At 46.6% G+C, this 123,555-nt stretch overlaps 2 protein-coding genes and 2 long non-coding RNA genes across 12 annotated transcripts; all 4 read right to left on the bottom strand.

The window, feature by feature from the left end:
• Positions 1-15,401: 15,401 nt before the first annotated feature.
• Positions 15,402-23,258, bottom strand: LOC147645638 (maestro heat-like repeat-containing protein family member 7). 5 transcript variants are annotated; one of them, XM_086874399.1, is made up of 16 exons: positions 20,772-23,258; positions 20,514-20,672; positions 20,179-20,243; positions 19,912-20,061; positions 19,575-19,723; positions 19,103-19,250; positions 18,666-18,853; positions 18,439-18,576; positions 18,042-18,156; positions 17,723-17,863; positions 17,355-17,531; positions 17,062-17,217; positions 16,797-16,898; positions 16,349-16,451; positions 16,012-16,068; positions 15,402-15,727 (listed from the first exon to the last, which is right to left on the bottom strand). In XM_086874399.1, exons 1-16 carry the CDS (start codon positions 20,896-20,898, stop codon positions 15,528-15,530), a joined length of 2,175 nt encoding a protein of 724 aa, XP_086730525.1. In that variant the 5' UTR covers positions 20,899-23,258; the 3' UTR covers positions 15,402-15,527. The 5 variants fall into 5 exon arrangements, with proteins under 5 accessions (XP_086730525.1, XP_086730523.1, XP_086730521.1 ...); XM_086874397.1 differs by having other exon boundaries at positions 20,514-20,982; XM_086874395.1 differs by having other exon boundaries at positions 19,912-20,672; positions 20,772-21,382.
• A 1,110-nt stretch (positions 23,259-24,368) lies between these two features.
• LOC147645637 (maestro heat-like repeat-containing protein family member 7) lies at positions 24,369-30,619 on the bottom strand. 5 transcript variants are annotated; one of them, XM_086874405.1, is made up of 16 exons: positions 29,739-30,619; positions 29,481-29,639; positions 29,146-29,210; positions 28,879-29,028; positions 28,542-28,690; positions 28,070-28,217; positions 27,633-27,820; positions 27,406-27,543; positions 27,009-27,123; positions 26,690-26,830; positions 26,322-26,498; positions 26,029-26,184; positions 25,764-25,865; positions 25,316-25,418; positions 24,979-25,035; positions 24,369-24,694 (listed from the first exon to the last, which is right to left on the bottom strand). In XM_086874405.1, the coding sequence occupies exons 1-16, from the start codon at positions 29,863-29,865 to the stop codon at positions 24,495-24,497; spliced, it is 2,175 nt and encodes a 724-aa protein (XP_086730531.1). In that variant the 5' UTR covers positions 29,866-30,619; the 3' UTR covers positions 24,369-24,494. The 5 variants fall into 5 exon arrangements, with proteins under 5 accessions (XP_086730531.1, XP_086730528.1, XP_086730529.1 ...); XM_086874402.1 differs by having other exon boundaries at positions 29,146-29,639; positions 29,739-30,578; XM_086874403.1 differs by having other exon boundaries at positions 27,633-28,217; positions 29,739-30,578.
• Positions 30,620-52,507: 21,888 nt separating this feature from the next.
• Positions 52,508-60,827, bottom strand: LOC147645636 (uncharacterized). The gene is made up of 2 exons (XR_015282256.1): positions 53,314-60,827; positions 52,508-52,994 (listed from the first exon to the last, which is right to left on the bottom strand). It is a non-coding gene; the product is annotated as an uncharacterized LOC147645636 (long non-coding RNA).
• A 52,360-nt stretch (positions 60,828-113,187) lies between these two features.
• LOC147645635 (uncharacterized) lies at positions 113,188-120,183 on the bottom strand. The gene is made up of 2 exons (XR_015282257.1): positions 113,994-120,183; positions 113,188-113,674 (listed from the first exon to the last, which is right to left on the bottom strand). It is a non-coding gene; the product is annotated as an uncharacterized LOC147645635 (long non-coding RNA).
• Positions 120,184-123,555: the final 3,372 nt, after the last annotated feature.

The raw sequence follows: 123,555 nt of genomic DNA, 5'->3' as shown, positions 1-123,555 counted from the left end.
TTTTGGGAATTTTGTGGGATGTTTCTGGAATTTTTTGGGATATTTATTTATGCTGAAGAATTTTGATGGATTTTTCTGAGATTGTGTGGAAATTTGTCAAGATTTTGTGGGATGTTTCTGGAATTTTGTTGCGTTTTCACAAGGTTTATCGCAATTTGTGGGATGTTTGAGAAATTTTGTGGGATTTTCGTGGGTATTTGAAAAAATTTTAATTATTTTGCAAGATTTTCCTGGAATTTAGTGGCATTTCTTTGCAATGTTCTGGGATACTGAGGAGACTTGAACAATTTTGAGGGATTTTTCTTATTTTGTGTCAATTTGTGGAGATTTTGTGGGATGTTTCTGGAATTCTGTGGGATTTCTGTAGAATTTTGTGAAATATTGACATGACTTGATGAATTTTGATGCATTTTTCCTAATTTGTGGGGGAAGTTGTCAAGATTTTGTGGGATGTATCTGGAATTATGTTGGATTTTTGTGGAATTTTGAGGAATTTTGAGGCAATCTGAAGAATTTTGAGGGATTTTTCCGAGATTATGTGGAAAGTTCTCAAGATTTTGTGGGATGTTTCTAGAATATGGTAGGGTTTTGAGAAGATTTTGGGAATTTTGTGGGATGTTTCTGTAATTTGGTAGGGTTTTGAGAAGATTTTGGGAATTTTGTGCAATGTTTCTGGAATTTTGAGGGATTTTTGTGGAATTTTGTGGGATTGTCAGTAGACATGAAGAATTTTGATGGATTTTTCCTAGATTGTGGGGAAAGTTGTTAAGATTTTGTGGGATGTTTCTTGAATTTGGTAGCGTTTTGAGAAAATTTCGGGAATTTTGTGGGATCTTTCTGGAATTTCATGTAATTTTGTGGAATTTTGAGGGATTTTGAGGAGACATGAAAAATTTTGAGGGATTTTTCCGAGATAATGTGGAAAGTTGTCAAGATTTTGTGGGATGTTTCTTGAATTTTTTGTGATTTTGTGGAATTTTGTGTGATATTGAGGGGACTTGAAGAATTTTGTTGGATTTTTCCGATATTGTGTGGAAAGTTGTCAAGATTTTGTGGGATGTTTCTGGAATTTGGTAGGGTTTTGAAAATATTTCAAGAATTTTGTGGGATGTTTCTGGAATTTTGTGGGCTATTGAATTTACTTGAAGAATTTTGATGGATTTTTCCGAGATTGTGGGTAAACTTGACACGATTTTGTTGCATATTTCTGGAATTTGGTAGGGTTTTGAGAAGATTCATAGAATTTTGTGGGATTTTTGTTGAATTTTGTGGAGACATGAAGAATTTTGAGGTATTTTCCCTAGATTGTGTGGAAAGTTCTCAAGATTTTGTGGGATGTTTCTGTAATTTGGTAGGGTTTTGAGAAGATTTTGGGAATTTTTGAGGGATTTTTCCAGTATTTCTTTGGGTTTTTTTAGAATTTTGAGGGATTTTTGAGGACACATGAAGAGTTTTGACGGATTGTTCGTAGATTGTGTGGAAATTTGTCAAGATTTTGTGGGATGTTACTGAAATTTCGAAGGGTTTTGAGAAGATTTCGCGAAATTTGTGGGATATTTCAGGAATTTTGTGGGAATTTTGTGGAATATTTTTTGGGGATATTGAGGATATATGAAGAATTTTGAGGGATTTTTCCTAAATTGTGTGGAAAGGTGTCCAAATTTTGTGGTATATTTTTGGAATTTGGTAGGGTTTTGAGAAGATTTTGGGAATTTTGTGTGATTTTTGTGGAATTTTGTGGGATTTGGAGGAGACATGAAGAATTTTGATGGATTTTTCCTAGATTGTGTGGAAAGTTCTCAAGATTTTGTGAGCTATTACGAGAATTTCGAAGGGTTTTGAGAAGATTTAGAAAATTTTGTGGGGTGTTTCTAAAATTTGGTAGGGTTTTGAGAAGATTTTTGGAATTTTGTGGGATTTTTCTGGAATTTGGTAGGGGTTTGAGAAGATTTCGGGGATTTTATGGGGTGTTTTAGGAATTTTTTTAGATATTGTGGAGACATGGAGAATTTTGCGGGATTTTTCCTGGATTGTGTGGAAAGTTGTCAAGATTTTGTGGGATGTTTCTGGAATTTGTTAGGGTTTTGAGAAGATTTCGGGAATTTTGTCGGATATTTCTGGAATTATTTGGGAATTTTGAGAAGACATGAAGAATTTTGTGAGATTTATCCTACATTGTGTGGAAAGTTGTCAAGATTTTGTGGGTTATTTCAGGAATTTGTTAGTGTTTTGATAAGATTTTGTGAATTTTGTGGGATGTTTCGGGAATTTTGAGGGATTTTTGTAGAATTTTGTGGGATTGAGGACACATGAAGAAGTTTGATGGATTATTCTTAGATTTTGTTCAAAGTTGTGAAGATTTTTGGGGGTGTTTTTGGAATTTGGTTTTGTTTTGAGAAGATTTTTTGAATTTTGTGGGATGTTTTTGGAATTATTTGGGAATTTTAAGGAAACATGAAGAATTTTGACGGATTTTTCCTAGATTTTGTGGAAAGTTGTGAAGAATTTGTGGGAGATTTCTGGAATTTGGTAGGGTTTTGAGAAGTTTTCGGGAATTTTGCCAGATGTTTCTGGAATTATTTGGGAATTTTGAGGAGACATGTTGGAATTTGATGGATTTTTCTGAGATTGTGTGGAAAGTTGCCAAGATTTTTTGAGGGAGTTTGTGGAATTTGGTAGTATTTTGAGAAGATTTTGGGATTTTTGTGGGATGTTTCTGGAATTTTTTATGTTTTTTTGGAATTTTGATCGATTTTGCGGAGACATGAAGAATTTTGATGGATTTTTCCTCGATTGTGTGGAGAGTTGTGAAGATTTTGTAGGATGCTTCTGGAATTTTGAAGGGTTTTGAGAAGATTTCGCGAATTTTGTAGGATGTTTTGGGAATTTTGTGGGATAGTGACTTGACTTGAAGAATTTTGATGGATTCTTCCCAGATTGTGTGGAAAGTTGTCAAGATTTCATAGGATGTTTCTGGAATTTTGAGGGACATTGAGTTGACTTGAAGAATTTTGGTAGATTTTTCCTAGATTCTGTTGAATGTTGTCAAGATTTGCTAGGAGGTTTCTAGATATTGGTGGGGTTGTGAGAAGATTTTGGGAATTTTGTTGGATGTTTCTGGAATTATTTGGGAATTTTGAGGAGACATGAAAAATTTTGATGGATTTTTCCTAGATTGTGTGGAAATTTGTCAAGATATTGTGGAATGTTTCAGGAATTCTATTGGATTTTGAGATGATTTGGGGAATTTTGCGGGTTGTTTCTGGAATTTTGTGCGATATTGAGTTGGCTTGAAGAATTTTGATGGATTTTTCCTAGATTTTGTGGAAAGTTGTTGAGATTTTGTGGGATGTTTTTGGAATTTGGTAGGATTTTGAGAAGATTTTGGGAATTTTGTTGGATGTTTCTTGAATTTGGGAGGGTTTTGAGATGACTTTGGATATTTTGAGGGATGTTTCAGGAATTTTGTGGGATATTGAGTTAAGTTGAAGAATTTTGATGGATTTTTCCTAGATTGTATGGATCGTTGTCAAGATTTTGTGGGATGTTTCAGGAATTCTGTAGGGTTTTGTGACAATTTTTTAAATTTTGTTGGATGTTTCTGGAATTTTGTGGGATTTTTGTAGCATTTTGAAGGATTTTGAGGATACATGAAGAATTTTGCGGGTTTTTTCCTAGATTGTGTGGAAAGTTGTTCAAGATTTTGTAGAATGTTTCTGGAATTTTGAGGGACAATGAGTTGACTTGAAGAATATTGTGGGATTTTTCTGAGATTGTGTGGAAAGTTGTCAAGATCTTGTGAGATGTTTTAGGAATTTCGTAGGGTTTTGAGAAGATTTCAGGAATTTTGTCCGATGTATCTGGAATTATTTGGGAATTTTGAGGAGACACATTGGAATTTGAGGGATTTTTCTGAGATTGTGTGGAAAGTTGCCACAATTTTTTCGGTAGTTTCTGGAATTTGGTAGTGTTTTGAGAAGATTTTGGGAATTTTGTGGGATGTTTCTGGAATTTTGTGTGATTTTTGTAGAATTTTGTGGGATGTTGAGGAGACATGAAGAATTTTGATGGATATTTCTTAGATTTTGTTCAACGTTGTCAAGATTTTGTGGGATGTTTCTGGAATTTGGTCGGGTTTTGAGAAGATTTCAGTAATTATTTGGGATGTTTTTTGAACTTAGAGGGATTTTTCTTAGATTGTGCAGAAAGTTCTTGATATTTTGTGGGATGTTTCTATAATTTCATAGGATTTTTCTGGAATTTTAAGGCATATTGAGTTGTCTTGAGGAATTTTGAGGGATTTTTCCTAGATTGTGGGGAAAGTTGTCAAGGTTTTTTGGGATGCTTCAGGCATTTTTTAGGGTTTTGAGAATTTTGGGGGAATTTTGTGGGATGTTTCTTGAATTTTGTGGGATTTTTGTGGATTTTGAGGGATTTTGAGGAGATATGAAGAATTTTGATGAATTTTTCCTTGATTGTGTGGAAATTTGTCAAGATTTTTTTTGATGTTTCTGAAATTTGGTAGGGTTTTGAGAAGATTTCAGGAATTTCGTGGGATATTTCTGGAATTTCTTATGTATTTGAGAGAATTTTGTTGGGCTTTTTGTTGTAATGCAGTTAGGAAAAATGGTATGACCCAAAGAATGTACCCCTAAAAATGTAGATTTGTAAGTTCTTTCCCTTATCTTGTTCTCCCCAGGTTCCCTTATTGTTTGTGTAAATTCCCACAGCCCCTTCCCCTGTCCTGAAAAAGGAGTGCCTGTCCATACCTCTTCCTCTTTCCCTTCTGCCATCTCACCCTGAAGGATCCCAAGAAATAAAGCTGCAACTGCCATCTCAGCATAGGGAAAGAGCCTCGTTTTTAGGGCCTCGTCTGGCAAGCTAAAACTACCTCCCCAGCCTGCCTGCCCGCTGCGGGGTGGACAGAGGTAACAGAGGGGCTGGGGACTGAGTTATAATAGCAGGTGGTGTGATGAGTATGTAAGGAGTTTGCTCGTAAAAACAAGAAAATAAAGGGTTAAGCAAGATATTGGCAATTGAAAAGTTCCAAGCAGAACCGGCAGAAACTCCAAGGACATCCTGTTGTTGAGCATAACTTGTATGCTCATTACCTTAGCCAGATATGGAGCTTGAAGCATAACTTGTGTATCCAATATTTTAGCCAAAAATGGAGCTTGGCTTGCAGATCAAGGGCGATGCTGTGACGAAGAGGAGCATCTTCCTCCCCACGACCACCGAAAAGCAAAACACGACCACCTAGCAACAAGCCGCGCAGAAGCAGAATCAACCCGGATGACGCAGAAACCGGAACTGAAGACACTGTAAGGGCTCTGAAGTTTGGGGAGGGGGGCGCTAGCCGTTGGTGGAGCGGTGATTCCCCGGCCGCCCAGCGCTGTTTTGCTTGCTGCCGCTTGCTAAAATAAATCCAATTATTTTTATTCAACAAGGATCTTGATTTTTTTATTAATATAATCCATAACAACCACAATTCCCTTCATTAATTAATTGACCACTCTTTCTCCCTCTTTATGCTAATTAGTCCTATTTTTAGTCTTCTGATCCTAACTTTTGTCATTTTCTCAGACAGGGTAAAAGGGGCCACTTTGGGGCCCATGGAAACTTTTCTGAGGAACATTTAGGGCAGTTTTGGGTCTGGGCAGGGAATTTAGAAAGAACTTGGGGGTCTGGAGGACACTTGGGGGAGCCAGGTGTGAAGTAGCCCCACTTTGTCCCTCCTGATTAATCCTGGCTAGCTCTGTCGAGGGGAGGGCAGGGAGGCTCTTCATGACCAAGATAAAGACCAAACAGCTGCTTTTCCCTTCGGCATAACGTCAGATGTTTATTCAGGCTGGGATCCAGGAGGAAAAAAAGAGAGGGAGGAAATATTTCCCGGGTACTTTCAAACCTTGGGAGAGGGGCGGGGAGACATATAATACCAAGCAATGGGATAACATTTCAGGGACAGGGAGGGGAAGGGAAAAACACGTCACAGCTGCAGGGAGGGTTTACACAGAAACTAAAGCACACCCAGGATTGTGCACTAGCACATCTCCCCCTATTTTGTTCTATATAATTCATGAAATGAGCTTATATGACTTACTGACCTGAAGTGGCCCACCAAGTACCATTTGCAGGCTGGTGAGGGTTACTCTGGTCTGCCAGCTCTATATGGTTGACATCTGAGGTAGCTGAGATCAGCTTAATTATGCTTTTGTATAGTATCCTGCTTAAAACTCCAAACTCCGTTAACAAAATAATGACTAGCAGTGACAGAATAGTTTTCACTACTGAAGCCCACCACCCCGAGAGTCCCCAGTTTTTAAACAGTCCATTAAACCAGTCATCTGCTTCTTGCTTGACTTGTCCGATCATGCTTTTCATCTCTTGGAGTGTGGCATGGATGTTAGGAGCTTTCGATGTCAGATTCATGCAGCAGAGACCCTCCAACTCCTGGCACTCGTGCCCGTGGAGCAATAGGAGAAAGTCTATCGCTGCACCATTTTGGAGTGTTGCCTGCCTGCTAACTTCCTCATCTTCTAGGAGGGCACTTATGGCGCTAGATGTTAAATTTGCTTGTTTTACCACCCAGCATTCTAGGTGTCTCAATTCACCTAGGGCCTTGGCTGCAGCCACCCAAAGAAGGAAAATGGATGCAGCAATTCTTTTTGATTTGGACCAATGAAAAATCTCTGAATCACAATTCTCATCTAAATTTGTAGCACTTCTCTTCTGAATTTTCCTCGTCAAATTATTTTTATTGGTCCATTCGCCAATTAATATTTGATTGGGTGCTAACAGTGATAGAGGCCCTCTGGTACACAGCCCTCCGAGGAGACAGGGTGGAATTCCTGCCCATGCGCTATCCCCACAAATGAGGAACAGTCCTTTGGGGAGGCTTTTGGGATGTGTATGAGCTGAGGAGTGCACTTTTGATGTAGCTTAGGACGTGGCACCACCTTTTTGCTGTGAATTCTTCTCAATATTGTACTATATTGTGGAAGGTTTCTTTATTAATTGGAAGACTGACCCTAAAGTGTACACAGTGTAATGCTGGAGAGGAACCCAGTAGCTCTAACTCCTGGGGTTCCTGGCTTGCCTTAGGAAAATGTGGCAGCCACTCTTTGACGGGGTTTTTAAACTCTGCTTCTATTTGAGTGCTGTGGAAATTCATTACCTGCTTCAGGAGTCAGTGTATTAAAGCGATGTGTAAATTCATCATGCTGCAATGGAATTCCTACCAGGCAGGTAGACATAGGATTTTTCGCTGCTCAAGTAGATAGACATATGTTTTCTTGATGAAGTGTTTGTGCCAGGGTCACCCAGATGTTCTGGCGTGGCTGTGCGACGATCCAGGCCGCTGCCAGGCTGCTCAGTGCGAGCACGATGACAGCAGGGTTAAGGCTCATCATGGATTTGAGTGAGAGGCAGGTTATTTCTAAAAACAAGGAAACAGACATTTTTGGAAACTTATTTACTGCCAAAGCATGCAGGTCAGAGGCTAGAAAGGTTTCTTCTTGCTCTCTTTGGTGGCATCTTCTCTTGGAAGCAACAGCCACTTGCTTCTCATCTCTTATTGCTGGGGCTGGATTCTTTGGAACAAAAGGTTTTACCCGTTTCTGAGGAATCCATCAGGGGCCTGTAGGGGTGGAGACACATGTGTAACCACGCCCCCAGGTGACAAGTTCATAGGGGCCCTTGGTTTGCCAAGTTTCAGGGTCCCTGATTAAAACTGGTGGACGCTGTGACAATTAAAACTGATCATCACTGTTAAAATGCCGAGTCACAGGAGGCTTCATGTTTTCAAATGAGCAGTTTAGGAAATTAATGGCAAGCAGAGTTTTACAGGGTTTTTGTTGTGGAGACATCCACACTGCCTCGCTACCTTACCTGGCTAGGACTTGTTTGAGCGTCTGGTGTGCAAACTCAATCACAGCTTGACCTGTGGAGGAGTGGGGGATGCCAGTTTTATGTTCCATTCCTCACTGCTGGACAAATTCCAGGAACTCCTTGGATTGATACGCTGGGCCATTATCTGTTTTAATTTCTTTAGGGATTCCCAATACAGAAAAGGCCTGTACTAAGTGTTGTTTGGCATGTACAGATTTTTCTCCTGCATGAGCAGAGGCATACACTGCTCCTGAGTATGTATCAATGCTCACGTGTACATACTTAAGGTGACCAAAACTGGGGATGTCAGTGATATCTGTTGGCCACACTTCACAGCTTTCAATTCCTCGGGGATTAACCCCCAGGCCTAATGATGGCACTGCCTGGAGCTGACAACTGGGACAGGTAGCCACGATGGCTTTAGCCTGACCCCGTGTCAGCTGGAGCTGATGAATCAGTCCTGGCACATTTTGATGGTATCGCTGGTGACTTATCTTTGCCTGTTGGAACACATCTGGGAGACGTGCCTTTTCAGCTGGGGCAGCAAGGGAATCAGCCTCCCGGTTTCCCTCAGCGATTTCACCTGGCAATGGGGTATGCAACTTTATAAGCATCAGATAGAAAGGTTGCTCTCGATTTGAAACCAAATAAATCAGTTTTGAAAGCAATCTAAAGAGATGTTCGTTCTCAATGTCCTTGAGAACTGCCTGCTCCGCTCTGGACACCACTCCTGCTACGTAGGCTGAGTCAGTAACCAAATTAATCGGTTCTGAAAACTTCTCAAAGGCTCTTATGGCCGCAGCCAGTTCAGCTATCTGGGGTGACCCCTCTACAAACTCAACATCAGCTTCCCAAAGCTGAGTCTGTGGATTTCTCCAAGTCATCACCGACTTGTGAGATGTCCCAGATGCATCAGTGAACACTGTGAGAGCTTTGAGTGGCCTTTGGCTCCTTTTCTCACAAGGAATGAGGTGGAATTCCTCATGAAACAATTTGTGTGCTGGCGCATGAACTGAAATTTGCCCACTAGAGCTGTCCAGAGCAAACTGGAGGGTAGCATTGCTCTGCAGCAGATGCTCAAACATCTCTTTGGTCAGTCTCTCAGGGGAGTTTTTGCCTTCTCCAGAGAGCCTGACTGGGAGGTGAATACACATAAAGTCACAACCTGCCAGTTCATGCAGCCTTACCCTGGCCAACTGAATCAGCTGAGCCATCAGCTCTTGTGGCTTGGTGATAGTTTTGGGTCATTGATGGGAGAGGAAAACCCATTCTGTTATTAAGAGTGGATCTCTCTGCCCCTCGGCCCACTGGAATATTAACCCAGGTAGGTGTGGCAATTTCCCCAGGACAATAGATTTGAAAGGCAGCTCAGGTTTGAAGCGATGTGCCTGTCTTTCTGTCAAGGCCTTTTGTGCCTTTTCAATCACAATTTTTGCTTCTGGAGTCAGCTCCCTGGGAGACAGCAGCTCTCTCTCCCCTTTCAATAAATTGAGCAGGGGGCCCAGGTCCTCATTGGTGAGACCTAGCCAGGGTCTGACCCGGTTTAGTGACCCGCATAGGGAATGGAGATCTGCTAGAGTTTTAGGATTACCAATAATTTCCAATTTTTGTGCAACAACCATCCTTGCGGTAATTTCCAGGCCCAGGTATTTCCAAGGTGGCATCCTTTGAACTTTGTCTTCCTGCAATTAGAATCCAGCAGAGGTTAAAACTTTAACCACTAGGTCAAGGGTGTCTTGCAGTATGTTGTGTTTGGGACAGCATACCAAAACATCGTCCATGTAATGCAAAATGATGGCATCTCTCTTTTCAGCACGCACTGAGGACGGCAAAGACCCCACATACCACTGGCAGATGAAGGGGCTTGCTTTCATCCCCTGAGGTAATAACTGTCCAGTGGTACCCTTTCATTGGGGCTTCTCGGTTAATTGTGGGAATGGAAAAGGCAAACCTTGGCGCATCAGCTGGGCGCAGGGGAATTTGAAAAAACCAGTCTTTAATATCCAGTACTGCTAGGAGCCAATTTTGTGGTAACATAGTTGGGGATGGCATACCTGGTTAAAGAGACCCCATGTCCTCTATTTTTTTGTTTCTTTCTCTCAAATCCTGAAGGAGGTGCCATTTATCCTTCCCTGGCTTTTTTATTACAAACACCGGGGAATTCCAAGGGCTGGTTGTTTCTACTATGTGTCATTTGGCCAATTATTGTTCTACTAACTTTTTTAGCGCCCCAAGTTTCTGTCTGCTGAGAGGCCACTGGTTCACTCAAACTGGATTATTATCTACCCAAGTGTCTTGGGTTGATTAGGAGGTTAAATTGTATCCCCATTCATCCACCTAACCCAGACACAGGTTCTGTATTCTTAAAATTTCATCTAAGAGTAAAAGTGAGTGGAAAAGAAGCACCGAGTCTGTTATCAGAGACTGTACTTGCTCCCCCCGCATCGGGAGTTTTGACTTCCACACAGACAGACAACAAGACACAGATCACTTTGGCTTTCCAGCTAGCCAGAGCAGAGAGGCCTTCCTGGACTGTTTTCTTTCCCCTTTTCTGAAACGAATCGAACCTGCTCTGAACTGGGGACTCGAGGGAGCACCAGGAGCTTGCACCCGTGGACTACCGGGAGCCCAGCCTGGGCAGCGGCATTTTCCAACACCAGAGAGACTGATAACAGAGCAAACACCCACAGCAAAGAGACCCTCTGAAGTTTGTCATCTCTTCTGAACGGCAAGAGGTTTTGTAATTTGATATCGTTCATTCTTGTGCCGGGTAGTGCTGTGGATGTGAAATAAACAGGTTTTTTCCACTTCACTCAGAGAAATCTCTTCCCGAACCGGTTGGAGGGTGGGAGAAAAGGGCCACGTGGGTTTGCTTCCCTGGGGGAGCCCCACTGGAGGTTTTCTCCCAAATCTGCCCTAAACCAGGACACCAAGATAACTTTTGGACCGGACACTCTACAGTGGCCTCCATCAAAAATCCAGAGGTGTCTCAGGAATTGATAATTTCACTCCCCACTGGGACATGGTGTCTCTTCCCCACAGCGGGCACTTGTAGTCAATAACAAAAGGTCGGACACTAGCTAACCTACCCTCCGGACCTTCAATCTGGACGATACCTTTAGCAATTTTAGCCTGTTTCATTCCTCCAACACCCTGTATTTTTCCTGCCATGGGTTACAGTTCCCAATGTGAGGGCCACACCTTTTCAGGTATGATAGTCACATCTGCCCCAGTATCAATTAACCCTTCTACATGGAGATGTTCTGATTTATGTGTTAAGTTCCATCCCATAATGGGTTTGTCTTCACCCACTACTTCTGCCCAGTAGACTCCTGGTGCTTTGTCATCTACTGGGATTTCTGTTGGAACAGGGATCACCTGGGCTATTACCTGCCCTTTGTCTACATAGAAAGGTGGTTGAGGGCACCTAGCTAAGAGAGTGAGGTGTGTTAGGTCTCCCTTAATTGTCATGGGAGCCACCTCAATCTCTATTGGTGAATGTGCTGTGTCTCCAATAGCAAAATACCTACTATCCAGTCCAGATGGGTCTTGTGGATTATCCTGCAAGTCTACTCCAATGACAGTCCAACGATCAGATCTGAAGCAAAAAGCTTTAGAAGTTATGTCGTGGTTTTAAACCAGTAACTAAGAAAATTACTTATTTCTTGCTGTGAGATATGGATTAGAACAAGAGCAAAACAGGCATAAAACTTAAAAGGAATAAAGAACGTTTATTCACAAACTACAATAATAAGAACAACAGAATAAACTTCCAGAAAAACCTTTTTTATCCCCCACTACCCACTATTCCCTTGTTCACATGACCACAGAGACAAAAACTTTGGAACTTGGATGGTTAGAACAGTCCCAATTCCTGCTACAGTTTTTTCACCAGTCTTTGTAGAGAAACAGAAGTCTCTTTCTGTTAATTTATGGAGTTTCTCACTAGAAAACTACTTCTGTTATAGTTTTCTATTGCCCTGATGTCAGCTGCCCAGAACTGCTGTTATCAGAGCTCACTCCTCCCATTTCACATCACTCTGAAGTGTGTATGGGCCATGAGTCTAGGGATGGTATTTTAAGGATGAGTTATTCAAAAGCAAAAGTCTTCTTCATCTGTCTCTGTAAGCTTCACTAGAAAACAGTTTTCTCATTGCCTCTCAAGACTTCAAATCCTCCAGCACTTCACTGTACCACAATTACTCTACTTTTTACTCAAAATTTACACTTTGAACACTTTATTCCTCCCTACATACTCTATCATGAATTAAAGGAGTTCTTTCAGGACTTTATTGTCCATCTCCATAACTTGAACAGAAAAATATTTCATCTTAATTAAAGCATCTCCTTATTCTCTACCTTTTCTGAAGCTTCTTTTCTTTTCTGTCACTGGTAGTTTATAAAGTCTCTTTTCATGTTGATCACTCTCTTTTTCCCTCTCTGGATAAAAAGATTAATCTGCAAGTCTCATCTGGGTAATGAAAGGGTTAAAATCTTGCCCAGGCTTTGTAGATGGTTCTGTGACTTCTGTCAGTGCAGGAGCTGGAGCTGTCATTGATAGAAGATTCCTCATGGCTGTTCTGGAAAGTGTAGTCGCCGCCTTAGCCTGACGCAGGTTCAGAGCCTCGTTCTTTCTTCACTCGGCAGTCTCTAGTAAATTTAGTCACAGCAAAACCTGCAGCCGAGCCAGAGATCGGCTTGGCTTGGCCAGAGCCCGGGGAAAGCCCCCCGCAAGCCCCCATCTCCCGGCCGAGAGCCGCTGGGTCCAGCCCAGCCCCCGCCCGGCCACATGGCCGGGCAGAGAACGGGAGGCCTGGAGCTCTGTTACCTTTCACAGCCAGGAAACAAAGAGCCCAAGAGTGCTCTGACTTTACATCTTAAGGTAGGGTTCACAAGTTGATCTCCCTTTTCAATGCTCAAAACTGCTGTCAATTCCCAGTAATGACCGATAATTGGTCAGGAGAAAAGACTCTCATCAGCCACCAGCAGCTTCAACTTCCTTAGCTCTTAAAACCACCTTAAAGGTAAAGTCACCTCATGACAAGTTACAAATCACTTACTGAATCACTTTTGCGGTTGCCAGACCTTATTAGGCAAACGTTCCTCACAATTATATTTCTGCAGCCTCTCAGCCCGCTCCCTTTCCTCCCCTTTTCCCATTAAAATAGAGTCTTTTTTCTGCTTCAGGTCTGTCATTTTTATGTCTCTGCGCTTGACAGAAAAGCGCTGAGACTTTAGTTTCTTGGTTGACTGGCTAGAGCTTCTTTCTACTGTTTCCCTTGTTGCTGGGTTTGAGGACAGTTCCTTGCAAAATGTCCTGGCCTCTTGCACTGGAAACAGACGATGTGCTGCAGCTGTTCTGGTGACATCTGTGGCTTATTCATTCCTGCTGTCACTGCTGCCACTGTCCTTGGGTTGCCTGGTTTCTTGCCGTGTACACTGTACAAGTCTGCTTTCTGGGCACATGGCTTCAATCATATCTGCTATGGTGGGTGGAGGGTTAATAGGTAGACTCAGAATTACTCTACGACAAGCGTCGTTGGCATTTCTTTGGGCCATTTCTTGAAGCAGATCTGTCTGGGCCACTGGTTCTTTAACTTGTCTCTGTATCTGTAGTCTCAGTCGATCTACAAACTGTAAGAAACTATCAGATGGGAGCTGGTTAATATTAACATAACTGACTTGAATATCAGCTGCTATTGTATACTACAGGAGCCGCTGTTAGCATACCTTCATCTTCTCCAGGGCTGGTATTCCCTGGGTTTCTCTGCCTGCACCCCCCCACGCCGGGCTCTGGGGGCTCCATTCCCTCACCAAGCCTGTGGAGAGACCCAGCTCCTCCCCTGCAGGAGCCAGGCGGGGGCCCGCACCCTGCCACGCCAGGCTCGGTAGGCTGGCACCCCCCCATCGGGAGGCAGGGCCGGGACACCCCTCTCCCTGCCCCTCTGCAGGAGCAAGGGGTGTAACTCTCTCTCTCCCAGCCCCTTCTCCCTGGGGAACAGGGGCCGGAGGGATAAGTGGATACAACACGGACTCAAAGAATCTAGACACAGGAGGCCCAAACTTGCTGGAATAATCCAAATTGCAGATTTATTGTCTGTCGTCCATCCGGGGCAAGAAAGAGACAGAAATGCCCTGGGTCTTATCTCTTATACAAAGGGGTGAGGGTGATCGGGGGATACAGAGAGGTCACAGCCAATAGGAAGGGGGAAGGGAGAAGGTTCTCAGGTAGGAACTAACATTACACAAAACAGAGGTGAGTTTTACTCTTGGGAGATACCAAGATTTTTAGACGCACTACAACAACACATGACATGTGGAAGGCAAGCCCGCCCTCAAGCACGGCCATCCAAGTCAGTCAGGGGCACAGGCTGCAGCTGAAGCTGCCAAGCGTTGCTGTGAGGCTGGCAAGTGAAGAGAAAGCCATTGTGGTCAATTCTGCTGAAGCCTTTTGCCAAATCAAAGGCAACTGTGCCCACAGCCTCCCCCGGTTTGGCACCCGGCTGCTGCAGACGCCTCACTGTGCAGGTGCCGACGTTGGGGCTGCTGCTGTTTCTGTGCACACTCTGCTGCTGTTCCTGTGCACACTCTGCTGCTGTTTCTGTGGGCTCCTGAGTCGCTTCAGCAGCAGCGACTGGGCAGCCCTGCTGGAGGAGACATCACCACCCTCCCCTTGGTGGCAGCAGCTCTGCGGACCCCGAGCTCTGTGTCAGGGGAGCCTCAGTCACAGCACCGTGTCCTGGGCAGCCGCGAGGGCCCGGGCTGGCGGCCAGCCCTGCCTCTGCCCACTGCCCCTTATTGCAGGCACCCAGTGGCCGTGGCCTGGCAGCACCCCTCTGCCCTGCATGTCCCCAGCCAGCCCAGCCTGGGCACACCTTGGGCTGTCCGCACCCTCCTGGAGGGGTGTTGTCCCAGCCTCGAGGGCTTCTGCTGCAGGCCTGGGAGACATTCTGGGGAAGTGCCAGGTCGGCCGGCTGTCAGGAAAAAGGTGGCTGCCCGGGGGCTGCTTATGCCCTCTGACACCCAATTCCTCAGGTCTTCCCACCGGTCCAGCCTTTCAGGGGCCTCCTGTCCCCTTTGGAGCCTCCAGCCTCCACACATGCCCCTCACGCCTTCCCACGCTTTTGTCCCGCCTGGGCCTCCACAGACCCTCATCCATTTACAGCCTCCCAGTGCCCTGTTCCCTCACAGTCTCCCCCAGCGTGGACCAGCAGCAGCGCCACAGCCCCACAGGAGCTCCAGAGGAGCAGGATCAAGAGGCACGTGGGAGCCCTCAGCAACCCAGCCAGCACCACACGGGCACGAGGACACAGATGGCGGCGCTTCCTGGCTGAGACAGCATTTGTGCCTTCAGCAGAACCACCAAAGGCCAAGGGTTTCTGGCCATTTTCCCTGCACCACTGCATGCCTGGGCAGCTTGCTGAGCTGTGATTCCCCAAGTGGAATCACATTTCCCCCGCTTCCTCTATGCCCTGTACACCATGGGCAGCAAGATAAAGGTCTTGGGAAGTGACTGCCTATTATAATATATACTATATTTATATCCTAAAAGAAAATGAAAAGAAGAAAAGAACAATATTTAAGAAACAAAAAAAAATCTCTGCTGGTTCAGGTGGCCCCAGCAGACAGAGCCTGCCGGGTCAGTTGCCAGCAGAGCTCCAGCAGCGCAGCCAGCTGAGGCCCAACAGACGAGGCCGTGTCCTCCATGCCCTGCGCAGCTGAACTTGCAGGTTCTCCAAGATGGAATATCGAGCCGTCTCTACTGCCTGGGTGATGTAAAATGTTTGAATTGCCAGGTTTCCGATGGCAGGGCTGGTGTCACAAACCACGTTCTTAAGGGCTGGAAGAGAGATGAACAGAGCCACGGTCAGATTCCCAGACCTGCGGAGGCCCACGGAGAGCCCCCGGCCAGGGCCATCCCAGCCGGCTCTTGCCATGGCCAGCAGGGAGCAGGGACCAAGGGGATCAGCCCGAAGCTGCTGGCCACGAATGCCCCACGTGAAACCTCGGAGTGATCCACCCACGCCGCCCCTCATCCGCACATTGAGCAGAGACCTTCGCAGACAGTCCAGGACTTGCAGCTCCACCCAGCAGCCCCGCTGACAGCCCGCTGCCCTCACTCACATTTGTAAATTAGCTGCAGGTCTTCTTTCTGCCGCCTCAGGAGCCGCCCGGCCATCCCTGGGAACACAGAGCCTGTCAGGGCCCCAGCGGCACAGCTCCCTGCCAGCGGCGCTGCCAGCCCTGTGGCCACACGCCCTCCCGCCCCGGCAGGGCTCAGCCCGGGCCCGTGCCGCATCCTGACTCAGCCCAAGGGCACGGCTGCCAGAGGCCGGCAGCAGCAGCCCCGAGGGCAGGCGGGGCTCCAGGGCACCGGGCCCGGGTGCCGCTGCCGGGGCAGCAGTCGGGGCCGGGGCCGAGCTGTGGCGGGGCGGGGAGGGAGCCCGGGCTCGTGGCTCACCGATGAACCTGATGGCCGCCGCTCGCAGGGGCTCCTGTGGGCTCTGCAGGTACGGCAGGGCCCGACGCAGGTCCTCCGCCGCTCGGTTCCTGTCCTGTGCCAGCTGGAGAGAGCGGCAGGAGGGAGGGGTTGGCGCGGGCTCTGCCCCTCGGCCAGGCGCTGCCTGCCCGGCCAACCCTGAGGCCCGGCCAGCAGCCGCTGGCGCCGAGCTCTGCAAGGGGCAGAGGGCCGGCTGCTGCCCAGGGAGCCGCGGTGCCGCCCTGCCCTGCAGCCCCAGTGGATCGGGGCTCCATCGGAACCAGGCTCGGGACCACAGGAGCCTGAAGAAGAAGCCGTGCGGCCCCCGGGGGCGGCACTGGGCAGGGGCGCAGCTGCCAGCCCCACACACCGAGCGCTGGGGACAGGGGGCTTCTCCAGGCTGAGGCTGGGCCTTCCAAGCCGTCCTTACCAGGCACTCGGTGATCATCCACAGCTTCTTCTTTTTCACAGGTCTTTCAAGATCTCTCCTCTTCAGGAACTCGGCCGCACAAAGCAGCGTTGCCCAAGAAGCCTGGAGAGCAGCAGAGACCCGCAGATGGCCCCACAAGTCAGGACACAGGACCCGCCCGCATTCGTGTGCCAAGGCCAGGAGGAGGCTGCAGCCGGCAAGGTGCCAGGGCAGGAGGCGGCCGAGCCCCCTCCCCGGGTGACAGCAGCAGCCCAGGAATCCTCACCTCTGCCACCTGCTGGTTCTCGTCATGGCAGTGGAAGAAGAGAGGCAGCAGGCTGTGGTGCACGTGTGACTTCAGGGCCTTTTTTTCCTTTTCTGTTAGAAGAGTCATCAATGATCGGAAGAATAATATGGACACCAGCTGCACCTGGCTATTATCCTATATGAAAGGAAGGAAGGAAAAAAGACCTCAGCCCTGTCTGCATGGGGCTCAGCAGGGCGCAGGCCTGAGAATCCCCCGGGCACCAAGTGTCTGGGCAGCAGCCAGTGGCCTCGGCTGGGGGCACAGAGCCTTACGTGGTCAAAGAGTGGCAGGAGCGCCTCAGCCAGCTGCAGGGCAATGGGGCTGGGTATCAGCATGTCCTTGTCCAAGACGATAAAGCTGAGCACCATGACTGTCATCCTGACTATCTCTCCATCTGCATCCCACAGGAAATCTACAAGACTTTCAGTCAGGCTCCGCATTTTTTCAGCCTGTGTGGAAGACAAGTCTGTGAAACGCCACCCTGCTGCCACAGGGCCAAAAGGCCAAAGGCCTGTCCCAAAGCACTCAGGAAGAAGCAGGAGGCAGGAGAGCTGGCAGCAGCTGCCTCGGGGCCCGAAGCCCAGCCAAGCCCAAGGGACTGCGTTTCCCGGCGCAGCTTCAGCCACTGCCCACTTCTCACCATCGAGGGATCGTCAATCAACTTGAAAAGGGCCCTGAGCGCCAGGTGACGCTTGTCCCTGCTCTCGCTCCGCAGGTGCCTTGAGAAGATTTCCAGGACTCTGTTAGCGCTGCGTTCGCTCAAGTCCAGGTAGTCAAGGATCTGAAAGGCACAGGGCAGTGACAGGGGAGGCAGCCGGCAGGAGCCCAGAAACAAGACAGGAAACAGGGCCCGGGCAGCAGCACAAGGCATGGGCACCGTCCCAGGCAGCTTCAGCTATGAGAGGGCAGAGAGGTGGCAGGCAGCTCTGCAGGGAGGCACTTTTGGCCATCAGGCTCACCTCCACAAGGAATGCCAGGGCAGGCAGATCCCAGCGTGCCTCCTGTGTGCTGAGCAGCTGGAGCAGGTAGGGAACGATGCGGGAACACAAGGGGATAGAGGCAGACGACATCTCCCTGCCAGGGTGAAAAAGTAGCCCAGACTGTGAGCTGGGAGGACAAACATCTCCCAGGACTGACTGACAGAGTTCACATCTTTGAGCACCATCCTGCAAGGATAGGGGACCTGGGCCCTTGGGGAGGTGACTCCTTGTGGGCACCCTCCTTTCCCAGCCTTTTCCAGTCTCCCTAGCCGTCCCTCGGTGACGAGGCCCTCTGGCCCACGACAGTGGGGACTGTGTTGGGCAACCTCAGCACGGGGCACAAATGCCAGAGGCAGTGGGGAGAAGGGGGTCTCACCTGGCCAGCAGACCCACGGCATAGTGGTGGGTGTCAGCAGAGAGCAGCTTGTCCCAGCCACGCTTGTGTTCCATTTCCACCACCACTTCCTCACGATGCATTTGGCACAGCAGGGACTTCAGGGCCTGCACTGCAAAGCTGTGTGCACAGCAAAGCCCAGGTCACGCTGGGAGCACTGGCTCGTGCCGTGGAGACATGGCAGGGACAGGAGGAGTGGGATAGAGCACCTGTTGGGGCTGATGGCAAGGCCGTGTTGCTCCTGGCATCCCTTCCAGAAGGCATTGAGATCCTCTGGCATCTCCAAAGTGCTGAAGAACACTTGGAAGAGCAGATGCACAAAGAGGCGGGGGAAATGCACCGTCACTACATGTGGGACGCAGGGCATCTGAAGGATCTTCCACATCAGCACAGTTGCCTGCAGAGGACAGAGAACCCTGAGACAGCGCTCAGTGCCGAGGTGTGCGGGCGGCAGGGCCTGAGTGTGGCAGGGAGCGGTCAGGGGAAACCCCTGGGGAGCTCCACGCCTGGTGCCCCTGAAGCTGCCCCTAGGCCAGGTTTCAGCCCAGTGCCTGAGGCAGGGAGATGCAGTTGGGGAAGGAGGAAACTGAGCTGCTGAAGAGGTGGCTTGCCATGGGCTGAGCAAAGGCCAGTTGCAGAAACTCACAGCCAGGGCAAAGACACCCGTGTTGTCTCCATCAGAGGTGCGCGTGCTGTGCTCTGGCCAGTTCCCCAGCACATCGAGGACTATCCGGTATGCCCGCTCCGCTGTCCTGGGCGAGCACAAGATGGTCTTCCACATGGTCATAGCAGCTCTGCGGGGCGACAGCTCTGTCTCACGGGGGTCTCAGACACATCCCCGTGGCCTGGGCAGCAGTGGGGGGGAGCTGAGCTTGCTGCCAGCTCTGCCTCTGCCTGCTGCCCCTCGCCAGCAGCAGCAGCCAGGCAGCCCAGCTCTGTGGGGACAGGGCCCTGAGGGCCATGGCATGGCAGCAGGCTCGGGGACCGATGTAGCAGGGCTGGGAAAGGTCCCAGGTAGACAGGACCCTGGAAGTCTCTGTTGGTCAGACACCTGGGCCAGGCTGTGCAGGCTGATGGGCTGAGGAGCCCTGAGCCCTCTGGGCACGTGGGCCCCGTACCTGTCACACGTTGGGGCCACACGCAGGAGAGCAATGACCACGTCAGCGGGCTGTGCCTCGCTCAGATCCAGCAGGGTCCTGTTCAGCCTGTGCTCAGAGAACTGATTGGCCATGAGCCACTGGTGGATGTACCTCACCATGGCAGGCACCTGGAGAAAGCACAAGGGGAGACTTGGAAAGCTGCCACAGGGAGTCAGGAATGTCCCCAGCTTCCCCAGAGAAGTGCTTCCCTTCTCAGCACGCTGCAATGGCCTCAAAGGCTTCGAGTGATCAGCAAGCGTGGCTTGGGAGGCCAAGCGATCCCTGGAGGATCAAACCCTGGCCACAGGCTGCTTACTTGCTTTTGACTGTAAAAACCCTCCTCTACAAGCATATCCAGCAGGGCAGCAGTGGCCTTGGTGTTGAAGATGTATGAATAAGGTCTGAGCCCAGTGGCCATGGCGCTGGTCCCTTCTTCCCGAATTCTCTTGATGAAGCTGCAAACCAGCTGTAGGAGAAGGGCAGGAGACAGAAACATCGGGGATGTTCCATGGAGTGCTCCAGGCGTGCTGCTGGGCTGAGCAGTGCCAGCAGGCCCAGCCCAGTTGGGGATGGCTGCAGGTACCTGCGCTGTTCTGCGGAAGAGGCCACCGCCAAGGTCCTGCTCTTGTGTCTGGGCCATGGCTGCATCTGGCAAAGAGCAGCCAGAGCTGAGGGGCTGCGGGAGAGGCCGGAGAACGCAGCCCAGCCCTGCGATCCCCAGGCAGGGACAGCCCCGCGGATGCCCCAGGGGATGGAGCACGGCCACTGCTGGGGGGGCAGCCCCAGCCCCTCTTTTATGCTGTCCATGGGTGTGTCTCCACAGGACAGGGTGGGATGGGATGAGATGGGATGCAATGGGATGGGATGGGGCCAAGATGGCCGCAGGCACCAGCCCTGTGGCCCAGCTCTGCCACTCACCCTCCTCCAGCGGCCGGAACTGCTGCACCTCTTCGGTCTCTGGTGCTGGGGCAGCTCCAGGGCCTTCTTCCTCTTCCTCCTCCTCCTCCTCCTGCACCCAGGCCAGCTTGGGCACTCTTGGGGGTCGCTGCTCCATATCATCTTCAACACTCTCCCATCCTTTCCATAGGAACAGCACCAGGGGATGGCATGGCATGCAATGGGATGGGGCCAAGCTGGCAACAGGCGCTAGCCCTAAGGCCGAGCTCTGCAACTCACCTTCCCGTGGTGCCTGGAACTCCTGCACCTCTTCAGTCTCCTGTGCCAGGACAGCTCCAGGGCCTTCTCCTTCCTCCTCCTCCTCAACCCAGGCCAACTTGGGCACTCTTGGGGGTCGCTGCTCCATGGCAGGGACTGGATTTATAGCTACTTGCAGGAGAGATGGCTCGGAAAAGCTCCGAGTCAGCAAGTCCTGCAGTCGTGCCTGGAAGGCACCTGCAAGACTCAAGTCCGGGCAAGACGGCAGGACAGCGAGTCCTGCACTTGTGTCTTGAGGGCTCCTGCCACAAGGACAGGAGGCTCCTCGTCAAGATTTGAGGTCTGGTCTCAAGGGCAGTGACTGCAGGGATGGGCGACACCTCGGAAAAGCCCCGGGTCACCAAGTCCCACGGTCTGCCCTTGACAGAACCTTAAGAAAGAAGCCTCGGCAAGGCCACAGGTCAGCAAGCCCTGTGGTCTGGCCTCGAGGTCACCTGTTGGAATAACGCTTCGGAAAAGCTCCGGGTCCGACACAAACGAGTGTGCTGTGCGGGGGCTCCTCACAGCACCGCTCTGACGCGTCCTGTCCCGTCGCGTGCACCGAGCACTGTGGCGTGGTCCTGTCACTGCCAGCTCCTATGCCACCACATGTCACAAAGGGCCCTCTGACACCCTGTCCCTTTCCATCCCATGGTGACCATATGTCACAAAGGGCCCTCACGCACCCTGCCAGCTGCCCTGGTTCCCCCTGCCCCCATCCCCCCAAAAATGGCCCAGGTTGGGAGGAATCTCTTGCCCAAAGGGTCTAAGACAGCCCAACAGGATCTTTAGGAATGCCTCAAACCATCAGCCAACGCTGCCCTGCTCTGCAGGCTCAGGGCAGCAGAAGGAGCCCCCAGGGCTGCCGACGCAGCCGCAGCAGGAAGGGCACGGGGCCTTGCACAGAAGCTGGCACGGCCTCCTTGGGACACGTCCCAGCTGGTGGCCATTCTAAACCTGCAGGTGTGACACAGACAAGGAACGTGTGGGCCAGGGCACGAATGCTGCTCTGAGCCCTGGGGCCCGGCCAGCACTGAAATCAGCAGGTGTGGCAGAGTCCCCGCCAAGGCAGACCTGCCACCCCACCCGAGCCCTGGCAGTGCTGGCACTCGTCTCCTGCCCCAGAGACCTGTACCACTGGGGGGCTTCTGTGCCAGAGGGCAGCCAAAGCCCACATCTTTTTAGAATTTTTCCAAAGCCTGCCGACTGTTTTCAAGGTTTTCTTCCTATTTTCTCCCTAGTGCACAATCTCCAGAAATTGTGCTTTTCCATCCTTTTGCATTTATTAAATTGACCTGCAATGACCAATCAATCAAAATCCTGGGAAAACTTGAACTTCAGGTTGAACCCGGGCAAAATATTTATCTCCCACACTTGAAGCCATGAATTGCCAAGTACTGTCCCCGCTGTCACACCCTGTCCCCTGTAGGTGTGCTGATGCCATTTCAAAGGGGTTGCCAATGAAAACCAGTTTGAAGATTTTTGTAGTTTCCACATTGGCATTCAAATCCTTGACTAGAAAAATCACATGTCAAAATTTCTAGGATTCTTCCATACCAAAGCTGTCATCTTCACCCTGGATTTTAGAGTGTCTGAACAGTCACACAAGGTTTGAGTTTTAGACACTACAGAAGAAGTCTTTGCTGTTGGGCTATACCATGACATCAGCATATAGTCCTGATGATTCCTTTAGGCAGGAGCAGCAAACACAAGAATGAGCCAAACATGCTATTCCTGTGTTCTCATGTCCTGCACAGCAGTAACTGGGAATTCAAGAATGGATTCAGGAAGCAATGGGTGCACAGGGAGCCACAAAGACTTTGGGATGCTGAAATGGACCAGCCTGGTGCCTGTGCCTGGGCTGCACCGGGCTGAGCTCCAACTGGACGATCTAACAATGGCTGAATGGACACACCGTGGGCCACAGGAGACTCCTGCTCCCAGTTCTGTGAGCTACAATATTCATTTGTGATTCACCAGATGATTTTTTCATCTTTGCTTGAAATCCAGGAGAGGAAAAGGTCAACATGGAGAAGTGTTCTTCCAATTCTAGTGACAGTTGTGTCTGCACACCACCTGTGCCCATGGCAGGGTGGTTGGAAGTGGATGATGTTTATGATACTTTGCAACACAAAATGTTCTGAGATTCTGTGATTCTCCAAGTGGAGTGGAAAACTAAGCCATGTAAGTCCCTGCTTTTTTTCAGTGCATGCTGCTTACTCCTTTGTTCCAAGCAAGTCCAGGATTTTGTTTCATGTGTCTTTAAGGTGCCTGGACAGAAGAGATGGAGGGCAGCTGCAGCACAGGGCTCATGTCCCATCAGAGTCTCTTACTCTCTCTCTCACGATGGCGCTGATGCCGCTGCCTTGGGACACCTGAGTGTGGAAGGCGAGCCCGCCCTCAAGCACGGCCATCCAAGTCAGTCAGGGGCACAGGCTGCAGCTGAAGCTGTCAAGCGTTGCTGTGAGGCTGGCAAGTGAAGAGAAAGCCATTGTGGCCAATTCTGCTGAAGCCTTCTGCCAAACCAAAGGCAACTGTGCCCACAGCCTCCCCCGGTTTGGCACCCGGCTGCTGCGGACGCCTCACTGTGCAGGTGCCGACGTTGGGGCTGCTGCTGTTCCTGTGCACACTCTGCTGCTGTTCCTGTGCACACTCTGCTGCTGTTTCTGTGGGCTCCTGAGTCGCTTCAGCAGCAGCGACTGGGCAGCCCTGCTGGAGGAGACATCACCACCCTCCCCTTGGTGGCAGCAGCTCTGCGGACCCCGAGCTCTGTGTCAGGGGAGCCTCAGTCACAGCACCGTGTCCTGGGCAGCCGCGAGGGCCCGGGCTGGCGGCCAGCCCTGTCTCTGCCCACTGCCCCTTATCGCAGGCACCCAGTGGCCGTGGCCTGGCAGCACCCCCCTGCCCTCCATGTCCCCAGCCAGCCCAGCCTGGGCACACCTTGGGCTGTCCGCACCCTCCTGGAGGGGTGTTGTCCCAGCCTCGAGGGCTTCTGCTGCAGGCCTGGGAGACATTCTGGGGAAGTGCCAGGTCGGCCGGCTGTCAGGAAAAAGGTGGCTGCCCGGGGGCTGCTTATGCCCTCTGACACCCAATTCCTCAGGTCTTCCCACCGGTCCAGCCTTTCAGGGGCCTCCTGTCCCCTTTGGAGCCTCCAGCCTCCACACATGCCCCTCACGCCTTCCCACGCTTTTGTCCCGCCTGGGCCTCCACAGACCCTCATCCATTTACAGCCTCCCAGTGCCCTGTTCCCTCACAGTCTCCCCCAGCGTGGACCAGCAGCAGCGCCACAGCCCCACAGGAGCTCCAGAGGAGCAGGATCAAGAGGCACGTGGGAGCCCTCAGCAACCCAGCCAGCACCACACGGGCACGAGGACACAGATGGCGGCGCTTCCTGGCTGAGACAGCATTTGTGCCTTCAGCAGAACCACCAAAGGCCAAGGGTTTCTGGCCATTTTCCCTGCACCACTGCATGCCTGGGCAGCTTGCTGAGCTGTGATTCCCCAAGTGGAATCACATTTCCCCCGCTTCCTCTATGCCCTGTACACCATGGGCAGCAAGATAAAGGTCTTGGGAAGTGACTGCCTATTATAATATATACTATATTTATATCCTAAAAGAAAATGAAAAGAAGAAAAGAGCAATATTTAAGAAACAAAAAAAAATCTCTGCTGGTTCAGGTGGCCCCAGCAGACAGAGCCTGCCGGGTCAGTTGCCAGCAGAGCTCCAGCAGCGCAGCCAGCTGAGGCCCAACAGACGAGGCCGTGTCCTCCATGCCCTGCGCAGCTGAACTTGCAGGTTCTCCAAGATGGAATATCGAGCCGTCTCTACTGCCTGGGTGATGTAAAATGTTTGAATTGCCAGGTTTCCGATGGCAGGGCTGGTGTCACAAACCACGTTCTTAAGGGCTGGAAGAGAGATGAACAGAGCCACGGTCAGATTCCCAGACCTGCGGAGGCCCACGGAGAGCCCCCGGCCAGGGCCATCCCAGCCGGCTCTTGCCATGGCCAGCAGGGAGCAGGGACCAAGGGGATCAGCCCGAAGCTGCTGGCCACGAATGCCCCACGTGAAACCTCGGAGTGATCCACCCACGCCGCCCCTCATCCGCACATTGAGCAGAGACCTTCGCAGACAGTCCAGGACTTGCAGCTCCACCCAGCAGCCCCGCTGACAGCCCGCTGCCCTCACTCACATTTGTAAATTAGCTGCAGGTCTTCTTTCTGCCGCCTCAGGAGCCGCCCGGCCATCCCTGGGAACACAGAGCCTGTCAGGGCCCCAGCGGCACAGCTCCCTGCCAGCGGCGCTGCCAGCCCTGTGGCCACACGCCCTCCCGCCCCGGCAGGGCTCAGCCCGGGCCCGTGCCGCATCCTGACTCAGCCCAAGGGCACGGCTGCCAGAGGCCGGCAGCAGCAGCCCCGAGGGCAGGCGGGGCTCCAGGGCACCGGGCCCGGGTGCCGCTGCCGGGGCAGCAGTCGGGGCCGGGGCCGAGCTGTGGCGGGGCGGGGAGGGAGCCCGGGCTCGTGGCTCACCGATGAACCTGATGGCCGCCGCTCGCAGGGGCTCCTGTGGGCTCTGCAGGTACGGCAGGGCCCGACGCAGGTCCTCCGCCGCTCGGTTCCTGTCCTGTGCCAGCTGGAGAGAGCGGCAGGAGGGAGGGGTTGGCGCGGGCTCTGCCCCTCGGCCAGGCGCTGCCTGCCCGGCCAACCCTGAGGCCCGGCCAGCAGCCGCTGGCGCCGAGCTCTGCAAGGGGCAGAGGGCCGGCTGCTGCCCAGGGAGCCGCGGTGCCGCCCTGCCCTGCAGCCCCAGTGGATCGGGGCTCCATCGGAACCAGGCTCGGGACCACAGGAGCCTGAAGAAGAAGCCGTGCGGCCCCCGGGGGCGGCACTGGGCAGGGGCGCAGCTGCCAGCCCCACACACCGAGCGCTGGGGACAGGGGGCTTCTCCAGGCTGAGGCTGGGCCTTCCAAGCCGTCCTTACCAGGCACTCGGTGATCATCCACAGCTTCTTCTTTTTCACAGGTCTTTCAAGATCTCTCCTCTTCAGGAACTCGGCCGCACAAAGCAGCGTTGCCCAAGAAGCCTGGAGAGCAGCAGAGACCCGCAGATGGCCCCACAAGTCAGGACACAGGACCCGCCCGCATTCGTGTGCCAAGGCCAGGAGGAGGCTGCAGCCGGCAAGGTGCCAGGGCAGGAGGCGGCCGAGCCCCCTCCCCGGGTGACAGCAGCAGCCCAGGAATCCTCACCTCTGCCACCTGCTGGTTCTCGTCATGGCAGTGGAAGAAGAGAGGCAGCAGGCTGTGGTGCACGTGTGACTTCAGGGCCTTTTTTTCCTTTTCTGTTAGAAGAGTCATCAATGATCGGAAGAATAATATGGACACCAGCTGCACCTGGCTATTATCCTATATGAAAGGAAGGAAGGAAAAAAGACCTCAGCCCTGTCTGCATGGGGCTCAGCAGGGCGCAGGCCTGAGAATCCCCCGGGCACCAAGTGTCTGGGCAGCAGCCAGTGGCCTCGGCTGGGGGCACAGAGCCTTACGTGGTCAAAGAGTGGCAGGAGCGCCTCAGCCAGCTGCAGGGCAATGGGGCTGGGTATCAGCATGTCCTTGTCCAAGACGATAAAGCTGAGCACCATGACTGTCATCCTGACTATCTCTCCATCTGCATCCCACAGGAAATCTACAAGACTTTCAGTCAGGCTCCGCATTTTTTCAGCCTGTGTGGAAGACAAGTCTGTGAAACGCCACCCTGCTGCCACAGGGCCAAAAGGCCAAAGGCCTGTCCCAAAGCACTCAGGAAGAAGCAGGAGGCAGGAGAGCTGGCAGCAGCTGCCTCGGGGCCCGAAGCCCAGCCAAGCCCAAGGGACTGCGTTTCCCGGCGCAGCTTCAGCCACTGCCCACTTCTCACCATCGAGGGATCGTCAATCAACTTGAAAAGGGCCCTGAGCGCCAGGTGACGCTTGTCCCTGCTCTCGCTCCGCAGGTGCCTTGAGAAGATTTCCAGGACTCTGTTAGCGCTGCGTTCGCTCAAGTCCAGGTAGTCCAGGATCTGAAAGGCACAGGGCAGTGACAGGGGAGGCAGCCGGCAGGAGCCCAGAAACAAGACAGGAAACAGGGCCCAGGCAGCAGCACAAGGCATGGGCACCGTCCCAGGCAGCTTCAGCTATGAGAGGGCAGAGAGGTGGCAGGCAGCTCTGCAGGGAGGCACTTTTGGCCATCAGGCTCACCTCCACAAGGAATGCCAGGGCAGGCAGATCCCAGCGTGCCTCCTGTGTGCTGAGCAGCTGGAGCAGGTAGGGAACGATGCGGGAACACAAGGGGATAGAGGCAGACGACATCTCCCTGCCAGGGTGAAAAAGTAGCCCAGACTGTGAGCTGGGAGGACAAACATCTCCCAGGACTGACTGACAGAGTTCACATCTTTGAGCACCATCCTGCAAGGATAGGGGACCTGGGCCCTTGGGGAGGTGACTCCTTGTGGGCACCCTCCTTTCCCAGCCTTTTCCAGTCTCCCTAGCCGTCCCTCGGTGACGAGGCCCTCTGGCCCACGACAGTGGGGACTGTGTTGGGCAACCTCAGCACGGGGCACAAATGCCAGAGGCAGTGGGGAGAAGGGGGTCTCACCTGGCCAGCAGACCCACGGCATAGTGGTGGGTGTCAGCAGAGAGCAGCTTGTCCCAGCCACGCTTGTGTTCCATTTCCACCACCACTTCCTCACGATGCATTTGGCACAGCAGGGACTTCAGGGCCTGCACTGCAAAGCTGTGTGCACAGCAAAGCCCAGGTCACGCTGGGAGCACTGGCTCGTGCCGTGGAGACATGGCAGGGACAGGAGGAGTGGGATAGAGCACCTGTTGGGGCTGATGGCAAGGCCGTGTTGCTCCTGGCATCCCTTCCAGAAGGCATTGAGATCCTCTGGCATCTCCAAAGTGCTGAAGAACACTTGGAAGAGCAGATGCACAAAGAGGCGGGGGAAATGCACCGTCACTACATGTGGGACGCAGGGCATCTGAAGGATCTTCCACATCAGCACAGTTGCCTGCAGAGGACAGAGAACCCTGAGACAGCGCTCTGTGCCGAGGTGTGCGGGTGGCAGGGCCTGAGTGTGGCAGGGAGCGGTCAGGGGAAACCCCTGGGGAGCTCCACGCCTGGTGCCCCTGAAGCTGCCCCTAGGCCAGGTTTCAGCCCAGTGCCTGAGGCAGGGAGATGCAGTCGGGGAAGGAGGAAACAGAGCTGCTGAAGAGGTGGCTTGCCAGGGGCTGAGCAAAGGCCAGTTGCAGAAACTCACAGCCAGGGCAAAGACACCCGTGTTGTCTCCATCAGAGGTGCGCGTGCTGTGCTCTGGCCAGTTCCCCAGCACATCGAGGACTATCCGGTATGCCCGCTCCGCTGTCCTGGGCGAGCACAAGATGGTCTTCCACATGGTCATAGCAGCTCTGCGGGGCGACAGCTCTGTCTCACGGGGGTCTCAGACACATCCCCGTGGCCTGGGCAGCAGTGGGGGGGAGCTGAGCTTGCTGCCAGCTCTGCCTCTGCCTGCTGCCCCTCGCCAGCAGCAGCAGCCAGGCAGCCCAGCCCTGTGGGGACAGGGCCCTGAGGGCCATGGCATGGCAGCAGGCTCGGGGACCGATGTAGCAGGGCTGGGAAAGGTCCCAGGTAGACAGGACCCTGGAAGTCTCTGTTGGTCAGACACCTGGGCCAGGCTGTGCAGGCTGATGGGCTGAGGAGCCCTGAGCCCTCTGGGCACGTGGGCCCCGTACCTGTCACACGTTGGGGCCACACGCAGGAGAGCAATGACCACGTCAGCGGGCTGTGCCTCGCTCAGATCCAGCAGGGTCCTGTTCAGCCTGTGCTCAGAGAACTGATTGGCCATGAGCCACTGGTGGATGTACCTCACCATGGCAGGCACCTGGAGAAAGCACAAGGGGAGACTTGGAAAGCTGCCACAGGGAGTCAGGAATGTCCCCAGCTTCCCCAGAGAAGTGCTTCCCTTCTCAGCACGCTGCAATGGCCTCAAAGGCTTTGAGTGATCAGCAAGCGTGGCTTGGGAGGCCAAGCGATCCCTGGAGGATCAAACCCTGGCCACAGGCTGCTTACTTGCTTTTGACTGTAAAAACCCTCCTCTACAAGCATATCCAGCAGGGCAGCAGTGGCCTTGGTGTTGAAGATGTATGAATAAGGTCTGAGCCCAGTGGCCACGGCGCTGGTCCCTTCTTCCCGAATTCTCTTGATGAAGCTGCAAACCAGCTGTAGGAGAAGGGCAGGAGACAGAAACATCGGGGATGTTCCATGGAGTGCTCCAGGCGTGCTGCTGGGCTGAGCAGTGCAAGCAGGCCCAGCCCAGTTGGGGATGGCTGCAGGTACCTGCGCTGTTCTGCGGAAGAGGCCACCGCCAAGGTCCTGCTCTTGTGTCTGGGCCATGGCTGCATCTGGCAAAGAGCAGCCAGAGCTGAGGGGCTGCGGGAGAGGCCGGAGAACGCAGCCCAGCCCTGCGATCCCCAGGCAGGGACAGCCCCGCGGATGCCCCAGGGGATGGAGCACGGCCACTGCTGGGGGGGCAGCCCCAGCCCCTCTTTTATGCTGTCCATGGGTGTGTCTCCACAGGACAGGGTGGGATGGGATGAGATGGGATGCAATGGGATGGGATGGGGCCAAGATGGCCGCAGGCACCAGCCCTGTGGCCCAGCTCTGCCACTCACCCTCCTCCAGCGGCCGGAACTGCTGCACCTCTTCGGTCTCTGGTGCTGGGGCAGCTCCAGGGCCTTCTTCCTCTTCCTCCTCCTCCTCCTCCTGCACCCAGGCCAGCTTGGGCACTCTTGGGGGTCGCTGCTCCATATCATCTTCAACACTCTCCCATCCTTTCCATAGGAACAGCACCAGGGGATGGCATGGCATGCAATGGGATGGGGCCAAGCTGGCAACAGGCGCTAGCCCTAAGGCCGAGCTCTGCAACTCACCCTCCCGTGGTGCCTGGAACTCCTGCACCTCTTCAGTCTCCTGTGCCAGGACAGCTCCAGGGCCTTCTCCTTCCTCCTCCTCCTCAACCCAGGCCAACTTGGGCACTCTTGGGGGTCGCTGCTCCATGGCAGGGACTGGATTTATAGCTACTTGCAGGAGAGATGGCTTGGAAAAGCTCCGAGTCAGCAAGTCCTGCACTCTGGAAGGCACCTGCAAGACTCAAGTCCTGGCAAGACGGCAGGACAGCGAGTCCTGCACTTGGGTCTTGAGGGCTCCTGCCACAAGGACAGGAGGCTCCTTGTCAAGGTTTGAGGTCTGGTCTCAAGGGCAGTGACTGCAGGGATGGGCGACACCTCGGAAAAGCTCCGGGTCACCAAATCCCACGGTCTGCCTTGAGAGAACCTTGAGAAGCCTCGGCAAGGCCACAGGTCAGCAAGTGCTGCAGTCGTGCCTGGAAGGCACCTGCAAGACTCAAGTCCTGGCAAGACGGCAGGACAGCAAGTCCTGCACTTGTGTCTTGAGGGCTCCTGCCACAAGGACAGGAGGCTCCTCGTCAAGGTTTGAGGTCTGGTCTCAAGGGCAGTGACTGCAGGGATGGGCGACACCTCGGAAAAGCCCCGGGTCACCAAGTCCCACGGTCTGCCCTTGACAGAACCTTAAGAAAGAAGCCTCGGCAAGGCCACAGGTCAGCAAGCCCTGTGGTCTGGCCTCGAGGTCACCTGTTGGAATAACGCTTCGGAAAAGCTCCGGGTCCGACACAAACGAGTGTGCTGTGCGGGGGCTCCTCACAGCACCGCTCTGACGCGTCCTGTCCCGTCGCGTGCACCGAGCACTGTGGCGTGGTCCTGTCACTGCCAGCTCCTATGCCACCACATGTCACAAAGGGCCCTCTGACACCCTGTCCCTTTCCATCCCATGGTGACCATATGTCACAAAGGGCCCTCACGCACCCTGCCAGCTGCCCTGGTTCCCCCTGCCCCCATCCCCCCAAAAATGGCCCAGGTTGGGAGGAATCTCTTGCCCAAAGGGTCTAAGACAGCCCAACAGGATCTTTAGGAATGCCTCAAACCATCAGCCAACGCTGCCCTGCTCTGCAGGCTCAGGGCAGCAGAAGGAGCCCCCAGGGCTGCCGACGCAGCCGCAGCAGGAAGGGCACGGGGCCTTGCACAGAAGCTGGCACGGCCTCCTTGGGACACGTCCCAGCTGGTGGCCATTCTAAACCTGCAGGTGTGACACAGACAAGGAACGTGTGGGCCAGGGCACGAATGCTGCTCTGAGCCCTGGGGCCCGGCCAGCACTGAAATCAGCAGGTGTGGCAGAGTCCCCGCCAAGGCAGACCTGCCACCCCACCCGAGCCCTGGCAGTGCTGGCACTCGTCTCCTGCCCCAGAGACCTGTACCACTGGGGGGCTTCTGTGCCAGAGGGCAGCCAAAGCCCACATCTTTTTAGAATTTTTCCAAAGCCTGCCGACTGTTTTCAAGGTTTTCTTCCTATTTTCTCCCTAGTGCACAATCTCCAGAAATTGTGCTTTTCCATCCTTTTGCATTTATTAAATTGACCTGCAATGACCAATCAATCAAAATCCTGGGAAAACTTGAACTTCAGGTTGAACCCGGGCAAAATATTTATCTCCCACACTTGAAGCCATGAATTGCCAAGTACTGTCCCCGCTGTCATACCCTGTCCCCGCTGTCATACCCTGTCCCCTGTAGGTGTGCTGATGCCATTTCAAAGGGGTTGCCAATGAAAACCAGTTTGAAGATTTTTGTAGTTTCCACATTGGCATTCAAATCCTTGACTAGAAAAATCACATGTCAAAATTTCTAGGATTCTTCCATACCAAAGCTGTCATCTTCACCCTGGATTTTAGAGTGTCTGAACAGTCACACAAGGTTTGAGTTTTAGACACTACAGAAGAAGTCTTTGCTGTTGGGCTATACCATGACATCAGCATATAGTCCTGATGATTCCTTTAGGCAGGAGCAGCAAACACAAGAATGAGCCAAACAAGCTATTCCTGTGTTCTCATGTCCTGCACAGCAGTAACTGGGAATTCAAGAATGGATTCAGGAAGCAATGGGTGCACAGGGAGCCACAAAGACTTTGGGATGCTGAAATGGACCAGCCTGGTGCCTGTGCCTGGGCTGCACCGGGCTGAGCTCCAACTGGACGATCTAACAATGGCTGAATGGACACACCGTGGGCCACAGGAGACTCCTGCTCCCAGTTCTGTGAGCTACAATATTCATTTCAAAGGTGAGATAACCTTTATAAAGTACATAGTGGAAAAAGTTAAAATTTTTGATATTGTGTTTTACCTTAAGATTATTGTTTCTACCTTGTATGATTCCATAATCCATTCAGTAATTCAAGGAATACTGAACAGAAAGTAACTATAATAGCTCAAAGAAATGTTAACCAAATTTGAGAGAGAGTGGAAAAAACTTGATGCAGCACAAGAAATGTTAAAGAAATTAGAAATGGAAATAAAGTGAATGCAAAAAATGAGATTATTGAGAATATAGAAAAAATACTAAGATTCAAGTTGTTTTTTTTAAAAGCATGAATCAATGTGGTCAAAAAGAGAAATGCGGGATTGCAGTAAAAGGAATTGATTTGTCCTAACTAAATAGTAACTGTTATTGAAGTTATTATTCGAAGCAATCAAAAGAATCAGTGTTACAAGGCAGATGCAGCGCTTTACAGATGTTACATGTTAAAATTGAGGTACAGGATGTAGTCTGGAAGATAAGTGATGTCCCAAGATGAAAATGGCCTTGAGATAGACTGTCGCCCTGAAAACTCAGCTTCTGAGCTTGCTGACATAGTTTTCTAAGGACTTTCCCAGGAGAGTAACTGTAAACATAGATATGTGTACATTCTTTCTGTTACACGTCTTGTGATGGGCATCTCTCATGGCCAGTGCAGTGAGAAAGTGTTATCCTGACCATCCAATCCCTGGCCATGGTCAGAAGCCTATAAATCCTGGGAGGAAAAATAAATTCTGCACTTTCTTTCACCACACCTCAACCTGTGTCCGTGTGATGTATTCATCTTCAGCGGTAACATCTGGGGAACCCCGACGTGTCTTGCACGTGTGTTACAGGGTACTGTCTAGCCTGTGGCTATGGATGGTTTTGGGCTTTCTCTCAGCGAAGGCCTGGTTCTGGAAATATGGCATGCGGTGTCTGATCAGAGAGGGATTGATGTTTCATATGCTGACTTTCAGCGATTGTGTGAGTATGGGAGAATTGAGGGGTTTTTCCCTGTGGTTGAAGCGATTTTTTCACAGTCAGCTTGGGACCCTTTAGGCGATTCCCTGATTGAGGCTCTGCTGGTCGGTTATGAGCCCCGGCTGCTCCGGCTGCTCGGGATCTGGCGAAGGTGCGATGGATTGAACGGGGCCGCTGCGGGACCGGTGGGTGTGACCCCGCCTCGACCGGCGCCCCGGCGGTGTAGGCCCGGGGCGGGGTTGGATCCCTGCCAGCAGGCCGTTGGGAGCGCTGCGGACCCAGGGGGTGTAACGCCGCCTCGGCCCATGCCCCGGCGGTGGAAGCCCGGGGCGGACTCGCCTCCTCCGTGTGCCCTCCTGGCACAGACCGATGGGGGGGTGCTTGAACGGGGGGCGGCACCCACCCTGGGGGATGCCTCAGGGCCGGTCCCGTGTCCCTGCTGCGGCTGGGCCATGCCCTGCCCCGCGGTGGGGGACGGGCAGGGCCCGGGCTCCACGCCGGTGGCCGCGCACGCTTTTCCAGCAGAGGAGCAGCTGGCACCGCTTCTTGGACCTTTCGCCCCGAAGAAACGCTGTTAGGGGCAGTTCTGAGCGCTGCCCGCCCCGCGCCGGATTCGTGGGGGGTGGGGGCGGGTTCTGCGAGTGGTGCCGATGCCAAGCCGTGTTCTGCCAGCCCCATGCTGCCGGATTCCCATCCTGCGAGCCTGGATTGTCCCCTTGCAGCAGAGCAGGACGGTGCTGCGGCTTCGCAGGCTGTGCCTCTACCGGCGCCTCGGTCCTTCCCGGCGCTGGAGGTGGGCTGTGCTGAACTGCCTCCAGCCCCCCCCGCCTCGGGTTCCCGGGCATCACCCGAGCCTGTGGCTGGAGCCGGCCCTCCCCCGCCACCTCCTGCGGCCGCGGCAGACCAAGGTCCTGCGCGAGTTACCACTGGCTCGGGTGGTGCTGCCGCAGGGGCGAAGTCAGTGGCCTTGACGGGCCGGGGGTCCCAGGCTGCTGGAGCTTCTTCAGCTGGCCTGTGGACCTTCTCCTCTTGTCAGATGACTGTGCAGCTGAGCGTATCAGGCATTCCATGTGTTTCTGAATGCTTTGGTCCGGTGGGTGAAGGCATGAGTGCTCTTCTTGTGGCGTGGATGAATACCGTGTTCATGCTCAAGGCACTATTGCTCACCCAGGGGACGTTGATTCGGAATTCCTGGGGTGCATTTCTGCCATGGGTTCCACACTCACCCCTCCTGTTCCTATCCCTGCAGGACCTGGATTTGCTCACCTTGTGCCTTTTGAGTTTTATGTTCGCAGAGCTGAGAACCAGCTGCGGGGAGATGGTGGCTTCGGGTTCCCTGGACCTCCCTGGGTCACTGGACTGCTGTTCTGACAGCCAGGGATCATCCTGAATGGGTCTACACCATCCATCTCCTGTCCATCCTTGGTGAGGTGCTGTCAGAGATTAGCTTCTGCGGGTTTTTGACACTGGCATGGACATCACGATTGTCAGGTTTGCTGATGGGCCCCAGAGTGACCCTTGGAGCCGATGCTGACAGATTCTATGCAAAGAAGAACTTGAGACTGACTCTTTGTTCAGCAGATTCTGTTGTCCTTTCCCATGATAGACTAGTCACCCTCCGTGACTTGATGCAAGAACAGTTGGATCACAGTGATCTGGAGTTTCAACCAGTCCCTGGGACATTCCTGTTTTCTGTGTCAAGAACAAGTCTGGGAAATGGAAGTTATTGCAAGACCTCCAGAAAGTTCATGCTATGATGGAAAGCATGGGGATGTTGCAGGCTAGCATGCCTTCACCTGCCATGCTTCCTGCTGATTGGCTAGTCCTCATTGTGGATCTGAAGGATTGTTCTTTGCAATTCCTTTGCATCCTGATGACAGACCCAAATTTGCCTTTCTGGTGCCAGCTATCATTAATGCTGAGCCCACACAGAGATATCAATGGAGATTTTGCCATAAGGCCTGCAAAATTTGCTGGCATTTGCCAATGATATGGAGCTGCAAGTGACTCCAGAAACAACCTCCTTGAAATTATTTGAGGGTCAAAATAATTTTTGGGACGAACAGTCCCGCATCTGGAGGTGCAATTCTTTTTTTTTGCATTCAGTGCAGACACTGCATGAATGATGTCCAAATATTAATGGAGTTTTACATGGTTGTGTCCTCATATGGGACTGACCACGACTAAACTGTCTCCCTTGTTTGGTCTATTAAAGGGGGACTCTGATTTAAAGTCACCTCTGACACTGACCCCAGAGGCACTGTAGATGCTGGAGGAGGTTCTGCAAGCAGTTTCTGCTCCTCAAGTTTATTAGATTAATCTTTCCATTGATGTCGCTGTTTTGTTTTTAGGTTGGTGGTTTTTGTTTTATTTTTTTGGAGAGTCATGAGTTTAGATCAGCCCAATTGATGGAATTACAGGCTGCTGTCAGAGCATTTCATAAGTTTTCCCAGGCGCCTTTCAATCTGGCCATGGATTCTGCCTCTGTGACCAAATTGAGAGCCATCCACAAGCAGGTGTTGATGTTGGACAATTGTTTCATTTATTTTTGAGTTTTGTTGGTTTTCTGCTTTTTTTTCAAAAAAAAAAAAAAGGTTTTTTTTGTAATAATGAAAGGGTGAGCTATCACCCTGAAATTACAGCCTTCTGATTGTATGGAGTATTGTATTTTCCTATTATTTATCTTTTTGATTGTTTATAATGTTGCTAGTTTCTTTGTTCATTTTTCTTTTTTCTTTTCTTTTTGTTAAACCAAAAAGGGGGAGATGTAGCCCTGAAAACTCAGCTTCTGAGCTTGCTGACATGGTTTTCTAAGGACTTTCCCAGGAGAGTAGCTGTAAACATAGATATGTGTACATTCTTTCTGTTACACGTCTTGTGATGGGCATCTCTGATGGCCAGTGCAGTGAGAAAAATGTTATCCTGACCATCCAATCCCTGGCTGTGGTCAGAAGCCTATAAATCCTGGGAGGAAATAAACTATAAACTCTGCTCTTCTTTTCAGCACACCTCCACCTGTGTCCGCATGATCTATTCATCTTCAGCGGTAACAGTATCCTAGTTCTTGTCATCCAGAACCATGGAAAAATCAGGGGTGCTGTTGCATCTCTGTTGCAATGTGATGTGTCCGACCCACTATAATATTTTTTCCCCTGATCTATCATGCTGAGAACCATGCAAGGCTGTAGAGAGGTCAAGACAACCTCTGTTTTTAAAACTCTGCCCTGCAGCTATTCCTTACGGTGCTGTCAGCAGGGAAGACATTTTGTCTTCTAAAACCTTACTTCTGATAGTGTTTCCCATCTGAAAACTATCTGGGCCAGGGGCAGCACCCAGGGACCTGCCCTGCCTGGGGGAACTTACAACTGGATCTTATAACTAAGTATCAGAAACAAGGGCACACACTCTGTATTCCAGACTCCAACATTTTATTCTTATTCTTAATTTTCCATGTTTTAAGTACTACTATGTCTTGATCTACTTCAGCTTCCACCTCTTCTTCCTAATATTCCTATTCTTATTCTTTATCATTTTTTGGTTTCTGGAGGGTCTTATGCAGGTTTTAGTGGGGGGGGGGGGGGCGGGGGTTGGGTTTTTTTCTTTCCTACTACTACTTCCTAAATACAACTTTCTTTTCTTTTGTTAGAATTGTGTGTGTTGCAGTCCAGCAGGCCGCCGTCATGTCCTGGGAGCAACACCTCCTGCCTGTGTCCATTCCTCATGGCCAAAGTGCCACAGGATCAGCAAAGTCCTTTCCGAAGGAGAGGAAATGGCCTTGGAGTCCAGCAGAGAGGAGCTGGAGCTAGTGTCCCTGCAAAGGGCCAAGAGCCGTGTGGCTGTGGCCCTTGGGGACCCGGTGCAGGGGTGCCACTGGCAGTGCCAGGCTGCCGCTGGGAGCCGATGACTTTCCAGGTGCCTTCCTGGCCGGATGATGGGCCGGGATGCGGCGCTGAGCCCCGGCAGTGAGGGTCCCCCTTTGGGTGCCGCTTTGGGCTGCCGTGTGCCCTCGGGGAGCCGCCCCGGGGGTGCCGCAGAGCGGCCGCAGGGCCAGCGCAGGCCGGGGCAGCCCGTGCGGCTACCTCGGGGCACCGGGCAGGCCGCAGGGCAGCCGCCATCTGCAGCCTGGTGCTGCTGCCAGCGGGCGCTAATCCTGTGGCTGTGCCGCCAGGCAGGGGCAGCGGAACAGCCCCCGCAGCGCCCGCAGCCCCCGCCTCAAGAGCGAGCGGCCTTTCCTGTGGGGAAGTGGCTGCCCAGGAGAAGAGACATCTTCCACTGTGGCTTGGGCTGCCAGAGGGCCAGGCCCGGCACAGAGTTGCTCTTGTGGGCACAGCTCGGGTTCCTGGCTCTCCACCCAAGCTTCTCGAGGGACAGGCAGCAGGCTTTCCTCTTGGGCTAAATCTGCCAGTCTCTGCTGCCTGGCCTCTTCTCCTTCCTCGTGCAGCTCCAGGACGCTCACCTCATCCCAGTCATCGTCCTCCCGCTGCCAGGGCTTGAGCTGGCTGCACAGGATGTCACAGTATTCCCTGCTGTCCTGAGCCAGTTCTCCATCAGTGTCATCATCCCAGCTGGACCTGGAGGATTTTCTCTTTGCTTTGCCTCCAGTCACCTCCTGGCCATCCAGGGACAGCTCTTGCTTGTGGCAAGCTTCCCAGTCCAAGAGTGCCCGGCAGCTCGTGCCTTCTGCTGGGGACAGCTGCTGCTCAGGAGATTCTTCCCAATCTGAAAATTCCTGACAGTGATCGCTGTCTGCCTGCCACAGCTCCTGCTCCCTGCACTCGTCCCACTCGGAGACAAGTGGGGAGGGCTCTTGCTCCTTGCCCTCATCCCAGTCCCAGAAATGCCAGGAGCTCCCCCATACTTGGACCAGCTCTTGCTCAAGGCCTTCTTCCCACTCAGAGAGCTCCTGGCAGCTATGGGCTTCTCCTGGGCACAGCTGTGGCTGAGTGCAGGCTTCCCCTGGAGTCCCTTGCTGGAACTTGTTCATTTCTCCTTGGCAGACCTCTGCCTCTTCCTCAGCGCAGGACTCCACGGCTCCTCTCCTCCCTCTGCTTGCCCTCTCAGCCTCCTCCTGCTGCTCCCTCAAGGCTTGGGCTCTCTGTGAGCCGGGCCAGGGCCTGTGGGGCTGGGACTTGGGCTTTGCCTTCTCCTCCTGCATGCCTGCAGTCCTCTGGCGCACACAGGTACCTGGACACAGCCATTGTCCTGGGACAGACCCGGGCCCCGCAAGCCCTTTATATACTCCCCAGCTGGGGAGGGGCTCTGCCATGTCACAATGGACTTTGGGCACCGCAAGTTCCGCGTCACCACAGCCCCTGACGCATCGTGCCTGTGTCACAAAGGCCACCCCGGCACCCCGTGCCTGTGTCACAAAGGCCACCGCGGCACCCCGTGCCTGTGTCACAATGGTACCGCGGCACCCCTTCAAAAGCCCAAGGCACCAGGAGCAGCCGGGAGCAGCTCTGGCCTTGGGGGATTGCCGCCCCTTTTCTGAGTCGCTCCTTCAAATGATCAGGAGTGGCTGGGGCCAAGTGAAGGTGCAAAAGGAGACCGTGTGTGTCTTTGTTTGAAAGACAGGGGCCTGCTAAGGGCGGCAGGAGGCTCCTTTGCAATGGAAAATGTAAACCCCCTCGCTCCCAATTATTATCCCTTTGAAAGGCACTCTCTAGCAAAGACAGGAGGACAGGAAGAACAGTTTGTGCTGCTTTTGCATGAATTGCTGTTTGGTGAGCAGGGAAGAAGCCCCCCATGGAAATGATGTTACTGAGAGGAGCTGCTAAGCGAGAGCTGCCTCTGTGCCAAACAAAATCCAAGAGCTGGCTGGCTGTGGGAACTGACTACCTATTAAAGCATTTAAAAAGCTGGATCCACCTCTGTGAGATTGACATTTTGCAGACAAGCAAGCCCGGGAAATCTCTCTCTTGCTTCCACCTTTGAGGAGGTATTCGGCTGCCGGTCGGGCCAGGCCCCGCTGCACTGCGGCCCTTACAGTCGTGCTGACAGTGGCCGCAACAATCCTTAAAACTTCAGGGTCCCCTGACACCCAGACAACCGAGGAGAAAATTAAAGGAGCGAGTGCCGTGGAGTCCCCAAAACCAACTGGAATAGGAAAATCAAGTAGGGATGAGGCCCATAAAGCCTGTGCAGCACAGGAACAAAGTGCAAAGACCAGGACTAGGGGCAGACAGAACAATATCTAGGGGAGGTGTGAGGGCGCAGTCTGAGGGCATGGGTCCAGACACAGGCTGGGGTTAGAAAGCTGCAAAATACTGTGATGAATTGCAATCAATCTGGGGAGAGATACGGAAAGATTCTAGAAACATAACTTTCAGTGGGGTGACTTGATGAACGTATGAATTGCCATCAAGCCTTTGGCAAGCGCTTCCCAAGGCTTGAACTCAAAGCCTGCTGCTTCAGGGCTGAAGTCTTTCTGGCCCTGTGTCCCAGAAGGGCTGAGTCACACAGGCTCGGCCTGGTGGGGCCGGGCCAGCCTTGGCAGTGACCGGGTGGGGACGGGAGGCTGCGGGACCCCGGTTGAGGCTGGGCCGGACCACGGCTGCTCACACCTTGCCAAGCCTAAGCCGTGCCCCGCTGCGGCCCCCGCTGAGCTGGAGTCCGCTGGGCTCCGGGAGGAGCTCCGGCTGGGTCCAGGCCCCCTCGGCCGCGGCCCGTGCGGCACACGGTAATTGAAACAAATTGGCCAGGAGGCAAGACTCCTGTTTGATGCCTTTCTTAGGATTTGGCTCTTGGGGTGGGGGGGGGGCCAAGGGGTTGCTTGCACCACAGCCATTCCCACACTGTCAGCTCCAAGGAGGAGACACAATTCAGCTTTGCAGCACACACTGCAGAGCTGGGGCTTCCATCCTCAGGAAAGTAGCCAGGAGGCCTCTTGTTCAGGTTCACTGTCTAGGGGTGTCAGTCCATTCCTGTCCTCTTTAGGTCATGGTGATGCAGGAAGATGGTTTCTAAGCGGGTATAGGTGATGCAGGGAGATGATCTTTCATCATAGCTTGCTAGAATATGTTTCATTGTCCTTTTATTCCTCTCTTAGCTCGTTGTTTTGGTGCCTTGCATGCCTTACTTTGCACACTACTCAGTTGCACAGCTTCCTGGGAGTTTCTTTGTTCTAGTGTGGCACAGCTTCTATGGGAGCTGCTTTGTTATATAATAGCAAGGAAGTGAGGGAAAGGGTACAGGAATGTCTCATAAGAACCTTTAAAACACTTCAGAAACTGGTAAGTAATTAACCTTACTAATAACCATCGGAGTAAACAAGGGGTACAAGTTTACAAAGGGGATAAGAACGTTAACTGTACATAAGCTTCTCCACTGGGAGAATATCCTGACAGAGTCTTGTACTGGGGACTCTACTTTTCTTAGAAAAGGCTAGAAAGCATGGGGTGGAAGTCAAGTGACTAAAATTCTCAGCTGTGAGCTCAAACTCACAGTTTCTCTCCTACCCTTCTCTCTGAGCAGCTGTTTTTAGGCTATCGCTGGCCAGCCTGGACAGAAACGTGTGGGAGAGCGCTTGTCCTCGGAAGCACTTGGTTGCTCACCGAGATGTGCTAGACACCTCACAGCTGAGGGCTGTGGCGCAGAGCGTCACCAGCTACAGCGCCATGCGCTTCTGGCAGGAATATGAACAGCTTTCATCATCCTTGGTTCTACTTTTCAGGCTCTTTGCTCTTGAGCTGTCAATGCAGTGTGAACTGGGAGTGATGTCTTAGCCGTTCTTTGAGCAATACATCTTAGGACACCGCTGACTGCGCTTCTGGCCAGCATTTCTGCCTGGCACACAGTACTTGACCAAAAAAATTGGAAAATGAGTAGTAAATCCAGACAAGAAATTAGGGAGGAGGAAAACCTACTGAACTGCAGGCAAACCAGAGGCACATCTAGACAACTGCTAGACTCCACCGTGAACTAAGGACTCAGCTTTCTGCCTTTCTCACTGCCGGCCTCTACACACAAATGCTCCCTTTCCCATTCATGTTTTGCTTCCAGCTCAAGTCTTCACCTGTTCCACATCCTTCTGCACCATCAGCAATCTCTCTTCCTCAAATGAACTGAATCCCACTCTGTCTCAGGGTCTTAGCACTTTCAGGCAATTGCTGCAAGAAATGGTTCTAAGCCCTGCATGGCTCTACATCTGCAAATGAACGCCTGGTCCTGCTGAAACCTGTGCAAAATTTTGGTTATTTTTGGTACGGTGATCATTACTCCAACTCCCAGCACAGATTGCTCATACCATGTACAGACTGATTACACTACACGTCAGAAGGGTCGTCATCGTTTGGAGCGTTACTTGTAATAGCAACACTTTTCCATTAATAAAGAAATACTTCTTCCAGTCCTGCCACTTCAAAGTTTAGAGACATCTTTTAACCAAACACTCATTTTTATTTGTATTATTTTTGTTGACAATTTCTTGCAGGAAGACATTAAATTGAGATAGGTATTTGAAAACAAGGAGCATCAAGGCAATTGCTTGTTATTAGTCATTTAATGATTACTTTTTTAAAGCTATTACAAATGCTGCTAGTCAAAAGGCAAACTTATTGTAGATTTATAATGCTCTTTGGATTAATCAGAAACTTGTGAAACTGGAAAAGGTTTTCTTTACAAGTTTCATCTATATAATGAGGAGAAAAATGTGGCCTAACATTTAAGAAATGCTTGTGGTCAAAAATGTAATCAGCTAAGAGGCTATCTCAGAAACGAAAAAACCCCAACACTGTTCAAGTTAACAACTGAGCTACATTTTTCCGTTACTGTGATTACAATACCCTTCACTTGTGAAGTGTGTCATGACTATTCTGTAACAAACAATACAGGAAACCAGCCACACTTACGGATTTTCCCTATAAAGCCACTGGCTTTCAGATGGAAAACCCATTTATTGTTCCTTTTCACAACTTTCTATTTAATTTTCAATAACTTAGCCTAAAAAATCCCACTATCTGCATACATGATAGTGATGTCTTTCAAAGCAGTGGAAGGAAGTTGCTAATTGCATGCCGTGGGTGCTGACTGCTTGGCAGCAGAAAGGCAGTTTTATCTCCAGGCTTAGAATAAACTATTGTTATAAATATATTTTGTTCCACGTTAATCAGGGTATCGAGACCACTGTCATCTTTGCACAATGATCAAATGGGCAGCTCTGCAATTCAAGCAGCTCAGGAATTCATTAGGTGTGTATGGTGTAAGCTGCAAACCCACCCTTTACTGCTCAAGTCATGCCATGTGAAGTGTAAGACAGATCCATTAATGAGGAGGACTGAGCATTTTCTGCTGCAATTTACCAAGAAATTTGCTTATGAAAAGAGAGAAAAGACTCTTCCTTCCCATTATATCAGGGTCAGAGGTTCCAAGTTAATAAATATACAAAAAAAAAAAAATAATAGCAGCATTGATTCAGAATGTATTAATTTTAGTGAGTTTTTACGAATGTTTGTCAATTTGAGTGAAAGCTCCTTAGCAATACTGAAATTGGTTACAGGAAAGGGATAATGGGGATAGAAAATGAAAATGAAAAAGAAACCAAGTCTCTGCAAGCACAATCAACAATCTGAAGTACCTCTGCCCTTTTAAAGAAAGTAATGTATAATTAAAACTTCTGTTAAAAATTGATTTTAGAATATGTAATAAAATAGAGTTAAGAATCTGTATTATTACCCTAAAATCCATTTGTTTTCCACACCAATAACAAAAGAGAATTTCTAAAATAGTCTTGTACATTGCAAAGAGGGAAAACATGCTGCCATATCCAGCACTTCAGGTAAGCAGTAATCCAAGCACTTCCCAAAGCAGAATGTCATTCACAGTCAGCTGGAAAAATCATCACAGTTTCATCTTTCCTTTCCCTTGGCAGAAGTAACTCTGGAGAAAATGGGTAATTTAGATGATTTTTTTTTTAAAAAAAAAAACCGAATGCTTTAGCACTGCCTTCAACTTCCTCACACCCTTCACTTTCTCCTGTATAAAAAATCCCCCCTGCCTTGTGTGCTCCTGAACACGCAGCACCTAAAGCACAGCCCCGCTTCCCTGTGGCAACAAACAAAGAGCAAGAACCAGAGGAGTTTGCAGAGGGAGGCTACTCAGCATGCAAGGTAACGCTGCAGGATCAATGATAGCACTGTCTGCTCCAAACTGAGAGCTCATCAGCTGGCAATCACTGAGGTGAGAAAGGACGTGGGGACCAGTCAAAGTTAGGGATTGTCTGTCAGCAGCCAAAGTGAGTTGTCTGGAAAATACTGCAAGCAGTTTTCAGACAGGAAAAGAAGAGGTGGATGTATGGAAGTGTTGATGCTTGTTCATATGGCTGAGGTACACCCTCACTTGGAAGGCTGGTTAAAGTTTGGGGAAAGTGATTCCAAGCGGAAGAGGTGGAGAGAAGAGCTGTCCCCATGATCAGGTGAATACACAGCATGATAGTCGAGGTGAAGGTTGAGAGCTGATATAGCTGCAGCACTCAAGGGGGAGACATTAATATGCAGTGGTAGCTCACAACTATTTAAGAAAAAGAGATTTTTGGCATAATAACAATTGGGTAAAATTGGTGCAGAAAGTTAGGATGGAAATTAGAAGAAGCCCTTAAATCACCAGAGTGAAGCAGACGCGTCCTGTGAGCAGTGAGGGCAAAAAGTGTGGTTAACCTGGAGATGGAGCTTGAGTGACCATCACACATTGCTCATCACGGTGCTGGACCGGCCTTGATGGAGGATTCAGAGCATCTATCCATCAGTGACCCCAGAGTTTTTATAGTGCTGGCAGATCAAACCCAACAAGAACACGAATAAATCCTCATCACTGATGCTGGAGTTGCTGTCGGCTGTTTCAGCTGTGCTTTGTTTGTCACACTGGTTGTTTCAGGCTCTCTGTAGGCACTAGAGAAGATGAGCACCTGCACTGTGTTCACATGAATATGAACATCTCCTCACAAGTCATCATTTTTTAATGAAAGCCTGTATTCTGGAACATGAGATGTTAGCCTCCAGGGAAACATATCAGCTTGTCATCCGTCCCACAAGTCAACAGGTAAAGAAAAAAAGGGCGAAATTGTTTTCTTTCCTGCTAGAATTAATTTGAATAACAGATCTTTCTGCTTATTAATATTTCAGTTCTCCCCAAACATGAAATGGATTGAAATATCAGATAAGCCGGTAGAACTCTTATGTTTATCGTCTATTATTTTGATTTAATCTTAAGAAATTGCATCAATAGGTTGCCCATATGTAGTCATGCACCATACACAGAGATCTTCATTACCCTGTTCATCAATATTCATGATAGCCCATCTTATGCAGGTTATTATCCTACATTGTTATATGTGATGCCACATGAATACCATATGGGAGAGGGATTTAAAAAAGGTTACAGGCTAATAAATGTATTTTATTCCACTCAGAAAACTCAAGAGAAACAGCTCTTTTCAAAGATCCAGAGACTGTAATTACATGCAAAATATTAAGTCACCTTAAAGGCAAATGCTAACCCAGACAGACTGAAGGTTAAAATTAAAAGCTAAAACTTCCTATTGTTATTAGTGCCCCACTGCACTAGATATTGTGCAAATATATGAAAAAGGGGATTACCATCACAAGGAGTTTAATTCTACCTTTCAGCTTGGTTGTTCTAGAGCAGAAATTGTAGTAGGTTTGAGCTAGCAGCTGGTGGTCATATAAGAGCAGTGAATTATAACACTTTCTAATGCCACAAATATTGTATGCAATTCCCTGTGAAGTTTCCTCGGAGCTGTGCCTAGAAAATGCTGCTTTGGCATGTCAGCCTTACCACTTAATTTCATTTACCCATGGTGTGCCACAGCTCTTGCACGTCGTGCCTGGGCCACAAACTCCCGAGGACGGGGCATAGAGGCAGCTGGACAACTCAGGGGATTCACATGAAATAATCTGGATGCAGCTCCCTGTCACGATCCGCAAGGTGGGATTCGTGATGTGGTTCTTTTAGTCGGTCTTAGAGTACAAAAGATTATCAGCAAAGCAAGGACTTAAACAGCAAAACACACTTTATGGAGTGCTCATCAGCACTAATATGCGATAGAGGGAGAGAAAGGAGAAAGCAAAGCATAAGGAAAAGAGAGTAAGGGGATTAGAGCTACCAACGTCAAAGTCCACTCAGCCGTCCAACGATGCAGAGTCTTCTGTCCGTTGGGGAGATCTCAAAGGAAGGTAAGTTTGGGGTATAATTTTATGGTCTTCTGCAAAGCGAGGGGCGCAGGGCCAAAGCCAGAGGAGATTGATGATCATTGTGATGAATTCCATTGCGCGGGGAGCAGGTGTAGGGTACAGAGCGATCCATGTCTTGCAAGTCTTTGCTCACCAGCAGGAACGAGGGCAAGGTGTCGTGGAAAACCCATTGCACAGGGTACCACGCACAAGCCTCTGCTCACCAGCAGGAACGAGAGCCATGAGTCCTGGAGAACTCGTTGCGCAGGTTACCAAGCCTCTGTTCACCAGCAGGAACGAGGGCAGTGTACCGTGCAACCTCCTGCAAACAATCACTGAGCAAACATCCATCTCAGCTAGGCCCAAAGCCCCAAACCAAGTCCCTTGTGATATTCAGGGTCTCAGTCTCTGTCCTTGAGACGGTTGTGAGACAGATGAGGGAATCTTCAGACCGTCTCTTACACCTACCAAATTCCAGAAACATCCCACAAAATCTTGACAACTTTCCACACAATCTCAGAAAAATATCTCAAACTACTTCAAGTCAACTCAATATCCCTCAAAAGTCCAAAAGCATCCCAAAAATTTCAGGAAACATCCCACAAAATTCCCAAAACCTTCTCAAAACCCTTCCAAATTCCAGAGACATCCCACAAAATCTTGACAACTTTCCACACAATCTAGGAAAAATCCATCAAAATTCTTCATGTCTCCTCAAAATCCTTCAAAATTCCACAAAATCACATGAAATTCCAGAAAGATCCCACAAAATTCTCGAAATCTTCTCAAAACCCTGCCAAATTCCAGAAACATCTCACAAAATCTTGACAAATATCCACACAATCTAGGAAAAATCCATCAAAATTCTTCATGTCTCTTCAAAATCCCTCAAATTTCCAAAAAAATGCCACAAAATTCCAGAAACATCCTACAAAATCCCCACAAATTTCCACACAAACTAAGAAAAGTCCCTCAAAATTGTTCAAGTGTCCTCAACATCCCAGAACATTACAAAGAAATGCCACAAAATTCCAGAAAAATCTTGCAAAATTATTAAAATTTTCTCAAAATCCCACAGAATTACACAAAAAATCCCACAAAATTCCAGAAACATCCCACAAAATCCCCAAAATCATCTCAAAACCCTACCAAATTTCCGAAACATCCCACAAAATCTTGACAACTTTCCACACAATCTTGAAAAAATCCATCAAAATTATTCATGTCTCCTCAATATCCCACAAAATTCCCACAAAAAATCCCACAAAATTCCTGAAACATCCCAAAATATTCCCAAAATCTTCTAAAAACTCTACCAGATTCCAGAAACATTCCACAAAATCTCGACAACTTTCCACACCATCTAGGAAAAATCCATCAAAATTATTCATGTCTCCTCAAAATCCCACAAAATTCCAGAAACATCCCACAAAATCCCCAAAACCTTATGAAAACCCTACGACATTCCTAAGACATCTTACAAAAAAAGAAAACTTCCCACACAATCTAGGAAAAATCCATCAAAATTCTTCATGTCTCCTCAATATTCCAAAAAATTCCACAATAATCCAAAAATTTCAAGAAAAAGTCCCGCAAAATTCCTGAAATCTTCTCAAAATCCTTCCAAATTCTAGAAATATCCCACAAAATCTGTACAAATTTCCACACAATATATGAAAAATCTTTCAAAATTACTCAAGTGTTCTCAAAATTCCACAAAATCTTATCAAATTCCGCAACATTCCAAAAAAATCCTATAAAATTCAAGGAAAATCCCACAAAATTATTAAAATTTTCTCAAAATGCCACAAAATTATTGCGAGACCACCAGCTATTCACCAGCCTTCACAGAAGTAAACGTGATCGCCTTTTATTTCTACCTTTTGCACACTTATATGGGGTTTTACAGGGTCTGTGGGCTAAGCAAGCTACTATTGGCTAATGCACGCAGGTTTACATTTTTTGTCCTGTACACACGGATATTGTTTTGCTTTACTCTCTCTCCTGCAGGAAGGTTTCAAGGACTTTAGCCTTTAATATCACGACGTATTTCAAAGACTGGTTTGTGCAGACAGGCCCTTACTAATATATAAAATAGATCAACACATAATGAGCTGAAATAGAGAATTTCATCTTCATAAGACTTCTCTTAAAATGTTGCTAGGGTCCTTAACTTTGATGACATTAATTTTCTTTTTGGCCACCATTCCATATTGCATGCCAAATATTTTATTGTTAGAAACTTTATTCCAAGGCTGTAGGGCTGTGTTGGTAACACAGAGACCATATGATATCGTCAGTCATATCATCGGATAATGCCCCTAAACTAAAACTACTCCTACAAGCCTATGGGGCAGTCCCTTTGTAAATTTGTATTTCCAATGGCAATGTCCCTACATCCATTTAGTACAAATGAGTGCAGACCCTCAGTACTATCAAGTCATTTGGATCCACTAACCCAAGAACACTCGGTAGAGATATTTTCCAGCACAGCATCCTGCTAGGATGCACAAATGTAGATCTCTCTCTGCCTTCCCCAATGACTTTCAGCTTATGAAAATAAGATTATAGGACAGGATGTAAAATTTGGTGGCAGATAGCAAACACTGCTGTTTCTTCTTCTCTGGCAGGCTGTTCAAGGGGAAGTTTACTTGTAGTAATACTTTTTGGACCCAAAAAATAAAAGTAAAATTTAGAAAGGAAGTACCTCTGAGAAGAGATGAGCTCAGAATGTGGTTTAAAATGGCAGATAAACACAAGATGCAGAGCAGGTATTTTTCTTTATTTTTTTTTCACATTAATTGCAACAGGGGGAAAAGGTCCTACGTCCTTGTTCTGAATGAGACTCTTTTTTTCTTTTACAAACTGTGCACGAGCGGACCTAGGAATGAGTTGGGGAGGAAAAAGGACTGAACTGTTCTTTACTTTTGCCTCTGGAGAATCAAAGTTGTGGCCTGAAATCTACCTGAGCCAAGCATATTTTCAGTTTGTAGAAGCTTATTCTGCTATGAATTTCTGTCTCTTGGCTGGATACTCAGCATCTCTAAGTGTAGAATCCTCCCTGGCACCGTCTATCCTCGCCTTGTCCCTGCCACCACCACTAAACTATTTTCCTTTCATTGTAAAGTGAGTGAGATTTTACTCGGGTGGGATTCTGCAGAGTTAGGGAATGAAGGCTTTTTCCTTCTTCATTTTTTTATGATGAATTTCTTATTTATTCTATTGACACCTTCTGAGTGAGCCTTTCATAAGGGCTTCTGTATTTCACAGAGGCTACACCTATTTGGGTCTGAAGACTTTGATACAATTCGAATCACTTGAAAATCCAACCTGTTTGATTTGTATGGAAGGCAGCCATTCTCCCTGTTCCAAACTTCATAAAATAGATAATCCATGTTGAAAAAAATAAATACCTCTGGGAGATAGTTGAGACAGTGCATCAGGGTGATTCCAGGGATGGATAAGAAGACCATCAACTTCCTCATGCCATCAAACTTGAGACTAATACTCAGGTCTGCAGTTATAATTTTAATCCACAGTAATCTACAGACAATCCTTTATTATCTAAAAAAGCTAATACCATAAACTTGGAAGCAAGCTGAAGTTGGAAGAGTTAAGTGTCTTAAAAGCTCTTGTTTACAGCAGGATTGGAGAGCCTTTACATCTTGTAACAGTAAGGTTTTAAATTTGCAATCCTGACCTTGCAACTAGAAATTGGTGGCTCCATTGTTGCACTTGCAGCAGCCACATGACATCCAAGGAGAAGCGCATTGATCTAACTTCTGTGGAGCCAGTGGCTGCAAATACCATCAGGAAGTGCTGGACTGGCAGGACATTGGATGGATGCTCTAAGCCCACAGAGCTGTAAATATCAGTTCTAGCCACATGAGAAGTCCATTTATGGAATTCCAAATCTGTTCCACTATCTGTGCTCCTCTATTCTGTATCAGCTTGGTGAGGAGGTAGATGAAACTGTTGGGGAAAAAAACCACTTAAATTTAAAGCAGAGTAACTGTTCCATTATAAATGGTGAAGACAAACCTGTGAGGCTCCCAAAGAAATCTTTCTTTGGCTTCCAGTAACAATTTAAAATGGACAACAAATCTATGCTGTATAATCTGCTTTGAATGGATTTCCTTTGGAACGTGTACTTCTTACTGAATGACAGAACTGCAATATTTTCACACTTGCAATTGCACCCTCCAATGGCCGCAGGAAATGCAGCAGCTTCTGTTTTCTGTTGCTTCTGTTTGTTAATGCTTCAAGGTGTTGCTCTGGATTTGTACCCAGCTGTCATGACCTTAGAAAGAGAATGTTCTAAAAATAGGAGTAAAAAAGCCAGAGAGCCCCTCCTTGCAGCAGACACGGGCAACATTGGATCTTAATTGTTTTTGCAAAGCATTCTAATGGGGAGAGGCAGATATCAATAATGGAAACTTCAGAAGGTGTGTGGCTGCTTCGTACCTTAGGCTGGATTCAGGAAGGGCCGTGTTACAGAGAGCAAAGTCAAGAGTTTGAATCAAGGAAGTGTGAGCTGCCCAGAAAGTCAGGGCCCACACTGCTCATGTGTATCAGGGGAAGGTGAGAATCAGGCCCATCTGCTGATAGAAATGCAAGTTACAGCTTTAGCAGCCAAATGATATGCAAATAAATGGCTTCTATGTATTGGAGAGCATTAAGCATGAAGTTAGTGTTTCATACAGGTGTTTGAAGGCAATGTAGGACTCCAGAGCTCAGTGTTTGAATTGCAACTTGAATTTCCTTATTTGCTGTTGTTTAGACTGCTCTGAAGTAGTAATGAGAAGAAAAAAATGAAAGAAAATGTTGTTTGACGGGGACTGTGGTAGGGCTTTCTTGACAGATTTGAAATGGCTTGAATTCATTAAAATCTCCAGGTGAGGGGAAGATTGTATCTATTCCTCTCTTTTTAAAGCAAATTTTCCAAGAGGGATCTAAAATTGCATTTGAGGGTTGGGGTGTGGTTTTTTTCCCTTCTTTCATGTGCAACCTAACAACTCCAGCTTCACAGGCCTATTTAACATTTTATCCATCAAAATCCGTCCTTTGATTTGTGTTTTGGAAACTTGTTCATCTTGGGGAATTTGCCATCTTCTCAGGGTATTGAAGGTCCATCAAATGCTGCAGGTTTCATTCTTCCTTTAATACGGTCTATGTGCTGGGGTTTGACTCTTAAGCAGAGCTAATTGTTTATTTTGCAGCCTAGCAGTTCTACTGTGGGGCTGTGGGCAGGTCAATTCACTTGAGAACGATGGGTAAATCAGTTCCTGGGAAGCTGTGCACTGCCTGGCCCCGATGCTTCAGCATGCTTGAGGTCAGCTTGGCTGTCTCCGACTGTCTAATACTAATGCAGAATAATGGAATTAAGTATTCATTTTAATTGCTGATCAATAAGATTTGTTTTCAGCTAAGTCTGCGTGCTAGTTTCTAAACCACTACAGTCTGTTTCATCAATGACCTTCTTGATTTTAGCTTAAGCTTTCTAGTTTCTGCCGATCTTATTTTCTCGCCTGTCCCTGGGAGAGGAAGGGATGATGGCTGTAGGTTTGGCAGTCAGCGAGGGCCTGGCCACCACTACAGTTCTGGACACTCAGCCTTGGAGATGTGATCAGGAATCTGCTGTTAGTTCCCAGTTTTGTATTGCAAAGACTGACCATGCTGCCAGCACTGTGTTTTATGAGTGAATTTTCATTTGGTCAAACTCCAAAGCAGCCTTAATTTTAAGGTGGAATTCTTTGTGGATGAGGCTGTGAAGAATATGGTGTTTATACTCCCATCCTACCGGCAGTACAGTAGAACAACTCCTAACTGGTTTGGTAATAAAGACCTAGTTTTTCTTCACTAAACCTGCCCTAGCAAAATTCATAAGCTGGTGATAGCTATCTCTGGCGTGGAAAATCTTTATTGAGTTTATTGACAATTTAATATACGTTGTCAAGCTTTGTTGTTTAGTTTCTGTTTGTCCAGAGACACCTGGGGCTACTTTTGCTTCCTAAGGGATTAAACTAGCAAGCACTTAGAATCAGATATTGGGAAGATGGGTGCAGGAGACTTTGTAATTTACTATGGGAAAACATAATAATGATGAACATTTCAGATGGAAATGATAGTATTTGACATACTATGTGAAATGCTTTTATATGATTTTTTCATTTTTCTTTAATTTTTAATCCTGGATAAATTAAATGAGGCTTTTAGGGAAAGCATGAGCTGGATTTTATATTGAGTTTGATAACCTCTGATTCTGCTCTCGTTTCTCTATCTGCTGGAACTTGTAGCAAACTAGCTATGTCCATGTTTAATTCTGTAATAATTATCTTTCAAATCGAGCCTTTCTCACTTGGTGTTGATATATTTGGGAGAGGGAGGGGAATGGAGAAAAAAGAGCTACTTTCATGAATACAATTGAAATTTCATATTGCTGATTTGACCCTTTCCAAGATTCAAGTGACCATTGGATCAGGTTGGAACTGAGGGGATGACTCATGACTCTGGCAAAAAAACTACGTTTCATTCCACATATTAGGAGTTTTCTGTTGCCCACAAGAATGTTCAGGAAAAAAAAAAAAACAAAAGAGAAATGGGTTTCAAATTTCCTCTGCTATTTTCTGGTGACTCTTCTTTCTGGAGATGCCTTAGCAAGTGTAGGACATCTGAAAAACTTGGAACTGCAACTTTATTGTTGAGGCTCTGATGAACATTGCTTCTGTCATCAAGTTCTTGTGTTAATACTTTCAACTTAGCTGAGTAATGTTGGTATCAGCAGACTCTGCTAAAGCCATGCCTTCCTAATTTCTAATGCATTCTTAATAAAAAAAAAATAAATCAGTTTCTTCATGTATTTAATTACCCAGTGAGTATAAGAGGGAATGAAGTTAAAACTGCGCAGATTTGAAGCAAAACACGGCTTTCTAATGTGCTTCAGTATAGGCTATGCACAAGTAAATAGACATGATCTTTAAGCTTCAGTTACCTTGAATTACCCTATGCATATTCAAATTCAGATTGATGAATGCTGAACCAAAAGCAGACATCATATAGTTAATTGAAGTTCTTTTCATTCAGAGGCAAACTATTTTCATTGCTTTGTTTTGAGGGTGGGTTGGTTTTTGATGGGGTTTTTTTCTGCTAAGGCAATGGCAAGCATTTATTTATCCAGCTCCCTCCACATTTTCCACCATCTTCTTCTTTCCCGCTGCCCTCCATACTCTTGCAAACCCTGCTGGGGCACTTGGGCTCTCCATTGCAGGCAGTCTGGAGCTGCCATGCAAACCCATCTCTCAAGGAGTCCCCAGGTCTCAGGTGCAACATCAAGAAAATGACACAGCAACATGTAGAAAACGTGAACTTTATTCACTTGACTACTTCTAAAATCTACACTACAACGTTACTTGAAGACTATGGGGTAAGAATCTTAAGCCTAAAATACTTCAATACTTCAACTGTTTAGAACTGAACACTAAGGGAAAGGTCAACTTCTTGGGGGAAACGTGGTGGGGAATCCTACAACTAACAATAGGGGTGTGGCTAACTTCTAAGATGGGGAACGTCGCAGTGCCTGGGCTGGGCACTGGTCACACATTCCCCGTAAGGTTCTGAATTCGGAGTGCCACGCTGGAGGTCAGAGCTGCGGGGAGGTGCGGAGTCTCCTGCCAATGCCCACTTTTGCCGCTGTCTTGGTTGTTGGTCTCGGCTGAGAGCGAAGGCACAACCGCATCAAGTCACGGTTGTGCCTCAGCAGCTGCATCAACTTCTTTGGACAGCCGTGTCTTCGATGGCGGCGGGGCTCTGCACGGCCTGAAGGGCTCTGGAGATTCCGCTGCAAGGCAAAGCGCAGGGATCCCCATGGAAGAGGCAGAGGGGCAGAGCGGGGCCGGCACCCACAAAGTGGGGCTGCCTTTGGCCTCGGAGACAGAGACTCGGGCTCAGTTGGGCTGGGCTGCCCCGGGGAAGAGGCTGCAGCATGCAGAGCTCTGGCCGCCTCTGCTTGGTGCTGTCCATGGGGCTCAGCCCCTGGGCCGGATTCCCCAGTCAGGAGCTCAGGCCCCTTCTGCCGCAGGGCATTGGCCAAAGGGTGCCCAAGAGGCCCTCAAGGTCTGCCCCATCCCGCCTCCCTGACCCCCCCAGCCCCGCCTCACCTCTTTCCAGCATCTCTGAAATCTTCTCTCAAGGGCCCATCCCATGGCCATGCCTATGATGAGCACGCCAACCAGCAGGACTGCCCAGGACACCCACAGGATCTGCTCAGGGTCCGTCTCCTCCGGGTAGAAATCCTCCGGAAGCATAGGAGAGGCATCCGTGCTCTGCTCAAGTTTGCTGGAAGGGTCGAGGGGATGGGCCAAGAGCAGCAGCACGTAAAGCTGCAGCAGCGAGGAAGAGCCGTGAGCAGCCATAGAGCTCTGCCGGCAGCACAGAGGCTCTGGGCGTCTCTCTGCAAGCAGGTCTGCCTGGGCTCTGGGGCGCAGCAACAGCTGGCGACAGTTGCCAGGCACCGTGCCGTCGCCAGAGGCTGTGATGTCACAGAAGCACAGAACGCCCTGGCCTCAGAGAGCCCTGAGAGAATGTTGAGTCCAACCTGTGAGCCATGGCGGCAACCATGGCCAGCAGAGCGGGGCCCGAGCGCTGCGGCCTGGCTTGCCTTGCCCACCTGCCACAAGGATGACTCCAGCAGCCCCCTGTCAGGCCATTGCAGGATCTAATGGCCCTTTCTGGGCACAAGTTCTTGCCAACGCCCAGCGTAAACCTCCCTTGGCACAGCTTCAAAGCCTTGTTGACATCTGCTCTCTCTTGTCCTTGCCCATCTGGCTGGCGCTGCCGTGTTGCTCACTGGCCTGTCTGTGGGAGAAGAGGCTGTGCCAATGAGTGCTGCTGAACTTTGAGGCCATTCAAAGGAGGATTTGATTGTGCCTGCTGTGGGAAGGAAGATGCGTGCACATGGCCACTTCCCATAGGTTTTACCGCAGATTTTCATCAACAGCTGTCCTACTGAAAGTAAAGTCTGTTTTAGTGAGTATTTGAGGGGTTCCAGAACACAATGGCATCACAGGGAAATTCTGCTGGTTCAGTTCTACTGAGGTTTTGAGATGAGTTGCAAATCCTGAAAATTTTCTCCTTGCCGAGGTGGTAATTTCACAGTTTAGATTGTGGGGATATTGATTGTTCAGTGTTGAGGACCTAATGTAACTTTCAGCAGCAGAAATTTTCAACATCCAGTGATTGTCTTTGAGACAAAAACATTTGAAATTTTTTTTCTGTGGACAGGAATTGCTTCTGTGTTACTTCACATCATCCATTAAAAATTTGATGCCTGGAAAAAGTCCCGAGTGCTGTGTGATTTCCTTGGTCGTGTTCTTTGGAATGGCTTCCCCCCCATTTTCTGAAGCTAGCCACAGAAAGGTAATAGATGGGTGAGAAGTTATGAAAGGCCAACTGGTGTAGATCTTTGCCTCCTGTTTCGAGGTCTGTGGTGAGCTGTGAGTCAAAGAGCTGATTTGACGCTCTGGAGGTCAGAACTGAGGGGAGATGCGGAGTCTCCTCCCAATGCCCACTTTTGCCGCTGACTTGGTTCTTGGCCTCGGCTGAGAGCAGTAACGAAGGTGCAGCCGCATCAGGTCACGGTTCTGCCTCAGCAGCTGCATCAACTTCTTTGGACAGCCCTGTCCTCGGTGGCGGCGGGGCAATATAAATACAATATAAATTCCAGCTCATGCTTTCCCCAAAAGCCTCATTTAATTTATCCAGGATTAAAAATTAAAGAAAAACTAAAAAATAACTTAAAAGCATTTCACATAGTATGTCAAGTACTATCATTTCCATCTGAAATGTTCATCATTATTATGTTTTCCTGAAGTGAATTACCAAGTCTCCTGCACCCATCTTCCCAAAATCTAATTCTAAGTGCTTGCTAGTTTAATCCCTTAGGAAGCAAAGGTAGCCCCAGGTGTCTCTGGATAAACAGAAACTAAACAACAAAGCTTGACAACATATATTAAATTGTCAATAAACTCAATAAAGATTTTCCACGCCAGAGATAGCTATCACCAGCTTATGAATTTTGCTAGGGCAGGTTTAGTGAAGAAAAACTAGGTCTTTATTACCAAATCAGTTAGGAGTTGTTGTTGAAAGACCCCCGAGCTGTTCACCAGTCTTCACAGAAGTAATTGTGAATGCCGTTTATTTCTATTATTAACACACCTTTTATAGGGTCTACAGGGTTTGCGGGCAGAGCAAGTTACTATTGGCTAACACACACAGGTTTACATTCTTATCCTTGTACACAAGGATATTGTTTTGCTTTACTCTCTCTTCTGCAGGCAAGTTTCAAGGATTTTAGCCCTTAATATCACGTCTTATTTCAAAGGCTGGTTTGTGCATACAGGCCTTTACTAATATATAAAATATAGCAACAATTCCCCCTTTCTCTTTTTGCACAAACCAGGCTTTGGATAAGATAACACACAACTTAGGCTGTCATCCCAATTAACACTATAAGTAAAGTCCGTCCCCCTTCTAGCACAAGTGACCTCAACCATCCGGTGTTGCCCCAGCTGGCGAACCAGCTTCCAGTGGGGTCACTATCTTCTTTCAGGGCATGTAACACATTCTGTAGCTGTTGCAGTTGCCCATGGATGGAAGCTGAATGATCAGTAAGATCCAAGCAGCACATGCCTTCAAACTCCCCACAACCACGTCCCTGCGCCAAGAGCAAAAGGTCCATTGCAGCTCGATTTCATAATACTGCATGACATACACTACTCACATCGGCTGAAAGCTCACTTAACATTGTGGATGTTAAATTCAATCCTTCCTTAGTCCAACAAGCGAGCCTTTTTAGGGTGGCTAAACTTTAATTCATTCAGGCTTTGCTTTGACTGTTTGATGTTCTTCATTTTGCTAGCTATATTCAACAATTGATGTAAGCTTGGGTGGAACAAAGTTAAGTTTCCCAAGATAACAGGGTCCTCTATGTGGACTAGCAGGAATCCCATTCCATGCCCTATCCCCACAGATTAGGAAGATGGAACTATGTAATCGCTTTGGTAATTGTCCTGTGAGATTGCACCACGAACAAAGGCTTTACTTTCAGTGGTAGTAACGAGATCAGCTATAGGGTTGACTGCAGCTCAGGGCTACATTACTTTGTTAGAATGACTTTTTGTCGGGGGTTCAAACATTATCCATCCACCTGAGGTATTGGTGGAACTTAACAAATCTAATTCTTCTGAGGGTTGTAACACTGAGAACTTTGGTAATTTTTTGCTTGCCAACAGGCTTCAGGTTGTCTTAATGTGAAGCCAACAGTGCAATTGCACTCTTGCAACATTGCCAATCAATTCAGTCGAGTTTCATTACTAATTAAATCTTTAAATGCTGGAGGATCCCATTCAGGGACTCCTATGAGACAGGTGCGAAAGGATCTCCAGGTGTGGCTAGGCTTAGACACATTGACCTTTGGCCAGTTCAATGTGCCAGTGACCCACATGTTCTGCCTCTTTTGGATGTTAGTTAGCAGACAGTTGGTTGGGACTATACACAGCACAATTACCATAAGCAGTTTGTTCCATGCAAATGACACCATATTTGCAAACTTACAGCTAAAACTCCAATCGTTAAATGAACTTTCAAAGATGCTTACACTAGCTCTTGAAGGGGGAATACTTATACTTTATACTAACATAACAATTACTACACAGGCTAAACTATCTTAACCTATTATATAACTACTTTTAACACACGTGCTTTGGTATATATGTAGTCTAAGCGTGAAAGCAATTTGCTGAAAGGGTAAACACACAACTACAATTTGCTTTATATACAGTTAAATGGAGTCTCTACACTTCTTAGATCTTCTACAGAATTTCTCTAACACGATTCAGTCCTGGAACGTTCACTGCTCCCGTGATGTCAGCTGGCAGCTGATGGGTGACTGAGGGCCTTGATGTTCAAGTTGTTCTTCAGATCCTTCTAAATCTTAAAACAAAGGATACCTGAAAAATTGGTAGAGACATAACATCATAGTAACGACATAAAAGTTCTGTTGGCAACTGTCTGTGTAGTGTTCAGACACAACTGTGTCCTGACAGCTCCACTTCTGATCCATGTCTGGAGTACCAAGGCTGTGTGGTGACATCTCTGTTCACTGGATCTCATGTGTTCAGAGGCAGACAGTCTGGTCAGATGGACAGGTGACCTTTTTGAACCTGCCAACAAAACACAGGCACTTCTCTTCTTGAAGTTAATGAATTACACTAATCAAATGTTTTTAGGGCATCCATTTCCCCCGTTTTCTTAAAAAAAAATAAAATGAGATGTACTTCTGTTATAAACATCAACAGCAACACAAAACCATATACACAATTAATAAGAACTTATACCGGTTAAAAATCAATTAAATCATAAACATTATTAATAACATATGTAATATAAAACTACTATTAATTACTAAAACACTGCACCAGCATCCCATAATTAGCAAGCAAACAGAAACAAAACAATCAGTGAAGGATTGGGTAATCACCTCCGGAAATGATTCTCCAAGCCCACTTCAAAATTGATCCAGCTGTCATATCAACAGGGTCAAATTGCTGAGTCAAAAAGTGACTCAAATACTGATTTGGGACAGAAAACATCTGGATCTGATGGCAAACGTTCCCTCCAGGTAAAGTCAAGGCTTGGCCAGGGCCTGGCTTTAAACTGGAAAGATGCCTCTTAACATATTTCTAGAACAAGGTTCTCAATAGTAGCAGCTATGAGATGCTTACAGCACAGCAAACTGTTAAAATACATTTGTACAAATCAAATGATCAGAAGCCTTAGGTACCAGACCAATTAAACCATGCAGCAGTTGGTTTAACCTGAAGCCTCTCCTATGGCAGCTGATCCTCAGCAATGATACATCTTCTTAAAATTCTGGAAACACTGAAAAATAAGAAAGCTATAACAAACAAAACTGCAGAGATTGCAACAACCAATAGAACTCCCGATGAAGTCAAGGGTGTCACAGACTGCATTCCCTTCTATCCACAAGCAGGTGTTCACCAGTGTTCCATCACTGCTGTTTCAGTTGTCACTGTCTTCATATCTCTAGGAAAATAACTATACTTTTCAGTTTAAACAAGTGTCTCCAATAAAACACAAAACAATTTAAATTAAACAATATTTAAACCTAACAATAATTATATATGATAAAAGGAAATAACAAACTTAACCTTAAAAGAATATCTAAGTTAGAAAACTTAACTTAAAAACATTCAAGCCTAAACATTATAAAACTTAACTATCCTTAATTCTATTAACACTTAATCTATATTAAATAAAATCATAACTTAATATTATTCTGTTAGTACAAAAAAGCAACTAAAAGTTTGATATATACTTTTTAAACACAATATAACAGTAACATGAATTCACTATAAAGATTATAAGAATGTAACAAATACATCACAATTCTATGTCATCTAGCTTTGAGAATAACTCACAATAACTGCAAATGTTACTAAAAATACTTATTCATAACAGGAATTTGCCTAGTATATGCTTAAATTGGTTAGGATTTGAAAGTGCAGTTTTTCTAGAGAAAAACCACAACACAGGATTTGGTGAGTTGCCATCTAGGTTTGTAGCACTTTTCAAAAGTACTACATTTACATTTTTTCAGAAACATTAAGTCCAATTCTTAAACTAAAACCCAAAATCCAAATTGGTGTATATGCAGTTATATGTGCTTTATATAACAAAAGGACTCACATTAAAATTACCTTATTAAAATTGTGGAAAAAACAAGCAAATAGAAATATATACTTTAACTTAACTTTGTCTTGTACAGTAAAGTTCTCTTAACTAATTATTTTTTAAACCACAAATCTCTTCTGTAGATATCATTAATTGGAAGGTTTTCCTAGAAGCTGTAAATCACACCATGTTTAAACACTTTCTCTCTCTCTTTTTTTTTTTCTCTTTTTTTTTTTTTTTTTTTCTTAAACGTTCAAAGAATCACAATAACTTCTCTAGTGAAATCCTAAAAACTGCAATTGCATAAACTCATAATTACTTAAAACACAAAATTAACTCTACAATGGCATATAAAAACATTTTGAAAACCCAATGAATTATGACTTTTTAACAAACTGGGTATTATCTGGGTGCTTCTTCTTAGAGAGGGAGCAGGGGGGTGAGCTGCCCACCCTGCTGCTGCTGCAGCTCTGCTCTTATCTTCCTTCACATTCTCTACATACTCTTGCAGCGAGGAAAACGGAGAGAAAGAAAAAGAAAAACCTCACAAAGTTAACTTTAACAAATGCAGTTTTTTCTCTCAATCTCTCTTGTTGTTTGCCGATAGAGGAAAAAAGGGCACGATTTTACAAAAGCAGGCGATGTTACACGAAAAGTCTCTCAGGCCAGGTGCTAACAACGGCGATCATTGCAGCTTATCAGCGTGGCCTTGGAACTTTTCTTGCGCTGCTTCTGCCCCCAGGGTGCCTTTGTTCTCTGCACCCACCTCAGTGCTCCCCCATGTCCCCCTGGTTCGGGTGGAAACCAGACTAAATTTGGCTTCTTTTCTTCCAGGGTGGTAAAGATGGAACTTTAATAAGATTGTAATGCTAAAAGTGACTCCAAAAATGAAGCAAATATTTCTGGATGTATCACATCCTGCCATAACTGAACAGATTCTGTTCGTTGTTTCAGCGTTCGCTGTGGAACTTTTTTTTTTTTTTTTTTTTTTTTTTTTCTTTATTTTCTTCTCTCTGACTTTCCCTCCCTCTCTCCATGGGCAGCATAGATAGGAGTGCTTGTCCAGCAGTGGGAGGTAAAGGCATCTGCCGCTGTGACGCAGGTAGAATTACGGGGCTCACAGCCTCAGCATATCTCGCTTTTCTGTCTTTTAAGGTATTAATTGCAATCTGCCAAGTTCAACCGAGAGACGCAGTGTCCTTGCTCTTTTCCGTAATTGCCATTTCCCATATCAGAGCCAACATATCAGTCCGTTCTTGCACCGCAAAAAGCAGTGTGAGCACTGCAAATGCCCATGACAATTAGCCCATATAATGAGCATATCCAGGTCCTTTTCCTGGGCTGCTTCGCCTCGTTTAACGAGGATACCAAGAAGCAGTTTTTTAACCGCCGCAAACTCTGCCTCCATGCTGACGGCCACCCGCAAGGGGGAAGGTTGCGACCCTTCTACCACGCCCTTGCCTGCCTGGGCCCCCCCCAGCAGCCTGACTTTCCACGTCCTACCGCTCAGCGTTTCACCGCGCTCAGGCTGCCTATCCGGTGCCGATCCAAGCCCGCGACGTCTAATGCCCAGATCCACTCCGCTGACTCCAAAGCCCCTCTGCCCGCAGGGGTGTCCTTGGTCGGAGCGCCAGATGTTGAAAGACCCCCGAGCTGTTCACCAGTCTTCACAGAAGTAATTGTGAATGCCGTTTATTTCTATTATTAACACACCTTTTATAGGGTCTACAGGGTTTGCGGGCAGAGCAAGTTACTATTGGCTAACACACACAGGTTTACATTCTTATCCTTGTACACAAGGATATTGTTTTGCTTTACTCTCTCTTCTGCAGGCAAGTTTCAAGGATTTTAGCCCTTAATATCACGTCTTATTTCAAAGGCTGGTTTGTGCATACAGGCCTTTACTAATATATAAAATATAGCAACAAGTTGTTCTACTGTACTGCCGGTAGGATGGGAGTATAAACACCATATTCTTCACAGCCTCATCCACAATGAATTCCACCTTAAAATTAAGGCTGCTTTGGAGTTTGACCAAATGGAAATTCACTCATAAAACACAGTGCTGGCAGCATGGTCAGTCTTTGCAATACAAAACTGGGAACTAAGAGCAGATTCCTGATCACATCTCCAAGGCTGAGTGTCCAGAACTGTAGTGGTGGTCAGGCCCTCGCTGACTGCCAAACCTACAGCCATCATCCCTTCCTCTCCCAGGGACAGGCGAGAAAATAAGATCGGCAGAAACTAGAAAGCAAAAATCAGGAAGGTCATTGATGAAACAGACTGTAGTGGTTTAGAAATTAGCACGCAGACTTAGCTGAAAACAAATCTTATTGATCAGCAATTAAAATGAATACTTAATTCCATTATTCTGCATTATTATTAGACAGTCGGAGACAGCCAAGCTGACCTCAAGCATGCTGAAGCATCGGGGCCAGGCAGTGCACAGCTTCCCAGGAACTGATTTACCCATCGTTCTCAAGTGAATTGACCTGCCCAGAGCCCCACAGTAGATCTGCTAGGCTGCAAAATAAACAATTAGCTCTGCTTAAGAGTCAAACTCCAGCACATAGACCGTATTAAAGGAAGAATGAAACCTGCAGCATTTGATGGACCTTCAATACCCTGAGAAGATGGCAAATTCCCCAAGATGAACAAGTTCCCAAAATACAAAGCAAAGGACTGATTTTGATGGATCAAATGTTAAATAGGCCTGTGAAATTGGAGTTTTGATGGATTTTTCTGAGATTGTGTGGAAAGTTGTCAAGATTTTGCGGGATGTTTCTGGAATTTGGAAGGGTTTGGAGAAGATTTCTGTAATTTTGTGGGACGTTTCTGGAATTTCGTGTGATTTTGTGGAATTTTGTGGGATTTTGAGGAGACATGAAGAATTTTGATGGCTTTTTCCTAGACTGTGTGGAAAATTGTCAAGATTTTGTGGGATGTTTCTGGAATTTGGTAGGGTTTTGAGAAGATTTTGGGAATATTTAAGGGATTTTTCCAGAATTTCTTAGGGTTTTTTTAGAATTTTGAGGGATTTTTAAGGAGACATGAAGAGTTTTGACGGATTTTTCGTAGATTGTGTGGAAAGTTGTCAAGATTTTGTGGGATGTTACTGAAATTTCGAAGAGTTTTGAGAAGATTTCGCGAGTTTTATGGGATATTTCAGGAATTTTGCGGGAATTTTGTGGAATATTCTTTGGGGATATTGAAGAGATATGAAGAATTTTGAGGGATTTTTCTTAAATTGTGTGGAAAGATGTCCAAATTTTGTGGAATGTTTTTGGAATTTGTTAGGATTCTGAGAAGATTTTGGGAATTTTGTGGGAATTTTCTAGAATTTTTTGGGATATTGAGGAGACATGAATTATGATGGATTTTTGCTAGATTGTGTGGAATGTTGTCAAGATTTTGTGGTATGATTTTGGAATTTGATAGGGTTTTGAGAAGATTTCGGGAATTTTGTGGGAAGTTTCAAGAATTTTGTGGGAATTTTTGGGAATTTTGAGGGATATTGAGGACACATGAAGAATTTTGAGGGATATTTCCAAGAGAGTGTGAAAAGTTCTCAAGATTTTGTTAGATGTTTCTGGAATTTGGTAGGGTTTAGAGAAGATTTAGAGAATTTTGTGGGATGTTTCTGGAATTTGGAAAGATTTTCAGAAGATTTCGGGGATTTTGTGGGATGTTTCTGGAATTTTTTGAGATATTGAGGAGACATGAAGAATTTTGAGGGATTTTTCCGAGATTGTGAGGACAGTTATAGAGATTTTGTGGGATGTTACTAGAATTTCAAAGGGTTTTGAGAAGAGTTTTGGAATTTTGTTGGATGTTTCTGGAGTTTGGTAGGGTTTTGAGAAGATTTTGGGAATTTTGTGTGATTTTTGTGGATTTTGTGGGATTTTGAGGAGACAAGAAGAATTTTGATGGATTTTTCCTAGATTGTGTGGAAAGTTCTCAAGATTTTGTGCGCTATTATGGGAACTTCGAAGGGTTTTGAGAAGATTTAGTGAATTTTTTGGGATGTTTCTAAAATTTGGTAGGGTTTTGAGAAGATTTCGGGGATTTTATGGGGTGTTTTTGGAATTTTTTTAGATATTGTGGAGACATGAAAAATTTTGATGGATTTTTACAAGATTGTGTGGAAAGTTGTCAAGATTTTGTGGGATGTTTCTGGAAGCTGGTAGGGTTTTGAGAAGATTTTGGGAATTTTGTCGGATATTTCTGGAATTATTTGGGAATTTTGAGAAGACATGAAGAATTTTGTGAGATTTTTCCTAGATTGTGTGGAAAGTTGTCAAGATTTTGTGGGATGTTTCTCGAATTTGGTAGGGTTTTGAGAAGATTTTGAGAATTTAGGGGGATATTTTAGGAATTTTGTGGGATATTGAGGAGACATGAAGAATTTTGACGGATTTTTACTAGATTGTGTGGAAAGTTGTCGAGATTTTGTGGGATGTTTCTGGAATTTGTTAGGGTTTCGAGAGGATTTTGTGAATTATGTGGGAGGTTTCGGGAATTTTGTGGAATTTTTTTGGATATGGAGTAGACATAAGGAATTTTGTGAGATTTTTCCTTGATTGTGTGGAAAGTTGTAGAGATTTTGTGGGATGTTTCTAGAATTTGGTAGGGTTTTGAGACGATTCATAGAATTTTGTGGGATGTTTCTGGAATTTTGTGGGATCTTTGTGGAATTTTGAGGGATTTTGAGGAGACATTAAGAATTTTGATGGATTTTTCTGAGATTGTGTGGAAAATTGTCAAGATTTTGTAGGATGTTACTGGAATTTCGAAGAGTTTTGAGAAGATTTTGGGAATTTTGAGGGATGTTTCTGGAATTTGTTAGGGTTTTGAGAAGATTTTGGGAATTTTGTGTGATGTTTCTGGAATTTTGTTGCATTTTCACAAGGTTTATCGCAATTTGTGGGATGTTTGAGAAATTTTGTGGGATTTTTGTGGGTATTTGAAAAAATTTTAATAATTTTGCAAGATTTTCCTGAAATTTAGTGGCATTTCTTTGCAATGTTCTGGGATACTGAGGAGACTTGAACAATTTTGAGGGATTTTTCTTCTTTTGTGTCAATTTGTGGAGATTTTGTGGGATGTTTCTGGAATTCGGTGGGATTTCTGTAGAATTTTGTGAAATATTGACATGACTTGATGAATTTTGATGCATTTTTTTTAATTTGTGGGGGAAGTTGTCAAGATTTTGTGGGATGTATCTGAAATTTGGAGGGATTTTTGTGGAATTTTGATGAATTTTGAGGCGACCTGAAGAATTTTGAGGGATTTTTCTGAGATTATGTGGAAAGTTCTCAAGATTTTGTGGGATGTTTCTGGAATTTGTTAGGGTTTTGAGAAGATTTCAGGAATTTTGCGGATTTTTCTGGAATTTTGTGGGAATTTTCTGGAGTTTTGAGGGATAATGATGGGACATGAAGAATTTTGATTGATTTTTCCTAGATTGCGTGGAAAGTTGTCAAGGTTTTGCGGGATGTTACTGGAATTTCGAAGGGTTTTGAGAAAATTTTGGCAATTTTGTGGGATGTTTCGGGAATTTTGTGGAATTTTTTTGGATATGGAGTAGACATAAGGAATTTTGTGAGATTTTTCCTAGATTGTGTGGAAAGTTGTAGAGATTTTGTGGGATGTTTATTTAATATGGTAGGGTTTTGAGACGATTCATAGAATTTTGTGGGATGTTTCTGGAATTTTGTGGGATCTTTGTGGAATTTTGAGGGATTTTGAGGAGACATGAAGAATTTTGATGGATTTTTCCTAGACTGTGTGGAAAATTGTCAAGATTTTGTGGGATGTTTCTGGAATTTTGTGGGATCTTTGTGGAATTTTAAGGCATCTTGATGGATTTTTCCTAGATTGTGTGGAAAGTTGTCAAGATTTTGTGGGACGTTTCTGGAATTTTGTGGGATATTGAGGAGAAATGAGGAATTTTGATGGATTTTTCAAAGAGAGTATGGAAAGTTATCAAGATTTTTTTTGGGGATGTTTCTGGAATTTGGTAGGGTTTTGAGAAGGTTTTGGGAATTTTGTGGGATATTGAGGAGACATGAAGAATTTTGAGGGTTTTTTCCGATATTTTGTGGAAAGTTCTCAAGATTTTGTAGGATGTTTCTGGAATTTCGAAAAGTTTTGAGAAGATTTCAGGAATTTTGTGGGATGTTTCTGGAATTTGGTAGGGTTTTGAGAAGATTTTGGGAAGTTTGTGCAATGTTTCTGGAATTTGGTAGGGTTTTGAGAAGATTTGTGGAATTTTGTGGCATGTTTCTGGAATTTGGTAGGGTTTTGAGAAGATTTTGGGAAGTTTGTGCAATGTTTCTGGAATTTTGAGGGATTTTTGTGGAATTTTGTGGGAATGTCAGTAGACATGAAGAATTTTGATGGATTTTTCCTAGATTGTGGGGAAAGTTGTTAAGATTTTGTGGGATGTTTCTTGAATTTGGTAGCGTTTTGAGAAAATTTTGGGAATTTTGTGGGATCTTTCTGGAATTTCATGTAATTTTGTGGAATTTTGTGGGATTTTGAGGAGACATGAAAAATTTTGAGGGATTTTTCCGAGATAATGTGGAAAGTTGTCAAGATTTTGTGGGATGTTTCTGGAATTTGGAAGGGTTTTGAGAAGATTTCTGTAATTTTGTGGGATGTTTCTGGAATTTTGTGAAAATTTTGTGGAATTTTGTGTGATATTGAGGGGACTTGAAGAATTTTGATGGATTTTTCCGATATTGTGTGGAAAGTTGTCAAGATTTTGTGGGATGTTTCTGGAATTTGTTAGAGTTTTGAGAAGATTTTGGGAATTTTTTGGGAATTTTGTAAAATTTTGGGGGATATTGACTAGACATGAAGAATTTTGCTGGATTTTTCTTAGATTGTGTGGAAAGTTCTCAGGATTTTGTGGGATGTTTCTAGAATATGGTAGGGTTTTGAGAAGATTTCAGGAATTTTGTGGGATTTTTCTGGAAATTTCTGGGAATTTAGTGGAGTTTTGAGGGATAATGATGAGACATGAAGAATTTTGATTGATTTTTCCTAGATTGCGTGGAAAGTTGTCAAGGTTTTGCGGGATGTTACTGGAATTTCGAAGGGTTTTGAGAAAATTTTGGGAATTTTGTGGGATGTTTCGGGAATTTTGTGGAATTTTTTTGGATATGGAGTAGACATAATGAATTTTGTGAGATTTTTCCTAGATTGTGTGGAAAGTTGTCGAGATTTTGTGGGATGTTTATTTAATATGGTAGGGTTTTGAGAAGATTCATAGAATTTTGTGGGATGTTTCTGGAATTTTGTGGGATCTTTGTGGAATTTTGAGGGATTTTGAAGAGACATGAAGAATTTTGATGGATTTTTCCTAGACTGTGTGGAAAATTGTCAAGATTTTGTGGGATGTTTCTGGAATTTTGTGGGATCTTTGTGGAATTTTAAGGCATCTTGATGGATTTTTCCTAGATTGTGTGGAAAGTTGTCAAGATTTTGAGGGATGTTTCTGGAATTTTGTGGGATATTGAGGAGAAATGAGGAATTTTGATGGATTTTTCAAAGAGAGTATGGAAAGTTTTCGAGATTATTTTGGGGATGTTTCTGGAATTTGGTAAAGTTTTGAGAAGGTTTTTGGAATTTTGTGGGATATTGAGGAGACATGAAGAATTTTGAGGGTTTTTTCCGATATTTTGTGGAAAGTTCTCAAGATTTTGTAGGATGTTTCTGGAATTTCGAAAACTTTTGAGAAGATTTCTCGAATTTTGTGGGATGTTTCTGGAATTTGGTAGGGTTTTGAGAAGATTTTGGGAATTTTGTGCAATGTTTCTGGAATTTGGTAGGGTTTTGGGAAGATTTGGGGAATTTTGTGCAATGTTTCTGGAATTTGGTAGGGTTTTGAGAAGATTTGGGGAATTTTGTGCAATGTTTCTGGAATTTTGAGGGATTTTTGTGGAATTTTGTGGGATTGTCAGTAGACATGAAGAATTTTGATGGATTTTTCCTAGATTGTGGGGAAAGTTGTTAAGATTTTGTGGGATGTTTCTTGAATTTGGTAGCGTTTTGAGAAAATTTTGGGAATTTTGTGGGATCTTTCTGGAATTTCATGTAATTTTGTGGAATTTTGTGGGATTTTGAGGAGACATGAAAAATTTTGAGGGATTTTTCCGAGATAATGTGGAAAGTTGTCAAGATTTTGTGGGATGTTTCTGGAATTTGGAAGGGTTTGGAGAAGATTTCTGTAATTTTGTGGGATGTTTCTGGAATTTTGTGTGATTTTGTGGAATTTTGTGTGATATTGAGGGGACTTGAAGAATTTTGATGGATTTTTCCGATATTGTGTGGAAAGTTGTCAAGATCTTGTGGGATGTTTCTGGAATTTGTTAGGGTTTTGAAAAGATTTCAAGAATTTTGTTTGATGTTTCTGGAATTTTGTGGGATACTGAATTTACTTGAAGAATTTTGATGGATTTTTCCTAGATTGTGGGTAAACTTGACACGATTTTGTTGCATATTTCTGGAATTTGGTAGGGTTTTGAGAAGATTCATAGAATTTTGTGGGATGTTTCTGGAATTTTGTGGGATTTTTGTGGAATTTTCAGGTATTTTGACAAGACATGGAGAATTTTGCGGGATTTTTCCTGGATTGTGTGGAAAGTTGTCGAGATTTTGTGGGATGTTTCTGGATCTTGTTAGGGTTTTGAGAAGATTTTGGGAATTTTTTGGGAATTTTGTAAAATTTTGGGGGATATTGACTAGACATGAAGAATTTTGCTGGATTTTTCTTAGATTGTGTGGAAAGTTCTCAAGATTTTGTGGGATGTTTCTGGAATTTTGTGGGATCTTTGTGGAATTTTAAGGCATCTTGATGGATTTTTCCTAGATTGTGTGGAAAGTTGTCAAGATTTTGAGGGATGTTTCTGGAATTTTGTGGGATATTGAGGAGAAATGAGGAATTTTGATGGATTTTTCAAAGAGAGTATGGAAAGTTATCGAGATTATTTTGGGGATGTTTCTGGAATTTGGTAGGGTTTTGAGAAGGTTTTTGAAATTTTGTGGGATATTGAGGAGACATGAAGAATTTTGAGGGTTTTTTCCGATATTTTGTGGAAAGTTCTCAAGATTTTGTAGGATGTTTCTGGAATTTCGAAAAGTTTTGAGAAGATTTCAGGAATTTTGTGGGATGTTTCTGGAATTTGGTAGGGTTTTGAGAAGATTTGGGGAATTTTGTGCAATGTTTCTGGAATTTTGAGGGATTTTTGTGGAATTTTGTGGGATTGTCAGTAGACATGAAGAATTTTGATGGATTTTTCCTAGATTGTGGGGAAAGTTGTTAAGATTTTGTGGGATGTTTCTTGAATTTGGTAGCGTTTTGAGAAAATTTTGGGAATTTTGTGGGATCTTTCTAGAATTTCATGTAATTTTGTGGAATTTTGAGGGATTTTGAGGAGACATGAAAAATTTTGAGGGTTTTTTCCGACATTTTGTGGAAAGTTCTCAAGATTTTTGTGAGATGTTACTGGAATTTGGAAGGGTTTTGAGAAAATTTTGGGAATTTTTTGGGATGTTTCTGGAATTTTGTGTGATTTTGTGGAATTTTGTGTGATATTGAGGGGAGTTGAAGAATTTTGATGGATTTTTCCAAGATTATGTGGAAAGTTGTCAAGATTTTGTGGGATGTTTCTGGAATTTGGAAGGGTTTGGAGAAGATTTCTGTAATTTTGTGGGATGTTTCCGGAATTTTGTGGGATATTGAATTTACTTGAAGAATTTTGCTGGATTTTTCTGAGATTGTGGGTAAACTTGACAGGATTTTGTTGCACATTTCTGGAATTTGGTAGGGTTTTCAGAAGATTCATAGAATTTTGTGGGATGTTTCTGGAATTTTGAGGGATTTTTGTGGAATTTTGAGGTATTTTGACAAGACATGGAGAATTTTGCGGGATTTTTCCTGGATTGTGTGGAAAGTTGTCAAGATTTTGTGGGATGTTTCTGGAATTTGGTAGGGTTTTGAGAAGGTTTTTGAAATTTTGTGGGATATTGAGGAGACATGAAGAATTTTGAGGGTTTTTTCCGATATTTTGTGGAAAGTTCTCAAGATTTTGTAGGATGTTTCTGGAATTTCGAAAAGTTTTGAGAAGATTTCAGGAATTTTGTGGGATGTTTCTGGAATTTGGTAGGGTTTTGAGAAGATTTGGGGAATTTTGTGCAATGTTTCTGGAATTTTGAGGGATTTTTGTGGAATTTTGTGGGATTGTCAGTAGACATGAAGAATTTTGATGGATTTTTCCTAGATTGTGGGGAAAGTTGTTAAGATTTTGTGGGATGTTTCTTGAATTTGGTAGCGTTTTGAGAAAATTTTGGGAATTTTGTGGGATCTTTCTAGAATTTCATGTAATTTTGTGGAATTTTGAGGGATTTTGAGGAGACATGAAAAATTTTGAGGGTTTTTTCCGACATTTTGTGGAAAGTTCTCAAGATTTTTGTGAGATGTTACTGGAATTTGGAAGGGTTTTGAGAAAATTTTGGGAATTTTTTGGGATGTTTCTGGAATTTTGTGTGATTTTGTGGAATTTTGTGTGATATTGAGGGGAGTTGAAGAATTTTGATGGATTTTTCCAAGATTATGTGGAAAGTTGTCAAGATTTTGTGGGATGTTTCTGGAATTTGGAAGGGTTTGGAGAAGATTTCTGTAATTTTGTGGGATGTTTCCGGAATTTTGTGGGATATTGAATTTACTTGAAGAATTTTGCTGGATTTTTCTGAGATTGTGGGTAAACTTGACAGGATTTTGTTGCACATTTCTGGAATTTGGTAGGGTTTTCAGAAGATTCATAGAATTTTGTGGGATGTTTCTGGAATTTTGAGGGATTTTTGTTGAATTTTGAGGTATTTTGACAAGACATGGAGAATTTTGCGGGATTTTTCCTGGATTGTGTGGAAAGTTGTCAAGATTTTGTGGGATGTTTCTGGAATTTGGTAGGGTTTGGGGAAGATTTTGGGAATTTTTGAGGGATTTTTCCAGAATTTCTTTGGGTTTTTTTAAAATTTTTAACGATTTTTGTGGAGACATGAAGAGTTTTGACGGATTGTTCGTAGATTGTGTGGAAATTTGTCAAGATTTTGTGGGATGGTACTGAAATTTCGAAGGCTTTTGAGAAGATTTCGCGAAATTTGTGGGATATTTCAGGAATTTTGTGGGAATTTTGTGGAATATTCTTTGGGGATATTGAGGAAATATGAAGAATTTTCAGGGATTTTTCCTAATTTGTGTGGAAAGGTGTCCAAATTTTATTGTATATTTTTGTAATTTTTTAGGGTTTTGAGAAGATTTTGGGAATTTTGTGTGATTTTTTTGGAATTTTGTGGGATTTTTGTTGAATTTTGAGGAGACATGAAGAATTTTGAGTGATTTTCCCTAGATTGTGTGGAAAGTTCTCAAGATTTTGTGGGATGTTTCTGGAATTTGTTAGGGTTTTGAGAAGAATTTCTGAATTATGTGGGATTTTTCTGCAATTTTGTGGGATTTTTGTTTAATTTTGAAGACACACGAAGAATTTTGAGTGATTTTTCCTAGATTTTGTTGAAAAGTTTTCTCGTTTCTATAGGAAGTTTCTGGAATTTGGTAGGGTTTTGAGAAGATTTTGGGAATTTTGTGGGATGTTTCTGGAATTTTTTGGGATATTTATTTATGCTGAAGAATTTTGATGGATTTTTCTGAGATTGTGTGGAAATTTGTCAAGATTTTGTGGGATGTTTCTGGAATTTTGTTGCGTTTTCACAAGGTTTATCGCAATTTGTGGGATGTTTGAGAAATTTTGTGGGATTTTCGTGGGTATTTGAAAAAATTTTAATAATTTTGCAAGATTTACCTGGAATTTAGTGGCATTTCTTTGCAATGTTCTGGGATACTGAGGAGACTTGAACAATTTTGAGGGATTTTTCTTATTTTGTGTCAATTTGTGGAGATTTTGTGGGATGTTTCTGGAATTCTGTGGGATTTCTGTAGAATTTTGTGAAATATTGACATGACTTGATGAATTTTGATGCATTTTTCCTAATTTGTGGGGGAAGTTGTCAAGATTTTGTGGGATGTATCTGGAATTATGTTGGATTTTTGTGGAATTTTGAGGAATTTTGAGGCAATCTGAAGAATTTTGAGGGATTTTTCCGAGATAATGTGGAAAGTTGTCAAGATTTTGTGGGATGTTTCTTGAATTTTGTTTGATTTTGTGGAATTTTTTGTGATATTGAGGGGACTTGAAGAATTTTGTTGGATTTTTCCGATATTGTGTGGAAAGTTGTCAAGATTTTGTGGGATGTTTCTGGAATTTGGTAGGGTTTTGAAAATATTTCAAGAATTTTGTGGGATGTTTCTGGAATTTTGTGGGCTATTGAATTTACTTGAAGAATTTTGATGGATTTTTCCGAGATTGTGGGTAAACTTGACACGATTTTGTTGCATATTTCTGGAATTTGGTAGGGTTTTGAGAAGATTCATAGAATTTTGTGGGATTTTTGTTGAATTTTGTGGAGACATGAAGAATTTTGAGGTATTTTCCCTAGATTGTGTGGAAAGTTCTCAAGATTTTGTGGGATGTTTCTGTAATTTGGTAGGGTTTTGAGAAGATTTTGGGAATTTTTGAGGGATTTTTCCAGTATTTCTTTGGGTTTTTTTAGAATTTTGAGGGATTTTTGAGGACACATGAAGAGTTTTGACAGATTGTTCGTAGATTGTGTGGAAATTTGTCAAGATTTTGTGGGATGTTACTGAAATTTCGAAGGGTTTTGAGAAGATTTCGCGAAATTTGTGGGATATTTCAGGAATTTTGTGGGAATTTTGTGGAATATTTTTTGGGGATATTGAGGATATATGAAGAATTTTGAGGGATTTTTCCTAAATTGTGTGGAAAGGTGTCCAAATTTTGTGGTATATTTTTGGAATTTGGTAGGGTTTTGAGAAGATTTTGGGAATTTGTGTGATTTTTGTGGAATTTTGTGGGATTTGGAGGAGACATGAAGAATTTTGATGGATTTTTCCTAGATTGTGTGGAAAGTTCTCAAGATTTTGTGAGCTATTACGAGAATTTCGAAGGGTTTTGAGAAGATTTAGAGAATTTTGTGGGGTGTTTCTAAAATTTGGTAGGGTTTTGAGAAGATTTTTGGAATTTTGTGGGATTTTTCTGGAATTTGGTAGGGGTTTGAGAAGATTTCGGGGATTTTATGGGGTGTTTTAGGAATTTTTTTAGATATTGTGGAGACATGGAGAATTTTGCGGGATTTTTCCTGGATTGTGTGGAAAGTTGTCAAGATTTTGTGGGATGTTTCTGGAATTTGTTAGGGTTTTGAGAAGATTTCGGGAATTTTGTCGGATATTTCTGGAATTATTTGGGAATTTTGAGAAGACATGAAGAATTTTGTGAGATTTATCCTACATTGTGTGGAAAGTTGTCAAGATTTTGTGGGTTATTTCAGGAATTTGTTAGTGTTTTGATAAGATTTTGTGAATTTTGTGGGATGTTTCGGGAATTTTGAGGGATTTTTGTAGAATTTTGTGGGATTGAGGACACATGAAGAAGTTTGATGGATTATTCTTAGATTTTGTTCAAAGTTGTGAAGATTTTTGGGGGTGTTTTTGGAATTTGGTTTTGTTTTGAGAAGATTTTTTGAATTTTGTGGGATGTTTTTGGAATTATTTGGGAATTTTAAGGAAACATGAAGAATTTTGACGGATTTTTCCTAGATTTTGTGTAAAGTTGTGAAGAATTTGTGGGAGATTTCTGGAATTTGGTAGGGTTTTGAGAAGTTTTCGGGAATTTTGCCAGATGTTTCTGGAATTATTTGGGAATTTTGAGGAGACATGTTGGAATTTGATGGATTTTTCTGAGATTGTGTGGAAAGTTGCCAAGATTTTTTGAGGGAGTTTGTGGAATTTGGTAGTATTTTGAGAAGATTTTGGGATTTTTGTGGGATGTTTCTGGAATTTTTTATGTTTTTTTGGAATTTTGATCGATTTTGCGGAGACATGAAGAATTTTGATGGATTTTTCCTCGATTGTGTGGAGAGTTGTGAAGATTTTGTAGGATGCTTCTGGAATTTTGAAGGGTTTTGAGAAGATTTCGGGAATTTTGTAGGATGTTTTGGGAATTTTGTGGGATATTGACTTGACTTGAAGAATTTTGATGGATTCTTCCCAGATTGTGTGGAAAGTTGTCAAGATTTCATAGGATGTTTCTGGAATTTTGAGGGACATTGAGTTGACTTGAAGAATTTTGGTAGATTTTTCCTAGATTCTGTTGAATGTTGTCAAGATTTGCTAGGAGGTTTCTAGATATTGGTGGGGTTGTGAGAAGATTTTGGGAATTTTGTTGGATGTTTCTGGAATTATTTGGGAATTTTGAGGAGACATGAAAAATTTTGATGGATTTTTCCTAGATTGTGTGGAAATTTGTCAAGATATTGTGGAATGTTTCAGGAATTCTATTGGATTTTGAGATGATTTGGGGAATTTTGCGGGTTGTTTCTGGAATTTTGTGCGATATTGAGTTGGCTTGAAGAATTTTGATGGATTTTTCCTAGATTTTGTGGAAAGTTGTTGAGATTTTGTGGGATGTTTTTGGAATTTGGTAGGATTTTGAGAAGATTTTGGGAATTTTGTTGGATGTTTCTTGAATTTGGGAGGGTTTTGAGATGACTTTGGATATTTTGAGGGATGTTTCAGGAATTTTGTGGGATATTGAGTTAAGTTGAAGAATTTTGATGGATTTTTCCTAGATTGTATGGATCGTTGTCAAGATTTTGTGGGATGTTTCAGGAATTCTGTAGGGTTTTGTGACAATTTTTTAAATTTTGTTGGATGTTTCTGGAATTTTGTGGGATTTTTGTAGCATTTTGAAGGATTTTGAGGATACATGAAGAATTTTGCGGGTTTTTTCCTAGATTGTGTGGAAAGTTGTTCAAGATTTTGTAGAATGTTTCTGGAATTTTGAGGGACAATGAGTTGACTTGAAGAATATTGTGGGATTTTTCTGAGATTGTGTGGAAAGTTGTCAAGATCTTGTGAGATGTTTTAGGAATTTCGTAGGGTTTTGAGAAGATTTCAGGAATTTTGTCCGATGTATCTGGAATTATTTGGGAATTTTGAGGAGACACATTGGAATTTGAGGGATTTTTCTGAGATTGTGTGGAAAGTTGCCACAATTTTTTCGGTAGTTTCTGGAATTTGGTAGTGTTTTGAGAAGATTTTGGGAATTTTGTGGGATGTTTCTGGAATTTTGTGTGATTTTTGTAGAATTTTGTGGGATGTTGAGGAGACATGAAGAATTTTGATGGATATTTCTTAGATTTTGTTCAACGTTGTCAAGATTTTGTGGGATGTTTCTGGAATTTGGTCGGGTTTTGAGAAGATTTCAGTAATTATTTGGGATGTTTTTTGAACTTAGAGGGATTTTTCTTAGATTGTGCAGAAAGTTCTTGATATTTTGTGGGATGTTTCTATAATTTCATAGGATTTTTCTGGAATTTTAAGGCATATTGAGTTGTCTTGAGGAATTTTGAGGGATTTTTCCTAGATTGTGGGGAAAGTTGTCAAGGTTTTTTGGGATGCTTCAGGCATTTTTTAGGGTTTTGAGAATTTTGGGGGAATTTTGTGGGATGTTTCTTGAATTTTGTGGGATTTTTGTGGATTTTGAGGGATTTTGAGGAGATATGAAGAATTTTGATGAATTTTTCCTTGATTGTGTGGAAATTTGTCAAGATTTTTTTTGATGTTTCTGAAATTTGGTAGGGTTTTGAGAAGATTTCAGGAATTTCGTGGGATATTTCTGGAATTTCTTATGTATTTGAGAGAATTTTGTTGGGCTTTTTGTTGTAATGCAGTTAGGAAAAATGGTATGACCCAAAGAATGTACCCCTAAAAATGTAGATTTGTAAGTTCTTTCCCTTATCTTGTTCTCCCCAGGTTCCCTTATTGTTTGTGTAAATTCCCACAGCCCCTTCCCCTGTCCTGAAAAAGGAGTGCCTGTCCATACCTCTTCCTCTTTCCCTTCTGCCATCTCACCCTGAAGGATCCCAAGAAATAAAGCTGCAACTGCCATCTCAGCATAGGGAAAGAGCCTCGTTTTTAGGGCCTCGTCTGGCAAGCTAAAACTACCTCCCCAGCCTGCCTGCCCGCTGCGGGGTGGACAGAGGTAACAGAGGGGCTGGGGACTGAGTTATAATAGCAGGTGGTGTGATGAGTATGTAAGGAGTTTGCTCGTAAAAACAAGAAAATAAAGGGTTAAGCAAGATATTGGCAATTGAAAAGTTCCAAGCAGAACCGGCAGAAACTCCAAGGACATCCTGTTGTTGAGCATAACTTGTATACTCATTACCTTAGCCAGATATGGAGCTTGAAGCATAACTTGTGTATCCAATATTTTAGCCAAAAATGGAGCTTGGCTTGCAGATCAAGGGCGATGCTGTGACGAAGAGGAGCATCTTCCTCCCCACGACCACCGAAAAGCAAAACACGACCACCTAGCAACAAGCCGCGCAGAAGCAGAATCAACCCGGATGACGCAGAAACCGGAACTGAAGACACTGTAAGGGCTCTGAAGTTTGGGGAGGGGGGCGCTAGCCGTTGGTGGAGCGGTGATTCCCCGGCCGCCCAGCGCTGTTTTGCTTGCTGCCGCTTGCTAAAATAAATCCAATTATTTTTATTCAACAAGGATCTTGATTTTTTTATTAATATAATCCATAACAACCACAATTCCCTTCATTAATTAATTGACCACTCTTTCTCCCTCTTTATGCTAATTAGTCCTATTTTTAGTCTTCTGATCCTAACTTTTGTCATTTTCTCAGACAGGGTAAAAGGGGCCACTTTGGGGCCCATGGAAACTTTTCTGAGGAACATTTAGGGCAGTTTTGGGTCTGGGCAGGGAATTTAGAAAGAACTTGGGGGTCTGGAGGACACTTGGGGGAGCCAGGTGTGAAGTAGCCCCACTTTGTCCCTCCTGATTAATCCTGGCTAGCTCTGTCGAGGGGAGGGCAGGGAGGCTCTTCATGACCAAGATAAAGACCAAACAGCTGCTTTTCCCTTCGGCATAACGTCAGATGTTTATTCAGGCTGGGATCCAGGAGGAAAAAAAGAGAGGGAGGAAATATTTCCCGGGTACTTTCAAACCTTGGGAGAGGGGCGGGGAGACATATAACACCAAGCAATGGGATAACATTTCAGGGACAGGGAGGGGAAGGGAAAAACACGTCACAGCTGCAGGGAGGGTTTACACAGAAACTAAAGCACACCCAGGATTGTGCACTAGCACATCTCCCCCTATTTTGTTCTATATAATTCATGAAATGAGCTTATATGACTTACTGACCTGAAGTGGCCCACCAAGTACCATTTGCAGGCTGGTGAGGGTTACTCTGGTCTGCCAGCTCTATATGGTTGACATCTGAGGTAGCTGAGATCAGCTTAATTATGCTTTTGTATGTCGCTCCGATTGGGAACGGCTAGAAAGGAACGACCATGGACTCTCAAGGGAGTCAGACAGGAGAATTCCTAGTTTATTGCTTCAGCCCTGTCTTATAGACAGATACGTGGAAAAGTACAGTAAGGAAACTCTTATTGGTTAACAAAGTACTACACCACCATCATTGGTCAGGGGCACTCTGCCCCCCTTGACTGTCTCTTGCAAGGAGAAACAACAGGTTGCAAAACAACACCTGCAAGGCTGTTTTAGTATCTCTGAGAATTGTTTTAATTCCTTCTCATGAATTTCCCAGGCTAGGCTTCAGTCAGGCCTGAGAGCTATGTGGCCTGCAATAACTACAGGCACTCTGGTTCAGATTTAGCATCCATAATTCACCTTTTTCGCTTAGGAAAAAAAAATAAAAATGTACTGTGTTTGTAATTTTCTGTTGGGCCCTTCAGAAAAGGAACAAACACAGCACAAGAGGTTTCTTTTACTAGAAATTGGAATGGATGCTGATTTAGAATTAATTTAGAATTTTGGTTTATGTTTTGGTATTTAGGATTTGTTCTCCTTGCAAGGATTTGATGGTTGAGTCTAATATTTCTAATTCAGTGAATTAATACACACACTATACAAAACTATATACAACATTGGTAGTCTGTTCGAATTGACAGTCTAACATGTCAATAGAGTAGTTTGAAAGAATACTAAAGTGATAAAAACAATGCACAATGCAATTGATATGCAATTTGATCCCCTCTTCTTATCCCGCTTTTTTTTTTTTTTTTTTTTTTTTTTTTTTTTTTTTTCCACATACAATTGAAGGATTTTTGAGGGATTTATAAAGTTTTCATGGTTGCTGTTATTGTTCATCGGGTTTGAACAGTAGTTCATGAATTTCAGGAAGGTTTAGGGAATTTGAAGTTACTATCTCTTTACGGTTGTTTGTCAGTTCTGTAAACACAAAATTTAAAAGATACAAAGTGAGTTAGTTTTGGGTCCCGCAGGGACTGCAGGACTCTGGCACGGCTCAGGCCGCTGGAGTTGACAGACTTCGTCGAGGTATTTCTTTGGGCTGGTACAGAAGGTCCCGGCGGAGAGGCCTGCCGCTGTCTTTCTCTCCCCCCGCCACCTTTATGGGTGCGGGGGGGCCGCTGCTAGAGCTCAGATCGGGAGCGGAGCACGGCAAGCGCTCTCTCTCCCTCCCGCGCCTCTCCGCTGGAGCGCGGGGGGACCGTGAGGGCGAGCCATCCCGCGCACGCGCGGGGAGAGCGAGGTCGCCGGGCCTCCCCCCCCGCGCTTTCTCGTCGGTGTTTCGGACGCGCGGGGGGGGCGATCTTTGCCACGGGCCTGGCCCCGGCCCCAGATTTGGGTTTGAGTTCGGGTTTTTCGGGGTTTTCGCGGCCGGCGGCGGCGGGCAGGCACAGGGGGAAAGCAAAGCTGCTGCTTTTCTTCTCCCCGCCGCTCCTCCGCCCGCGGTCGGCCGGCGGCCGGCCGGACCCCGGCTGGTGGCGGCGGGCAGGCGCAGGGGGAACGCGGTTGCTGTTTCCCTTCCCCCCGCCGCGGCGGCGGCGGCCCGCCGCGCTCTGGATCCGCGCTCGGACTCTCCGGCGGCGGTGGCCCGCGCGCCGGGCGCGGGGGAGCTGAGCGCTGACTCTCTCCCCCTCCCCCGCCGCGCTGACGGGCCGCAGCGGGGATGTCTGCGCTTTTGTTCGCGGCACAGAAGGAAGAAGCTCGGAGAGCACGGAGGCGCTGGGGAAAGCAGGTTCTGCGGCGGCCGGCGGTGGCGCTTTTGGCGCCGGCGGAGGCTCTGCGGGTGGCACGGGCGGAGGCGGGCAGTCTCCCGTTGGCAAAGCCCGTGCGCCCAGCTCCGCGGATGGCGGCCGCTCAAACGTCTCAGGAGAGGGAGATCTCTGGGCTGCGGGTTGCTCTCGCTCGCCGCCACCAAAGTCCTCCGAGGGTCTGGGCAGAGCTAAAAGAGCACTATGTAGCTCATTTACGGTTTCATCTCCCGGTCCCTTATCTTGTACAAAGGAGGCACCCCCGGCAACTAAGTTTTTCATCCCGGTTTCACTGTCTTCAGACTGGCTCCGTTTCAGCGCTCTAAAAAGCACTCCCCAGGTGGCTGCTAGGCTACACACGCTGGTATCTCCGTTCATGAATTTTGACCGTAAATGGTTCTCTATTGACAGCCAAAGTTCGAGATTAAAGGCATTGTCCATAGTTATATTAAAACTTTGCTCTTTAACCCACTGGAATAAAGCACGCATGGCATCTTCAGAAACACTGAGTCCCATGCGGGGCAGGGCATCCTGCCATGCAAGGTAGGCCAGCTGTTCATCAGCTGAAGTACAGTCCTTCATTATGAGGACTTTATCTTGGCGGCTCTGCAAATGTAATCACACACACGCTAACGGCTCGGACCCGGGGTTTTTGAGCTCTGCTTCGCCAAGACAGCCGTTCCAAGCCCGCTCACCGGCAGGGCTCTACTATCCCGTTGGTTTCCAGAACCAGCTTCCTCTTGGAAAGCCCGGGAGAATTCCACTTACCCCTCTAGGGGGAAGGGCTGGCTTTTTCCCGCTCGCTGCTTACCCTCAGGGGATTAGCAGATCACGTCGGTTGCTTTCTGACCTCGGGGGTCGGCTGCAGTTTATCTTGGGTTACCGGACCTCAGGGGTCGGTTCAGCATCACGTCGGGGTCACCAGATGTCGCTCCGATTGGGAACGGCTAGAAAGGAACGACCATGGACTCTCAAGGGAGTCAGACAGGAGAATTCCTAGTTTATTGCTTCAGCCCTGTCTTATAGACAGATACGTGGAAAAGTACAGTAAGGAAACTCTTATTGGTTAACAAAGTACTACACCACCATCATTGGTCAGGGGCACTCTGCCCCCCTTGACTGTCTCTTGCAAGGAGAAACAACAGGTTGCAAAACAACACCTGCAAGGCTGTTTTAGTATCTCTGAGAATTGTTTTAATTCCTTCTCATGAATTTCCCAGGCTAGGCTTCAGTCAGGCCTGAGAGCTATGTGGCCTGCAATAACTACAGGCACTCTGGTTCAGATTTAGCATCCATATTTGTATAGTATCCTGCTTAAAACTCCAAACTCCGTTAACAAAATAATGACTAGCAGTGACAGAATAGTTTTCACTACTGAAGCCCACCACCCCGAGAGTCCCCAGTTTTTAAACAGTCCATTAAACCAGTCATCTGCTTCTTGCTTGACTTGTCCGATCATGCTTTTCATCTCTTGGAGTGTGGCATGGATGTTAGGAGCTTTCGATGTCAGATTCATGCAGCAGAGACCCTCCAACTCCTGGCACTTGTGCCCGTGGAGCAATAGGAGAAAGTCTATCGCTGCACCATTTTGGAGTGTTGCCTGCCTGCTAACTTCCTCATCTTCTAGGAGGGCACTTATGGCGCTAGATGTTAAATTTGCTTGTTTTACCACCCAGCATTCTAGGTGTCTCAATTCACCTAGGGCCTTGGCTGCAGCCACCCAAAGAAGGAAAATGGATGCAGCAATTCTTTTTGATTTGGACCAATGAAAAATCTCCGAATCACAATTCTCATCTAAATTTGTAGCACTTCTCTTCTGAATTTTCCTCGTCAAATTATTTTTATTGGTCCATTCGCCAATTAATATTTGATTGGGTGCTAACAGTGATAGACGCCCTCTGGTACACAGCCCTCCGAGGAGACAGGGTGGAATTCCTGCCCATGCGCTATCCCCACAAATGAGGAACAGTCCTTTGGGGAGGCTTTTGGGATGTGTATGAGCTGAGGAGTGCACTTTTGATGTAGCTTAGGACGTGGCACCACCTTTTTGCTGTGAATTCTTCTCAATATTGTACTATATTGTGGAAGGTTTCTTTATTAATTGGAAGACTGACCCTAAAGTGTACACAGTGTAATGCTGGAGAGGAACCCAGTAGCTCTAACTCCTGGGGTTCCTGGCTTGCCTTAGGAAAATGTGGCAGCCACTCTTTGACGGGGTTTTTAAACTCTGCTTCTATTTGAGTGCTGTGGAAATTCATTACCTGCTTCAGGAGTCAGTGTATTAAAGCGATGTGTAAATTCATCATGCTGCAATGGAATTCCTACCAGGCAGGTAGACATAGGATTTTTCGCTGCTCAAGTAGATAGACATATGTTTTCTTGATGAAGTGTTTGTGCCAGGGTCACCCAGATGTTCTGGCGTGGCTGTGCGACGATCCAGGCCGCTGTCAGGCTGCTCAGTGCGAGCAGGATGACAGCAGGGTTAAGGCTCATCATGGATTTGAGTGAGAGGCAGGTTATTTCTAAAAACAAGGAAACAGACATTTTTGGAAACTTATTTACTGCCAAAGCATGCAGGTCAGAGGCTAGAAAGGTTTCTTCTTGCTCTCTTTGGTGGCGTCTTCTCTTGGAAGCAACAGCCACTTGCTTCTCATCTCTTATTGCTGGGGCTGGATTCTTTGGAACAAAAGGTTTTACCCGTTTCTGAGGAATCCATCAGGGGCCTGTAGGGGTGGAGACACATGTGTAACCACGCCCCCAGGTGACAAGTTCATAGGGGCCCTTGGTTTGCCAAGTTTCAGGGTCCCTGATTAAAACTGGTGGACACTGTGACAATTAAAACTGATCATCACTGTTAAAATGCCGAGTCACAGGAGGCTTCATGTTTTCAAATGAGCAGTTTAGGAAATTAATGGCAAGCAGAGTTTTACAGGGTTTTTGTTGTGGAGACATCCACACTGCCTCGCTACCTTACCTGGCTAGGACTTGTTTGAGCGTCTGGTGTGCAAACTCAATCACAGCTTGACCTGTGGAGGAGTGGGGGATGCCAGTTTTATGTTCCATTCCTCACTGCTGGACAAATTCCAGGAACTCCTTGGATTGATACGCTGGGCCATTATCTGTTTTAATTTCTTTAGGGATTCCCAATACAGAAAAGGCCTGTACTAAGTGTTGTTTGGCATGTACAGATTTTTCTCCTGCATGAGCAGAGGCATACACTGCTCCTGAGTATGTATCAATGCTCACGTGTACATACTTAAGGTGACCAAAACTGGGGATGTCAGTGATATCTGTTGGCCACACTTCACAGCTTTCAATTCCTCGGGGATTAACCCCCAGGCCTAATGATGGCACTGCCTGGAGCTGACAACTGGGACAGGTAGCCACGATGGCTTTAGCCTGACCCCGTGTCAGCTGGAGCTGATGAATCAGTCCTGGCACATTTTGATGGTATCGCTGGTGACTTATCTTTGCCTGTTGGAACACATCTGGGAGACGTGCCTTTTCAGCTGGGGCAGCAAGGGAATCAGCCTCCCGGTTTCCCTCAGCGATTTCACCTGGCAATGGGGTATGCAACTTTATATGCATCACATAGAAAGGTTGTTCTCGATTTGAAACCAAATAAATCAGTTTTGAAAGCAATCTAAAGAGATGTTCGTTCTCAATGTCCTTGAGAACTGCCTGCTCCGCTCTGGACACCACTCCTGCTACGTAGGCTGAGTCAGTAACCAAATTAATCGGTTCTGAAAACTTCTCAAAGGCTCTTATGGCCGCAGCCAGTTCAGCTATCTGGGGTGACCCCTCTACAAACTCAACATCAGCTTCCCAAAGCTGAGTCTGTGGATTTCTCCAAGTCATCACCGACTTGTGAGATGTCCCAGATGCATCAGTGAACACTGTGAGAGCTTTGAGTGGCCTTTGGCTCCTTTTCTCACAAGGAATGAGGTGGAATTCCTCATGAAACAATTTGTGTGCTGGCGCATGAACTGAAATTTGCCCACTAGAGCTGTCCAGAGCAAACTGGAGGGTAGCATTGCTCTGCAGCAGATGCTCAAACATCTCTTTGGTCAGTCTCTCAGGGGAGTTTTTGCCTTCTCCAGAGAGCCTGACTGGGAGGTGAATACACATAAAGTCACAACCTGCCAGTTCATGCAGCCTTACCCTGGCCAACTGAATCAGCTGAGCCAGCAGCTCTTGTGGCTTGGTGATAGTTTTGGGTCATTGATGGGAGAGGAAAACCCATTCTGTTATTAAGAGTGGATCTCTCTGCCCCTCGGCCCACTGGAATATTAACCCAGGTAGGTGTGGCAATTTCCCCAGGACAATAGATTTGAAAGGCAGCTCAGGTTTGAAGCGATGTGCCTGTCTTTCTGTCAAGGCCTTTTGTGCCTTTTCAATCACAATTTTTGCTTCTGGAGTCAGCTCCCTGGGAGACAGCAGCTCTCTCTCCCCTTTCAATAAATTGAGCAGGGGGCCCAGGTCCTCATTGGTGAGACCTAGCCAGGGTCTGACCCGGTTTAGTGACCCGCATAGGGAATGGAGATCTGCTAGAGTTTTAGGATTACCAATAATTTCCAATTTTTGTGCAACAACCATCCTTGCGGTAATTTCCAGGCCCAGGTATTTCCAAGGTGGCATCCTTTGAACTTTGTCTTCCTGCAATTGGAATCCAGCAGAGGTTAAAACTTTAACCACTAGGTCAAGGGTGTCTTGCAGTATGTTGTGTTTGGGACAGCATACCAAAACATCGTCCATGTAATGCAAAATGATGGCATCTCTCTTTTCAGCACGCACTGAGGACGGCAAAGACCCCACATACCACTGGCAGATGAAGGGGCTTGCTTTCATCCCCTGAGGTAATAACTGTCCAGTGGTACCCTTTCATTGGGGCTTCTCGGTTAATTGTGGGAATGGAAAAGGCAAACCTTGGCGCATCAGCTGGGCGCAGGGGAATTTGAAAAAACCAGTCTTTAATATCCAGTACTGCTAGGAGCCAATTTTGTGGTAACATAGTTGGGGATGGCATACCTGGTTAAAGAGACCCCATGTCCTCTATTTTTTTGTTTCTTTCTCTCAAATCCTGAAGGAGGTGCCATTTATCCTTCCCTGGCTTTTTTATTACAAACACCGGGGAATTCCAAGGGCTGGTTGTTTCTACTATGTGTCATTTGGCCAATTATTGTTCTACTAACTTTTTTAGCGCCCCAAGTTTCTGTCTGCTGAGAGGCCACTGGTTCACTCAAACTGGATTATTATCTACCCAAGTGTCTTGGGTTGATTAGGAGGTTAAATTGTATCCCCATTCATCCACCTAACCCAGACACAGGTTCTGTATTCTTAAAATTTCATCTAAGAGTAAAAGTGAGTGGAAAAGAAGCACCGAGTCTGTTATCAGAGACTGTACTTGCTCCCCCCGCATCGGGAGTTTTGACTTCCACACAGACAGACAACAAGACACAGATCACTTTGGCTTTCCAGCTAGCCAGAGCAGAGAGGCCTTCCTGGACTGTTTTCTTTCCCCTTTTCTGAAACGAATCGAACCTGCTCTGAACTGGGGACTCGAGGGAGCACCAGGAGCTTGCACCCGTGGACTACCGGGAGCCCAGCCTGGGCAGCGGCATTTTCCAACACCAGAGAGACTGATAACAGAGCAAACACCCACAGCAAAGAGACCCTCTGAAGTTTGTCATCTCTTCTGAACGGCAAGAGGTTTTGTAATTTGATATTGTTCATTCTTGTGCCGGGTAGTGCTGTGGATGTGAAATAAACAGGTTTTTTCCACTTCACTCAGAGAAATCTCTTCCCGAACCGGTTGGAGGGTGGGAGAAAAGGGCCACGTGGGTTTGCTTCCCTGGGGGAGCCCCACTGGAGGTTTTCTCCCAAATCTGCCCTAAACCAGGACACCAAGATAACTTTTGGACCGGACACTCTACAGTGGCCTCCATCAAAAATCCAGAGGTGTCTCAGGAATTGATAATTTCACTCCCCACTGGGACATGGTGTCTCTTCCCCACAGCGGGCACTTGTAGTCAATAACAAAAGGTCGGACACTAGCTAACCTACCCTCCGGACCTTCAATCTGGACGATACCTTTAGCAATTTTAGCCTGTTTCATTCCTCCAACACCCTGTATTTTTCCTGCCATGGGTTACAGTTCCCAATGTGAGGGCCACACCTTTTCAGGTATGATAGTCACATCTGCCCCAGTATCAATTAACCCTTCTACATGGAGATGTTCTGATTTATGTGTTAAGTTCCATCCCATAATGGGTTTGTCTTCACCCACTACTTCTGCCCAGTAGACTCCTGGTGCTTTGTCATCTACTGGGATTTCTGTTGGAACAGGGATCACCTGGGCTATTACCTGCCCTTTGTCTACATAGAAAGGTGGTTGAGGGCACCTAGCTAAGAGAGTGAGGTGTGTTAGGTCTCCCTTAATTGTCATGGGAGCCACCTCAATCTCTATTGGTGAATGTGCTGTGTCTCCAATAGCAAAATACCTACTATCCAGTCCAGATGGGTCTTGTGGATTATCCTGCAAGTCTACTCCAATGACAGTCCAACGATCAGATCTGAAACAAAAAGCTTTAGAAGTTATGTCGTGGTTTTAAACCAGTAACTAAGAAAATTACTTATTTCTTGCTGTGAGATATGGATTAGAACAAGAGCAAAACAGGCATAAAACTTAAAAGGAATAAAGAACGTTTATTCACAAACTACAATAATAAGAACAACAGAATAAACTTCCAGAAAAACCTTTTTTATCCCCCACTACCCACTATTCCCTTGTTCACATGACCACAGAGACAAAAACTTTGGAACTTGGATGGTTAGAACAGTCCCAATTCCTGCTACAGTTTTTTCACCAGTCTTTGTAGAGAAACAGAAGTCTCTTTCTGTTAATTTATGGAGTTTCTCACTAGAAAACTACTTCTGTTATAGTTTTCTATTGCCCTGATGTCAGCTGCCCAGAACTGCTGTTATCAGAGCTCACTCCTCCCATTTCACATCACTCTGAAGTGTGTATGGGCCATGAGTCTAGGGATGGTATTTTAAGGATGAGTTATTCAAAAGCAAAAGTCTTCTTCATCTGTCTCTGTAAGCTTCACTAGAAAACAGTTTTCTCATTGCCTCTCAAGGCTTCAAATCCTCCAGCACTTCACTGTACCACAATTACTCTACTTTTTACTCAAAATTTACACTTTGAACACTTTATTCCTCCCTACATACTCTATCATGAATTAAAGGAGTTCTTTCAGGACTTTATTGTCCATCTCCATAGCTTGAACAGAAAAATATTTCATCTTAATTAAAGCATCTCCTTATTCTCTACCTTTTCTGAAGCTTCTTTTCTTTTCTGTCACTGGTAGTTTATAAAGTCTCTTTTCATGTTGATCAATCTCTTTTTCCCTCTCTGGATAAAAATATTAATCTGCAAGTCTCATCTGGGTAATGAAAGGGTTAAAATCTTGCCCAGGCTTTGTAGATGGTTCTGTGACTTCTGTCAGTGCAGGAGCTGGAGCTGTCATTGATAGAAGATTCCTCATGGCTGTTCTGGAAAGTGTAGTCGCCGCCTTAGCCCGCCGCAGGTTCAGAGCCTCTTTCTTTCTTCACTCGGCAGTCTCTAGTAAATTTAGTCACAGCAAAACCTGCAGCCGAGCCAGAGATCGGCTTGGCTTGGCCAGAGCCCGGGGAAAGCCCCCCGCAAGCCCCCATCTCCCGGCCGAGAGCCGCTGGGTCCAGCCCAGCCCCCGCCCGGCCACATGGCCGGGCAGAGAACGGGAGGCCTGGAGCTCTGTTACCTTTCACAGCCAGGAAACAAAGAGCCCAAGAGTGCTCTGACTTTACATCTTAAGGTAGGGTTCACAAGTTGATCTCCCTTTTCAATGCTCAAAACTGCTGTCAATTCCCAGTAATGACCGATAATTGGTCAGGAGAAAAGACTCTCATCAGCCACCAGCAGCTTCAACTTCCTTAGCTCTTAAAACCACCTTAAAGGTAAAGTCACCTCATGACAAGTTACAAATCACTTACTGAATCACTTTTGCGGTTGCCAGACCTTATTAGGCAAACGTTCCTCACAATTATATTTCTGCAGCCTCTCAGCCCGCTCCCTTTCCTCCCCTTTTCCCATTAAAATAGAGTCTTTTTTCTGCTTCAGGTCTGTCATTTTTATGTCTCTGCGCTTGACAGAAAAGCGCTGAGACTTTAGTTTCTTGGTTGACTGGCTAGAGCTTCTTTCTACTGTTTCCCTTGTTGCTGGGTTTGAGGACAGTTCCTTGCAAAATGTTCTGGCCTCTTGCACTGGAAACAGACGATGTGCTGCAGCTGTTCTGGTGACATCTGTGGCTTATTCATTCCTGCTGTCACTGCTGCCACTGTCCTTGGGTTGCCTGGTTTCTTGCCGTGTACACTGTACAAGTCTGCTTTCTGGGCACATGGCTTCAATCATATCTGCTATGGTGGGTGGAGGGTTAATAGGTAGACTCAGAATTGCTCTACGACAAGCGTCGTTGGCATTTCTTTGGGCCATTTCTTGAAGCAGTTCTGTCTGGGCCACTGGTTCTTTAACTTGTCTCTGTATCTGTAGTCTCAGTCGATCTACAAACTGTAAGAAACTATCAGATGGCAGCTGGTTAATATTAACATAACTGACTTGAATATCAGCTGCTATTGTATACTACAGGAGTCGCTGTTAGCATACCTTCATCTTCTCCAGGGCTGGTATTCCCTGGGTTTCTCTGCCTGCACCCCCCCACGCTGGGCTCTGGGGGCTCCATTCCCTCACCAAGCCTGTGGAGAGACCCAGCTCCTCCCCTGCAGGAGCCAGGCGGGGGCCCGCACCCTGCCACGCCAGGCTCGGTAGGCTGGCACCCCCCCATCGGGAGGCAGGGCCGGGACACCCCTCTCCCTGCCCCTCTGCAGGAGCAAGGGGTGTAACTCTCTCTCTCCCTGCCCCTTCTCCCTGGGGAACAGGGGCCGGAAGGATAAGTGGATACAACACGGACTCAAAGTATCTAGACACAGGAGGCCCAAACTTGCTGGAATAATCCAAATTGCAGGTTTATTGTCTGTCGTCCATCCGGGGCAAGAAAGAGACAGAAATGCCCTGGGTCTTATCTCTTATACAAAGGGGTGCGGGTGATCGGGGGATACAGAGAGGTCACAGCCAATAGGAAGGGGGAAGGGAGAAGGTTCTCAGGTAGGAACTAACATTACACAAAACAGAGGTGAGTTTTACTCTTGGGAGATACCAAGATTTTTAGACGCACTACAACAACACATGACATGTGGAAGGCAAGCCCGCCCTCAAGCACGGCCATCCAAGTCAGTCAGGGGCACAGGCTGCAACTGAAGCTGCCAAACGTTGCTGTGAGGCTGGCAAGTGAAGAGAAAGCCATTGTGGTCAATTCTGCTGAAGCCTTTTGCCAAATCAAAGGCAACTGTGCCCACAGCCTCCCCCGGTTTGGCACCCGGCTGCTGCAGACGCCTCACTGTGCAGGTGCCGACGTTGGGGCTGCTGCTGTTTCTGTGCACACTCTGCTGCTGTTCCTGTGCACACTCTGCTGCTGTTTCTGTGGGCTCCTGAGTCGCTTCAGCAGCAGCGACTGGGCAGCCCTGCTGGAGGAGACATCACCACCCTCCCCTTGGTGGCAGCAGCTCTGCGGACCCCGAGCTCTGTGTCAGGGGAGCCTCAGTCACAGCACCGTGTCCTGGGCAGCCGCGAGGGCCCGGGCTGGCGGCCAGCCCTGCCTCTGCCCACTGCCCCTTATCGCAGGCACCCAGTGGCCATGGGCCGGCAGCACCCCCCTGCCCTGCATGTCCCCAGCCAGCCCAGCCTGGGCACACCTTGGGCTGTCCGCACCCTCCTGGAGGGGTGTTGTCCCAGCCTCGAGGGCTTCTGCTGCAGGCCTGGGAGACATTCTGGGGAAGTGCCAGGTCGGCCGGCTGTCAGGAAAAAGGTGGCTGCCCGGGGGCTGCTTATGCCCTCTGACACCCAATTCCTCAGGTCTTCCCACCGGTCCGGCCTTTCAGGGGCCTCCTGTCCCCTTTGGAGCCTCCAGCCTCCACACATGCCCCTCACGCCTTCCCATGCTTTTGTCTTGCCTGGGCCTCCACAGACCCTCATCCATTTACAGCCTCCCAGTGCCCTGTTCCCTCACAGTCTCCCCCAGTGCAGCCCGGCAGCAGCGCCACAGCCCCACAGGAGCTCCAGAGGAGCAGGATCAAGAGGCACGTGGGAGCCCTCAGCAACCCAGCCAGCACCACACGGGCACGAGGACACAGATGGCGGCGCTTCCAGGCTGAGACAGCATTTGTGCCTTCAGCAGAACCACCAAAGGCCAAGGGTTTCTGGCCATTTTCCCTGCACCACTGCATGCCTGGGCAGCTTGCTGAGCTGTGATTCCCCAAGTGGAATCACATTTTCCCCGCTTCCTCTATGCCCTGTACACCATGGGCAGCAAGATAAAGGTCTTGGGAAGTGACTGCCTATTATAATATATACTATATTTATATCCTAAAAGAAAATGAAAAGAAGAAAAGAACAATATTTAAGAAACAAAAAAAAATCCCTGCTGGTTCAGGTGGCCCCAGCAGACAGAGCCTGCCGGGTCAGTTGCCAGCAGAGCTCCAGCAGCGCAGCCAGCTGAGGCCCAACAGACGAGGCCGTGTCCTCCATGCCCTGCGCAGCTGAACTTGCAGGTTCTCCAAGATGGAATATCGAGCCGTCTCTACTGCCTGGGTGATGTAAAATGTTTGAATTGCCAGGTTTCCGATGGCAGGGCTGGTGTCACAAACCACGTTCTTAAGGGCTGGAAGAGAGATGAACAGAGCCACGGTCAGATTCCCAGACCTGCGGAGGCCCACGGAGAGCCCCCGGCCAGGGCCATCCCAGCCGGCTCTTGCCATGGCCAGCAGGGAGCAGGGACCAAGGGGATCAGCCCGAAGCTGCTGGCCACGAATGCCCCACGTGAAACCTCGGAGTGATCCACCCACGCCGCCCCTCATCCGCACATTGAGCAGAGACCTTCGCAGACAGTCCAGGACTTGCAGCTCCACCCAGCAGCCCCGCTGACAGCCCGCTGCCCTCACTCACATTTGTAAATTAGCTGCAGGTCTTCTTTCTGCCGCCTCAGGAGCCGCCCGGCCATCCCTGGGAACACAGAGCCTGTCAGGGCCCCAGCGGCACAGCTCCCTGCCAGCGGCGCTGCCAGCCCTGTGGCCACACGCCCTCCCGCCCCGGCAGGGCTCAGCCCGGGCCCGTGCCGCATCCTGACTCAGCCCAAGGGCACGGCTGCCAGAGGCCGGCAGCAGCAGCCCCGAGGGGAGGCAGGGCTCCAGGGAGTGGGGCCCGGGTGCCGCTGCCGGGGCAGCAGTCGGGGCCGGGGCCGAGCTGTGGCGCGCCGGGGAGGGAGCCCGGGCTCGTGGCTCACCGATGAACCTGATGGCCGCCGCTCGCAGGGGCTCCTGTGGGCTCTGCAGGTACGGCAGGGCCCGACGCAGGTCCTCCGCCGCTCGGTTCCTGTCCTGTGCCAGCTGGAGAGAGCGGCAGGAGGGAATGGTTGGCGCGGGCTCTGCCCCTCGGCCGGGCGCTACCTGCAGCCAGCCCCAGCCTCCCATGCCCGGCCAACCCTGAGGCCCGGCCAGCAGCCGCTGGTGCCGAGCTCTGGAAGGGGCAGAGGGTTGGCTGCTGTCCAGGGAGCCGCGGAGCCATCTCGCCCCACAGCCCCGCTGGGCCGGGGCTCCATCGGCTAGTTGTGCTAGTATAAAAGTCTTGGAGCTAACCCTTAGCAATCCATAAGTGACCTAAAATTCTATTGAGAATGACCAGATACAACAAGTAACAAATGGAAAGCCCCTGACATAATAGATTTGATTTGTGAGCCAAGAGTGTATAGGGAATTACCTCAGAAGTGGAAAAGATCCTGTACCTTAGGAGTTATACAACCCTCCTTCTTCGTTATACTGAGGTCCAGGAGGAATATGTTATCTTTTGAATCACTTCATAAGGCTCCAAGCAGTAGTTAAAGTCATTTTAAACCATACCTCTACTGCCCTAAAGTTGCTGGCCAAGCAACATTCACAAATGCGAGCATGAGTAGATCAAAACAGAATGGGCCTGGACTATCTGTTAACTGAAGTAGGGGCAGTTTGTAGAAAGTTTAATGAATCTGAATGTTGTGTGGAAATAAATGATCATGGAGAAGCCATCACGAAAATTGCTGAAGAAATTAAAAGAGTAACACATGTACCCGTTCAAAAATGGAATTCTCTTCTGAAGACTGATTGGTGAGATAACCTTTATAAAGTACATAATGGAAAAAGTTAAAATTTTTGATATTGTGTTTTACCTTAAGATTATTGTTTCTACCTTGTATGATTCCATAATCCATTCAGTAATTCAAGGAATACTGAACAGAAAGTAACTATAATAGCTCAAAAAAATGTTAACCAAATTTGAGAGAGAGTGGAAAAAACTTGATGCAGCACAAGAAATGTTAAAGAAATTAGAAATGGAAATAAAGTGAATGCAAAAAATGAGATTATTGAGAATATAGAAAAAATACTAAGATTCAAGTTGTTTTTTTTTTAAAGCATGAATCAATGTGGTCAAAAAGAGAAATGCGGGATTGCAGTAAATGGAATTGATTTGTCCTAACTAAATAGTAACTGTTATTGAAGTTATTATTCAAAGCAATCAAAAGAATCAGTGTTACAAGGCAGATGCAGCGCTTTACAGATGTTACATGTTAAAATTGAGGTACAGGATGTAGTCTGGAAGATAAGTGATGTCCCAAGATGAAAATGGCCTTGAGATAGACTGTCACCCTGAAAACTCAGCTTCTGAGCTTGCTGACATAGTTTTCTAAGGACTTTCCCAGGAGAGTAACTGTAAACGTAGATATGTGTACATTCTTTCTGTTACACGTCTTGTGATGGGCATCTCTCATGGCCAGTGCAGTGAGAAAGTGTTATCCTGACCATCCAATCCCTGGCCTTGGTCAGAAGCCTATAAATCCTGGGAGGAAAAATAAATTCTGCTCTTTCTTTCACCACACCTCAACCTGTGTCCGTGTGATCTCTTCATCTTCAGTGGTAACATCTGGGGAACCCCGACGTGTCTTGCACGTGTGTTACAGGGTACTGTCTAGCCTGTGGCTATGGATGGTTTTGGGCTTTCTCTCAGCGAAGGCCTGGTTCTGGAAATATGGCATGCGGTGTCTGATCAGAGAGGGATTGATGTTTCATATGCTGACTTTCAGCGATTGTGTGAGTATGGGAGAATTGAGGGGTTTTTCCCTGTGGTTGAAGCGATTTTTTCACAGTCAGCTTGGGACCCTTTAGGTGATTCCCTGATTGAGGCTCTGCTGGTCGGTTATGAGCCCCGGCTGCTCCGGCTGCTCGGGATCTGGCGAAGGTGCGACGGGTTGAACGGGGCCGCCGCGGGACCGGTGGGTGTGACCCCGCCTCGACCGGCGCCCCGGCGGTGTAGGCCCGGGGCGGGGTTGGATCCCTGCCAGCAGGCCGTTGGGAGCGCTGCGGACCCAGGGGGTGTAACGCCGCCTTGGCCCATGCCCCGGCGGTGGAAGCCCGGGGCGGACTCGCCTCCTCCGTGTGCCCTCCTGGCACAGACCGATGGGGGGGTGCTTGAACGGGGGGCGGCGCCCACCCTGGGGGATGCCTCAGGGCCGGTCCCGTGTCCCTGCTGCGGCTGGGCCATGCCCTGCCCCGCGGTGGGGGACGGGCAGGGCCCGGGCTCCACGCCGGTGGCCGCGCACGCTTTTCCAGCAGAGGAGCGGCTGGCACCGCTTCTTGGACCTTTCGCCCCGAAGAAACGCTGTTAGGGGCAGTTCTGAGCGCTGCCCGCCCCGCGCCGGATTCGTGGGGGGTGGGGGCGGGTTCTGCGAGTGGTGCCGATGCCAGGCCGTGTTCTGCCAGCCCCATGCTGCCGGATTCCCATCCTGCGAGCCTGGATTGTCCCCTTGCAGCAGAGCAGGACGGTGCTGCGGCTTCGCAGGCTGTGCCTCTACCGGCGCCTCGGTCCTTCCCGGCGCTGGAGGCGGGCTGTGCTGAACTGCCTCCAGCACCCCCCGCCTCGGGTTCCCGGGCATCACCCGAGCCTGCGGCTGGAGCCGGCCCTCCCCCGCCGCCTCCTGCGGCCGCGGCAGACCAATGTCCTGCGCTAGTTACCACTGGCTCGGGTGGTGCTGCCGCAGGGGCGAAGTCAGTGGCCTTGATGGGCCAGGGGTCCCAGGCTGCTGGAGCTTCTTCAGCTGGCCTGTGGACCTTGTCCTCTTGTCAAATGACTGTGCAGCTGAGCGTATCAGGCATTCCACGTGTTTCCGAATGCTTTGGTCCAGTGGGTGAAGGCATGAGTGCTCTTCTTGTGGCGTGGATGAATACCACTGCTCAAGGCACTTTTGCTCACCCAGGGGACGTTGATTCGGAATTCCTGGGGTGCATTTCTGCCATGGGTTCCACACTCACCCCTCCTGTTCCTATCCCTGCAGGACCTGGATTTGCTCACCTTGTGCCTTTTGAGTTTTATGTTCGCAGAGCTGAGAACCAGCTGCGGGGAGATGGTGGCTTCGGGTTCCCTGGACCTCCCTGGGTCACTGGACTGCTGTTCTGACAGCCAGGGATCATCCTGAATGGGTCTACACCATCCATCTCCTGTCCATCCTTGGTGAGGTGCTGTCAGAGATTAGCTTCTGCGGGTTTTTGACACTGGCATGGACATCACGATTGTCAGGTTTGCTGATGGGCCCCAGAGTGACCCTTGGAGCCGATGCTGACAGATTCTATGCAAAGAAGAACTTGAGACTGACTCTTTGTTCAGCAGATTCTGTTGTCCTTTCCCATGATAGACTAGTCACCCTCCGTGACTTGATGCAAGAACAGTTGGATCACAGTGATCTGGAGTTTCAACCAGTCCCTGGGACATTCCTGTTTTCTGTGTCAAGAACAAGTCTGGGAAATGGAAGTTATTGCAAGACCTCCAGAAAGTTCATGCTATGATGGAAAGCATGGGGATGTTGCAGGCTAGCATGCCTTCACCTGCCATGCTTCCTGCTGATTGGCTAGTCCTCATTGTGTATCTGAAGGATTGTGCTTTGCAATTCCTTTGCATCCTGATGACAGACCCAAATTTGCCTTTCTGGTGCCAGCTATCATTAATGCTGAGCCCACACAGAGATATCAATGGAGATTTTGCCATAAGGCATGCAAAATTGGCTGGCATTTGCCAATGATATGGAGCTGCAAGTGACTCCAGAAACAACCTCCTTGAAATTATTTGAGGGTCAAAATAATTTTTGGGACGAACAGTCCCGCATCTGGAGGTGCAATTCTTTTTTTTGCATTCAGTGCAGACACTGCATGAATGATGTCCAAATATTAATGGAGTTTTACATGGTTGTGTCCTCATATGGGACTGACCACGACTAAACTGTCTCCCTTGTTTGGTCTATTAAAGGGGGACTCTGATTTAAAGTCACCTCTGACACTGACCCCAGAGGCACTGTAGATGCTGGAGGAGGTTCTGCAAGCAGTTTCTGCTCCTCAAGTTTATTACATTAATCTTTCCATTGATGTCGCTGTTTTGTTTTTAGGTTGGTGGTTTTTGTTTTATTTTTTTGGAGAGTCATGAGTTTAGATCAGCCCAGTTGATGGAATTACAGGCTGCTGTCAGAGCATTTCATAAGTTTTCCCAGGCGCCTTTCAATCTGGCCATGGATTCTGCCTCTGTGACCAAATTGAGAGCCATCCACAAGCAGGTGTTGATGTTGGACAATTGTTTCATTTATTTTTGAGATTTGTTGTTTTTCTGCTTTTTTTTTCAAAAAAAAAAAAAAGGTTTTTTTTGTAATAATGAAAGGGTGAGCTATCACCCTGAAATTACAGCCTTCTGATTGTATGGAGTATTGTATTTTCCTATTATTTATCTTTTTGATTGTTTATAATGTTGCTAGTTTCTTTGTTCATTTTTCTTTTTTCTTTTCTTTTTGTTAAACCAAAAAGGGGGAGATGTAGCCCTGAAAACTCAGCTTCTGAGCTTGCTGACATGGTTTTCTAAGGACTTTCCCAGGAGAGTAGCTGTAAACATAGATATGTGTACATTCTTTCTGTTACACGTCTTGTGATGGGCATCTCTCATGGCCAGTGCAGTGAGAAAAATGTTATCCTGACTATCCAATCCCTGGCTGTGGTCAGAAGCCTATAAATCCTGGGAGGAAATAAACTATAAACTCTGCTCTTCTTTTCAGCACACCTCCACCTGTGTCCGCATGATCTATTCATCTTCAGCGGTAACAGTATCCTAGTTCTTGTCATCCAGAACCATGGAAAAATCAGGGGTGCTGTTGCATCTCTGTTGCAATGTGATATGTCTGACCCACTATAATATTTTTTCCCCTGATCTATCATGCTGAGAACCATGCAAGGCTGTAGAGAGGTCAAGACAACCTCTGTTTTTAAAACTCTGCCCTGCAGCTATTCCTTACGGTGCTGTCAGCAGGGAAGACATTTTGTCTTCTAAAACCTTACTTCTGATAGTGTTTCCCATCTGAAAACTATCTGGGCCAGGGGCAGCACCCAGGGACCTGCCCTGCCTGGGGGAACTTACAACTGGATCTTATAACTAAGTATCAGAAACAAGGGCACACACTCTGTATTCCAGACTCCAACATTTTATTCTTATTCTTAATTTTCCATGTTTTAAGTACTACTATGTCTTGATCTACTTCAGCTTCCACCTCTTCTTCCTAATATTTCTATTCTTATTCTTTATCATTTTTTGGTTTCTGGAGGGTCTTATGCAGGTTTTAGTAGGGGGGGGGGGGGGGGCGGGGGTTGGGTTTTTTTCTTTCTTACTACTACTTCCTAAATACAACTTTCTTTTCTTTTGTTAGAATTGTGTGTGTTGCAGTCCAGCAGGCCGCCGTCATGTCCTGGGAGCAACACCTCCTGCCTGTGTCCATTCCTCATGGCCAAAGTGCCACAGGAACAGCAAAGTCCTTTCCGAAGGAGAGGAAATGGCCTTGGAGTCCAGCAGGGAGGAGCTGGAGCCAGTGTCCCTGCAAAGGGCCAAGAGCCGTGTGGCTGTGGCCCTTGGGGACCCGGTGCAGGGGTGCCACTGGCAGTGCCAGGCTGCCGCTGGGAGCCGATGACTTTCCAGGTGCCTTCCTGGCCGGATGATGGGCCGGGATGCGGCGCTGAGCCCCGGCAGTGAGGGTCCCCCTTTGGGTGCCGCTTTGGGCTGCCGTGTGCCCTCGGGGAGCCGCCCCGGGGGTGCCGCAGAGCGGCCGCAGGGCCAGCGCAGGCCGGGGCAGCCCGTGCGGCTACCTCGGGGCACCGGGCAGGCCGCGGGGCAGCCGCCATCTGCAGCCTGGTGCTGCTGCCAGCGGGCGCTAATCCTGTGGCTGTGCCGCCAGGCAGGGGCAGCGGAACAGCCCCCGCAGCGCCCGCAGCCCCCGCCTCAAGAGCGAGCGGCCTTTCCTGTGGGGAAGTGGCTGCCCAGGAGAAGAGACATCTTCCACTGTGGCTTGGGCTGCCAGAGGGCCAGGCCCGGCACAGAGTTGCTCTTGTGGGCACAGCTCGGGTTCCTGGCTCTCCACCCAAGCTTCTCGAGGGACAGGCAGCAGGCTTCCCTCTTGGGCTAAATCTGCCAGTCTCTGCTGCCTGGCCTCTTCTCCTTCCTCGTGCAGCTCCAGGACGCTCACCTCATCCCAGTCATCGTCCTCCCGCTGCCAGGGCTTGAGCTGGCTGCACAGGATGTCACAGTATTCCCTGCTGTCCTGAGCCAGTTCTCCATCAGTGTCATCATCCCAGCTGGACCTGGAGGATTTTCTCTTTGCTTTGCCTCCAGTCACCTCCTGGCCATCCAGGGACAGCTCTTGCTTGTGGCAAGCTTCCCAGTCCAAGAGTGCCCGGCAGCTCGTGCCTTCTCCTGGGGACAGCCGCTGCTCAGGAGATTCTTCCCAATCTGAAAATTCCTGACAGTGATCGCTGTCTGCCTGCCGCAGCTCCTGCTCCCTGCACTCGTCCCACTCGGAGACAACTGGGGAGGGCTCTTGCTCCTTGCCCTCATCCCAGTCCCAGAAATGCCAGGAGCTCCCCCATACTTGGACCAGCTCTTGCTCAAGGCCTTCTTCCCACTCAGAGAGCTCCTGGCAGCTATGGGCTTCTCCTGGGCACAGCTGTGGCTGAGTGCAGGCTTCCCCTGGAGTCCCTTGCTGGAACTTGTTCATTTCTCCTTGGCAGACCTCTGCCTCTTCCTCAGCGCAGGACTCCACGGCTCCTCTCCTCCCTCTGCTTGCCCTCTCAGCCTCCTCCTGCTGCTCCCTCAAGGCTTGGGCTCTCTGTGAGCCGGGCCAGGGCCTGTGGGGCTGGGACTTGGGCTTTGCCTTCTCCTCCTGCATGCCTGCAGTCCTCTGGCGCACACAGGTACCTGGACACAGCCACTGTCCTGGGACTGACCCGGGCCCCGCAAGCCCTTTATATACTCCCCAGCTGGGGAGGGGCTCTGCCATGTCACAATGGACTTTGGGCACCGCAAGGTCCCGCGTCACCACAGCCCCTGACGCATCGTGCCTGTGTCACAAAGGCCACCGCGGCACCCCGTGCCTGTGTCACAAAGGCCACCGCGGCACCCCTTCAAAAGCCCAAGGCACCAGGAGCAGCCGGGAGCAGCTCTGGCCTTGGGGGATTGCCGCCCCTTTTCTGAGTCGCTCCTTCAAATGATCAGGAGTGGCTGGGGCCAAGTGAAGGTGCAAAAGGAGACCGTGTGTGTCTTTGTTTGAAAGACAGGGGCCTGCTAAGGGCGGCAGGAGGCTCCTTTGCAATGGAAAATGTAAACCCCCTCGCTCCCAATTATTATCCCTTTGAAAGGCACTCTCTAGCAAAGACAGGAGGACAGGAAGAACAGTTTGTGCTGCTTTTGCATGAATTGCTATTTGGTGAGCAGGGAAGAAGCCCCCCATGGAAATGATGTTACTGAGAGGAGCTGCTAAGCGAGAGCTGCCTCTGTGCCAAGCAAAATCCAAGAGCTGGCTAGCTGTGGGAACTGACTACCTATTAAAGCATTTAAAAAGCTGGATCCACCTCTGTGAGATTGACATTTTGCAGACAAGCAAGCCCGGGAAATCTCTCTCTTGCTTCCACCTTTGAGGAGGTACCCGGCTGCCGGTCGGGCCAGGCCCCGCTGCACTGCGGCCCTTACAGTCGTGCTGACAGTGGCCGCAACAATCCTTAAAACTTCACAGTCCCCTGACACCCAGACAACCGAGGAGAAAATTAAAGGAGCGAGTGCCGTGGAGTCCCCAAAACCAACTGGAATAGGAAAATCAAGTAGGGATGAGGCCCATAAAGCCTGTGCAGCACAGGAACAAAGTGCAAAGACCAGGACTAGGGGCAGACAGAACAATATCTAGGGGAGGTGTGAGGGCGCAGTCTGAGGGCATGGGTCCAGACACAGGCTGGGGTTAGAAAGCTGCAAAATACTGTGATGAATTGCAATCAATCTGGGGAGAGATACGGAAAGATTCTAGAAACATAACTTTCAGTGGGGTGACTTGATGAACGTATGAATTGCCATTAAGCCTTTGGCAAGCGTTTCCCAAGGCTTGAACTCAAAGCTTGCTGCTTCAGGGCTGAAGTCTTTCTGGCCCTGTGTCCCAGAAGGGCTGAGTCACACAGGCTCGGCCTGGTGGGGCCGGGCCAGCCTTGGCAGTGACCGGGTGGGGACGGGAGGCTGCGGGACCCCGGTTGAGGCTGGGCCGGACCACGGCTGCTCACACCTTGCCAAGCCTAAGCCGTGCCCCCCTGCGGCCCCCGCTGAGCTGGAGTCCGCTGGGCTCCGGGAGGAGCTCCGGCTGGGTCCAGGCCCCCTCGGCCGCGGCCCGTGCGGCACACGGTAATTGAAACAAATTGGCCAGGAGGCAAGACTCCTGTTTGATGCATTTATTAGGATTTGGCTCTTGGGGTGGGGGGGGGCCCCAAGGGGTTGCTTGCACCACAGCCATTCCCACACTGTCAGCTCCAAGGAGGAGACACAATTCAGCTTTGCAGCACACACTGCAGAGCTGGGGCTTCCATCCTCAGGAAAGTAGCCAGGAGGCCTCTTGTTCAGGTTCACTGTCTAGGGGTGTCAGTCCATTCCTGTCCTCTTTAGGTCATGGTGATGCAGGAAGATGGTTTCTAAGCAGGTTTAGGTGATGCAGGGAGATGATCTTTCATCATAGCTTGCTAGAATATGTTTCCTTGTCCTTTTATTCCTCTCTTAGCTCGTTGTTTTGGTGCCTTGCATGCCTTACTTTGCACACTACTCAGTTGCACAGCTTCCTGGGAGTTTCTTTGTTCTAGTGTGGCACAGCTTCTATGGGAGCTGCTTTGTTATATAATAGCAAGGAAGTAAGGGAAAGGGTACAGGAATGTCTCATAAGAACCTTTAAAACACTTCAGAAACTGGTAAGTAATTAACCTTACTAATAACCATCGGAGTAAACAAGGGGTACAAGGTTTACAAAGGGGATAAGAACGTTAACTGTACATAAGCTTCTCCACTGGGAGAATATCCTGACAGAGTCTTGTTCTGGGGACTCTACTTTTCTTAGAACAGGCTAGAAAGCATGGGGTGGAAGTCAAGTGACTAAAATTCTCAGCTGTGAGCTCAAACTCACAGTTTCTCTCCTACCCTTCTCTCTGAGCAGCTGTTTTTAGGCTATCGCTGGCCAGCCTGGACAGAAACGTGTGGGAGAGCGCTTGTCCTCGGAAGCACTTGGTTGCTCACCGAGATGTGCTAGACACCTCACAGCTGAGGGCTGTGGCGCAGAGCGTCACCAGCTGCAGCGCCATGCGCTTCTGGCAGGAATATGAACAGCTTTCATCATCCTTGGTTCTACTTTTCAGGCTCTTTGCTCTTGAGCTGTCAATGCAGCGTGAACTGGGAGTGATGTCTTAGCCGTTCTTTGAGCAATACATCTTAGGACACCGCTGACTGCGCTTCTGGCCAGCATTTCTGCCTGGCACACAGTACTTGACCAAAAAAATTGGAAAATGAGTAGTAAATCCAGACAAGAAATTAGGGAAGAGGAAAACCTACTGAACTGCAGGCAAACCAGAGGCACATCTAGACAACTGCTAGACTCCACCGTGAACTAAGGACTCAGCTTTCTGCCTTTCTCACTGCCGGCCTCTACACACAAATGCTCCCTTTCCCATTCATGTTTTGCTTCCAGCTCAAGTCTTCACCTGTTCCACATCCTTCTGCACCATCAGCAATCTCTCTTCCTCAAATGAACTGAATCCCACTCTGTCTCAGGGTCTTAGCACTTTCAGGCAATTGCTGCAAGAAATGGTTCTAAGCCCTGCATGGCTCTACATCTGCAAATGAACGCCTGGTCCTGCTGAAACCTGTGCCAAATTTTGGTTATTTTTGGTACGGTGATCATTACTCCAACTCCCAGCACAGGTTGCTCATACCATGTACAGACTGATTACACTACATGTCAGAAGGGTCGTCATCGTTTGGAGCGTTACTTGTAATAGCAACACTTTTCCATTAATAAAAGAAATACTTCTTCCAGTCCTGCCACTTCAAAGTTTAGAGACATCTTTTAACCAAACACTCATTTTTATTTGTATTATTTTTGTTGACAATTTCTTGCAGGAAGACATTAAATTGAGATAGGTATTTGAAAACAAGGAGCATCAAGGCAATTGCTTGTTATTAGTCATTTAATGATTACTTTTTTAAAGCTATTACAAATGCTGCTAGTCAAAAGGCAAACTTATTGTAGATTTATAATGCTCTTTGGATTAATCAGAAACTTGTGAAACTGGAAAAGGTTTTCTTTACAAGTTTCATCTATATAATGAGGAGAAAAATGTGGCCTAACATTTAAGAAATGCTTGTGGTCAAAAATGTAATCAGCTAAGAGGCTATCTCAGAAACAAAAAAACTCCAACACTGTTCAAGTTTACAACTGAGCTACATTTTTCCATTACTGTGATTACAATACCCTTCACTTGTGAAGTGTGTCATGACTATTCTGTAACAAACAATACAGGAAACCAGCCACACTTACGGATTTTCCCTATAAAGCCACTGGCTTTCAGATGGAAAACCCATTTATTGTTCCTTTTCACAACTTTCTATTTAATTTTCAATAACTTAGCCTAAAAAATCCCACTATCTGCATACATGATAGTAATGTCTTTCAAAGCAGTGGAAGGAAGTTGCTAATTGCATGCCGTGGGTGCTGACTGCTTGGCAGCAGAAAGGCAGTTTTATCTCCAGGCTTAGAATAAACTATTGTTATAAATATATTTTGTTCCACGTTAATCAGGGTATCGAGACCACTGTCATCTTTGCACGATGATCAAATGGGCAGCTCTGCAATTCAAGCAGCTCAGGAATTCATTAGGTGTGTGTGGTGTAAGCTGCAAACCCACCCTTTACTGCTCAAGTCATGCCATGTGAAGTGTAAGACAGATCCATTAATGAGGAGGACTGAGCATTTTCTGCTGCAATTTACCAAGAAATTTGCTTATGAAAAGAGAGAAAAGACTCTTCCTTCCCATTATATCAGGGTCAGAGGTTCCAAGTTAATAAATATACAAAAAAAAAAAAATAATAGCAGCATTGATTCAGAATGTATTAATTTTAGTGAGTTTTTACGAATGTTTGTCAATTTGAGTGAAAGCTCCTTAGCAATACTGAAATTGGTTACAGGAAAGGGATAATGGGGATAGAAAATGAAAATGAAAAAGAAACCAAGTCTCTGCAAGCACAATCAACAATCTGAAGTACCTCTGCCCTTTTAAAGAAAGTAATGTATAATTAAAACTTCTGTTAAAAATTGATTTTAGAATATGTAATAAAATAGAGTTAAGAATCTGTATTATTACCCTAAAATCCATTTGTTTTCCACACCAATAACAAAAGAGAAGTTCTAAAATAGTCTTGTACATTGCAAAGAGGGAAAACATGCTGCCATATCCAGCACTTCAGGTAAGCAGTAATCCAAACACTTCCCAAAGCAGAATGTCATTCACAGTCAGCTGGAAAAATCATCACAGTTTCATCTTTCCTTTCCCTTGGCAGAAGTAACTCTGAAGAAAATGGGTAATTTAGCTGATTTTTTTTTCTTAAAAAAAAAAAAACGAATGCTTTAGCACTGCCTTCAACTTCCTCACACCCTTCACTTTCTCCTGTATAAAAAATCCCCCCTGCCTTGTGTGCTCCTGAACACGCAGCACCTAAAGCACAGCCCCGCTTCCCTGTGGCAACAAACAAAGAGCAAGAACCAGAGGAGTTTGCAGAGGGAGGCTACTCAGCATGCAAGGTAATGCTGCAGGATCAATGATAGCACTGTCTGCTCCAAACTGAGAGCTCATCAGCTGGCAATCACTGAGGTGAGAAAGGACGTGGGGACCAGTCAAAGTTAGGGATTGTCTGTCAGCAGCCAAAGTGAGTTGTCTGGAAAATACTGCAAGCAGTTTTCAGACAGGAAAAGAAGAGGTGGATGTATGGAAGTGTTGATGCTTGTTCATATGGCTGAGGTACACCCTCACTTGGAAGGCTGATTAAAGTTTGGGGAAAGTGATTCCGAGCGGAAGAGGTGGAAAGAAGAGCTGTCCCCATGATCAGGTGAATACACAGCATGATAGTCGAGGTGAAGGCTGAGAGCTGATATAGCTGCAGCACTCAAGGGGGAGACATTAATATGCAGTGGTAGCTCACAACTATTTAAGAAAAAGAGATTTTTGGCATAATAACAATTGGGTAAAATTGGTGCAGAAAGTTAGGATGGAAATTAGAAGAAGCCCTTAAATCACCAGAGTGAAGCAGACGCATTCTGTGAGCAGTGAGGGCAAAAAGTGTGGTTAACTTAGAGATGGAGCTTGAGTGACCATCACACATTGCTCATCACGGTGCTGGACCGGCCTTGATGGAGGATTCAGAGCATCTATCCATCAGTGACCCCGGAGTTTTTATAGTGCTGGGAGATCAAACCCAACAAGAACACGAATAAATCCTCATCACTGATGCTGGAGTTGCTGTCGGCTGTTTCAGCTGTGCTTTGTTTGTCACACTGGTTGTTTCAGGCTCTCTGTAGGCACTAGAGAAGATGAGCACCTGCACTGTGTTCACATGAATATGAACATCTCCTCACAAGTCATCATTTTTTAATGAAAGCCTGTATTCTGGAACATGAGATGTTAGCCTCCAGGGAAACATATCAGCTTGTCATCCGTCCCACAAGTCAACAGGTAAAGAAAAAAAGGGCGAAATTGTTTTCTTTCCTGCTAGAATTAATTTGAATAACAGATCTTTCTGCTTATTAATATTTCAGTTCTCCCCAAACATGAAATGGATTGAAATATCAGATAAGCCAGTAGAACTCTTATGTTTATCGTCTATTATTTTGATTTAATCTTAAGAAATTGCATCAATAGGTTGCCCATATGTAGTCATGCACCATACACAGAGATCTTAATTACCCTGTTCATCAATATTCATGGTAGCCCATCTTATGCAGGTTATTATCCTACATTGTTATATGTGATGCCACATGAATACCATATGGGAGAGGGATTTAAAAAAGGTTACAGGCTAATAAATGTATTTTATTCCACTCAGAAAACTCAAGAGAAACAGCTCTTTTCAAAGATCCAGAGACTGTAATTACATGCAAAATGTTAAGTCACCTTAAAGGCAAATGCTAACCCAGACAGACTGAAGGTTAAAATTAAAAGCTAAAACTTCCTATTGTTATTAGTGCCCCACTGCACTAGATATTGTGCAAATATATGAAAAAGGGGATTACCATCACAAGGAGTTTAATTCTACCTTTCAGCTTGGTTGTTCTAGAGCAGAAATTGTAGTAGGTTTAAGCTAGCAGCTGGTGGTCATATAAGAGCAGTGAATTATAACACTTTCTAATGCCACAAATATTGTATGCAATTCCCTGTGAAGTTTCCTAGGAGCTGTGCCTAGAAAATGCTGCTTTGGCATGTCAGCCTTACCACTTAGTTTCATTTACCCATGGTGTGCCACAGCTCTTGCACGTCGTGCCTGGGCCACAAACTCCCGAGGACGGGGCACAGAGGCAGCTGGACAACTCAGGGGATTCACATGAAATAATCTGGATGCAGCTCCCTGTCACGATCCGCAAGGTGGGATTCGTGATGTGGTTCTTTTAGTCGGTCTTAGAGTACAAAAGATTATCAGCAAAGCAAGGACTTAAACAGCAAAACACACTTTATGGAGTGTTCATCAGCACTAATATGCGATAGAGGGAGAGAAAGGAGAAAGCAAAGCATAAGGAAAAGAGAGTAAGGGGATTAGAGCTACCAACGTCAAAGTCCACTCAGCCGTCCAACGATGCAGAGTCTTCTGTCCGTTGGGGAGATCTCAAAGGAAGGTAAGTTTGGGGTATAATTTTATAGTCTTCTGCAAAGCGAGGGGCGCAGGGCCAAAGCCAGAGGAGATTGATGATCATTGTGATGAATTCCATTGCGCGGGGAGCAGGTGTAGGGTACAGAGCGATCCATGTCTTGCAAGTCTTTGCTCACCAGCAGGAACGAGGGCAAGGTGTTGTGGAAAACCCATTGCACAGGGTACCACGCACAAGCCTCTGCTCACCAGCAGGAACGAGAGCCATGAGTCCTGGAGAACTCGTTGCGCAGGTTACCAAGCCTCTGCTCACCAGCAGGAACGAGAGCCATGAGTCCTGGAGAACTTGTTGCACAGGTTACCAAGCCTCTGTTCACCAGCAGGAACGAGGGCAGTGTACCGTGCAACCTCCTGCAAACAATCACTGAGCAAACATCCATCTCAGCTAGGCCCAAAGCCCCAAACCAAGCCCCTTATGATATTCAGGGTCTCAGTCTCTGTCCTTGAGACGGTTGTGAGACAGATGAGGGAATCTTCAGACCGTCTCTTACACCTACCAAATCCCAGAAACATCTCACAAAATCTTCACAACTTTCCACACAATCTCAGAAAAATCCCTCAAAATTCTTCATGTCTCCTCAAAATCCTTCAAAATTCCAAAAGCATCCCAAAAATTTCAGGAAACATCCCACAAAATTCCCAAAACCTTCTCAAAACCCTACCAAATTCCAGAGACATCCCACAAAATCTTGACAACTTTCCACACAGTCTAGGAAAAATCCCTCAAAATTCTTCATGTCTCCTCAAAATCCTTCAAAATTCCACAAAATCACATGAAATTCCAGAAAGATCCCACAAAATTCTCGAAATCATCTCAAAACCCTACCAAATTCCAGAAACATCTCACAAAATCTTGACAACTATCCACACAATCTAGGAAAAATCCATCCAAATTCTTCATGTCTCTTCAAAATCCCTCAAATTTCCAAAAAAATGCCACAAAATTCCAGAAACATCCTACAAAATCTCCACAAATTTCCACACAAACTAAGAAAAGTCCCTCAAAATTGTTCAAGTGTCCTCAACATCCCAGAACATTACAAAGAAATGCCACAAAATTCCAGAAAAATCTTGCAAAATTATTAAAATTTTCTCAAAATCCCACAGAATTACACAAAAAATCCCACAAAATTCCAGAAACATCCCACAAAATTCCCGAAATCTTCTCAAAACCCTACCAAATTCCAGAAACATCCCACAAAATTCCCAAAAACCTCTCAAAACCCTACCAAATTTCCAGAAACATCCCACAAAATCTTGACAACTTTCCACACAATCTTGAAAAAATCCATCAAAATTATTCATGTCTCCTCAATATCCCACAAAATTCCCACAAAAAATCCCACAAAATTCCTGAAACATCCCAAAATATTCCCAAAATCTTCCAAAAACTCTACCAGATTCCAGAAACATTCCACAAAATCTCGACAACTTTCCACACAATCTAGGAAAAATCCATCAAAATTATTCATGTCTCCTCAAAATCCCACAAAATTCCAGAAACATCCCATAAAATCCCAAAACCTTATCAAAACCCTACGACATTCCTAAGAAATCTTACAAAAAAAAGAAAACTTTCCACACAATCTAGGAAAAATCCATCAAAATTATTCATGTCTCCTCAAAATCCTACCAAATTCCAGAAACATCCCACAAAATATTGAAAGCATTCCACAGAATCTGAAAAATCTTTCAAAATTCTTCAAGTCAGCTCCATATCAAACAAAATTCCAGAAACACCCCAGAAAATTCCCGAAATCTTCTCAAAACACTACCAAATTCCAGAAGCATCCCACAAAATCTTGACAACGTTCCATATAATCCAGGAAAAATCCATCAAAATTCTTCATGTCTCTTCAAAATCCCTCAAAATTCCACAAAAATCACACAAAATTCCAGAAAATCCCACAAAATTTTTCAAACATCCCACAAATCCCTTTAAACCTTCTGAAAACCCAACAAAATTTCAGAAACATCCCACAAAATTCCCCAAATCTTCTCAAAACCCGATAAAATTTCAGAAACATCCCGGAAAATTCCCGAAATTTTCTCAAAGCCCCATAAAATTCCAGTAACAACCCACAAAATCTTGGCAACTTTTCACACAATCTAGGAAAAATCCATCAAAATTCTTCATGTCTCCTCAATAACCCTCAAAATTCCGAAAACATCCCACAAAACTTGCGAAATCTTCTCAAAACCCTTCGAAATTCCAGTAACATCCCACAAAATCTACACAGCTTTCTACACAATCTAGGAGAAATGTATCAAAGTTCTTTATATCTCCTCACTATCCCTCAAAATTCCACAAAAAAATCCCACAAAATTCCTGAAACATCCCACAAAATTCCCGAAATCTTCTAAAAACCCTATCAAATTCCAGAAACATCCCACAAAATCTTGACAACTTTCCCCACAATCTAGGAAAAATCCATCAAAATTCTTAAAGTCTCTTCAAAATCCCATAAAATCCACAAAAATCACACGTAATTCCCAAACTCTTCTCAAAACCCTAACAAATTCCAGAAACGTCCCACAAAATCTTGACAACTTGCCACACAATCTAGGAAAAATCCATCAAAATTCTTCATGTCTCCTCAATATTCCAAAAAATTCCACAATAATCCAAAAATTTCAAGAAAAAGTCCCGCAAAATTCCTGAAATCTTCTCAAAATCCTTCCAAATTCTAGAAATATCCCACAAAATCTGTACAAATTTCCACACAATATATGAAAAATCTTTCAAAATTACTCAAGTGTTCTCAAAATTCCACAAAATCTTATAAAATTCCACAACATTCAAAAAAAATCCTATAAAATTCAAGGAAAATCCCACAAAATTATTAAAATTTTCTCAAAATGCCACAAAATTATTGCGAGACCACCAGCTATTCACCAGCCTTCACAGAAGTAAACGTGAACGCCTTTTATTTCTACCTTTTGCACACTTATATGGGGTTTTACAGGGTCTGTGGGCTAAGCAAGCTACTATTGGCTAATGCACACAGGTTTACATTTTTTGTCCTGTACACACGGATATTGTTTTGCTTTACTCTCTCTCCTGCAGGAAGGTTTCAAGGACTTTAGCCTTTAATATCACGACGTATTTCAAAGACTGGTTTGTGCAGACAGGCCCTTACTAATATATAAAATAGATCAACACATAATGAGCTGAAATAGAGAATTTCATCTTCATAAGACTTCTCTTAAAATGTTGCTAGGGTCCTTAACTTTGATGACATTAATTTTCTTTTTGGCCACCATTCCATATTGCATGCCAGGTATTTTATTGTTAGAAACTTTATTCCAAGGCTGTAGGGCTGTGTTGGTAACACAGAGACCATATGATATCGTCAGTCATATCATCGGATAATGCCCCTAAACTAGAACTACTCATACAAGCCTATGGGACAGTCCCTTTGTAAATTTGTATTTCCAATGGCAATGTCCCTACATCCATTTAGTACAAATGAGTGCAGACCCTCAGTACTATCAAGTCATTGGGATCCACTAACCCAAGAACACTCGGTAGAGATATTTTCCAGCACAGCATCCTGCTAGGATGCACAAATGTAGATCTCTCTCTGCCTTCCCCAATGACTTTGAGCTTATGAAAATAAGATTATAGGACAGGATGTAAAATTTGGTGGCAGATAGCAAACACTGCTGTTTCTTCTTCTCTGGCAGGCTGTTCAAGGGGAAGTTTACTTGTAGTAATACTTTTTGGACCCAAAAAATAAAAGTAAAATTTAGAAAGGAAGTACCTCTGAGAAGAGATGAGCTCAGAATTTGGTTTAAAATGGCAGATAAACACAAGATGCGGAGCAGGTATTTTTCTTTATTTTTTTTCACATTAATTGCAACAGGGGGAAAAGGTCCTACGTCCTTGTTCTGAATGAGACTCTTTTTTTCTTTTACAAACTGTGCAGGAGCGGACCTAGGAATGAGTTGGGGAGGAAAAAGGACTGAACTGTTCTTTACTTTTGCCTCTGGAGAATCAAAGTTGTGGCCTGAAACCTACCTGAGCCAAGCGTATTTTCAGTTTGTAGAAGCTTATTCTGCTATGAATTTCTGTCTCTTGGCTGGATACTCAGCATCTCTAAGTGTAGAATCCTCCCTGGCACCGTCTATCCTCGCCTTGTCCCTGCCACCACCACTAAACTATTTTCCTTTCATTGTAAAGTGAGTGAGATTCTACTTGGATGGAATTCTGCAGAGTTAGGGAATGAAGCCCTTTTCCTTCTTCATATTTTTTATTATTAAATTCTTTAATTTAATAATTTTTTATTATTAATATTCTTAAATTATTTATTCTATTGACACCTTCTGAGTGAGCCTTTCATAAGGGCTTCTGTATTTCACAGAAGCTACACCTATTTGGGTCTGAAGACTTTGATACAATTCGAATCACTTGAAAATCCAACCTGTTTGATTTGTATGGAAGGCAGCCATTCTCCCTGTTCCAAACTTCATAAAATAGATAATCCATGTTGAAAAAAATAAATACCTCTGGGAGATAGTTGAGACAGTGCATCAGGGTGATTCCAGGGATGGATAAGAAGACCATCAACTTCCTCATACCATCAAACTTGAGACCAATACTCAGGTCTGCAGTTATAATTTTAATCCACAGTAATCTACAGACAATCCTTTATTATCTAAAAAAGCAAATACCATAAAGTTGGAAGCAAGCTGAAGTTGGAAGAGTTAAGTGTCTTAAAAGCTCTTGTTTACAGCAGGATTGGAGAGCCTTTACATCTTGTAACAGTAAGGTTTTAAATTTGTAATCCTGACCTTGCAAATGGAAATTGGTGTCTCCATTGTTGCACTTGCAGCAGCCACATGACATCCAAGGAGAAGCGCATTGATCTAACTTCTGTGGAACCAGTGGCTGCAAATACCATCAAAAGTGCTGGACTGGCAGGACATTGGATGGATGCTCTAAGCCCACAGAGCTGGAAATATCAGTTCTAGCCACATGAGAAGTCCATTTGTGGAATTCCAAATCTGTTCCTCCCACTATCTGTGCTCCTCTATTCTGTATCAGCTTGGTGAGGAGGTAGATGAAACTGTTGGGGAAAAAAACCACTTAAATTTAAAGCAGAGTAACTGTTCCATTATAAATTCTGAAGAGAAACCTGTGAGGCTCCCAAAGAAATCTTTCTTTGGCTTCCAGTAACAATTTAAAATGGATAACAAATCTATGCTGTATAATCTGCTTTGAATGGATTTCCTTTGGAACGTGTACTTCTTACTGAATGACAGAACTGCAATATTTTCACACTTGCAATTGCACCCTCCAATGGCCGCAGGAAATGCAGCAGCTTCTGTTTTCTGTTGCTTCTGTTTGTTAATGCTTCAAGGTGTTGCTCTGGATTTGTACCCAGCTGTCATGACCTTAGAAAGAGAATGTTCTAAAAATAGGAGTAAAAAAGCCAGAGAGCTCCTCCTTGCAGCAGACACGGGCAACATTGGATCTTAATTGTTTTTGCAAAGCATTCTAATGGGGAGAGGCAGATATCAATAATGGAAACTTCAGAAGGTGTGTGGCTGCTTCGTACCTTAGGCTGGATTCAGGAAGGGCCGTGTTACACAGAGCAAAGTCAAGAGTTTGAATCAAGGAAGTGTGAGCTGCCCAGAAAGTCAGGGCCCACACTGCTCATGTGTATCAGGGGAAGGTGAGAATCAGGCCCATCTGCTGATAGAAATGCAAGTTACAGCTTTAGCAGCCAAAGGATATGCAAATAAATGGCTTCTATGTATTGGAGAGCATTAAGCATGAAGTTAGTGTTTCATACAGGTGTTTGAAGGCAATGTAGGACTCCAGAGCTTAGTGTTTGAATTGCAACTTGAATTTCCTTATTTGCTGTTATTTAGACTGCTCTGAAGTAGTAATGAGAAGAAAAAAATGAAAGAAAATGTTGTTTGACGGGGACTGTGGTAGGGCTTTCTTGACAGATTTGAAAAGGCTTGAATTCATTAAAATCTCCAGGTGAGGGGAAGATTGTATCTATTCCTCTCTTTTTAAAGCAAATTTTCCAAGAGGGATCTAAAATTGCATTTGAGGGTTGGGGTGTGGTTTTTTCCCTTCTTTCATGTGCAACCTAACAACTCCAACTTCACAGGCCTATTTAACATTTGATCCATCAAAATCAGTCCTTTGATTTGTGTTTTGGAAACTTGTTCATCTTGGGGTATTTGTCATCTTCTCAGGGTATTGAAGGTCCATCAAATGCTGCAGGTTTCATTCTTCCTTTAATATGGTCTATGTGCTGGAGTTTGACTCTTAAGCAGAGCTAATTGTTTATTTTGCAGCCTAGCAGTTCTACTGTAGGGCTCTGGGCATTGTGAATTGTCAATTCAATTGAGAACGATAGGTAAATCAGCTCCTGGGAAGATGTGCACTGCCTGGCCCCGATGCTTCAGCATGCTTGAGGTCAGCTTGGCTGTCTCCGACTGTCTAATAATAATGCAGAATAATAGAATTAAGTATTCATTTTAATTGCTGATCAATAAGATTTGTTTTCAGCTAAGTCTGCGTGCTAGTTTCTAAACCACTACAGTCTGTTTCATCAATGACCTTCTTGATTTTAGCTTAAGCTTTCTAGTTTCTGCCGATCTCATTTTCTCGCCTGTCCCTGGGAGAGGAAGGGATGATGGCTGGAGGTTTGGCAGTCAGCGAGGGCCTGGCCACCACTGCAGTTCTGGACTCTCAGCCTTGGAGATGTGATCAGGAATCGGCTGTTAGTTCCCAGTTTTGTATTGCAAAGACTGACCATGCTGCCAGCACTGTGTTTTATGAGTGAATTTTCATTTGGTCAAACTCCAAAGCAGCCTTAATTTTAAGGTGGAATTCTTTGTGGATGAGGCTGTGAAGAACATGGTGTTTATACTCCCATCCTACCGGCAGTACAGTAGAACAACTCCTAACGGATTTGGTAATAAAGACCTAGTTTTTCTTCACTAAACCTGCCCTAGCAAAATTCATAAGCTGGTGATAGCTATCTCTGGCGTGGAAAATCTTTATTGAGTTTATTGACAATTTAATATATGTTGTCAAGCTTTGTTGTTTAGTTTCTGTTTGTCCAGAGACACTTGGGGCTACCTTTGCTTCCTAAGGGATTAAACTAGCAAGCACTTAGAATCAGATTTTGGGAAGATGGGTGCAGGAGACCTTGTAATTTACTATGGGAAAACATAATAATGATGAACATTTCAGATGGCAATGATAGTATTTGACATACTATGTGAAATGCTTTTATATGATTTTTTCATTTTTCTTTTATTTTTAATCCTGGATAAATTAAACGAGGCTTTTGGGGAAAGCATGAGCTGGATTTTATATTGAGTTTGATAACCTCTGATTCTGCTCTCGTTTCTCTATCTGCTGGAACTTGTAGCAAACTAGCTATGTCCATGTTTAATTCTGTAATAATTATCTTTCAAATTGAGCCTTTCTCACTTGGTGTTGATATATTTGGGAGAGGGAGGGGAATGGAGAAAAAAGAGCTACTTTCATGAATACAATTGAAATTTCATATTGCTGATTTGACCCTTTCCAAGATTCAAGTGACCACTGGATCAGGTTGGAACTGAGGGGATGACTCATGACTCAGGCAAAAAAACTACATTTCATTCCACATATTAGGAGTTTTCTGTTGCCCACAAGAAAGTTCTGAAAAAAAAAAAAACCAAAAGAGAAATGGGTTTCAAATTTCCTCTGCTATTTTCAGTCGTCTCCTCTTTCTGGAGATGCCTTAGCAAGTGTAGGACATCTGAAAAACTTGGAACTGCAACTTTATTGTTGAGGCTCTGATGAACATTGCTTCTGTCATCAAGTTCTTGTGTTAATACTTTCAACTTAGCTGAGTAATGTTGGTATCAGCAGACTGATAAAGCCATGCCTTCCTAATTTATAATGCATTCTTAATAAAAAAAAAAAAATCTGTTTCTTCATGTATTTAATTACCTAGTGAGTATAAGAGGGAATGAAGTTAATACCGCGCAGATTTCAAGCAAAACACGGCTTTCTAATGTGCTTCAGTATAGGCTATGCACAAGTAAATAGACATGATCTTTAAGCTTCAGTTATCTTGAATTACCCTATGCATATTCAAATTCAGATTGATGAATGCTGAACCAAAAGCAGACATCATATGGTTAATTGAAGTTCTTTTCATTCAGAGGCAAACTATTTTCATTGCTTTGTTTTGAGGGTGGGTTGGTTTTGATGGGGTTTTTTTCTGCTAAGGCAACGGCAAGCATTTATTTATCCAGCTCCCTCCACATTTTCCACCATCGTTATTGCCAGTGACCCCTGCAGTGATAAGTGGTCAATGACCCTCAGCCAGGGTGAGCTGCAGGAGCCTTACAGACGTGCCTGTTCTTTCTCACAGTGGTAGAACAAGTGCAAGAGCACAGTGGCATTTTGCTAAAAGCTACTATTTTTCCCAACAGGTTCTTCTACAGGCAGAATCAAATGCTTTCTTCAAGAGCAACCACATCTTTTCTCTGCCTGAAAGGTTGTGTTTGTTTGGGTTTTTTTCTCTTCCCTTAGGTGAGAGATAAAAAAGTGAAGAGGAAAGCCAGTGGAAATGCCAAAAGTACCAACTGGTAGTAATTTGGTGTGAGTGTCTCCATTTACACATCAAACTTGCTCTTTGAGAACTTGGAGCTGTATTTAAAATGGATTTCGCTAGGTGGTCTGCTGCTGATGATCTGCATTTCTTCTTCCATTTCTTTGCTGTGCTTGCTTGCTATTGCTGCTGAATGTCCCCAAAAAGTAAAGTGGTGTGGAAGAGTTGAGGAACCAGCTTCTGAAATTCTAAAGCTGATCTGTAAGTTTTATTCCTATGGGATTTTTAAAAGTAGATATGTCATCAAAGTTAACTTTCTTCAGAAAGCAACAAGACTGTCGTCCTTCCACTGATACTCTTTTTATTTAACAGAGGTATTTGATGGTGCTGTAAAGGAGCAAGATGCAGAATGAATTTGAGAGAAGTCATTGAAACTGGGAGCACAGATGGTTGATTCCTACAAATCAAAAAACGGATGTTTTGTAGGCAAATGAAATCTAATCCTATTTGGAGGGTCAACAGGATAAATAGAAAGAACTAAATACAGATCTATATAGATAAACTCCCCCCAGAAATCTATGAAGCAGGACTGATAGCTGCCATAGCCCAGGCAGCCTGTGGATCTAATTGCCTGCCTGAATTCAGCCCTTGCCTGGATCCCAGGGGAGACGTCTCTGCATTTCTCTCCCAGCATTCCAGGGATGATCCTGCTCCTTTCATGGTGCCCCAGAGTCCTGCGAGCCCCCCGTCCTGGGGCCATCCTGATGCCTGCCGGGGCCTTTAGGGTCCCCCCTGACGTGCAGACAGGGTTTGACTCCAAGCTTCCTTGGAAGGTGGAGGCAGGTGAATATTGGCCACCTTCTTCTTTCCCGCTGCCCTCCATACTCTTGCAAACCCTGCTGGGGCACTCGGGCTCTCCATTGCAGGCAGTCTGGAGCTGCCATGCAAACCCATCTCTCAAGGAGTCCCCAGGTCTCAGGTGCAACATCAAGACAATGACACAGCAACGTGTAGAAAACGTGAACTTTATTCACTTGACTACTTCTAAAATCTACACTACAACGTTACTTGAAGACTATGGGGTAAGAATCTTAAGCCTAAAATACTTCAATACTTCAACTGTTTAGAACTGAACACTAAGGGAAAGGTCAACTTCTTGGGGGAAACGTGGTGGGGAATCCTACAACTAACAATAGGGGTGTGGCTAACTTCTAAGATGGGGAACGTCGCAGTGCCTGGGCTGGGCACTGGTCACACATTCCCCGTAAGGTTCTGAATTCGGAGTGCCACGCTGGAGGTCAGAGCTGCGGGGAGGTGCGGAGTCTCCTGCCAATGCCCTCTTTTGCCGCCGTCTTGGTTGTTGGTCTCGGCTGAGAGCGAAGGCACAACCGCATCAAGTCACGGTTGTGCCTCAGCAGCTGCATCAACTTCTTTGGACAGCCGTGTCTTCGATGGTGGCGGGGCCCTGCACGGCCTGAAGGGCTCCGGAGATTCCGCTGCAAGGCAAAGCACAGGGATCCCCATGGAAGAGGCAGAGGGGCAGAGCGGGGCCGGCACCCACAAAGTGGGGCTGCCTTTGGCCTCGGAGACAGAGACTCGGGCTCAGTTGGGCTGGGCTGCCCCGGGGAAGAGGCTGCAGGAGGCAGAGCTCTGGCCGCCTCTGCTTGGTGCTGTCCATGGGGCTCAGCCCCTGGGCCGGATTCCCCAGTCAGGAGCTCAGGCCCCTTCTGCCGCAGGGCATTGGCCAAAGGGTGCCCAAGAGGCCCTCAAGGTCTGCCCCATCCCGCCTCCCTGACCCCCCCAGCCCCGCCTCACCTCTCCCCAGCATCTCTGAAATCTTCTCTCAAGGGCCCATCCCATGGCCATGCCTATGATGAGCACGCCAACCAGCAGGACTGCCCAGGACACCCACAGGATCTGCTCAGGGTCCGTCTCCTCCGGGTAGAAATCCTCCGGAAGGATAGGAGAGGCATCCGTGCTCTGCTCAAGTTTGCTGGAAGGGTCGAGGGGATGGGCCAAGAGCAGCAGCACGTAAAGCTGCAGCAGCGAGGAAGAGCCGTGAGCAGCCATAGAGCTCTGCCGGCAGCACAGAGGCTCTGGGCGTCTCTCTGCAAGCAGGTCTGCCTGGGCTCTGGGGCGCAGCAACAGCTGGCGACAGTTGCCAGGCACCGTGCCGTCGCCAGAGGCTGTGATGTCACAGAAGCACAGAACGCCCTGGCCTCAGAGAGCCCTGAGAGAATGTTGAGTCCAACCTGTGAGCCATGGCGGCAACCATGGCCAGCAGAGCGGGGCCCAAGCGCTGCGGCCTGGCTTGCCTTGCCCACCTGCCACAAGGATGACTCCAGCAGCCCCCTGTCAGGCCATTGCAGGATCTAATGGCCCTTTCTGGGCACAAGTTCTTGCCAACGCCCAGTGTAAACCTCCCTTGGCACAGCTTCAAAGCCTTGTTGGCATCTGCTCTCTCTTGTCCTTGCCCATCTGGCTGGCGCTGCCGTGTTGCTCACTGGCCTGTCTGTGGGAGAAAAGGCTGTGCCTATGAGTGCTGCTCAGCTTTGAGGCCATCCAAAGGAGGATTTGATTGTGCCTGCTGTGGGAAGGAAGATGCGTGCACATGGCCACTTCCCATAGGTTTTACCGCAGATTTTCATCAACAGCTGTCCTACTGAAAGTAAAGTCTGTTTTAGTGAGTATTTGAGGGGTTCCAGAACACAATGGCATCTCAGGGAAATTCTGCTGGTTCAGTTCTACTGAAGTTTTGAGATGAGTTGCAAATCCTGAAAATTTTCTCCTTGCCGAGGTGGTAATTTCACAGTTTAGATTGTGGGGATATTGATTGCTCAGTGTTGAGGACCTAATGTAACTTTCAGCAGCAGAAATTTTCAACATCCAGTGATTGCCTTTGAGACAAAACCATTTGAAATCTTTTTTTCTGTGGACAGGAATTGCTTCTGTGATACTTCACATCATCCATTAAAAATTTGATGTCTGGAAAAAGTCCCGAGTGCTGTGTGATTTCCCTGGTCGTGTTCTTTGGAATGGCTTCCCCCCCATTTTCTGAAGCTGGCCACAGAAAGGTAATAGATGGGTGAGAAGTTATGAAAGGCCAACTGGTGTAGATCTTTGCCTCCTGTTTCGAGGTCTGTGGTGAGCTGTGAGTCAAAGAGCTGATTTGTCTCAGCTGGTGAAAACACAATTGAACCTTTTTGCAGCAGGATGGATGGATAGAACCAAAGCACAGCATGGCTGGCACCAGCAAATGAATTAAAATGCATCCCTGGGATATGTCTATTGGATTGTTCTTCTAATATTGTGGTAGTAATTATGATGTCTGAGTACTGAACAAGCAACAAGTACTGAACACCTGATTTGTAGTCAATTTTCTATCTCTAATGTAGCAAAGAAATTTTTAAGAATTGTGTTTTTCTCTCATGGTTGAGGTATGTGTTCTTCACGGGCTGAATCTTAATATCACTTTGTTTTTGTAGAAGAGCAGTTTCAGCAGAAGATGATTTTCCTTGCCCTCCTTTTCATTTTTCTTTTCTGTATTATTGCCTGGCAGGTTAACTTTTGCAAATTGCGTGCTGCAAAATGTTGCTACTAAGGATGGTTGGTGTCAAAAGAGGTTCTTTTCTCGCTTGAATTCATTAAAATCTCCAGGTGAGGGGAAGATTGTATCTATTCCTCTCTTTTTAAAGCAAATTTTCCAAGAGGGATCTAAAATTGCGTTTGAGGGTTGGGGTGTGGTTTTTTCCCTTCTTTCATGTGCAACCTAACAACTCCAACTTCACAGGCCTATTTAACATTTGATCCATCAAAATCAGTCCTTTGATTTGTGTTTTGGAAACTTGTTCATCTTGGGGTATTTGTCATCTCCTCAGGGTATTGAAGGTCCATCAAATGCTGCAGGTTTCATTCTTCCTTTAATATGGTCTATGTGCTGGAGTTTGACTCTTAAGCAGAGCTAATTGTTTATTTTGCAGCCTAGCAGTTCTACTGTGGGGCTCTGGGCATTGTGAATTGTCAATTCACTTGAGAACGATGGGTAAATCAGCTCCTGGGAAGATGTGCACTGCCTGGCCCCGATGCTTCAGCATGCTTGAGGTCAGCTTGGCTGTCTCCGACTGTCTAATAATATGCAGAATAATAGAATTAAGTATTCATTTTAATTGCTGATCAATAAGATTTGTTTTCAGCTAAGTCTGCGTGCTAGTTTCTAAACCACTACAGTCTGTTTCATCAATGACCTTCTTGATTTTAGCTTAAGCTTTCTAGTTTCTGCCGATCTCATTTTCTCGCCTGTCCCTGGGAGAGGAAGGGATGATGGCTGGAGGTTTGGCAGTCAGCGAGGGCCTGGCCACCACTACAGTTCTGGACTCTCAGCCTTGGAGATGTGATCAGGAATCGGCTGTTAGTTCCCAGTTTTGTATTGCAAAGACTGACCATGCTGCCAGCACTGTGTTTTATGAGTGAATTTTCATTTGGTCAAACTCCAAAGCAGCCTTAATTTTAAGGTGGAATTCTTTGTGGATGAGGCTGTGAAGAACATGGTGTTTATACTCCCATCCTAATGGCAGTACAGTAGAACAACTCCTAACGGATTTGGTAATAAAGACCTAGTTTTTCTTCACTAAACCTGCCCTAGCAAAATTCATAAGCTGCTGATAGCTATCTCTGGCGTGGAAAATCTTTATTGAGTTTATTGACAATTTAATATATGTTGTCAAGCTTTGTTGTTTAGTTTCTGTTTGTCCAGAGACACTTGGGGCTACCTTTGCTTCCTAAGGGATTAAACTAGCAAGCACTTAGAATCAGATTTTGGGAAGATGGGTGCAGGAGACCTTGTAATTTACTATGGGAAAACATAATAATGATGAACATTTCAGATGGAAATGATAGTATTTGACATACTATGTGAAATGCTTTTATATGATTTTTTCATTTTTCTTTTATTTTTATTCCTGGATAAATTAAACGAGGCTTTTGGGGAAAGCATGAGCTGGATTTTATATTGAGTTTGATAACCTCTGATTCTGCTCTCGTTTCTCTGTCTGCTGGAACTTGTAGCAAACTAGCTATGTCCATGTTTAATTCTGTAATAATTATCTTTCAAATTGAGCCTTTCTCACTTGGTGTTGATATATTTGGGAGAGGGAGGGGAATGGAGAAAAAAGAGCTACTTTCATGAATACAATTGAAATTTCATATTGCTGATTTGACCCTTTCCAAGATTCAAGTGACCACTGGATCAGGTTGGAACTGAGGGGATGACTCATGACTCAGGCAAAAAAACTACGTTTCATTCCACATATTAGGAGTTCTCTGTTGCCCACAAAAAAGTTCTGAAAAAAAAAAAAACCAAAAGAGAAATGGGTTTCAAATTTCCTCTGCTATTTTCTGGTGACTCTTCTTTCTGGAGATGCCTTAGCAAGTGTAGGACATCTGAAAAACTTGGAACTGCAACTTTATTGTTGAGGCTCTGATGAACATTGCTTCTGTCATCAAGTTCTTGTGTTAATACTTTCAACTTAGCTGAGTAATGTTGGTATTAGCAGACACTGATAAAGACAGAGCCTGCCGGGTCAGTTGCCAGCAGAGCTCCAGCAGCGCAGCCAGCTGAGGCCCAACAGACGAGGCCGTGTCCTCCATGCCCTGCGCAGCTGAACTTGCAGGTTCTCCAAGATGGAATATCGAGCCGTCTCTACTGCCTGGGTGATGTAAAATGTTTGAATTGCCAGGTTTCCGATGGCAGGGCTGGTGTCACAAACCACGTTCTTAAGGGCTGGAAGAGAGATGAACAGAGCCACGGTCAGATTCCCAGACCTGCGGAGGCCCACAGAGAGCCCCCGGCCAGGGCCATCCCAGCCGGCTCTTGCCATGGCCAGCAGGGAGCAGGGACCAAGGGGATCAGCCCGAAGCTGCTGGCCACGAATGCCCCGCGTGAAACCTCGGAGTGATCCACCCACGCCGCCCCTCATCCGCACATTGAGCAGAGACCTTCGCAGACAGTCCAGGACTTGCAGCTCCACCCAGCAGCCCCGCTGACAGCCCGCTGCCCTCACTCACATTTGTAAATTAGCTGCAGGTCTTCTTTCTGCCGCCTCAGGAGCCGCCCGGCCATCCCTGGGAACACAGAGCCTGTCAGGGCCCCAGCGGCACAGCTCCCTGCCAGCGGCGCTGCCAGCCCTGTGCTCACACGCCCTCCCGCCCCGGCAGGGCTCAGCCCGGGCCCGTGCCGCATCCTGACTCAGCCCAAGGGCACGGCTGCCAGAGGCCGGCAGCAGCAGCCCCGAGGGCAGGCGGGGCTCCAGGGCACCGGGCCCGGGTGCCGCTGCCGGGGCAGCAGTCGGGGCCGGGGCCGAGCTGTGGCGGGGCGGGGAGGGAGCCCGGGCTCGTGGCTCACCGATGAACCTGATGGCCGCCGCTCGCAGGGGCTCCTGTGGGCTCTGCAGGTACGGCAGGGCCCGACGCAGGTCCTCCGCCGCTCGGTTCCTGTCCTGTGCCAGCTGGAGAGAGCGGCAGGAGGGAATGGTTGGCGCGGGCTCTGCCCCTCGGCCGGGCGCTACCTGCAGCCAGCCCCAGCCTCCCGTGCCCGGCCAACCCTGAGGCCCGGCCAGCAGCCGCTGGTGCCGAGCTCTGGAAGGGGCAGAGGGTTGGCTGCTGTCCAGGGAGCCGCGGAGCCATCTCGCCCCACAGCCCCGCTGGGCCGGGGCTCCATCGGCTAGTTGTGCTAGTATAAAAGTCTTGGAGCTAACCCTTAGCAATCCATAAGTGACCTAAAATTCTATTGAGAATGACCAGATACAACAAGTAACAAATGGAAAGCCCCTGACATAATATATTGGATTTGTGAGCCAAGAGTGTATAGGGAATTACCTCAGAAGTGGAAAAGATCCCGTACCTTAGGAGTTATACAACCCTCCTTCTTCGTTATACTGAGGTCCAGGAGGAATATGTTATCTTTTGAATCACTTCATAAGGCTCCAAGCAGTAGTTAAAGTCATTTTAAACCATACCTCTACTGCCCTAAAGTTGCTGGCCAAGCAACATTCACAAATGCGAGCATGAGTAGATCAAAACAGAATGGGCCTGGACTATCTGTTAACTGAAGTAGGGGGAGTTTGTAGAAAGTTTAATGAATCTGAATGTTGTGTGGAAATAAATGATCATGGAGAAGCCATCACGAAAATTGCTGAAGAAATTAAAAGAGTAACACATGTACCCGTTCAAAAATGGAATTCTCTTCTGAAGACTGATTGGTGAGATAACCTTTATAAAGTACATAATGGAAAAAGTTAAAATTTTTGATATTGTGTTTTACCTTAAGATTATTGTTTCTACCTTGTATGATTCCATAATCCATTCAGTAATTCAAGGAATACTGAACAGAAAGTAACTATAATAGCTCAAAAAAATGTTAACCAAATTTGAGAGAGAGTGGAAAAAACTTGATGCAGCACAAGAAATGTTAAAGAAATTAGAAATGGAAATAAAGTGAATGCAAAAAATGAGATTATTGAGAATATAGAAAAAATACTAAGATTCAAGTTGGTTTTTTTTAAAAGCATGAATCAATGTGGTCAAAAAGAGAAATGCGGGATTGCAGTAAAAGGAATTGATTTGTCCTAACTAAATAGTAACTGTTATTGAAGTTATTATTCAAAGCAATCAAAAGAATCAGTGTTACAAGGCAGATGCAGCGCTTTACAGATGTTACATGTTAAAATTGAGGTACAGGATGTAGTCTGGAAGATAAGTGATGTCCCAAGATGAAAATGGCCTTGAGATAGACTGTCGCCCTGAAAACTCAGCTTCTGAGCTTGCTGACATAGTTTTCTAAGGACTTTCCCAGGAGAGTAACTGTAAACGTAGATATGTGTACATTCTTTCTGTTACACGTCTTGTGATGGGCATCTCTCATGGCCAGTGCAGTGAGAAAGTGTTATCCTGACCATCCAATCCCTGGCCTTGGTCAGAAGCCTATAAATCCTGGGAGGAAAAATAAATTCTGCTCTTTCTTTCACCACACCTCAACCTGTGTCCGTGTGATCTATTCATCTTCAACCGTAACATCTGGGGAACCCCGACGTGTCTTGCACGTGTGTTACAGGGTACTGTCTAGCCTGTGGCTATGGATGGTTTTGGGCTTTCTCTCAGCGAAGGCCTGGTTCTGGAAATATGGCATGCGGTGTCTGATCAGAGAGGGATTGATGTTTAATATGCTGACTTTCAGCTATTGTGTGAGTATGGGAGAATTGAGGGGTTTTTCCCTGTGGTTGAAGCGATTTTTTCACAGTCAGCTTGGGACCCTTTAGGCGATTCCCTGATTGAGGCTCTGCTGGTCGGTTATGAGCCCCGGCTGCTCCGGCTGCTCGGGATCTGGCAAAGGTGCGATGGGTTGAACGGGGCCGCCGCGGGACCGGTGGGTGTGACCCCGCCTCGACCGGCGCCCCGGCGGTGTAGGCCCGGGGCGGGGTTGGATCCCTGCCAGCAGGCCGTTGGGAGCGCTGCGGACCCAGGGGGTGTAACGCCGCCTCGGCCCATGCCCCGGCGGTGGAAGCCCGGGGCGGACTCGCCTCCTCCGTGTGCCCTCCTGGCACAGACCGATGGGGGGGTGCTTGAACGGGGGGCGGCACCCACCCTGGGGGATGCCTCAGGGCCGGTCCCGTGTCCCTGCTGCGGCTGGGCCATGCCCTGCCCCGCGGTGGGGGACGGGCAGGGCCCGGGCTCCACGCCGGTGGCCGCGCACGCTTTTCCAGCAGAGGAGCGGCTGGCACCGCTTCTTGGACCTTTCGCCCCGAAGAAACGCTGTTAGGGGCAGTTCTGAGCGCTGCCCGCCCCGCGCCGGATTCGTGGGGGGTGGGGGCGGGTTCTGCGAGTGGTGCCGATGCCAGGCCGTGTTCTGCCAGCCCCATGCTGCCGGATTCCCATCCTGCGAGCCTGGATTTTCCCCTTGCAGCAGAGCAGGACGGTGCTGCGGCTTCGCAGGCTGTGCCTCTACCGGCACCTCGGTCCTTCCCGGCGCTGGAGGCGGGCTGTGCTGAACTGCCTCCAGCCCCCCCCGCCTCGGGTTCCCGGGCATCACCCGAGCCTGCGGCTGGAGCCGGCCCTCCCCCGCCGCCTCCTGCGGCCGCGGCAGACCAATGTCCTGCGCTAGTTACCACTGGCTCGGGTGGTGCTGCCGCAGGGGCGAAGTCAGTGGCCTTGATGGGCCAGGGGTCCCAGGCTGCTGGAGCTTCTTCAGCTGGCCTGTGGACCTTGTCCTCTTGTCAGATGACTGTGCAGCTGAGCGTATCAGGCATTCCATGTGTTTCCGAATGCTTTGGTCCGGTGGGTGAAGGCATGAGTGCTCTTCTTGTGGCGTGGATGAATACCACTGCTCAAGGCACTATTGCTCACCCAGGGGACGTTGATTCGGAATTCCTGGGGTGCATTTCTGCCATGGGTTCCACACTCACCCCTCCTGTTCCTATCCCTGCAGGACCTGGATTTGCTCACCTTGTGCCTTTTGAGTTTTATGTTCGCAGAGCTGAGAACCAGCTGCGGGGAGATGGTGGCTTCAGGTTCCCTGGACCTCCCTGGGTCACTGGACTGCTGTTCTGACAGCCAGGGATCATCCTGAATGGGTCTACACCATCCATCTCCTGTCCATCCTTGGTGAGGTGCTGTCAGAGATTAGCTTCTGCGGGTTTTTGACACTGGCATGGACATCACGATTGTCAGGTTTGCTGATGGGGCCCAGAGTGACCCTTGGAGCCGATGCTGACAGATTCTATGCAAAGAAGAACTTGAGACTGACTCTTTGTTCAGCAGATTCTGTTGTCCTTTCCCATGATAGACTAGTCACCCTCCGTGACTTGATGCAAGAACAGTTGGATCACAGTGATCTGGAGTTTCAACCAGTCCCTGGGACATTCCTGTTTTCTGTGTCAAGAACAAGTCTGGGAAATGGAAGTTATTGCAAGACCTCCAGAAAGTTCATGCTATGATGGAAAGCATGGGGATGTTGCAGGCTAGCATGCCTTCACCTGCCATGCTTCCTGCTGATTGGCTAGTCCTCATTGTGGATCTGAAGGATTGTGCTTTGCAATTCCTTTGCATCCTGATGACAGACCCAAATTTGCCTTTCTGGTGCCAGCTATCATTAATGCTGAGCCCACACAGAGATATCAATGGAGATTTTGCCATAAGGCATGCAAAATTGGCTGGCATTTGCCAATGATATGGAGCTGCAAGTGACTGCAGAAACAACCTCCTTGAAATTATTTGAGGGTCAAAATAATTTTTGGGACGAACAGTCCCGCATCTGGAGGTGCAATTCTTTTTTTTGCATTCAGTGCAGACACTGCATGAATGATGTCCAAATATTAATGGAGTTTTACATGGTTGTGTCCTCATATGGGACTGACCATGACTAAACTGTCTCCCTTGTTTGGTCTATTAAAGGGGGACTCTGATTTAAAGTCACCTCTGACACTGACCCCAGAGGCACTGTAGATGCTGGAGGAGGTTCTGCAAGCAGTTTCTGCTCCTCAAGTTTATTACATTAATCTTTCCATTGATGTCGCTGTTTTGTTTTTAGGTTGGTGGTTTTTGTTTTATTTTTTTGGAGAGTCATGAGTTTAGATCAGCCCAATTGATGGAATTACAGGCTGCTGTCAGAGCATTTCATAAGTTTTCCCAGGCGCCTTTCAATCTGGCCATGGATTCTGCCTCTGTGACCAAATTGAGAGCCATCCACAAGCAGGTGTTGATGTTGGACAATTGTTTCATTTATTTTTGAGTTTTGTTGTTTTTCTGCTTTTTTTAAAAAAAAAAAAAAAAAAGTTTTTTTTTGTAATAATGAAAGGGTGAGCTATCACCCTGAAATTACAGCCTTCTGATTGTATGGAGTATTGTATTTTCCTATTATTTATCTTTTTGATTGTTTATAATGTTGCTAGTTTCTTTGTTCATTTTTCTTTTTTCTTTTCTTTTTGTTAAACCAGAAAGGGGGAGATGTAGCCCTGAAAACTCAGCTTCTGAGCTTGCTGACATGGTTTTCTAAGGACTTTCCCAGGAGAGTAGCTGTAAACATAGATATGTGTACATTCTTTCTGTTACACGTCTTGTGATGGGCATCTCTGATGGCCAGTGCAGTGAGAAAAATGTTATCCTGACCATCCAATCCCTGGCTGTGGTCAGAAGCCTATAAATCCTGGGAGGAAATAAACTATAAACTCTGCTCTTCTTTTCAGCACACCTCCACCTGTGTCCGCATGATCTATTCATCTTCAGCGGTAACAGTATCCTAGTTCTTGTCATCCAGAACCATGGAAAAATCAGGGGTGCTGTTGCATCTCTGTTGCAATGTGATGTGTCTGACCCACTATAATATTTT

The sequence above is a fragment of the Cyanistes caeruleus genome, unplaced genomic scaffold, assembly GCF_971803275.1.
Source record: "Cyanistes caeruleus unplaced genomic scaffold, bCyaCae1.hap1.1 HAP1_SCAFFOLD_206, whole genome shotgun sequence".
Taxonomy (NCBI): Eukaryota; Metazoa; Chordata; class Aves; order Passeriformes; family Paridae; genus Cyanistes; species Cyanistes caeruleus.
Note: the sequence above shows the minus strand (reverse complement) of the source record. Positions and strands in the feature narration are given on the sequence as shown.

Bases quoted from the DNA above. Each gene is read 5' to 3' on its own strand.
- LOC147645638 (XM_086874398.1), bottom strand. From the start codon at position 20,898: ATGGAGCAGCGACCCCCAAGAGTGCCCAAGTTGGCCTGGGTTGAGGAG. The intron at 19,251-19,574 runs GTACGGGGCCCA...GTCGCCCCGCAG, and splicing joins GTGGCCCCAACGTGTGACAG to AGCTGCTATGACCATGTGGA. The intron at 18,157-18,438 runs GTGAGACCCCCT...TCACCCTGGCAG, and splicing joins GCCGTGGGTCTGCTGGCCAG to GGAGATGTCGTCTGCCTCTA.
- LOC147645637 (XM_086874401.1), bottom strand. From the start codon at position 29,865: ATGGAGCAGCGACCCCCAAGAGTGCCCAAGTTGGCCTGGGTTGAGGAG. The intron at 25,419-25,763 runs GTAAGGACGGCT...CGCTCTCTCCAG, and splicing joins GGATGATCACCGAGTGCCTG to CTGGCACAGGACAGGAACCG. The intron at 24,695-24,978 runs GTGAGTGAGGGC...TCTCTCTTCCAG, and splicing joins CCTGCAGCTAATTTACAAAT to CCCTTAAGAACGTGGTTTGT.